Below are 112,470 nucleotides of genomic sequence, written 5' to 3' on the forward strand. Positions count from 1 at the left end.
TGGGGTTCATAAACTACTACTGCCAGTTCATTCCTCACTTCTCCACCTTGGTAGCTCCCTTGGTTGCCCTCACTAAGAAGGGGGCCAACCCCATGTTGTGGTCAGAACAAGTCTCCAAGGCCTTCTCCTCCATCAAAACTCATTTTGCTGGTGCTCCCATCCTCCACCGTCCCGATGTGGATAAACCTTTTATCTTGGAGGTGGATGCCTCTTCCGTCGGTGCCAGAGCGGTTCTTTTTCAGAAGGACGCTCAAGGTCGGAAGCATCCGTGCTTCTTCTTCTCCAAGACCTTTTCATCGGCGGAGAGGAACTATTCCATTGGGGACAGGGAGTTGCTGGCAGTGAAGTTGGCCTTCTTGGAGTGGAGACATCTCCTGGAAGGGGCTCGCTTCCCTTTCCAGGTATACACTGACCACAAAAACTTGGTGTACCTGCAGACAGCCCAGCGGCTAAATTCTCGCCAGGCAAGAAGGTCGCTTTTCTTCTCCTGGTTCCACTTTACCCTTAATTTTCTGTCCGGTGAGAAGGACGTCCGGGTCAATGCTCTCTCCCGCTCTGTAGTGTCATCGGAGGAAGAGGAGACTGAGCCTCGGCTGATCGTCCCGTCCGAGAGTCTGAGGACCGTGGCTCCGGTCGCCCTAGAGTTGGTGTCCCCTGGCAAGACTTTTGTCCCTGCCCATCTGCGACCGGAGGTACTCTCTTGGGCTCACGCATCCAGCGTGGGTGGACTCTTCGGGACGAAACGAACAACTGAGCTCCTGGCGAGAACATATTGGTGGCCGCATATGGCCCGGGATGTTGGAGACTACATTCGGGCGTGCGTCTCCTGCGCTCAGAACAGGTCTCCATGGCAGACAGACCCTGGGAGATAGTCGCCATGCACTTTGTGGTGGGTCTGCCCAAGTCCAGGGGCAGCACGGTTATCTGAGTTGTCACCGATCACGTCTCCAAAATGGTGCATCTGGTGCCTCTCTCGAGGTTGTCTTCTGCACGGGGCCTGGCAACACTATTCATTAAGCATATCTTCTGCTTACATGGTATGCCGGACAAGGTAGTCAGTGACCGGGGTCCCCAGTTTGCGTCTCGGTTCTGGAGAGAACTCTGTAGTCTGCTCAGTATTGAGCTGAATCTCTCCTCGGCCTGTCATCCCGAGACTAATGGGTTGGTAGAGAGGGCCAACCAGTTGGTAGAGAGGGCCAACCAGAGCCTGGTTACATACCTACGACACTTTGTCTCGGCAAGGCAGGATGACTGGGCATCCCTGCTACCATGGGAGGAGTTTGCGTTGAATAATGCTGTGGCCGATTCCACCGGTCAGGCCCCATTCCTCCTCAAATACGGCCAGCATGCTCGCGTCCCTGTTCCCATGCCCATGTCTTCCACCGATTCTAGGGTGGCAGACTGGGAGGTGGAGGCACGTGACATTTGGGACCACACTCAGGATGCCATCCAGGCCTCCATGGAGAGAATGAGGGTTTCTGCCGACGCACACCGGCGCCCTGCTCCGACCTTCTCCCCTGGTGATTTGGTGTGGCTCTCCGCCCGTAACATCAGGCTGCGGGCTGAGTCCACTAAGTTCGCACCTCGCTACATTGGTCCTTTCAAGGTCCTCGAACAGGTCAACCCTGTAGTCTACCGGCTGGCCCTTCCCCCACGCCTGAGTATCACTGATACCTTCCATGTTTCTCTCCTCAAGCCCGTTCACATGTCCCGGTTCTCCGAGTCATCTGCCGGGACATCAAGCTTGTCCTCGGATGAGTTTAAGGTGAACGCTATTGTGGGCTGTAAGGTGGTACCTGGGAAAAAGTATTATCTGGTGGATTCATGGCCCTGAGGATCAGACCTGGGAGCCAGTGGTGAACATCTGTGCTCCACTACTCATTTTGGCCTTTGAGCATGGCAAGGCTCAGGGGGATGGGGGGTAACGTTAGGTGTCAAGTTTCCCCTACTGCACAGGGGGAATCTCAAGCCATGTCCTCTGCGGTCTCCCATTCCTCTCTGGCCACAGAGATTCCTGCTCAGCAGAGGTGTCGGTCCAGGAATCTTCCCCAGGATAATGCTAGGCATCTGATTGCTCCTTCAGGCTCTGCTGTAACACCATGCTTGAATCAGCAACAAGCAGACGCTCCAGGGACTAAGTCCTGTATTTTGCCTACTGAGCATGCCCGTGGGACGACCTCTCATTGGAGGTCGGAGGTCACATGCGCAGGTCCCATTCCTGCTCTGATTGGTCCACTACTGGGAAGGTCCCGGAAGGACGCCGCTATAAAAGAGTCGCATGGCCACTCGGCCATGCGCTAGTATAGACTCTTGTTGGTATATGTGAAATGTAAAGTGCTGCGGAATATGTCGGCGCTATAGAAATAAAATTTATTATTATTATATGTGTGAGTGATGATGGATGCATGTAACTGGTGACTGACTTATTAAGATTCCCCTCCCTTTGATACGCATGTGTTAGGGAACTGTAGTAGAGTCAGTGCCTATCAGTGGCTTTGCCTTTGCACCACAGTGCTTCCACTCACAGCACTTCACTTAGCATCATATTGTGCCATCCAGCACAAGGCACCTTTGTACAGCCTCAAGCAGCTGCAACCGCCAGTAGCGGCGCCGTGTGCAAGTTGTGCGCTTTCCTTGCCCTAATCAGGGAGGTTAGTGGCGTCCGTCAGAGCGGTGCAGCGCACACCTGGTGTGCTTATACTTCTGTTGTTCTTCCTGGCACCGCAGTTGTGGTGCCGAGCACTAGTGTGTCTAGAGGTACTCTAACCTAGCGTCTCAGGGGCAGAGTCCTGTGACTATTATACACTAGTGCTCATATTGCCGAGCTCTGTGAGCATTAACAGGCTCCGGCGTTTATGTTGCAGCGGCTCTGTGAAGTAACAGAGGTCGCTCCTGTACACACCGGGTCAGCGGTTAACTGCCGCTGTTCAGTTAATGGTCCGCCATTACTTAGCAGCAGTATTCCATCTCTGCACAGTGGACCCCAGGCTGCGAACACACCTCATTATTTTATTATTTGGTGCGTTCTGCCAGCCTAACATTATACTAGCGCCAGTGTCTGGCTAGTAATGGCGGACGACCAGCGACTGTTGCAGAGTTGCAGGGCAGGTTGACGGCTTTCGAGCGTTCAGCCTCAGCTGCAGCCTAACATGTGGGATATTAGTGGTAGTTGTCCGGTGGCTCTGGCTGACGGGATGATGTGGGATATTAGGGGTAGTAGTCCGGTGGCTCTGGCTGACGGGGCGATGTGGGATATTAGGGGTAGTAGTCCTGTGGCTCTGGCTGACGGGACGATGTGGGATATTAGGGTTAGTAGTCCGGTGGCTCTGGCTGACGGGATGATGTGGGATATTAGGGTTAGTAGTCCGGTGGCTCTGGCTGACGGGATGATGTGTGATATTAGGGGTAGCAGTCCTGTAGCTCTGGCTGATGGAATGAAATGGGATATTATAGTGAATGTGGCTATGTGGAGTGGGTGGGGCTCTACACTCAGCTTTACATATTTAGATATAATCATACTAATTTGTTAACCATAGTTAGTTGCTATGCCCGGGCAACGCCAGGCTCTTCCGTTAGTAGTGTATATAATTTAAAGTGGATATATGTAACTATATGTAACACACTGCCCCTCGATCCAGGCTTACCCTGCAGGGGCGTGTCTAGGTTTCTACTGGGCCTTCACTAAATCCTCTCATGGTAGGGATAGACTGGGCTGCCTGTACATACCAGGTACTACTCCAAGTCAATGCCTGAGACTGCAGCAGCTGATCGGGGGGGGGGGGGGGGGTGGTGGTCAGGGTTACGAGCACAAGGCACAGTAGGGTGAAGAAAGAGACGAGGTAAGACAGACCAGGGTCAGGTCAGGCAGCACAGCATCAGGATATGTAGCCAAGGTCAGGAGTGGGAATCAAAACACACAAGCACAAATCGAACACTAACAGATCAAGATGACTAGGAACCAATGTTCGGGCCAGGAGTGGTGGGTGGATTTGCCTGATATAGAGCCTGCTTGCACGGAATAGGCCAGGGAACCTATTCTCTGCAGGACACAGCAGGGTTAAATTATTGCAGAGACCAGCCAAGCCCCCTTTTCGACAGCCCAAAGCTTGTTGAAATGCTGCAGCACAGCCAATCAACAAGTTTTTCCGGTGTGGGCACTTCCAGCTCCATCGCAACCATGCCAAGTATCGGTAAGGATGTGAATGGTCAGCACAATATGTAAAAAAAAAAGTTAAAATGAAAAAGAAAAAACATAGGGTCCCCTCTATTTTTGATGACAAGTGCAGTTAAAACAAACAGCCTCAGGCTGCAGCCCTCAGCTGGTTTATATTGGCTGGTAATCAAAAATAGTAGGGCCCAACGCTTTTTTTTATTCATGTAAATAATTTAAAAAAACCTGCTTGGGGTCCCCCTTATTTTTGATAGCCAGCCAAGGTAAAGCAGACAGCTGAAAGCAGACAGCTGGAGGCTGGTATTCTTAGGCTGGAAAGTTCCATGGATATTTGGCCCTCCCCAGCCTAAAAATAGCAGCCTGCAACCACCCCAGAAAATAGAAAAAAATTACACATCCAATAGATGCATACATTTTGGCTCTTTTTCTGGCTCATCCTGCTTGCCCTGGTGCATGGACAAGCGGGGTAATATTTTGGGGTTGTTGTCAGCTGTGAAATGTCAGCTGACATCAAGCCCAGGGGTTAGTAACGGAGAGGCGTCTATCAGACAGCCCCAATACTAGCCCCCTTGTCAAAAGTAATAAACATATACACAGCAAAAAGTCTTTTAATTGTACAAAACACTCCATTACCCTATTTTATGCATTTATTACATTTATAAAAGCAAAATAATCTAAAGGGTTCTGTGTTAATTCCATCCCATGACAATCTCCAACTCTGCTGCATCCAGATGCAGTGCTGAGTGATGACATTAGTAATGTCCGGAACAGACTGAGAGTAGCGTACCAATCTGGCTGCTGCAAAGAGCACTGACATCAGTAAAGTTATCGCTGTTCATAACCGATGAACTGCGGCAATCTTACTGACATCACCACTCGCTGTGTGAGAAATTTCTAATTGCTGACATCTTTTTTACTATATACAGGAGCCATCTGGTGAATACTCTCATCAGTATCGCCTGCTCTTGCTGCTATCAGCGAAACCAGGTGTACAATGATGAGCTTAATAGTTACGGTGGGGGAAAAAAGTATTTAGTCAACCACCAATTGTTCAAGTTCTCCCATTTAAAAATATGAGAGAGGCCTGTAATTGACATCATAGGTACAGTATACCAGAAATATGAGAGTCAAAATGAGAAAACAAATCCAGAAAATCACCTTGTCTGATTTGGCAAGATTTTGCAAATCATGGTGGAAAATAAGTATTTGGTCACCTAAAAACATGCAAGATTTCTGGCTCTCACAGACCTGTAACTTCTTCTTTAAGAGGCTTCTCTGTCCTCCACTCATTTCCTGTAGTAATGGCACCTGTTTGAACTTATTATCAGTATAAAAGACACCTGTCCACAACCTCAAGCAGTCACACTCCAAACTCCACTATGGTGAAGACCAAAGAGCTGTCGAAGGACACCAGAAACAAAATTGTAGCCCTGCACCAGGCTGGGAAGACTGAATCTGCAATAGGCAAGCAGCTTGATGTGATGAAATCAACTGTGGGAGCAATAATAAGAAAATGGAGGACATACAAGACCACTGATAATTAGAGTTGAGCGATACCGTCCGATACTTCAAAATATCGGATCGGAATGGATCGGCCGATCTTTAAAAAAAGTATCGGTATCGCCAATGCCGATACCGGAAGTCCCATTCAAGTCTATGAGACTTCCGGTATCGGAATTGGAAAAACCCTTTCCTGCCCTTGTACAGCCTCTCGGGGGTCTGTACGGGCCTTCCGGGGGTCTCTGCCGGCCTGCCGGGGGTCTGTGCCGGCCTGCCGGTGGGCTGTGCGGACTGCCCGGGGTCTGTGCACCCTGTGGGGGTCTGTACCGGCCTGCCGGGGGGCTGTGCCGGCCTGCCGGGGGGCTGTGCTGATGTCCGGGGGTCTGTGCAGGCATCGTCCGATGGGACTACAAGTCCCATCGGGCGATGCCTGCTACCATGACAGTGATTGACACATTAGCCAATGATGGGACAGTAGTAGTCCCATCATCCGGCTAATGTGTTAAATGTAAAAAAAAAAAATAATACTACATACATACATACATACTACATGCTACATACATAGTACATATATACTACATGCATGCTACATACATACTACATGCTACATACATACTACATACTACATATATACTACATGCATGCTACATACATACTACATATATACTACATGCATGCTACATACATACTGCATGCATGCTACATACATACTACATGCATGCTACATACATACTACATGCATGCTACATACATACTACATGCTACATACATACTACATATATACTACATGCATGCTACATACATACTGCATGCATGCTACATACATACATGCTACATACATACTACATGCATGCTACATACATACTACATGCTACATACATACTACATACATACTGCATGCATGCTACATACATACTACATGCTACATATATACTACATACATACTACATACATACTACATATATACTACATGCATGCTACATACATACTACATGCTACATACATACTACATACATACTGCATGCATGCTACATACATACTGCATGCATGCTACATACATACTACATGCTACATACATACTACATACATACTGCATGCATGCTACATACATACTGCATGCATGCTACATACATACTACATGCTACATACATACTACATATATACTACATGCATGCTACATACATACTACATGCTACATACATACTATATACATACTACATGCATGCTACATACATACCACATGCTACATACATACTACATGCATGCTACATACATACTACATATATACTACATGCATGCTACATACATACTACATGCTACATACATACTACATGCTACATACATACTACATACTACATATATACTACATGCATGCTACATACATACTACATGCATGCTACATACATACTACATGCATGCTACATACATACTACATGCTACATACATACTACATATATACTACATGCATGCTACATACATACTGCATGCATGCTACATACATACATGCTACATACATACTACATGCATGCTACATACATACTACATGCTACATACATACTGCATGCATGCTACATACATACTACATGCTACATACATACTACATACATACTACATACATACTACATATATACTACATGCATGCTACATACATACTACATGCTACATACATACTACATACATACTGCATGCATGCTACATACATACTGCATGCATGCTACATACATACTACATGCTACATACATACTACATACATACTGCATGCATGCTACATACATACTGCATGCATGCTACATACATACTACATGCTACATACATACTACATATATACTACATGCATGCTACATACATACTACATGCTACATACATACTATATACATACTACATGCATGCTACATACATACTACATGCTACATATATACTACATACATACTACATACATACTACATATATACTACATGCATGCTACATACATACTACATGCTACATACATACTACATACATACTACATACATACTACATATATACTACATGCATGCTACATACATACTACATGCTACATACATACTACATACATGCTACATACATACCACATGCTACATACATACTACATGCATGCTACATACTACATGCATGCTACATACATACTACATGCATGCTACATACATACTACATACATACTACATGCATGCTACATACAATACATTCATACAATACATACATAGACATACAGTACATATAACAGAGTAACATACTTACCAATACTTGTCACATTGTTCCCCGAAGCCATTGTCGTCTACGGAATAAATATTAACATACTGTAACAAACCACAAAAATACTCACCCATGATCCGAAGCAGTCCACGAGTGTGTCCCACGACGATCTTGGGTAGAGAACTGCAGCATCAGCTGATGCTGCCGCTCTCTACGGGCTGCAGGAATCCAATGACGGAAGGTAGGTATCCTTCCGCACTGTATTCCTCCGCCACTTAAAAAAAAAAGTCCCTAGTCTCACTTTATGGTAAAAGCTGTGTGGGAATTTCCCCCACAGCTTTTACCATAAAGTGAGACTAGGGATTTTTTTTTTTTAAGTGGCGGAGGAATACAGTGCGGAAGGATACCTACCTTCCGTCATTGGATTCCTGCAGCCCGTAGAGAGCGGCAGCATCAGCTGATGCTGCAGTTCTCTACCCAAGATCGTCGTGGGACACACTCGTGGACTGCTTCGGATCATGGGTGAGTATTTTTGTGGTTTGTTATGTTAATATTTATTCCGTAGATGACAATGGCTTCGGGGAACAATGTGACAAGTATTGGTAAGTATGTTACTCTATGTTATATGTACTGTATGTCTATGTATGTATTGTATGAATGTATTGTATGTAGCATGCATGTAGTATGTATGTAGCATGTATGTAGTATGTATGTAGTATATATGTGGTATGTATGTAGCATGTAGTATGTATGTAGCATGCATGTAGTATGTATGTAGTATGTATGTAGCATGTATGTAGCATGCATGTAGTATATATGTGGTATGTAGCATGTAGTATGTATGTAGCATGCATGTAGTATGTATGTAGCATGTATGTAGTATATATGTGGTATGTATGTAGCATGTAGTATGTATGTAGCATGTATGTAGTATGTATGTAGTATGTATGTATCATGTAGCATGTATGTAGCATGCATGTAGTATGTATGTAGTATGTATGTAGCATGTATGTAGCATGTAGTATATATGTGGTATGTATGTAGCATGTAGTATGTATGTAGCATGCATATAGTATATATGTAGTATTATGTAGCATGTAGTATGTATGTAGCATGCATGTAGTATGTATGTAGCATGTATGTAGTATGTATGTAGCATGTAGTATATATGTGGTATGTATGTAGTATGTAGCATGCATGTAGTATATATGTAGTATGTATGTAGCATGCATGTAGTATGTATGTAGTATATATGTGGTATGTATGTAGCATGTAGTATGTATGTAGCATGCATGTAGTATGTATGTAGTATATATGTGGTATGTATGTAGCATGTAGTATGCATGTAGCATGCATGTAGTATGTATGTAGTATGTATGTAGTATGCATGTAGTATGTATGTAGTATGTATGTAGCATGTATGTAGCATGTAGTATGTATGTAGCATGCATGTAGTATATATGTAGTATGTATGTAGCATGTAGTATGTATGTAGTATGTATGTAGCATGTAGTATGTATGTAGCATGCATGTAGTATATATGTAGTATGTATGTAGCATGTAGTATGTATGTAGCATGCATGTAGTATATATGTGGTATGTATGTAGCATGTAGTATGTATGTAGTATTTTTTTTTTTTTTTAAACATTTAACACATTAGCCGGATGATGGGACTACTACTGTCCCATCATTGGCTAATGTGTCAATCACTGTCATGGTAGCAGGCATCGCCAGATGGGACTTGTAGTCCCATCGGACGATGCCTGCACAGACCCCCGGACATCAGCACAGCCCCCCGGCAGGCCGGTACAGACCCCCACAGGGTGCACAGACCACCGGCAGGCCGGCATAGCCCCCCGGCAGGCCGGTACAGACCCCGGGCAGTCCACACAGCCCCCCGGCAGGCCGGCAGAGACCCCCGGAAGGCCCGAAATGACGGCGCATCATGATGCGCACACACCGCGCATCATGATGACGTCATTTCGGCTGTCAATCAACTTTGAACTTCCGATTCCGATGCCCGATATTGAAAAAATATCGGATGTCGGTATCGGAATTCCGATACAGCAAGTATCGGCCGATACCCGATACTTGCGGTATCGGAATGCTCAACACTACTGATAATCTCCCTCGAGCTGGGGCTAAAATGATCACACTAAAAGACACTTTTTATTGCAAAAAAATAGTTTTTGCATCACCACATTTTGAGAGCTATAATTTTTCCAAATTTTGGCCCACAGAGTCATGTGAGGTCTTGTTTTTTGCGGGACAAGTTGACGTTTTTATTGGTACCAATTTTGGGCACATGACATTTTTTGATTGCATTTTATTCCGATTTTTGGGAGGCAGAATGAACAAAAAACAGCAATTCATTAATTTCTTTTGGGGGCGGGGGCATTTATACCGTTTCGCATGTGGTAAAATTGATAGAGCAGTTTTATTCTTCAGTACGATGACAGTGATACCTCATGTATAATTTTATAATTTGGGCTAACACTGCCCAATATCAGGGCCGGCAGACCAGGGCCCCCACTCCCCCAGGGGCCCCCAGCCAACATGGCCACTATGGAGCAGTAAGTCAGGGGGGGCCTGGCGCCAGAGACACACCCCAGTGTACAACGCATTCAACTGTATCGGCATCATAGATGTGGCGCAACAAAGTATTACGTTAAAGAGGCCGAATAATATTGCACGCCCCAATTTTCAGTTTTTGGATTTCCACAAAAATTTAAAACAACCAGTAAATTTCGTTCAACTTCACAATTGCGTTCCACTTGTTGATTCTTCACCAAAAATTTACATTTTGTATCTTTATGTTTGAAGCATGATATGTGGGAAAAGGTTGAAAAGTTCCAGGGAGCCGAATACTTTCGCAAGGCACTGTATATGCAATACCACTTGTATACAGCTGCATACTGGATTTATCAGCATGTGAATCTATTAGTATGACCAATTTATGTTCCTGTGTTATGTGAAAACATCTGAAACGATTCATCTGGTGCTCTGGTGTAATATGAATTTCACCTTATGAGAGTTTTGAGCTCTCATGTGAGGAAATATATCATCTGGGCTTTCAGCAACATAGGTGTAGCACCATGTGTATGCAGATAGATATTTCATTCATTAGCATGGCAAATTGGCTTTCATGTATTATCTGTGGTAATTCATATGGTACACTGACATGCAGTTTATTATTTTGTGAAAATTTATATGAAAACACTATATGTTTTCAGTGGAAATCCTTTATTATTATGGTCTGGGGATATTGAGACAAATGTGGATATGGTGCCATATTGATAACTAAACACTAGTGGTTTATATCTATTTGAATGAGAGTGTTTTGAAGTAATTTAGTGTGTCTGGACTATCTACTTTTCTTACATCTATATATGATTTTGTGGATACATCTTTTTGCACCCATGAAGACTCAAGAACCTAGTTAATAAGTGGATACAGGCCATCTGGCCCTCTGTTTCTGACTTTACGTCTTATAGGGTGTAATAGGGGACAGCCGTCGAACGAGTGGAGGCGCCATTCTCGTTTTTCTTAGGGAGCCAACCTCCACACCTAGGTAGGTGCCCAGACATGAATATATGTATGGTCAGTTCACTGTCTTCCACACATCGGCTGAGTGAAACTGATACTAGTGTTTAGCACCATTTTTTAGGAATATACTGTTATCTTTCTCATTCCCTTTTTTCTTATTTGGTGAGGTTTTTTTTCTGGGCGGATCTCTGCAACATCTATTGACTTTGTTCAGGCAGATGTATTTTTTGGCCAGATAATTGTACTGGCAGGTGAAATTGGCTGGAAAATTTTTTGAGGAATCACGTTCCCCAGCAATTTCAGAAGCCCACTTTGGCTAGGTATACAATATAAGGGATATCCGTATTATTATATTTTTAGAATACACTTAATAAAAGTTATATTTTAAATAGGGTTTTTTCTTAGTAAGTCCATTCCTCACCCGCTGCCTGCGCTATAACTAAATAAATAAATGAAAAACCCGGCGTGGGTTCCCCCTATTTTCTATAACCAGCCTCGCAAACTCACAACTGGGGGCTGCAACCAGTGGCGTAACTACAAAGTTGTGGTCCCCGGTGCGAACTTTCAAATGCCCACCCCCATGCCAAAATAAATGCACATCTCTCCGTCCACCTCGTACACACGCGACTCCGCTCCGTACACCTCATACACACGCGGCTCCGCTCCGTACACCTCGTACACACGCGGCTCCGCTCCGGACACCTCGTACACACGCAGCTCGGCTCCGTACACCTCGTACACACATGGCTCCACTCACCTCGTACACACATGGCTCCGCTCCATACACCTCTTACACACACGGCTCCTCTCCGTACACCTCTTACACACACGGCTCTGCTCCGTACACCTCGTACACACATGGCTCACCTCGTACACACATGACTGCGCTCCATACACCTCGTACACACACGGCTCTGCTCCGTACACCTCGTACACACACGGCTCCACTCACCTCGTACATACACTGCTGCGCTCCGTACACCTCGTACACACACGGCTCCACTCCTTACACACAGAGCTCTGCTCTGCACACCCCATACACACACACACATCTTCGCTCCGTACAAATTGTACACACACAGTTCGGCGCCGTACACCTCGTACACACATGGCTTCACTCACCTCTTACACACACGGCTCCTCTCCGTACACCTCGTACACACGCGGCTCCACTCACCTCGTACACACATGACTGCGCTCCATACACCTCGTACACACACGGCTCCGCTCCGTACACCTCGTACACACGGCTCCACTCACTTCGTACACACACTGCTGCGCTCCGTACACCTCGTACACACACGGCTCCGCTCCGTACACCTCGTACACACACGGCTCCTCTCCGTACACCTCTTACACACACGGCTCTGCTCCGTACACCTCTTACACACACGGCTCTGCTCCGTACACCTCTTACACACACGGCTCTGCTCCGTACACCTCTTACACACACGGCTCTGCTCCGTACACCTCGTACACACATGACTGCGCTCCATACACCTCGTACACACATGACTGCGCTCCATACACCTCGTACACACATGACTGCGCTCCATACACCTCGTACACACACGGCTCCGCTCCGTACACCTCATACACACGCGGCTCTGCTCCGTACACCTCGTACACACATGGCTCCACTCACCTCGTACATACACTGCTGCGCTCCGTACACCTCGTACACACACGGCTCCACTCCGTACACACACTGCTCTGCTCTGCACACCCCATACACACACACATCTTCGCTCCGTACAAATTGTACACACACAGTTCGGCGCCGTACACCTCGTACACACATGGCTTCAATCACCTCTTACACACACGGCTCCTCTCCGTACACCTCGTACACACGCGGCTCCACTCACCTCGTACACACATGACTGCGCTCCATACACCTCGTACACACACGGCTCCGCTCCGTACACCTCATACACACGTGGCTCTGCTCCGTACACCTCGTACACACGGCTCCACTCACTTCGTACACACACTGCTGCGCTCCGTACACCTCGTACACACGGCTCCGCTTCGTACACCCCATACACACACGGCTCCGCTCCGTACACACACAGCTCTGCTACAGCCACACTGTAAACCCCTCCTGACCCCACACAGAGACTTTACCTCATCCAGCACCATGACAACCAGCACAGCAGAGTCCTGCAGACAATGAGGCTCCTGATCATGTAACCCCTGACTCCTCCCGTCCTGTGACCTCATCACAGGTCCTGTGCGCACAGAACAGCCTAGGACTTCATTGCAGGCTGTGGGGGACTGCGGTGGGTCTATCTGGGAGGGCGAGGATGGGGTGCATGGCCGCTCAGTGCATGACGCAGGGGGGGTCAAAAACGGGACTATCCCGTGAGAATCGGCATGGTTGGGAGATATCATGGTCTGACCTGCCGGGCCCCTGACTCCCCCTGGGCCCGGTCGCAGTGGTGACTGCTGCAACCGTGGTAATTACGCCCCTGGCTGCAACCCTCAGCTGTCAGTTCCAGCAAGGTTGGTTATCAAGAATAGAGGGGTACCCATGCTGTTTTTTTAATTATTTAAATAAATAATTTAAAAAAAATGGCATGGGGTCCACCCCATTTTTGGACAACCAGCCTTGCTAAAGCTCACAGCTGGGGGCTGGTATTCTCAGGCTGGTAAGGGGCCATTGATATAGGCCCCCCCAGCCCAATAACAATAGTGGGAAGAGCCGGGCAAAGCGCCAGAATTGGCGTATCTAATAGATGTGCCTTTTCTGGACAGCTGCGGGCTGCTGTTTTTAGGCTGGGGGTGGGCCTATATCAATGGCCCCCAGCTGTGAGCTATAGCAAGGCTGGTTTTAAAAATTGCGGGGGACCCCGCCCCATTTTTCAAAATTATTTATGTAAATAATTTAAAAAAACAGCGTAGGGACCCCTCTATTCTTGATAACCAACCTTGTGGAAGCTGATGGTTGCAGACCCCAGCTGTGAGTTTTGCCAGGCTGGTTACAGAAAATAGGGGGAACCCAACCCACTCTGGGTTTTTTATTCATTTATTTAGTTATAGCGCAGGCGGCGTGTGAGGATTACTCTTATCATCCGCTCCTGCTGTCACTGTTCTTAGCAGCAGCAGGTGTAGGTTGATGGGAGTAATAGTCCCAAAAAACCCCACCTGCTTGTCATCGTTCTGACTTTAAAATAACTCTCATCATTCTCCCCTGCTCATGCCGATCGCTACGTCTTCTTCCCTGGTGCAGATGCGTGTCACACGGATGACATCAATATGTGTTCTCCGTGTGCACGTGTGCAGGACGTATTGTGGTCCATGCTGACGGTAAAAAATGGACATGTCAGCGTGTTTTGCCCACAGACATAGGGTCCGTGGAAACATACTGACATGTGCACAGATGAATGGGTCTACCTGTGTCAGTGTCTCCGGTACGTGTGAAAACTGTCACCACATGTACTAGAGAAATGGATTTTTGAAAGACGCCTTAAGCTGTGCAATAGAGCAAGAAGACACATTAAGGCTGGGTTCACACGTAGCGGAACTCTTGCGGAAATTACCGTGAGAATTCCGGAATTCCATTCCGTGGGAAAATCGCATTTTAAATTCCCGCTATTTTCCCACGTAAAAACTAGCATTTTGCAAGCGTAATTAGCTTGCAGAATTGCTAGCGTTTTCCAAGTGATCTGTAGCATCGCTTGGAGAACTGATTGACAGGTTGTTCACACTCGTCAAACATAGTGTTTGACGAGTGTGACCAACTTTTTACTATTGAGGCCGCCTATGCGGCATCAATAGTAAAAGATAGAATGTAAATAATAATAAAAAAAAATTGTTATTCTCACCTTCCGACGTCCCACGCAGCCTTTCCGCCTCTCTCCACGCTCCCGGTCCCAGTAATCCTTTGCGACAATTACCGCAATGACGTCCGTTCTCGCGGGATTGACGTCGTGCGAATGACCGCGAGACGTCGCGATCCCACGAGAACGGACGTCATCGCTCGCAAAGGCTTACTGGGAGCGGGAGAGTGGAGAGAGGTGGGAAGGCTGTGCGGGACGTCGGAAGGTGAGAATAACAATATTTTTTATTTTAAATTCTATTTTTTACAGGAATATGGTACCCAAAGCCCGGAGGACAGTCTCCGCAAATGTTCTGCTTACTTTTCGCATGGTGTGCACAGCCACATGCGGAAAGTAAGCAGAACAATGTATTCCTATGGGTGTGGGATCGCCGCGATTCCGCGAAATTAATGAGCATGCTGCGTTTTTTACCGCAAAGCAATTCCGCCGCGGTAAAAACCGCAGCATTAGCACAGCATTGCGGAATCCCATAGGAATGCATGGGATGCTTATTTTTCGCTGCAAAATCGAGCAGTAAAAACCGCCGCGAAAAAACGCCACGAGTGAACTCAGCCTAACTGTACTATCATTCTCTTTTCTGTAGAACCCAGGTTACTTTAAGCCTGCAAAGCCATTAGGAAAAATCGGTGTTAGATCTCCAGTACACAGCCATGGCCACTATAGTTTTATGGAGCTGTTGTTTTCCTGCAGCATCTCGGAACTTTCGGTCGTTGCCAGCAACAGCCGATCAGCAAGGGTGCCGGGTGTTGCACCCCCACCGTTCAGATATTGATTGCCTATCCGTAGGCTATGGTCACAGTATCGGTATGTGGTCAGTATTTTACATCAGTATTTGTAAGCCAAAACAGGAGTGGGTGATAAATCCAGAAGTGGTGACGTGTTTCTATTATACTTTTCCTCTGATTGTTCCACTCCCGGTTTTGGCTTACAAATACTGATGTTAAATACTGAACATGTGAACGTGGCCTATGGACAGGCCATCAATAAAAAAAAATAGAAAAGGAGTGATACCTCCTTTATTAGGTATCCAGATCACTAAATATCCCAAGTTCTACTATATAGGAACTTCTAAAGATAAAACACCCAAAAAACAAAATGCGCATATACACTGTGAGAATCATGTGGGAATAGTGGATGAGGGCAGGTATATCTCGCCCAGATTCCTTTCCTATGTGGCCTAGTCTGGTCAGTATCGCACCTGCTTACTAATGGATAATGGGAGGTGGATTTAAAAGGATGCCAGGTGGTTGTGTGAGTGTCTCAGCCTGGGAACACAGAGAGCCTGTCTGTGTGAGAGACACATGTGAGTGGAAGCAGTGCCCACTGCAACTGTGGTTTGGCTGGGCGGGAGAAGCCCGCCAGTTGGTAGTTAGGTTGTCCATTGTTTAGTTAGTGCCGGACAGGCAAGGATTTGTTTTATGTTCTATTTCCTTTTGCATTACTTTCACCGTTAATAAACCTGACCCAGGGTCAGTTATACACGAATCCCAGCTCTGCGCCTGAGTTTCATGCTGAACGCACGTGACCTTTGACCCCAGCAAAGGCGATCCCGGAGTGTTTATCACATTGTGGTGGAGAACGCGGGCATCATGTTGCAAGCATGAGCATGGAGGACGTGGTGAAAGCGCTGGTACAGTCCACCGCCGTCCAGCAAGAAGCTAATCGGGTGATGATGGCCCAGCTGAAGGAGTTGGTGGACATGACAGCTACCGATCGTTCGCTTCTCCAGCAGGTGGCGCAGCGCCTGGCAAGCCTACAGGAGGTTAATCTGGAAGCCAAGTCGAGAGTGATTCACGTGAGTCGGTACTGCCAGAAGATGACGACCGAAGATGACGTCGAGGCATACCTGACCACGTTTGAACGGACGGCGGTGCGAGAAAAATGGCCGAAGGCACGATGGGCCGGCCTGATTGCCCCGTTTCTTTCCGGTGAGGCCCAAAAGGCGTATTATGACTTGGAACCTGAAGCTGCGCAGGACTTTGACAAATTGAAATCCGAGATCTTGGCCCGGCTGGGAGTGACGACCGCTGTCCGTGCACAGAGAGTGCATCAATGGACTTATCAGCCGGATAAACCACCGCGGTCCCAGATGTTCGACCTGATCCACGTGACGAAGAAGTGGCTACAACCCGAGGTGTTGACAGCGCCAGAGATAATCCAGAGAGTCGTCATGGACAAGTACCTGAGAGTTCTACCGCCAGCCCTGAGGAAGTGGGTAAGCCATGGAAATCCTACGACGGCAGATCAACTGGTGGATCTGGTTGAACGTTACTCCATGGCGGAAGGACTCCGAGACGACGCTACCCCACCTCGTTCTTCATCGTCTCCACGTGGAACCGGTAAGACTGTTCCAGGGAGTAGGGGAGATGGAAAAATCCCTAAGACAGTGGGGGAGGAAAACGGGACTGCCCGCACTGCGAGGCCGAGAGTAACGAACTATGGTCTAAGCAAGGGGCCCGTTAGGTGTTTCCGCTGCCAAGAGATGGGACATATTGCTGCGAACTGTCCGGTCACTACTGAACCCATGCAGTGCGACGTCACAGACTCTAAAAACCGCATGTCTATGGTTGCACGGGTAGTGAGTGTGAATGCCGGTCAAAAGGATGTGGAAAAACACTTGTGTGATTTAACTGTTGATGGCAAAAATGTGGTGGCATTGTTAGACTCGGGAAGTGTGGTGACTCTGGTGAAGGCCAGTCTGGTGTCAGCCCCGACTGGACCATCAGACAAATTTTCTGTAACGTGTGCGCATGGAGACACCTGTTCGTACCTCACCACGGTCTTATGCATTACTACTTCCTATGGGTCTGTGCAACATAAAGTGGGACTCGTCCCGGCGTTATTGCATGATGTTATCCTGGGCCGGGATTTTCCCCACTTCTGGCAATTGTGGGAGAATCAGTTGATACCCCAGGGTAATAGTGTACATGATTCTTCTCCCAGGGCGCGTGTGGGTCCCGAACCCCTGGAAGAGGTCTCCCCGGAAGACTCTGGGGAAGAGTCTGCGGGAAATGACCTGCAGTTCCCGTTTTCAGTAATGGCGGGTGATACGGAGGAGACCGGGGAAGAGGAGGAGGCAGACAGCCGTCCACCTCCCCGTTTGCCGGATTTAGAAGTTCAGAAAGATGACTTCCAAAGCGAGCAAATAAAGGATCCTACCCTTTCTCAGGCTAGGACAAATGTAAAAGTGATAAATGGGGTACCCGTAGAACCTGGCTCTAGGCTGGCATATCCTTACATGGTTCTGGAGAATGATTTACTCTATCAGATAGAGAAAAAGGGGGAAGATACGGTGCAACTATTAGTCGTGCCAAAACCCTACCGGCGGCAGGTGCTGGACCTGGCCCACGGACATGTGATGGGAGGTCACCTGGGAGTCCAGAAAACCACCGAAAGGATATTACACTGTTTTGTTTGGCCAGGCATGCATCACGATATTCGTGTATATTGTGAGTCTTGTCCTGACAGCCAAGCCTCTGCACCTAAGCCCCGGTTCTGTAGCCCTTTGGTACCCCTACCTATTATTGAAGTCCCGTTTGAGAGGATTGGGATGGATTTAGTTGGGCCCCTTCCACGGTCTGCACGTGGACACCAACATATCCTGGTCATCTTGGATTATGCCACTCGTTACCCAGAGGCCATCCCTTTGCGTAACACGGCCACCAAGACGATTGCCAAGGAACTGGTGCATGTGTTTAGTCGGGTCGGTATACCGAAACAGATACTCACCGACCAGGGGACCCCCTTTATGTCCAGGGTAATGAAGGAGCTCTGCCGGTTGTTACAAATCGAACCGTTACGCACATCCGTGTATCACCCTCAAACAGACGGGTTGGTCGAACGGTTCAATAAAACTCTGAAGCAGATGCTGAGAAAGGTGATAGACAAGGATGGGAAGAACTGGGACTATTTACTTCCGTATTTGCTTTTTGCCATCAGGGAAGTACCCCAGTCTTCCACGGGATTCTCGCCTTTCGAGTTATTGTACGCCCGATGTCCTCGCGGACTATTAGACGTTGCAAAAGAAACCTGGGAGGGTCAGGTCACTCCGTTTAAAACAGTGATAGATCACGTCACACAAATGCAGGAGCGTATTGCGGCTGTTATGCCTATCGTCAAAGAACACATGATACAGGCCCAAGGAGCCCAAAAAAGAATCTATGATAGGGGCGCCAAGATCCGTACGTTTGCACCCGGAGATAGGGTGTTGATCCTGGTCCCCACGGTGGACAGTAAGTTCCTGGCAAAGTGGCAGGGCCCCTTTGAGATCAAGGAAAGAGTTGGTGAAGTAAATTACAAAGTATACCAGGCAGGTAAACGGAAACCTGAACAGATTTATCATGTAAATCTGATAAAGCCCTGGAAGGATCGGTCTGCCTTGTCAGCGGAGCTGGCCCGTCCCGTCTGCTCACATACCGTACCGGAGGTACGGGTTGCAGAGACTCTCTCGGAGCGGCAAAAGACTGAGGTCAGGCAGTTTTTACTTCACAACCAAAAGTTTTTCTCAGAAAAACCCGGGCAGACTACGCTAATGAAACATGACACCGTAGCGGAACCTGGTGTCACTGTTCACGTGAAACCCTACAGAATTCCGGAAGCGCGCCGTGAAGCCGTTTCCCGAGAAGTGAAGGCAATGTTAGAGTTAGGTGTCATTGAGGAATCGCACAGTGCTTGGTCCAGCCCGATTGTGTTAATTCCTAAACCGGACGGCACAATCCGGTTCTGCAATGACTTCAGGAAACTGAATGCGGTCTCAAAATTTGATGCCTACCCTATGCCCCGGGTCGACGAGTTAATAGATCGGTTAGGTAAAGCCCGATATATTACGACCCTAGACCTAACAAAGGGGTATTGGCAGATCCCTCTGGCAGAGGCTGCCAGAGAAAAGACGGCATTTGCTACGCCGGAAGGTCTATTTCAGTATGTGTTTATGCCGTTTGGACTGCACGGAGCACCGGCGACCTTCCAGAGACTGATGGATCGAGTCCTGAGGCCACATAGGCAGTACGCTTCGGCCTATTTGGACGACATTGTCATTTACAGCTTGGACTGGGAGACTCATCTACAGAAAGTACAAGCTGTGATTGACGACCTGTGGGAGGCAGGTCTAACCGCGAACCCCAAGAAATGTCACGTCGGGCTAGAAGAAGCCCGGTATTTGGGGTATGTAATTGGGAGGGGTGTTGTTAAACCCCAGGTTGATAAGATTCAGGCGGTTCAGGACTGGCCACAACCTGTCAACAAGAAGCAGGTGCAAGCCTTCCTGGGGATCGCCGGCTATTATCGCCGGTTCATACCCAATTTTGCAGCCATCGCTACCCCCCTGACGGATCTTACAAAAGGGAAAGACTCCGTCATGATTAAATGGAGTTTAGCGGCTGAAGAAGCCTTCCATGGCCTAAAACGGGCACTTTGCTCTCAGCCCGTACTGGTGACTCCGGACTTCCGCAGCGAGTTTGTGGTACAAACGGATGCCTCTGATACCGGTATCGGGGCCGTACTCTCACAAGTGAGGGACGGAGTGGAACACCCAGTCCTCTATCTCAGCAGGAAGCTGAATAAACACGAGCAAAGGTATGCAGTCGTGGAAAAAGAGTGCCTAGCCATTAAGTGGGCGCTAGAGGCCCTCAAATATTACCTGGTGGGCCGAAAGTTCAGGCTGATCACTGACCATGCCCCTCTCAAGTGGATGCACTTGAACAAGGAACGGAATAGCCGGGTGACCCGGTGGTTCCTTACGGTGGAGCACCGCCCAGGGGTACAGATGGGGAATGCAGATGCCCTGTCCTGAGTGCACTGTTTGGCGGGTGTCATTGCTCGACCGGAGTGGTCTGAGCAGAGGGGGGGGATATGTGAGAATCATGTGGGAATAGTGGATGAGGGCAGGTATATCTCGCCCAGATTCCTTTCCTATGTGGCCTAGTCTGGTCAGTATCGCACCTGCTTACTAATGGATAATGGGAGGTGGATATAAAAGGATGCCAGGTGGTTGTGTGAGTGTCTCAGCCTGGGAACACAGAGAGCCTGTCTGTGTGAGAGACACACGTGAGTGGAAGCAGTGCCCACTGCAACTGTGGTTTGGCTGGACGGGAGAAGCCCGCCAGTTGGTAGTTAGGTTGTCCATTGTTTAGTTAGTGCCGGACAGGCAAGGATTTGTTTTATGTTTTATTTCCTTTTGCATTGCTTTCACCGTTAATAAACCTGACCCAGGGTCAGTTATACACGAATCCCAGCTCTGCGCCTGAGTTTCATGCTGAACGCACGTGACCTTTGACCCCAGCAAAGGCGATCCCGGAGTGTTTATCACAACACCTTACAGCAAGTAAATAGTAAGGCCGGGGTCACACTGGCGAGGAATACGGACGAGTGAGAGGCGTTAAAAGCACGCATTACACATGGACAAATGATTCTCTATGGGTTTGCTCCCATCAGCTGTATATTTCTCATCCGTATCCTACGCTCCGTGCCAATCACAGCATGCTGCGATTGTCAGCGTACTACGCCTGTAATACGCCAATGCAAGTCTATGGGTACGCAAAACATACGGATTACACACAGACCACACATGTGACTTGCGAGAAATACGCACCAGGTGTCTTTTAGAAAAGCCGGCAATTCAGTGCGCTATACAGTAAACTCACACTGACAGTTTTAATAAAGAAACGAAAGAATAGATATATACACATAGAATACATACATAGAAAATATATATATATATATATACATATAATATGTGTCTATATCTAATCTTTGGTTTCTGTTAGAAACCCTGTCATAAGGCTCCATTATATGTCCATTTTGCAAGCCTGCGAGAAAATCTCACCATACGGATGCCATACGGATTACATACGGATGCTGACATGCGCAAAATACGCGACCACACCTTTATTACGGATGACATACGGAGCACTGTTTAGGGACCATTCATCCGTATTACGCATGTAAACTACGGAGTGTATTTTGCGTTGGTGTGACCCCGGCCTAAGAAATGAGCTGGACTATAAGCTGGTGTGTAAGAGCATGTGCACACTGGCAATTTTACATAGGAAATTCTGTGCCCGCAGCCACCAACCGCATGATGTTCATCCAGACTGTGGTCGCCGTCTGACTTGTATGTCCTGGGCACATATGCCCACAGCGAGGACAAGCACCGTGTGGACTTAGCCTTAGGCCACGGTCACATGTTCAGCATTTTACCTCAGTATATTAAACCAATAAGCCAAACCCAGGTGTGGAAGAACGAGAGGAAAAGTATAATAGAATCCTGTCACCACTCCTGGCTTTGGCTTACAGATACTGATGGAAAATACTGACCAAATACTGATAGTGTGAATGTGGCCTTACAGGTATAATAGCGCCCCCAATGGCCATGACTATAAACTGCATTTTCACCACACACAACAGGAATAGTGATGTCACTGCTCTCCTCCACCACTGGGGCTATCAGTGACCTGAAGAGCCGGGCACTGCGTCACTTCTGTAGGGCTGCTGTCCTTCAGTTGTTGGCATGATCAGGTCACGCCCTGGTGATTTAGCCACACCCACTGTGAGCTAGAGAGAGAGTCTTCATCCGCGGACTACAAGGCAGCAGAGACCGCTCCTAGACGGAGTATCCCTGCACTCACTTTATTGACACTTCCATCACGTACAAAACCCACGCAGGGACGCTGGGAGATCTCGCGATACGAGGACGTGGGTAGATCCGGGAGACGGAGGAGAAGCTGGATACATAACGGGACTGAGGGACGCGGCGTGTAAATGACAATCTACACGGCTGCGACCTGCTAGACCCGGGTGAGTCCTCCGTGTGCGCGGCGGGCGCGGGGCCGAGCACGACCCCTGTCATGTATAGGACGTGCTGCGTGCATTACTTCTGTGTCATGATGGCTGGTGGACTCGTGTTTATTGTCCTGTGCACCATAATGTATCGTGGGCGAGCTGGCACCACGGGGGATGGAGGTGACGCGGGCATCACGGAGAATGGGGGGTGACTGGCATCACGGAGCATTGGGGGTGACTGGCATCACGGAGCATGGGGGGTGACTGGCATCACGGAGCATGGGGGGTGACTGGCATCACGGAGCATGGGGGGTGACTGGCATCACGGAGCATGGGGGGTGACTGGCATCACGGAGCATGGGGGGTGACTGGCAGCACGGAGCATGGGGGGTGACTGGCAGCACGGAGCATGGGGGGTGACTGGCAGCACGGAGCATGGGGGGTGACTGGCATCACGGAGCATGGGGGGTGACTGGCATCACGGAGCATGGGGGGTGACTGGCATCACGGAGCATGGGGGGTGACTGGCATCACGGAGCATGGGGGGTGACTGGCATCACGGAGCATGGGGGGTGACTGGCATCACGGAGCATGGGGGGTGACTGGCAGCACGGAGCATGGGGGGTGACTGGCATCACGGAGCATTGGGGGTGACTGGCATCACGGAGCATTGGGGGTGACTGGCATCACGGAGCATTGGGGGTGACTGGCATCACGGAGCATTGGGGGTGACTGGCATCGACATTTGATGACATTGAATCTGTTGTTAGTCATCGCCTGTTTTCCTGTATAATAGTGTGTGTGTGTGTATACACACACACACACACACACGCGCGCGCGCGCTGTGTGTGATGAAATATGTATGTTCGTGTGTAAAAAAAAAAAAAAAATTTATATATATATATATAATCTCACATGAAAATACACATTTCATCAGACACTGTGTGCGTGATATATATATATGTGTGTGTGTATATGAGCGGCTAAATAGATGGCACCAATGATTTGTCCGCCCCTGTGTATAACTGGCAGGGGCCATAGAGGACGGAGCTAGAAGGGGACCCAAAAGGTGTCTCCCTCATGTTTATCTGTGTGTGTGTTCATCAAAGACTGGAGAGACAAATGATGGCAGTGCTCCTGATGTACCCTCGTCCCCCGCCCTCCATATAATACCACACAGTCCTGTCAAGAACAGGACATGTAACGGCCTGTACACACAATCCTACATTCTATATTAGAAGCTACCTGACCGTGTAAGAGCGAGTAAAGTGTGACTTTGGCCTCACTCACATGTTAGCCACGGAGACTTTTTAATCCGAGTCGCAGATAAAGCTCCCCGGTGCAGATCTATGGGTCTCCGAAAAAAATCTACATGATCACTTTTGTACATTCAGTACTTGGTGATTTTTTTTACCTCAGTATTTGTAAGCCAAAACCAGGAGTGGGTGATGAATCCAGAAGTGGTGACGTGTTTCTATTACACTTTTCCTCTGATTGTGCCACTCCCAATCTTGGCTTACAAATACTGAGGTAAAATCCTGACTTTGTGAACGTGGCCTGATAATGGGCCTCAAAGTAAAGTCTGGTCTGACGGTGTCCAAGAGGAACATCTATTGTCTATTTGTTTAAATTTTAATTTCACTTTAAACCCTCCCAAATGTATGTACGACTGCAGTGTTCCCCCAGGATAGCATGCTGTACCCAGAGACCCTCGGTGGAGCTGCTTTTGTGCCTGCCAGTGCCACACAATAGCTGTTGTCATCAGTAGGATTAAAAGGAAATCCTTGTAATGTCCCTATGAAACAATTAGTCCTGGATAAAGCGAGGCGTTGGTGATCATCCGGGACAACTCGGGTAGATCTGCAGTGTGAGGACCTTGTCTATTATGAACGGACCTTTATAATACCTTTCATAAGTTTCCCAAATTATTATTTACATCACATCCTGATATGTACTACTCTACCAATTTATTATATATTTTAGGATTCTGAGTTGGTCCATCTTATACTGACTTTGACTCCACCAAAATGGACCCCAACTAAGACTTCAAAGCCCTGGTTTTTGGAAAGTTTGTCCCTTTTACATCTGGTGTAGAAGTAACACGGCAGTTCAGAAAAGGAACATCATACCAATAGTAAAATATGGTCGTAGTGTAATGGTCTGGGGTTGCTTGACTGCTTCAGGACCTGGAAGACTTGCTGTAGTAAATGGAACTATGAATTCTGCTGTCTACCAAAAAATCCTGAAGGAGAATGTCCGGCCATCTGTTCGTGACCACAAGTTGAAGCGCACTTGGGTTTTGATGATCCAAAACTTCCAAGCAAGTCCACTTCTGAATGGCTTAAGAAAAATAAAATTAAGACTTTGGAGTGGCCTGGTCAAAGTCCTGACCTTAATACGATTGAGATGCTTATTTTTCTTATCTTTCAGGTCAGACTGGGGGCTTATCTACTGCATTATAGAATGCCGTAAATAAGCCCTGAAAGGCAGTGGCCTCGTCTTAGGGCCCCATCACACATAGCGACTCACCAGCGATCCCGACAACGATATCAACGTGTCAGGATCGCTGGTGAGTTGCTGCATGATTGCTGGTGAGCTGTCAAACAGGCAGCTTCACCAGTGACGCCGAGCGCGCGGCGTTGCTGTGTACGTTAGTTACCAGTGCTCTGATGCAGGGAGCTGGTAACTAAGGTACACATCGGGTTTCTAAGTGACGCGCGCTGCTTAGAAACCCTGCGTTTACCCTAGTTACCAGCGCGCTGATCGCTGGTCTCCCGCCTGTCACACGCAGCGATCAAAAAAATGTCCTGGCTATTCCAGGATGATCAGCCATAACCGGCAGGGGGGGGGCGGTCGCTGGTCAGTGTCACACACAGCAATCTCGCTGGTGAGATCGCTGTTGCGTCGCAAAAATTGTGACTCAGCAGCGATCTCGCTAGCGAGATCGCTATATGTGACTGGGGCTTTAGATCGTCCAAAACTGCCGACAGATTCCCTTTAAATTTACTTGGTGATCTTAAACATTTGTTTAACAAACATGCGAAAGAATGGGAAATAAGGAAGAATCAAATACTTTTTTTCACAACTGTATATGTCTCTGGGAAAAAAAAATAAATGTAACGCCTAAAATGAGAGGTTACAGCACGGACCGGGCAGACTGTTATGATATCATCTTTCTGCCAAGTTGTCAAATGACATTGAGCTGTTTCTTTGTTTCTGTAGCACTTGGCTCTCAGCATCTGCAGATCTCCCAGTTGTCACATCCCATGTACCAGTATCCCTGCGTCACTAGGTGCCATTGAGGAGTCCAGTAAAGCAATGGTGCGACAGATGTAACCATGAGACACAATGGCATTGTTGGAGGGCATACTGGCATCTGTTGGTACAGGCGAGCTTTTGCTTTGGATGGAGGAAATGCACATAAAAAGCTATAATAAAGAAGCATGTTACTGCGGGTTTATTGGGATGATTTGCTTTATTACGTTATACTATTAAATTTACCAAAAAAGTTAACCAACCAATATTAAAGCTTTATCTAAACTAAACCAGAACTAGCTAGTACATTTATCAAGATCCCATGTATTTTTATGTGTATGATTAGAGTTCTCTATAGTAATATAATTCAGGTGGAGGATGACATGCCATAGTTCAGAAAATCATGTATTTTTATCTAATTGAGGTTGCCAATAATTTGTGGGTAGGTCACTAAGGATGACACCCACTGCTGACTGGGAGAGCGCATTGCATGTGCAGGTTTTCAGATCCAGATAGGATGTCACGAGGCTGGCACCTTTTGAGGGCTTAATGACATTAGCTAGTGCACTTACCTGGCGTCGGACCACCCACAAGGTCCTTAAAACTTAGTGACCCTGTCAGCAGGATTGTGCACAGTAACCTACAGACAATGTCAGGTCAGCGCCGTTATACTGATTACAATGACACCTTGGTTGATGAAATCGTCTTGTGGTTGGTTGTTTAATCTTTTCGTTTTTGAGTTGATAAGAGATGCTCATGCTTTCAAGTGGCCTGTGTTTGTGGGTGGGGTTTTCATGTGGTGCTCTTGATTAGTTATTCACCTCAGTGCCCTGCCCCCTATTTTCCATAATGAATATTGCCGTATATACTTGAGTAGAAACTGAGGCACCTCGTTTTACCACAAAAAACTGGGAAAACTTACTGACTCGAGTATAAGCCGAGTATGCATGGCCCCTTCATCTTTTATCCTTGTATGCTTAGCCCTCATCAAAAAAAAAAAAAAATTATACTTACCTTCCTGCGCTCCCTCGCAGTGTCTTGTTGTGGTGCCAGCTGCTGCGAGGGAGTCATGCGCTGCTTACAAGCAGAGCACAGCTGCCATAATACTCACCGCTCCCCCCGCTCTATTCATTACTATTAAGTAGGGTCACACAGTGTCTTTCACAGCCACCGGGCAGGCACAGGTGCCCGCTACTTTAAGAGAAATGAATATTCACTTCTCTCCACTCCCAAGTAGCAGGCACACCTGATCGCCCAGACGCTGCAGTAAGTCAGAGGCTGTGGCTGACACTTGCCCGCTATTACAGAGAAATACTCACTGCCAGCGCAGTGAATATTCATTTCTTTAGCAATGGGCACAGGAGTTCGCCGCAGCAGCCGGCTCCTGCCTCCTGTCACCTGCTGCTCCACCGCTGCCACTCCTCCTCCACGTTCTGGACCTTTACTCGAGTATAAGCAGAGGGGGGCATTTTCAGCACACGCAAAAATGTGCAGGAAAACTCGGCTTATACTCCAAAAGAGATACGGTAGATATTCATGAGAAAAAAAAAATCCCCCTTCTGCAGGCAGGTCCAGCATGATCGCATATGTAATGTGTTTGTAGTTAATTTATTTCCAGTTATCCTTAAGTTCATAAATATATATCAGTTTGAAAATGGCGTCGGGAGCGCCTGCACAGTAGCAGCTATCGGTATAGAGAAAAATAAAATTTCCTTCTCCAAGATGGCGCAGTAGCAGCTATCGGCGATCAAACCATATTCATCAGAAGCCATATTGGTGAATACCTAATCAGAGCAGCATATAAAGAACCTCACAAGCTGCCCCGAAGCACGAACATATCATTAACTCAAAACTGAAAATAAGCAACATTAAACAACAACCACAAGACGGATTTCATCACCCCAGGTATCAATGTAATCAGTATAACGACGCCGACCTGACAGTGCCTGTAGGTTACTGAGCACAATCTTGCTGACAGGCTCCATTACTCTGCATAAAGTTTAAAAGTTCTTTACCAATGTCAGGTTGATCTGCGACAAGTGTGAAATCTTGGTCTTCACATTGTAGAAGGATCAACTTTATTCTCATTTGCACAAGGAAAGACTAGAAGCAATGGGATGAAACTGAATGGGAGGAGACACAGATTAGATATTAGAAAAAACTTTTTGACAGTTAGAGTGATCAATGAGTGGAACAGGCTGCCACGAGAAGTGGTGAGTTCTCCTTCAATGGAAGTCTTCAAACAGAGGCTGGACAGACATCTGACTGAGGTTGGACCAGATGGCCCAGGAGGTCCCTTCCAAATCTACGATTCTATGATTCATTTCAAGGTTTCCCGTCAGTCCCCATTTTGATGTAATGGAGGACATTACTTGTTATGCGCCTAGTCTGCGATGCTTGAATTTGTGCAACATTTGTCAGTTGTGTTGTCAGGCTGTGGCCTTCTCCTCAGACCTCTTGTGGCGTGCAGTGGTTCTCTCTGTATGATGCAGATGGAACAGGTCTAGCCGGTCTTGTGTGCAGTGTAAGCAAGCAAGGCTTCATATTCCATTTTATTCTTAGATGAGCTTTTTTTGCGAGATGCTTGGGACTATACTATTGGCTAAACTTAATCTCTCTAATTTTCTAGGTCTAGTTTAGACAAAAAATGGTCAAACAAAAACCCGTTTTAATGTTTGTCCAGTGAACAATGTTTGCTTCCAAAATTGAACTTTTGCTTTCCAAAGATAACAAAACATTTCATCCGAGGTAGAGAATTTTATAAAATAACAAAAAAAAATCTTAAGCTCTCCTGTTAAATCTTTGGTCACTCTTTGCCGCTGCAGTGTTGGCGTCCTACATATACTCCCATAAATAAGGCCTTAGTGGTCTCGTACCATACACATGCGGCCAGTGATTGGCTGCAGCGGTCATGTGGATTTATAGCATTTCATCACGGCAGAGAACATGGAGTGTTGGGGACTAGAACAGGGGCATATAGGTTTAAAAAATATTTTATGTCTTTGACCAAATTTTTTTGTTCCCTCGGAAAAAGCCTTTTTAATCCTCAAATTATCATATAACATGATGAAAGAAAAACCCTATCTTTCCGTTACACGTATCGCCCTGCGTTTTGATGTAGACGCAGCATTTGTACATGGATGAGAACTATTCACATACACAAACATTTCAGTAAAGGCGCCCAGTCAGTGCAGTCCCCGTGTAGAGATCACCCATATCGGTGATGTACTGATAACAGCCCATGATGTTATCATTGATGTCCCCAGTTTGCTCCTTTCATGCAGGTAATTGGGGTCCTATTGTGACCTGAAAGATGCCGACCAAAGCAACTCTTAAAAAATCAGTTTAACTTTTCATGACTTGTTTTTGGTGGTCGCGGTATCTTGCGGCTTGCAACGCGGCCCAATTCACCTGCATTATGCTGGCTTATATAGGGTTTTCTTGCGTTGTGGATTTCCAGTATGAGGTCCCATTAGCGCTGAATAAGGCACACGTAAAAAGGTTGTCTTTTTGTGACAGTTTTTGGAGTCAAAATATCAGACATAGCAGAGAAGACTACAGGTACTACTTAGTATTCAGATCATGTCATTGTAATAACTATCAGTCAGTGATGAGACCAGATAATTGAATTGTACTGCTCCCTGCTCAGTTCCAGACATTTGGTAAGCACAATACCCAAGCCCATTATCCTTCAAAGGAGCGGGCTACACTCTCAATGCACAAATATATCACAAAGGTTATGTCACTGTCAGGTGACCCAATAACCAAGAGTGTCACTCATTTCATCAAATACATGTTTTATTAAACATTAATTGACAGACAACCATAAAACCATTGCCTCAAACCAACACTTATAGGAAGGAGAAACAGCAAAAGGATACAAATTCAATTATATGAGTCAAAATTTAAAGAAAATGACTACAGTATCCTGAATAATATAATATGCCCAACAATATACTTGGGCATAACAATATCCGCTGTTGCTGCTGCTACACCGCCATAGCCTTACACATGGCTGCAGAAAATTGCATGCAAAAACCTGCATAGATGTGAATAAAATTTACTGCCTTAATGTGAATAGAATCTAACACATAATTCACACCATTAATCAGCTGTTGCTGCTGCTACACCACCATAGCTTTACACACATAATATGCCCCACAATATACTTAGTATCATTAATTAGATACAACAGGGCTAAATGGCTGTAGAAAATTGCATGCAAAAACCTGCATAGATGTGAATGAAATATACTGCCTTGATTTGAATAGAATCTAACACACAATTCACACCATTAAATAACTATTCATTAATCAGCTATTGCTGCTGCTACACCACCATAGCCTTACACATATGTGGATTCTAATCACCCACAATATGCAATATATGCAGCCATTGCTGCTACAGCGCTACCACAGCCTCTCATGTATGCAGGTTAGAATGACCCAAAGCATGAAAATAAATGTGATGAATGAATGGCCAAACAACACAGTGTGTTCATTGGACTGCGATGTGTATAAGAAGGGTGACGTGGGAGAACTAGACACACCCCCAGGAAGAAGCATAAGAAGCATGGGCGAAACGCGCGTTGGGGTGCGGGGAAGCAGCATCCTACTCTATGCCTAACTCCACTGTGCACACTGCTTAGGTAATATGTATTTGGCCATTCATTCATTCTATTCACATCAAGGCAGTATATTTCATTCACATCTATGCAGGTTTTTGCATGCAGTTTTCTGAAACATGTAGTCCCTTGCTGGAATGCTACTAATTGATTGGAGTTCCTCATACTTTTTATGACATTATGGATTAATAAAGAAGAAGTTTTTATAAATCTGGTGAACTTTCATCCTTTTGCTGGATCCCAATTTTCTCATATTTCTATTTGTTGGGGCATACTCCCTGCCTGGATCCGTGCAAAACATCAGGTGAACACCGATTACTGCATCAAGAGGAACTCCTTTATGGTGAGCTGGCTATATGTTTTTCACATTGTTTGAATATATATATATTCCATAAGACGTACATTATTGTTGCATGGTGAAAAGACATGCTTCAGTCAGCGTGTTTCGGATGTCAATCCTTAATCATGACTATTAAACACATCATAGTTGGCATTTCATGCCTCACTTGTACCACAAGGTTGTTTTCTGTCCCACCCTGTATGTTACCCATTAGGGCAGAATGCATGACTGATCCATTTTATCCACTTGTTAGTTCGTTCCTTTCTGCTGAAATAACACGTGGAGTTGTAGGCGTAGTCTGTGCATCTAACCATAAAGCGAACCTGTCACCTTTTTTGTCCTCTATAAAATGCGGCCACCGCCTTTCAGGGCTTAACTACAACATTCTATAATGTTGTAAATAAGCCCCCGGTCCGACCTGCAAGGAAATAACTTTTATTATACTCACCTGGGGGCGGTCCCATCCAAGGGGTGTCGCAGGTCTTGGTCCGGCACCTCCCATCTTACGATGCCGCCCTCCTGTAGCTTCATCGCTCCTGTGCTGGCGTACTTAAGTTGCCCTGTTGAGGGCAGAGAAAAGTACTGCAGTGCGCAGGCGCCAGGAAAGGTCAGAGAGACCCAGCGCCTGCGCACTGCACACAAAATGCTTATTCACCGCAAAAAAAATTGACATATTGCAGATTTCAAAATTGCACCGCAGGTCATTTACGCTGTGTAGAGGAAGGAGGGATAAATAGCACAGTGGGCATGAGATTTCTGTAAATCTCATTCACTTTCTTTGGGGACTGTAAGATACTGCATTTTTCTCTGCGGCAAAAAAGTGTCAAAAACTCATTGTGGGGACTCTGCCTATGGGCCCCGTTATACTAAGCGACTCTCCAGCGATCCCGGCAACGATACAACCTGGTAAGGATCACTGGTGCGTCGCTACATGGTCGCTAGTAAGCTGTCAAACAGGCAGATATACTCAACGACGCAGCAGCGATACGGCGATCCGTATAACGACCTCGGCGGTTGTTGGGACCTTGTCACGCAGCAGCTATTCTGACGAGTCTCTCCTGCGTCCATGAGTTCTGCGTCGCCAAAGAGGTCGCTCGTCGGCGTCAAACACAGTGATGCATGCCGGCAAGCGGGACGTCAACGATCAAAAAATTGGCCCAGGATATTTGAGCACATCAGCGATATCCAGCGGGGGGGCTGGTTGCCGCTATGTGTCACACGTAGCGAGATCACTGTTGCGTCACAAAATCTGTGACGTTTCAGCGATCTCGTTATGTGAGAGGGGCCCTTAAGGCCAGGATCACACATATGAGAAAAATGGCCGAGTCTCGCATGTTAATACCCGGCACTGGGATTGGAGTGTTAGTTGTAATGTACAGTCACTGTACTACGTAATGTACCATTATATAATGCATACCATTCTATGTATGGGTCATCTGTGCATAATCAATCCCCTGGCTCTGTTCTGCACATATAGCGATAATGTATGGCTGGTCACATTATGTTCACTCTGAACAATTGTCACTTTTAATGGCTACTGGACCATTTTGAGGACTGTTGCTAATCAGCAGTTAGCCACTGTAATTTCAAGAAACTTTACATAAATTAATAGTACAGTCAAAATAGACACCTTGTAATGACTTATCAGAGAAATATTCTTCTCTATCCATTAGAGCTACATTCCCACAATGAGTATGGTATTTGGTGAATTTGTACACCTGTTATGTTACTTGTGTTTTTTCTTTGCACTTGAAGCTGTTTTTTGTGTCCTCTTTTGGTGTGTCATGTTGAATCTGCTTTTGGATTTTTTTTATACTTCCTGGTATTTGGCTTTGACAAAACTTTATTGATATAGTCATGTGGGAAGTATGTTCATTTTTAGTGTGGTTCCTCAGCGGATAACACTAAAAATCCCTATGCGTGAATTTTCCACATCTAATACAGTACAGAAAATCTGAACATCAAACTCAGCACACTCGCACGAAAAACTGAGATGTGGAGTTGGAACAAGCACCGTAGGTCAGTAGAGATGGGCGAACTCAAACAGTAAAGTTCCGAGTCTGTACCGAACACTTAGGCTATGTGCACACGTTGCGGGTTTTTAGCGTTTTTACCGCGTTTTTTCGCCGCGTAAACGCTAAAAATCCGCAACCCATTGGAATTCAATAGCATTCCACACATTCCACGGCGGAATTGCATCGCGGAAAAATACGCAGCATGCTCATTCTTTTTGCGGAATCGCGGGGATTCAGCACACATAGGAATGCATTGTTCCGCTTACTTTCCGCATGTGGCTATGCCCACCATGCGCAAAGTAAGCGGAAAATGTGCGGATGGTACCCAGGGTCTGGAGGAGAAAAGACTCTCCTCCAGGCCCTGGGTACCATATCCCTTTAAAAAAAAAGTATTAAAATAAAAAATTGTGATATTCTCACCTTCCGGCTTCCCCCCCGCAGCCTTCTCCTATTTTTGATAACTAGTGCAGGCAAAACTGACAGCTGCGGGCTGCAACCCTCAGCTATCAGCTTTATCATGGTTGGTTATCAAAAATAGAGGGGTCCCACGCCGCGTTTCTTAAATAATTTTAAAAAGGCGTTGGGTCACCCCCAATTTTAACAACCAGCCAAGCTAAAGCAAACAGCTGGGGGCTGGTATTCTCAGACTGGTAAGAGCCCAGCCTAAAAAAATAGCAGCCTGCATTCGTCCAAGAAGACTTTTTCTGGCACTTTGCCTGGCTCTTCCTACTTGTCCTTGTGTAGAGGCAAGTGAGGTAATGGTTGTGGGGTTGATGTCAGCTGTTTTATGGCCACTGACATCAAGCCCACAGTCTAGTAATGAAAAGGTGTCTATAAGACGCCCCATTGCCAAACCCAAAGTTAGATTGTAAGAGCCTTTATTTGACAGACTCCTTTATTTGAAATAAAAATACAAAATTATACTCTCCTTACTCCTAATCCACTGATCACCAGCAGCCATAAAACAGCGGACATCAACTCCACTTGCCACCCCTAGTGGGAAGAGCCGGGCAAATTTATTTATTGCACAGGTGCCGGCTGATGAATACTCCAATCAGCGGCGCCTGCTCTCGTTGTTGGGAGTAGTACTCTCATCAGCCAACGCGTTTTCCTAGAGGTAACCTTTTTACCGCTGGTCGCAGCTGCTGGCTTATGCTGTCATACGACAGTGTGAGAACCGCAGCTCTCTGACCTGTGATAATGATCTCGCTGCTGATCAGAGCCATTGTTTGCTGCCCTGTCCTGCAGATGACAGCGTGTCAAACGGATGTTTGCACCCCCCCCCCCCAATGGATTTCAGGTACCGTGACAGATTGCACAGGGGAAGAGGGTATCGACTCCGATCACCTCGTGGGAGGGGAGAGAAGGCCCCAGCAGGGATCGGCTCTGGCGCCACCACTTGCCCCAGGTCAGTCAGGGAACTGCACCAAGGGTAAATAGTCGCCAGAAAGGCTTCCTTTATAGATATGAGTTATTTGAGTTACTGAGGCACTCCCAGTGGGGGGGGGGGATATATGTCACCAGTCCAGGCTGGGTGTATATATGTGTGTGTAATATATATATATGTGTGTGTGTATATATATATATATATCTCATACAGTACCGTTTGCTGCCACCAGTTCCTTATTTGAAATAAGCCCCGTCCGACAGCAGGCTTATATCAGGTCAGGTAGCATATAATAAACCAACAGAGTGTGTGGACATACGGGATTCGTGTAGCGAGACAAAAGAGCAGCCCAAGATTAATTTTATATTTAATCGCCAAAAAGGCGCACTAGAAGTAATACAGGTATATATTTACAAGAACAATATACAGGTATACAGTCAAGAGTGTAGTAAAAAAAAGTAGGGTATAGATAGGTTGCAATTACCGTGTTATGTAGCATGTGACCACAGGGAGGCGCTGATGGATCACAGGTCCAAATCTTAGTTACAGGCTTTCCTGGCTGCGTCAGCTAACTTAACCTACTGCCAGTACAAAACTAAGCTCAAAATGAGCAGCTGTCTCTTATCTCCTAGGTTGTTCCCTCCCACACTTTGTGCCCACCCATGGGCTTGTGCAGCCTCTCTCCTCCCATATCTGAGAATGATTTTTCTGTCCAGAACCGTGGAGATTCCTAACTTTCCAGCCGAAGCTCTGTATGGACCGGCAGCGGTACCACTGTACTCTGATGGATTTTATCTGCACATAGAGACCAGATATGCCTACTGTATGTAATCCCTGGCAGCTATGCTTTATAACTCAATAACGCAGAGTGCTACAGGTGGCTGCCAGGCACGGACGTGTGGGGGAAGGAATGCTGGTTCCGAGAATGTGCTCGGTTAGGCTCAGATATTGCATTCTGTTATTATAGTACATTTTCCAGATTCAATACATCAGAGCCTTGCTGTGACTTGTTGTGACATGTTTCCATGTGCTTGAGTCAGACAAAGAATCCAGTTTGGCTGCATCTGCACACGAGTTCACACCCCTGTGCTATTTGGTGGGGACCAAGCTTCAAAGAGCTTTTCCCTTGATTTTTTTAATTAAAGAAAAACATTGCATTGCTTTTTATGCCCTGGGGGAACACAAGATTGGGGGCACATTACAGGAGTGGTGGAGATGTCCTGAAACTATAATCCAAAATGGATTCTCCCTCGTCCCTCACAGGTACCCGAACCAAACTTTTTTTTTTTTCTTAGATATTCTGACAAACCCGCTGGACCCCCAACATCCATGGGTTCACCCATCACTACAGGTCAGTTTCCGCAGAGTAAAACTAACTCCCAAACTCTGCCTTTTTACGCAGCGTCAAAAACTTATCATAGGAACTTAACCTTATGAGCCATTTATTCCCTCCTTTCTGATTACAGCTGCCTTTTATGTTAAAGGGTATATCCGTGACTTTATTGAAAAATAAAAACTCTACCTGAGCAATAACAGGCATGTAATTCCAACTTTCCTGCCTGTTGTGCACAGCGCCTTACTTCCTTGGTCCAGAGAGGTCACAGACAACTCCTTCCGGGGATTTATAACCTTATGCTGATGTCACGTCTACAAAATGGAGGTTTCTTTTCTGCTCTGCTCTGTAGACAGGGCGGGACTTCTAATGTCATTCTGATTGACAGCCGGATTCCCGCTACCTAACTAGGGGAGCCGGCTGTCTGTCAGAATGATGCCGGAAGTCCTGCCCCCTGCAGGAGACATCACAGCAGCAAATTTCCTCTCACTAAATGCGATTTTGGTGTATTTTTGTCATGTTTTTGCTTGCTGTCTTTAAGGGCCCCGTCACACATAGCGACTCACCAGCGATCCTGACAACGATATGAACTTGTCAGGATCGCTGGTGTCGCTACATGATCACTGGTGTGCTGCCAAACAGGCAGCTTCACCAGTGATCAGCACCAGCGACGACGAGCGTGCGCGTCGCTGTGTACCTTAGTTACCTGTGCGCTGATGCAGGGAGCTGGTAACCAAGGTAAACAGTGGGTTTCTAAGCCACCTGCTGTTTACCTTGGTTACCAGCTCCCTGCATCAGTGCGCTGGTAACTAAGGTACACAGCGGGTTTCGCTGCAAAAAAAAAAATGTCCAGGGCTTTCCACAACGATCAGCGATACCCGGCGGGGGGGGGGGGGGGGCGGTCTCTGATATGTGTCACACACAGCGATCTCGATGGTGAGATCGCTGTTGCGTCACAAAACTGGTGAGCAGCGATCTCGCTAAAGAGATCGCTGTGTGTGACGGGGGCTTTATGCATATTTGTGCAGCAATGGCTACTTTTTGGAGCTAAAGATATTTGGAAAAAAGGAAAAAAAAAACGTTTTGTGGTGTAGTTTCCTTGTTCAACCCCCTTCTTTTTCATGCTTATTTGCCCCTTATTTACACCTGCAGCAAAAGCGCAGGTGCAAAAAGGTTTGTGTGTTTGCTGCCAAAAATGCTGCAAAATTGTCAAATGAAATCTCAGAGGGATGAAGTGTGTGTGTGGAGAATATGTCTGCCTGTGTCTCGGTGTCTGTCTGTGTGTGCCCATGCGACGAACAGCCCATAGTGATTGTACTTGGGCGTCACTTGTTGTGACTACTACTCCCATCTGGCTATGTCTGCTGTCACATATAACAGAGACAGCATGAGCCGATGATAGGGGAATAGTCCCATCATCCGGCGCCTGTGTTCAATTGTAAAAAAAAGTACATACTCCGAACACCTAATCCCCGATGTTCGCGTCTCCTGCAAGCAATCAAAAATAATAAACTAACATATAATCCCTGTCTGCCGTTGTCCATTTAATACAGAGTGTCCCACGGCAAACAGGGAATATGTTGGTTTATTATCTTTGATTGTATTACCATTTAATACCGGCAATACACTGACAGGAGTTACACCGCGGGAGCGATTATCACTGTGCTGCCGTAACAGGTCACCGGAGTACATCAGCTGATCAGCTCCTGTTCTCACGCATCGGTGCCGTAAATGAGAGCATCGGAGCTGATATCAACAACAATAATATTCATTTATATCTGTCTTGTGTCTGTAAACATTATATTTGAACATGGTATGTGATATTGTGGTCTTCAATGCAGAATGAAAAAGAGGTTGTACAAGGAAATTACATCACAATTTTTTTGTTTGTGTGTGTGTGTGTATATATATATATATATATATATATATCTATCTATCCCTTTAGCTCTGTGGATTTGCAAAAGCACATAAAAACCGCGTGTATTTTCCACTGTGTTTTTCTGCCAAGAGAAACCTTACAGAAATTTCTGCAAGCAAATACACAACGTGCGCACGTAGCCTTATTGACTTTGCTGTCATAAGGATTCCCTAGTGTTTTTGGGTAATTTCCGTGCAGAAAAAACACGCTGTGTGCACACAACCTTAGGCTACAGTCACACGTTCAGTATTTGTAAGCCAGGGCTAGTAGTGGGTGATAAATAACAGGAGTGGTGGCATGTTTCTATTATACTTTTCCTCTGTTCCACTACTGGTTTTGGTTTATAGATACTAAGGTAAAATACTGAACCTCTGACTGTAGCCTAACATGGAGGCCATCCATACATTGCGATTCCTAACTTCAGAGGTCTTGCACTGAATTATCCCTGTGAGGTAGAAAATATTGCTATTTTTTATACTGCGACACACCTGATCTGCAGGACTGTCTGATGGAAATACATTTAATTCAACCAAAGTATTTTATAAATTGAGGTGCTGTTCTCTCCATTCTATTGCCTGTATAGAAGAAACTGGAGAGAGCCGAGCATGTGGTGATACCTCTTTCGGTATATTGCATCTTGGGGGCCCCCCTGAACAGATGGAAATGGGAACCTGCCACTTTTGACATATGTGGTCCATATATCATAAATCTATGGCATATCCTGTGAATATTGCATATGTTTCTGAGATGGGAATAACTGAATTTTTTTTTTTTAATTTGTTTATTAAACCATAGACAGGGTATACAATATGCAAACTGGCAAATAATGAGAAATACCATATAAAGCATATATGTTTCACATAGCATTAATTCCAAGCAGTGTGTGTATACCGGTTACTTACAGAATAAAACATAATGTCAATTACCTTACATTAGTCTGCATGGTATTGGTCAACAATAAAGCCTGTCAAACCTCTAAACCATTACTGTAACTACAAAACAACAACTATTTGCAGCCTGCGTCCACATAATTAGCTCTTTATCCTGCGATATCTCCATCCTACAAAGTGAGATGACAGGAATTCCACCCCTCCCATATCTTCTCAAATTTACCTGGGCAACCTCTGTTTTGGTACAGCGTACGCTCGTATGGTGTAATCGAATTTACCAATTTGATCCAGGCCCTAAGGCCTCTTTCACACTTCAGTTTTTTGTGTCAGTTAAAGTCCGCCAAAAAGGCGGACCCGTTCCTAACTGATGTGAATGGATGCCACAGGATCCGTTTTTTGACGGATCCGCAGAATGAGGAAATTTAAAGGAACCGCTGGCCGGGAAGGGGGGGAGAGAGAGAATGAATTTCAGGGTTAATTTTCTCCCTGACTTCCTTTCTCCGGGCATGCGCACTGGAAAATGCGGATCCAACCACAAAAAAAAGTTGCATGGTCCGTCCAGGCATGCCGGCGGATGAAAAAAATTTGGCGGATCCTCACAAAAACGGATCCAACGGATGACCATCAGTCAAGATCCGCCAGTAATGTAACTCAATGGGGAAAAAAACGGATCCGCAAAAAAAAATTGCAGATCCGTTTTTTCAAAACCTGGCGGATTTTGACTGATTGTCAAAAACGGAAGTGTGAAAGAGGCCTAAGGGAGGGACCCGAACCTCCCATCCACCGCAGTCCCAGTACCTTTCGTGCCATAAACGTCTCCCGCAAGAAAATCCCTGTATAATGTTCCCATGTCTCGTCGTCCCACACCCCAAACTAATGGCTCAAGGGGAACAGGAATTTGTGCCAAAGAAGTTAATAATGTCACCTCCCTCCAATAATGTGCTATAATTGGACACTGCCATATCATGTGGATAAAATCTGCATCCAGTGTATGGCATCTCAGACATTCCGAAGATTGGAATCGGCCCATCTTAAAAAGTCGCGTCGTAGTCAAATATGATTGGTTTATAATGTATAGTTGTATCATCCTGTTAATGGAAGGAGACACCTTAGTCGGCGACTCCAGGATTTCCGCCCACGCCTCTCACTGTGTATCAGGCATGAGCATTTCCCTCTGACCGAGCAAAATGGCGGATTCCGCCCCTACTGACAGCATGTATGTGTACAGAGAGGAGACGAGACCCTGGGGACCCTGTGATTTAAGAATACCTATCAAGGGTAGAGACGAGATGGCACCATTCACACCCACATATCTCATGTGCGACTGAAAGGCCGATCTCCGTTGCAAATATCAGAAGAATTGCGACCTCGGAACATGGCATTTAGCTTGTAGTTGTTCAAAAGATAATAGTGTACCGTGGTCACACAAATCCCCTATCGTGGAAACATTGTACTGAGACCAGAATTCGGCAGATGGGTGGACAAGTAGCACCAGAAAATAACTATTATTCCACAAGGGCATCTCAGCTATGATATCGGTAAATCCGATCACCCTCTTAATCTGTCTCCACACTAATCTTGCCAGACAAAGCATGGGTAACAGACGTGGGACATTTACTTTTTCCAACTCCAAAAAACCCAATGGGCAATCAATCAGTACGTGCGGCATGAAGCAAATTGCTTTCAGAGTTTGGAAGGTGATTACCGGGCATCCATTTATTTATAGCTCTGGCCTGCCCAGCCAGATATAGTACAGAAAAAAAAATCCGGCTGTGCTGCCCCCCCTTTTTTTTTGGTCTTTGTAGGATGGACAGCTTGAGTTTTGGCCTGGTTTTCCCCCATATAAAAGACGTAATCTGGGAGTTCAAATTGGTAAAGAAAGACTTAGGCACCACCACAGCACTATTTTGGGGAAAGCAGCTGAGCTTAGGGAGTAGTATCATTTTAATCAAGTTAATGCGTCCGGCTACAGACAGCGGGAGTTTGCTCCAGATCGCAAATTTGACTTTAACCATCTCCAGCAATGGATATATTTTAAGTTGCAGATCAAACGTGCTACATTGAGAAATATGAACACCCAGATATTTAAAATGTGACACAATAGGCAATAAGGAGAGAGTCTCCAGTCGTGGCATCGGGGTATGGGAAAGAGGCATCAGAGCAGATTTCTCCCAATTTATATACAGGCCGGAATATTTACTGAATGTTTATTGTGGCAGTCACTCCTGTCAGTGTCTCCTCCGCCCTATCCATAAATATTACCATGTCGTCAGCATATAGGCCTATGGTATCCACCCGATCTGCTATTTCTATGCCCACAATATCAGGGGAAGTTCTTATGCGAATTGCCAGCGCCTCTATTGCAAGAGAAAAGAGGGCCGGGGAAAGGGGACACCCCTGATGAGTCCACCTGTGTAGAGAAAAGGACTCAGACATGGAACCGTTTACGACGACAAGGGCTTTAGGTTTCATATATAATGTATTAACCCATTTTAGGAACCTATCCCCAAATCCATATTTCTGCAAGCATGCGTGGAGGTAAGGCCACTCAAGGGAGTCGAAGGCCTTTGCTGCATCCAACGATGCCAATGCCCATTTATTGTCTGGCATCAAGGAGCTATATTGGACTACCGATTGGATCCGTCTAATATTAATGGAGGTGCTTTTACCAGGCATGAAACCAGTCTGGTCAGGGTGTATAAATTCCAAAATGATTGAATTCAGCCTGGTAGCCAAGATTTTCGTAAAAATTTTATAATCCACAATTACTAAAGGTATGGGGTGATAAGATCCACAATCTAAAGGGTCCTTCCCCTCCTTCTTAAGCACTATTATATGAGCTTCATAAAAGGACTACGGCATAACCAACCCCCTGGAACACCGACCACAAAAGTGGCGCCAAAATCTCACGGTATTTCCTGTATAGCTCGATAGGAAACCCATTCGGCCCAGGGGCTTTCCCAGAGGCCATATCCCTCATGTCATCTTCTATCTCCTCAAAAGTAAATTCAGCATCCATAAAGGCCCGCTGAGAAGTACTCAACGTGGGAAACGTAATATCTGATAAGTAGTCTAGACACCCCTGGCTGTCAACGTCAGTTGTAGAGTTGTACAGTGAACTATAATAATCATGAAAACAACCCATCATTTCTTCAGTTGAGGATACCAATGTACCGTCTAAATTGCGGATCTGTAATATTGTGTTAGTTGTATTGTGCTGACGCACCAAATAAGCCAGGAATTTACTGGACTGGTTCCCTAGTTCAAAGTAGGACTGGCGAGTAAAGAATAGTTTACGTTTGAATTTAGAGTCTGTGTTGAGTATATAATCTCTGGGCAGTCAACCACTCCACTCTGTTGCCACTAGTTTGATCAGATATGTAGGTGGCCTCTGAATCCTTCAGACGTTGCTCTATCTCATCATCCTCCCCCGCCATAACCCGCTTGATGTAGGAGATCGTAGAAGATAAGCAACCCCTCAAGTATGCCTTAAGGGTGTCCCAAAATAAATTAACATCCCGGGGTTCGGGGTGGGAGGAGACAAAGCCATGTAGTTGGTCAATTGTTCTGTCAGGTGACTTCACCAATTTCAGCCAGAAAGGGTTCAATTTACATATTATCCTACTACCCGGTGGGCCATATTTAAGTTTAAGAATGATCGGACTATGATCTGAAATCCCTCTACTACCATGCTCAATGTTATCTACCCACATTGCCAAACCGCTGGATCCAAAAATGTAATCTATGCGAGATAAGGAGCGCTTAGTGGATGAATGGCAAGTATATTCCCTCCTCTCGGGGTGGTGCGTCCTCCACAGGTCTAGCCATCCACTACCTTCTATAAACTGTGACAGTTAGGATGTAGCTATTGGCGGGGTCCCACTCTGTATCCCATCATCCAGTCTCAACCTATCAAGGCGACCATTCATAACCAGATTAAAGTCCCCCATACAAATGACATCTGCGTCTGGATAATTCAGAGCAAAGCTCAATGCCTTCTGGAGAATTGACGTACCAGCTGGAGGGGGATTATAAACACACAAAATAACATATTTCCTAGAGTTGATCAGTGCATACACAAATATGAAACTCCCCTCAGGGTCTCTCCAGGCCTCTCGGTCCTCCCATCTGACGTCCCTGTGTATTAGTAGTGAGACTCCCCTGGAATAGCTGGTGTGAAATGCATGTATAGACCACTGAACCCACTGTTTTTGTACGCACCGAGCTGTATCTCTGGTCAGGTGCATCTCAACCAGGGCCACAATGTGAGGGTGATAGTACCTGATTTGTGAGAATACTTTAATCTTTTTTTTTTTTTTTTTTTTTGAGGGGTTTTGATCAGGGCTGTGGAGTCGGAGTCGTGGAGTCGGAGTTAGTTTTGGTTGGAGTCGGAGTCGGTAGAAATGTACCGACTCCAGCTTTAAAAAAAAAAAAAAATGTATTAATATTTCATAATTGAACTTTCATATGAATTTTATAAATGTTACTCAAATATATATGTTCTATCAAACTATGAACAACAGTGATAAGCAGTTCTGCTGGAGATAGAGACATTTCTTACTTCTTGTGTGTCACTGTTCTCCACTGCCCTTATCTAATCTTATACTTGGTTAACCTCATGCTGCCCCAACCCCCCTACTTACAATGTATGAAACTGAGAGTGAAAATGTGTTGCAAATTCTTAGTAGTAAAGCTCCTCCTCTAGACTAGATCATACTAGTTGTGCGTCTTCCAAGCATCTCACAGCTGCCTGCTACTCAGAAGAGGAAGACTGTAAGAAGTATTATCCTTTCAACAAACTTTGCATCAGTTAACTGTGAGTACATGAGGAATAATAACAGTATTACTGACCACTATATCAGTTGTACGACCTGGCAATAATTTTGTACAATTGTTTTTAGGAAAAACAATTGTCATTTGGATTGTGAATGCAGAATTAAAAACCTGAGAATGTCAAAGAAGCATCACATTAAATCAGCTGTATTTGAACATTTCACCATCACTCAAGATAGAAAACATTATGTCTGTCAGTGTATGACAAATGATCCAGATGAAAACAAATGCTGTGAAGCCAAGATGAGTGCATATTCAGGCAAAGATAAAAATGCTCCTACCAGAGCTTCTAATCTAAAGAGACATTTACAGCGCTTTCTTCCAGAAGTACTGAAAGCAGTGGATGAGAAAGACTGCATCCAAACCAATGAACCAGTGCCCAGCTCTCCCAGCCAAACAAAGGAGCAGAGAACTTTGCAGCCATCAGTTGCAAGATATTTTGTCAGTGACAAAGTTACTGTGACAATGACAGTAGATACATTTAAAAAACAGATCATAGAGCTTGTTGTAAAGGATAGTGTGCCTATTTCATTATTTTCACGACCAGCTTTTATGTGTCTGAATGGGGAAATGGCCCGCAAGCATGGTGTTTCTCTGGAGAGAGAGAGAGTATTAGAAAATTAGTAATCGAAGAAGCTTTTAAACAAAAGGAAGAACTTAAAAAAAACTCTCAAGGGATGCTTTCTGTTTCTTAAAATGGATGCCTGCACACGTCACAGAGTGAACTATTTTGCCATCAATGTCCGATTTGTTTGTGACAAAAATGAAATGGTTACCAAGACATTGGCAGTAAAAGACACCAAAGCTCATCACACCAGTGAGTTTCTCCAGGTCTTGGTGGAAAAGGTTCTGCAAGACTATGAACTTAAAAAAGAGCAAGTTCTTTCTGTCGTAACTGACAATGCTTCAAATATGATAAGTACTATTAAGCTAATGAATGAGAGTAATGATGGTGACCAGCAGCTAGAAGAACATTCTGGGTCCACAGACACAGAAATGTTTGAAATAGAGGAACACAGTATTGTAACTGAGGAGCAAACTGAAGTTGCTTCAGATGAACAGCAACATGATAGTTTAGATGATCTTGTTGAAACTGTGTCAATATGTTCTTTCATTCATCACATGCGCTGTGTTGTGCATACGCTACAGCTGGCTATAAGACAGTCTGCAAGAAGGACATGCTGCTGCACTGATTGGCAAGGTGAGAAAATTGGCTACTGTTGCCAGAACCCCTAAAGTTGACTCAATTTTGAAGAGACGTGCTGGAAAAGGGGCAATTATTGATCAAGCCACACGATGGGGCAGTACTTACTTAATGATTCAGCGCTTGGTTGAACTGAAAACCTTTCTTGTAGACATGGCTAACCCTCAACTGACGCTAAATGAAAGTCAGTGGAATCAGGTGACTGAGCTGGAAAAATTGCTAGAGCACCCATTTACAGTGACTAAAAAATTACAAGCAGAGGACTTAACTCCAGGTATTTTCTTAAAGGAGTGGAAGAACCTGATGTTTCGCCTGTCCCAAAGAGGAGGGTTAATTGCAAGTGGCATTGCTACATCAATGAAACGGAGAGAGGAGCTACTATTACAAAATAATATTCTTTTGGCAGCTGTTTATGTAGACCCAATGCATCGGATTCTTCTAGATGATCAACAGCTAAGTAAAGGAAAAGAAGCTCTGTTTGAAATAGCAGTAAGGATGAAAGGGTTGCAGAACAGTCAGGAGGAACAAGAAGAATTTGGTGGTCCTGCCACATCTTCACCCTCATCATCAACTGATGAAGAATTTAATTTCGAAAAATATTTGGATCACAAGGACCGTGCAAAGCGTTCCTGCATAGAAGAAGAGTCATCCCCATCAAGGAACACAGCCAGTACATTTCAGCAGAATTTTTCATGTGCACTAAAAGAAATTGAGAAATTTGACCGTTCATCAAAAATAACAGTGCAACAAGCGATTCCTCTGTATCCTGACATTGTCAGAGATGTTGCCCGAGTGGTTACTGCTTTGCCACCAACACAAGTTAGTGTAGAGAGGTTGTTCTCTGCTCTCAAAATAATTAGATCAGATTTGAGGACATCCATGAAGGAGGATCTGACAGAGGCAATAGTTTTTCTGAGGACAAATTTATAGATTTCTTCTTATTACCTGCATAAAAGTGTTTATTGCATATTTACTTACAGTTTATAAAAGTTTATAAAAGTTATTTGCTATATTCTAATTGTATTCTAATAAATGTAGTTTTTGCTCTAAGTGGTCTGATTACTTATATGATGGTGAGAAACTGAATATGCACGATGTTTAATATTTTACAACAGTAAATTTGTTGTTATGAATTGGTCATTTATGTCGGAGTCGGAGCCTGATAAAATCCAGGAGTCGGAGTCGCAACTGTGGCTTACCGACTCCACAGCCCTGCAACCATCTACTTATAATATTATGTTATTCATAACCTTCTATACTGTTACTCACAAGAAAAGCATCCATTCCTTTCTTAAATTCATTCTGTGAGTTGGCCATCACCACTTCCTCAGGAAGAGAATTGCAGAGCCTCCCTACTCTTACCGTGAAGAACCCTCTTCTATGCTGGTGCAGAAATGGTCTTTCCTCCAAACCAGGGCTGTGGAGTCGGTAAGCAAAACCTGCGACTCCGACTCCGACTCCTCAATTTCCCTTACACCGACTCCGACTCCACGACTCCGACTCCGACTCCCACACATATTGCTTATATTTAAGTGAAAAATTTATTGTAGTACAATGTGAACCTCAGACATTTAATCATTTTTATGATCCAATAATCAAGATGTTTAGATAGAACAGAATATATATTGGTGTACTACCCGGTTTTCATTCTTTTTGGTACAGATACGATATGGATAGACAGATATGGATAAATGGATATATAGATAGAGCAGATTTCTAATCTGCTTTTGCTATTGAAAACATTATCTATGAGCTCAAAAACCTTTCAGGTGATGCACTTTTTTAAAAAGATGTTCAGCTTTTGCAGCTGAAAAACGTATCCTCAAAAAACACAGGAAAAACGTTGTGTGTGAATGTAGCCTTAGATCAGGAATATAACAGCCATTTATAGGACATTTCATAACTTTCCCAAACTCCTATGAAAAAATATTCAGCACATCCTGCATTGAATTACTGTACCCAATTTATTATATATTTTAGGAGTGGGAGTCGGTCCATTTTATACCGACTCCGACTCCACCAAAATGAGCACCGACTCCACGACTCCGACTCCACAGCCCTGCTCCAAACGAAGAGAATTCCCCCTTGTTCTTGTCACAGTCCTTGGTACAAACAGTTCATTGGAGAGATCTCTGTATTGCCCTCTGATATACTTGTGCATATATATTAGGTCTCCCCTAATTCTTCTCTTTTCTAGAGTAAATAGACCTAATTTTGATAACCTTTCTGGGTATTGTAGTGAACCAACTCCATTTATCATTTTAGTAGCCCGCCTTTGAACCCTTTCAAGTTCAGTAATGTCTTTCTTGAGCACCGGCATCCAAAATTGAACACGATACTCCAAGTGTGGTCTGACGAGTGATTTGTACAGAGGGAGACCTCTTCTAATGCATCCCATGACCCTATTTGCTTTGGTGGCAGCTGCCTGACACTGGGCACTCCAATTTAGCTTCTTATTGACTAAGATGCCTAAGTCTTTTTCCATGTCTGATTTCCCCAGCAGTTTCCCATTTAGTAAGTAATTGTAGCATCTGTTTCTCCTTCCCATGTGCATAACCTTACACTTATCTGTGTTAAACCTCATTTGCCATTTTCCGCCCAATTCTCCAATTTACTCAAATCTGTCTGTAGTTGCTAACTGTCCTCCTTTGTGTTAACTACCTTACATAGTTTTGTATCATCTGCAAATACTGATATTTTACTGTGTAAGCCATCCACTAGATCATTAATAAATATATTAAATAGTAGGGGGCCCAATACAGAACCCTGTGGTACCCCACTAGAAACCCTGGCCCAATCTGAGTATGCACCATTAATAACCACTCTTTGTTTTCTATCACTAAGCCAGCTACCTACCCTTCTACACACATTTTCCCCTAGCCCAAGCTTTCTCATCTTACTTAACAATCTTTTATGTGGGACAGTGTCAAATGCTTTAGAGAAGTCGAGATAAATGACATCCAATGATTCTCCTTGGTCCATTTGACAGCTTACATCCTCATAGAAGCTGATCAGGTTGGTTTGACAGGAGCGATCCTTCATAAATCCATGTTGATATGGAGTTAAACATTTATTAACATTGAGATATTCCATAATGGTATCCCTTAGAAACCCTTCAAAAATTTTACCCACAACAGATGTTAAGCTTATCGGCCTATAGTTTCTAGGTTCCCTTTTACACCCCTTTTTGAATATTGGTACCACATTTGCTTGCCGCCAATCAAAAGGAACAGACCCTGTTTCTATAGAGTCTGTGTCTTTTTTCAAGGAATATTTTCAGTTTTTTCTCTATGGCAGGGTGCATTATCATCTTGAAAAATTATTTCATCATCCCCAAACATCCTTTCAATTGATGGGATAAGAAAAGTGTCCAAAATATCAACATAAACTTCTGCATTTATTGAAGACATAATGACAGCCATATCCCCAGTGCCTTTACCAGACACGCAGCCCCATATCATCAATGACTGTCGAAATTTGCATGTTCTCTTCAGGCAGTCATCTTAATAAATCTTATTGGAACGGCACCAAACAAAAGTTCCAACATCATCACTTTGCCCAATGCAGATTCGCGATTCATCACTGAATATGACTTTCATCCAGTCATCCACAGTCCACGATTGCTTTTCCATAGTCCATTGTAACCTTGTTTTTTTTCTGTTTAGGTGTTAATGATGGCTTTCGTTTAGCTTTTCTGTATGTAAATCCCATTTCCTTTAGGCGGTTTCTTACAGTTAGGTCACAGGCATTGATTCCAGTTTCCTCCCATTTGTTCATTTGTTTTGTGCATTTCCTGTTTTGGAGACATATTGCTTTAAGTTTCCAGTCTTGACGCTTTGATTTCTTCCTTTGGTCTACCAGTATGTTGGCCTTTAACAACCTTACCATGTTTGTGTTTGGTCTAGATTTTAGACACAGCTACATACAACAGGCCCTGGGGTAATCCTGAAGCTGGGGCTCAACAGGCCCTGAAGGAACTTTGCCGTTGGGGCACAACAGGCCCTGGGGTAATCCTGAAGCTGGGGCTCAACAGGCCCTGAAGGATCTTCCGGAAAGTATTATCAAACTCCTGTCTCAAAGTGGGGCAGTCTTTTTAAGTGACGGTTGGCAGGCTCGTGAGCCGATTGGACCTATGTTCAGGGTTTCCCTGTAGGCGGGGAGTAGGCCTCAACTGCCGACTGTCGCAAGATGGCGTCCACTGAGGCCGGTGATGAAGAGGCCGCGGGCTGAGGCAGGGAGGTAATGTCCAGGCCGCCACAGCGGGCTGGTGTGAAGTGACAGCGGAGGCTAGGGGTCGCGGACCAGCCGCAACAGAGCGAGGGACAGTGGTACTGGCTGCGGCCATCCGTGGGAGGAGAACGGCCCCGGATTGGAATGAAGAGCAAGTCTCTTGTCGGGGAATGCGTCGCTTACCCTTCACAGGCCCCCTAAGGCCTCCCCGCTGATTAACGTCTAATAAGTTGGCTCCCTCTCTCTTACACGGTCTCTTGTGTGATGTCTGCCCTTCTGCCAACTGAACTCTCTGCGTGCTTCCCCCTCCTTTTATCCCCGCCCCCTGCTGCCCTGTCACCTTCATTCGTCCGCTCTCCTTCGTTGCCCCCCCGGTATCGTTCCTTCAGGAACCCAGATGGCGGTCCCATTGGTTCCAGCCCAGACACTCTACGGGAGTCCCCCCCCCCCCCCCCCTACACTCCCTCATCCTGTAAGCTCGCCAGTCCTCGGTCGAGAGTCTCAGTCTATTGGGATTAGTCTGTAGGGGTATCAATTTTTGCTGCCATATGAACTGGTCTTGTTCGTATCGTTCGGGGGGTTTGCCGGCTGTTTACCGCTCGGAGCGTCTTAGTTCGACTGGGGTGGTTGACGGTGGTAGGTTAATTGGTCCGGGCGGGCTAATTGTGTCAGTTGGCTCATTATTGAGTGGAGGGCCTCGGGATCTTGGAGGAAAATCTTCGTCGTCCGTGTCCCAATACACGGGAGGCAGTTCAGAGGTTGAAGAGGCAGGTTCCGGTTGCTTCGGGTTGGTGGAAATACACGGGCGTAACTTATTACGATGCACAATGCGGATAGGCAGCGTTTCATCTTCCTCAGGTTGTATTTCATAAACTAGTCCTTCGGGGTTGATACTGCGTAGGACCCGATAGGGACTCTCTTCCCAGCGCGGCTACAGTTTGCTCTGGGAACGTTGATCTAGTACAAGTACACAGTCCCCGCTTTGGAGGTGGGGAGGTGGAGTTGTATTTTTTTCTGGGTGCTCCAAGTCTTGGAGTTTGGTATGTACGATCCGGTGAAGAGTTTGCAGCCGGTGACGATGATTTCGGACCCTGGGCGACACTCTCGTCCAGGGCTGAGGCTCTTCGGGGGCCAACTCCACCTCTGTGATCCCTTTACCCTCTCGTCCGAACAATAGAGAGTAGGGGGTATAGCCGGTAACTCTGTGCACCTGGTTGTTATAGACCCATACTAATTCAGGAACATATTCGTGCCAATGGGCCTTCTTGTCACTCTCCAGAGTACGCAACATTTGAATCAATGTCCGATTTAAATCATTCACAGGCCCCGTTTCCTTGTGGGTGTTAGGGTATGGTCCGGGACTTGTCAATCCTATAGAGATGGTGTAATTCTTCCATAACTTTTCCCAAAAAACATGCTCCCTGATCAGAATGTATTCGTTGGGGGCAGCTGTATACTTGTATTAAGTTTCTGCAAATTGCGGAGGCGGCCGACTCCGCGGTCTGGTCTCGGGTGGGGGTGACCACAGCGAACTTGGTGAAATAATCCACGATGACGAGGCAGTGGTCGTATCCCTGGAATGCAGGACCAACGGTCAGGTAAGGCTAGTTTCACACTAGCGCTTTTGAGCGCAGCGGCGGCCTGCGCACGGGCGCCGCTAAGCCCCGCCCCCCTGCCGCACCTCCGCCGGTAGCTCCGCCTACCGGCGCATGACGCTGCATGCGTCCTGCGTCCCCTATCTTTATCACTGGGGGCGCAGGCCGTGCGCAGTATGCGTTTGGCGGCGCATGCGCCTTTTTGATGGTGCGCCGACCTGCGCCAAACGCAACCTGCTGCAGTTTGGTTGCGCCGGCGCACCGTCAAAAAGGCGCATGCGCCGCCAAATGCATACTGCGCACGGCCTGCGCCCCCAGTGATAAAGATAGGGGGCGCAGGACGCATGCAGCGTCATGCGCCTGTAGGCGGAGCTACCGGAGGAGGCGCGGCAGGGGGCGGGGCTTAGCGGCGGCCGTGCGCAGGCCATCGCGCTCAAAAGCGCTAGTGTGAAACTAGCCTAATCTATCATCAGGAGTTCGAGGGGTGCTGAAGTCACAATTGTCTGTATTGAGGCTCTCTGAGTGGGCGGTTTGGCTAATTCGCATAAGCGGCAGGCCCGGCAAATTTCGTCCACGACAGCTGGCAAGCGTGGGTGCTAAGCCTTCTGTTGCAACCATTGCAAGGTCTTTTTAGCTCCCAAGTGAGCTCCTTTTTCGTGAGCCTCACGAGCCAGTTCTTGGGGTTGGGCTCCGGGCGCAACCACCTGCCAAACCGTCATTAAGGTTGTTCAACATAGGGTCGGGCTGAGGAAGGCGACTAGGTGGTGCTGATCCAACAGGACTGGGGGGTGACCCACTTCGTGGCGCCGGCAGACATGAGACTGAGACAAGGGTTGTGTCCAACAGTTCAGATTTGATTGGCCGCTTTTCGGACGACCACCGTACTTCATCACAGGATATTAGTCGACAATTCACTTTTACACACAGACCCGGGTACCTTCTCTTCTTAGTTTGTCACCGTTCGTGGCGTCCTCTATGGCTCTTCCCCGCTGTGGCTGCCCTAAGCACTTTCACCACAGCGTTTCACCCTTTAGAGTACGCCGTCCACCTGACACTTAGTCTGTCTCCGTCCGCAGCCACTGTCCTTTTTGGGTCACCCCTCCGTGACCATCTCCACTGTCAGTAGCTCTCTGTAGGCCTTTTCCATCTTTCTACCTACAGCAAACGCGCCTCTCTAGTGAGCTCCCTTGGTTGACTGGAACTTCCAGAAACTTCCCTGACCTCTGATACTCTCCAGTCCCAGTAGCTCCGCCCACTATCACCTGACAGTAACCTTTAACCAATGGCAGTGACCTTGACCCATGACAGTTACATAACCACTCTCTCCTACGCTCCCCACTGCCCTCTAACGGTCCAACGGCCAAATGTCGCCCCTGGCTCTATATCTCAGCCTACACTGCACTGCTACTCTGCCCCTCTCCTTTGGCAGATCTGTCCGTCAGACCAACCTCCCCACATTTGGTCCAGATTTTAGACACAGCTGACTGTGAACAACCAACATCTTTTGCAACATTGCGTGATGATTTACCCTCTTCTAGGCGTTTGATAATCCTCTCCTTTGTTTCAATTGACATCTCTCTCTTGTTGGAGCCATGATTCATGTCAGTCCACTTGGTGCAGCAGCTCTCCAAGGTGTGCTCACTCCTTTTTAGATGCAGACTAACGAGCAGATCTAATTTGATGTAGGTGTTAGTTTTGGGAATGAAAAATTTACAGGCTGATTCCATAACTTTTTTTCCCGCAGAATTGAGTGATTCCCTAATTTTTCCCCTCTGCTTGGTTTAAAAAAGTAACCATTACTGAATACCACATTTTTTGTTCTTGATTTCTTTTAGTGTTTCTTAAAGCCAGAAAGTTGCCATTTGAAATGACTTTAGTTTTGTGCCGTGTCTGTGATCTGCTTTTTTTTCTACAAAATTAAACAACTGAATGAACATCCTCCAAGGCCGGTGATTCCATATTTTTTTTGTCAGGGGTTGTATTAATAAGGGCAGACAGGTTATAGTCTGCTGAGAGTGATGCTTGTATGCCTCATATCAGATGGCTTGTTGTGGATAAATCATCTTTTATCACTTCATATAGATGACCATTTTCAGGCTTTAGGGCGGATGCTGCCTGCCTCCAAAGATTATTTTACATGAAGGGGCATTACCAGTGTGATGTGTCATGGCCACTCTCTGCTTTCCTGATCTCACTGCGGAGCTGTGTTATTATAAGACTGGGGCCACACCAGCCTATGTTGTCTTATGTGATTTTGAGCCTATTCTGCAGACTGAGAATGTAATGTCTCCGTCTCCTGCATTGCCAGTGTCAGCAGTAAACTGCACTGGGATGACATCTGAGTGCAGTCCGATGTTTCACTTGCACCCAAAGACTTGAATGGGTGAGTGAAATCAGATTCTCGGATGCACTTACAGCATGTTGCAGTTTTTTTACCTCAATAAATCTGCTTATGTGGGTGTATGTAGCTATTCAGTAGATTGCGAAGGTATTCATCCTCTTGGCATTTTTTTTTTTCATGTTTTGCTACCTCACAACCTTACAAGGTTTTTTTCAGCGTTTGCATCAGTTCATAAAAGGCATGCCTACAACTGTGAACATTTGGCTTTCTTTTATTGTGAAACAAACAGTAAATAGGACAAAATAGCTAAAAACTTCAGTGTGCATAACTATTCATCCCCCCTAAGTCAGTACTTTGTAGAACCTCTTTTTTTGGCAATTACTGCAGCAAGTTGCTTTGGATAAGTCTCTGAGCTTCCAACATCTGCTCACCGAGATTTTTTTCCCATTCCTCAAAGAAAAACTGCTCCAGATCCTTCAAGTTTGATGGTTTGCTCTGGTGATCAGCAATCTTCAAGTATTACCACAGATTTTCAATTGGATTAAGGTCTGGGCTTTGACTAGGCCACTCCAAAACATATACACATTTCTCCTTTAAACCAGTCGAATGTTGTTTTAGCAGTATTCTTTGGGTCATTGTCTTGTTGGACCTCCATCCCAGTCTCAAATCACTGACGTACTGAAAGAGGTTTTGCTCAAGAATATCCTTGTGTTTCGCACCATTCATTTTCCCTGTTCCTGATGCTGAAAAACATCCCCACAACATGATGCTGCCACCACCATGTTTCAATGTGGGGATGGTGTTCCTGGGGTCATGAGCGGTATTGTTTTGACTCCAGACATAGTGTGTCACAGGGTTATTGCGACAGAGAGGAGCCAGATTACTGCAGCGTCTGATTGCTCCTATTCCTGCGTTGAATAGAAGCGCTTCACCTTTTTTAGGAACTGTAAATTAGTAGGTGGTTATAAGATTAGTCGTTTGGATTTATCTGTGACTGTTAAGGGCGTTTCACACATAGCGAGATCGCTAGCGATATCGCTCGAGCATCACCGATATTGTGACGCAACAGCGATATCGCTAGCAATCTCGCTAAGTGTGAAATGTAGCGGCGACCGGACCCCCCGCTGGCTATCTCTGATCGAGCTAGAATGAGCAGGTCCATTTTTTCCATCGTTGGCGTCCCGATGGCCAGCACTCATCGCTGTGTTTGAAGCTTAAAAACGACGAGCGATGTCGTTAGCGACGCAGAGCTCAGCGATACAGGTCTGAATCGGTTACAATTAAGTTGTGTGAAAGGTACTCAACGACCAACGAGGTCGTTATGCAGATCGCTGATCTGTCTTGCGTCGTTGATGAGATTGGACTGTTTGAAAGCTATCTAGCGATCATGTAACGACGCACCAGCGATCTTAGCCAGGTTGGATCGTTATTGTGTGAAGGGGCCTTTACTTGGTTTAGTGAGTATGATAATTCCCTTTCTTCTCCTACTTTGGTTTTACCCCATCCACCACTCTCCTGGTATTTTCAATTTCCCCTGTTTGTGATACCTTGTTCGTCTAATTGGTGTACTACGGTGCACTGCTACTCCCCCCTTTTCCCTGGGTGGGGGAAGGGTACATATCAAGGGTGGATTCAGGAGATTAGGCAGGGTACACATGTGTCCCTGGCATCTTCACCTTCAGAAGTAACCCGGGGATCAGGGCAAACTCTTGGCAGGGTTGTTGTGGTATCATGTTCTTTCCGTTGAATGATAATGGATTTGATGATGTGCTTGTACTTCTCAACAACTTTGTCCTTGACTTGTTCGGAGATCTCCTTGGTCTTCATGGTGTTTGGTTAGTAGTGCCTCTTGCTTAATGGTGTTGCAGCTTCAGTGGTCTTTCAGAAAATGTGTGTGTGTGTGTGTGTGTGTGTGTATATATATACTCACAGACCATGGGACACTTAAGGGCCCGTTACAAATAGCGATATCGCTAGCAATATCGCTGTAACGTCACTGATTTTGTGACATAGCAGCGATATTGCTAGCGATATCGCTACATGTGATACTTACCTCCGACTGGCTCCCCCCGCTGCTCATCGCTGATCGTGCGTGAACATCCTGGACCATTTCTCGTTGGGCGCTTCCTGTGGCACCGATGAGCGACGCGTGGACGCGGACGGGAGGACGTCCGGATCGCCTCGTCTGACAGGTAAGTAGCGACCCCGACCCCTGCTATGTCGCTGGTGAGATCTGCCTGTGTGGCAGCTCACTAGCGACCACTTAGCGATGCACCAGAGATCCATATCGTTGTCAGGATCGCTGGTGCATCGCTAAGTGTAACGGTACCCATAGATTGCACACAAGTGGACTTCCTTTCAATAAGCACTTAAGTGACATATGAAGGCATTGTATTTTGCTTTTTAGAAGACGCACTCCAAATTTTGGAGAGGTAAACAGGAAAAACATTTTTTTTTTTTAATAAAAAGGTGGTGCGTCTTGTCAGCTTTTACGGCAGTTTACCAGGGGTGTGTGGGGCGGCTGCGGTGAAGCAGTTGGCGTACACTTCTGGAAATGGTGCCTGTTCCGCTGGCACCTTTACAGTTTATAGCACCATCTGCGCATATGTCCAAACCCCGTTTTGCTGGGGGTTCAGACGTAAGCCCGACTGGGCCACTGAACGGGTGCATATTCGCAATGTGAAAACACCCTAATGTCTAGGTGGATCATTTCCAGAGAAGGAAATGATTGTGCATACAGAAAGATGTGGCAACCATAGGAAACCGTAACGGTCTGTCAGCACTTAACAAAAAAAGTACTCATTACTCCTTTTTTTTTTTTTCTTTCTAGTAGTAGTTAATCAGGGTAGAATATTTAATATGAACATGGTTTGCGTATAGCACTTGGTATAATATATAGATATATTACACAGGATGTAGTACCGTAACTATCTTTTCTTGCTATCAGACTTTTGCCACATCTGAAATATTCCACCTTGATAAATCCCATTCCACCAATGCCAATTATAACTTTCCGGACTAAGCCCTATTCTTCCAATCTGATTTGTCATTTTATGTGGTGATAACTTTGCAATGCTTCTTCCAATCTCAGTATTTCAGAGGTTTTTTTTTTTTTTTTTTTCTTTCGCTTTTTTTTATGACGCCTTTTACTTCAAGTTAGTGTCTCCTGTTTAGGTACAAAGTATGTCATGGAAGGGAAGGAAGTGTTTTTCATTTTTGGAGTACAAGTTTGGTTGAAATAGACTGAACAATGTTTGTTTGCAAAGTCCAAGAGGTGCTGAAACGGCAGGCACCCACCATATGTGACCCCATTTTGGAATATTACAACAACTCTCAAAAAATATATCTTGGGGTGTCTTGACCACCTTTGCTTCAAAAAAGTTTTATATCTTTAGAGAATGATAATGAAAAATTTAGTTTCTCCACAAAAATGTTCATTCCAACTTTTTCATTCAAGGATGTGTGGTAAGAAACTACTGCTTGGAGACACAGCAGGGCTCAGAAAAGAAGAAACTCTATCTGGCTTTGGAGCACAATTTGGGCTGGAAAACAGTGACTGTTTTGAGGGGTATAGTTTCTGAAATCTTTATCTAGGGCTTTGGTGAGCATTTTGAACCTACAGGTGCTTCACATAATGTTATAATGCCGAGTCATGGAAATGAAAAATGTTTTCTTTTTTTTGCAACTAAAATTTTTTCCCAAAATTTTTATTTTCACACAGTAACAGCAGAAAATGGATCCCACAACTTTGTAAAGCAATTTCACTCGTAGGTGGCACTACTTAATATGTGGTCGGGAACTAATGTTTAGGCACACATTTTACTTATTATACTCCATTATAGTGCGCCATTCCACAGTGTTACAGACATTATTGGCACTGTCCCCATTGGGATCCGTAATCTAGATTCCCTGTTAGTATGTCTTTAAAGTGTGGAAGGAAACCTATGTACCAGGAGAAATCCCATGCAACCATGGGGAGAACATACAAACTCCTCGCAGATGTTGGCCTTGGTGGACCATGTCTCAGAAGGGAAGAACCTTTTTGGATTTTAAAGGACAAAATTTAGCAGGAAAAGGAACCCCCCCCCCCCCCCCAGAGTGACCTCGTTATGGAAACTACATTCCTCAGAATTCATCTAGGGATGTAATGAGCTTTTTTATACCACAATGTCTACCATTGGGCTGTGTAAAAGTGAAAACTTAAAATCAACGTATTGTTACAAATTTAGGTCAAAACGTTTTGGGGTATGTGCTCACGGTCAGGAATCTGCAGCGCATGTCTGGGGGGGCATGCTGAAAGCAGAGGTGACTGTTTCATAAAGAGGCATGGGATCTAAAAAGTACCATGCACCTCACCACAGATCTTGTGCCACTTAGGGACTGTAGTAAGAAACACAAGAAAACACACAATGACAAATTAGCAAAAAATACTCTCCAGTAAAAAACATGACAGTAATCAGCAAGTGCTGTATAACGAATACAGGGTATTTAGTCGATACGTTTTTTGCAAAAAATGTATACCAAGCCGCTTCACCACGTCACGGTAACCCTTCACGAAGCAGTCCTCACCACAGATCTTGTGCCACTTAGGGACTGTAGTAAGATTTCTGGCATAAGATACGCACAGCTGGTTATGAATTAGACAAGCTCTTCTGAAACTCCCAAAAAGGCACCAATAACGGCGTTATGATTTGCTGGAAATCTGTCATAATCACTTTGATGAATCAAGGCCTTAACGTGACCTATGGTTGCTAAATGTCTCCACATCTAGAATCATTTCCTTCTCTGGAAGTCGGTCCTCTGAGTGTGTTTATTTCCATCTGATTACAAGGCTAAACTGAAATTGTGCTTCCTCGAGTTCCCGAGAAAGTCACAAAAATATGTGCGTGCGATTGTATTTTTGTCTTTAGTTTTCAAAGTTAAGTTGAATATTTTGGCTATAGGAAACAGAACCATTAATCTGTTATTCTTTCCACGTGCTGCCCTGTATATGCCTTTTATATACTGTTGTGAGTCACTTCATCCTCAGATTATAGTTGATCCAATGCAGTAATAGGATTTTTTTTTTTATTTTTTTTTGGGAGGGGGGGTGTAGTGGAGAATAAAATCGGAAATTCACTATTGCTTCATAAGATTTGATATTTATGTAGCTGCAGTGGCAGAGCGCAAAAGATGCCGTTATAGCGAAATGAACATCGGCTCCTCATTTAACCATGTAACCAAATTCCAGTCCTGTTGGAAGGGTGCGCTTACTGACCTTGTCTTTTCTGTTCCCATAGGCTTTCTGTAACCTACAAAGAAAGGATCAAGCTACATACCAACAGTCACCGCCATGTCTGGTAAGATACTAAATATGGCTGACATTACTGCCGATTGGAGGCCTTGGGTCCTCTTTTTGTTGGCTATTTTTCTGTTCTTGGAGTATATCCAGTATGTTAATCAAAGGAGATTTTCATTCTAGTTGTCATAGTTACTGTAATGGTCATATATCTATGTAATTATTAATATCTGTTATGTTTTCATGGCGCCCATTATTGATGCTGAAATTTACTAAAAATAAAAGAAACCTGGTTACAATGCGTATATGTCCATTTCTATGGCACCTAGTAAAACACACTGATTACACTGCTTGCTGCAGTCAGATATCTGAGGGCTCATTGACACAACCGTTTTCCTGTATGCATGTTGTCCTTGGGGGAGAAAAAAACCTCACTAACCGAATCTGCGTGGAAGAAAATCGCAGCACGCACCGTTAATCGGATGAGACTCGCCATTCGTGTCTATAGGTGCACAACAAAAAATCGGAGCCACATTCTGTCATCCGATTTTTACACTTGCATTGCAATTCTGTAATATAGGAAACTGGTCTTGTGAATGATAGCTGCCGCTGTTATTTAAAAAAAAAAAAAAACTGCACAAATATAAGTGAGAAAAAAATCATTCTTGTTTTCTGGATGAAACTGATTTTTTTTTTTTTTCATACATTCATGTTAACCTACCCTTAAAAGTGCAAAATATAAGGTTTATATAGCAAGATAAAGATGTTAATGAACAGAGTTACAGTCAAAATTTAGGGCTTTTAGCACCATGTACAAGCCTTTCTGCTAAACCAAACAAGAACAACTTTTAAATCGCTCAACACCATTAATAAAACGGGTGATTTCTTCAATTTCAGCCTGCGGATCTGCAGCCAAATCCGCAACATGTGCACGTACAGAATAATCCTATATATGTTGGTTAATAGGTTCCCTTTGCCCGAAATGTCAATATGGGGTAAATTTGGGCAATTTTGACTGCGCATTTGACGGGCCAGGGTGTTTTTAGGGGCTCCTGTCAGTCACAGACCACCGACGTGGTTGTTGGACTGAATAGATCCCTAATATATATGATAACATATAACACTGATACAGATGTAGGATCTATGCTGTGAAATGGACTTCTGTGTCCGTATGTATCCAGGACTATACACAGATCACTATTTTTATATGTACCCTCTATGTTCTGATGTCCATGCAGATAAACAGAATAATTTCCCACCGCTGCCTCGGTTCATCCCACTAAAACCCTGCTTCTATCAAGATTTTGAGACTGATATTCCCGACCAACATCGTACCACGACCAAGCGTCTTTATTATCTCTGGATGCGTAAGTATGCCACATTTGCAAAAGGTCATCACACCTATTAATCACAGTTTTTACACGCTTCCAGTAAAACTTTGCAAAGGAAATGGGATCCATGACAGATGCAGATATGTTCCCGGTTGGATAATTATGTACAGGATTTCCGTTCCGTTAAAACTTGTAACTTTTAGTAAATAACCTTATTACATATTGGGGATTTGCTTGTCTAGGCCAAGAATGTTGTGGTAGATGACGTTTCTGAAGTTCATTCATTACTACATTCCTTTTTTTGTAGACATGCATGGGGGTGTCAGGAGATCACACTAAAGGGTCAGTAACCTTCAGTACCACCGCTCCTAAGTGGCCTGACAGTCGTCAGATTTACTGAGGGTGTCAGGGCATGATGGGAGTTGTAATTTGACAACAGCTGAACTACTGAAGGTTTATTACTCCTATTTTAAACAGTCAGGGCGTTTGAATACAATCTGATCTGCAGTAACTGGCAGCAGCCACTAAGTGGTCTAGGGCACTGTACTGCTATTCTCTATACACCGTTTACATACTGCCACTGCTGGAGTTAGTTAGTAATTGCTGATTTGTTGGGTGCCACATGATCCCCACTGATCAGATAGGTAATATCATAAAACTACTTTAAGGGAACTCTGTCAGCACAAAATGACTGTTCAACAGGCGCTCGGTGCATCATGGTGGGCCAATCCTTTATATACACCTCACCTGCTTGGTTTCCATATGTCTCCTGCCTTCTCTGGCCTCTATGGCATTGAAACTTCTGTACCATGAAAAGATATTTGAACAAATTTAAGCAACATGTATGTAAGTACTTGGATAAGAATACAGTAATTAACCAGAGCCAGCATGGGTTTGTAGCAAACAAGTCATGTCAGACTACTCTAATTTCCTACTATGATGGAATAACTGGGTGGATCAGGGAAATGTGGTAGATAATAGTATATCTCTACTTCAGCAAAGCATTTGATAAAGTATCTTACACTATACTAATTGAAAAAGAAATAACCAAGTATGGGATTGACAAGGCTACAGTTATATGGATTCATAACTGGCTCAGTCATCATACTCAGAGTGGTAATAAATGGTTGCACATCCAATGGTTCAAGTGGGTACCACAAAGCTCTGTCATGGCCCCAGTGTTTAATATTTTTAGAAATTATCTTGATAAGGGAACCGAAAGTACACTAATCAAATTTGCAGATGATGCAAAGCTAGGAGGGATAGCGAACACTGGAGAAAAGAGGATTTAGAAGGATCTAGATAATCTTGAACGATTGGCAGCAGCTAATAAAATGGTATTTAACAGGGAGAAATGCAGTATTCTACATCTGGGAAAGAAAAACAAAAATTACTACAGATTGGGAGGTATAGAACTAAGCAACAGTAACATATGGCTTGGGTATACAAATAGATCACAGACTGCATAAGAGTCAACAGTGTGATGCTTCAGCAGCAGCAAAAAAGGCAAACACCATTCTGGCATGTAATAAGAGAAGTATAGAGTCTAGACCACGTAAAGTAATTATCACAGTCTACTCCTCCTTGGTCAGGCCTTACCTGGAATACTGTGTCCAGTTCTGGGCATCACATTTTAAAAAAGACATTAAAAAGCTGACGCAAGTTCAGAGAAGAGCTACCAGGATGATGAGCAGACGCCAAATCATGTCCCACGAGGAACGGTTAAAGGATCTGGCAATGTTTAGCTTGCAAAAAAGAAGGCGAAAAGGAGACTTAATAGCTGTCTACAAATAGCTCGAGAGCTGTCTGTTATGAATGGGTCACCGAGGAGGAAAGAACCTAAACATGCTAAGTCCAGAAAAAACAAGAGAGGTTGGTAACTATGCAGATTGCAGATCCCTGATCTTACCACACAACTAGCAGCAGCCGTGGAGCGTGCCTACGATGAACCTAGATGCCTTGTCACGGCCGGATGACAAATAAGCCTAAAGCAAGAAAAGGGAAAACTAACTGCACCAGAGCAGACCCCAAAGGAATAGACAGCCCCCACACATGTATTGACGGTGAAACAAGATGAAAGCACAAACACAGGTAGAAAAATAGGCTGAGCAAACAATGGGGCCCAAACTAACTAGAGAGGAAAGAAAAGACACTGTCTGCAATCTGCCCAAAACCCTACAAAATGTCCAACACTTCTGATAACAAAATTAACCCTGAAGTCACTAGACTTCTCCCACTATATCAGCACTCTGAAATATTCTGAGACAGAGCAAAAAGAGGCCAATCTAATAAGGGACAAAAAGCAAATTGGCAAATATAGATAAATAAGATTGGAAATTCAGCACAGCCCAAGCCGGGGCTGGCTGACCACACACAAAACTGAATAGAACAACAAAATCAAGTGTGAACATTAGCAGAGAAACTTTGCTTTAGATGACTGGAACAGAGCTGAGAACCAAGACCTGACAAGCAGAAGGAATCACCAGCACCAGTGTAGAGCGTCGGCTGTCTTAAATCCAATCTGAGATTCCTGAGGTCCAATCGTCATCCTCATTCTCAGGTGGCAGATCTCCACTAACCAAACCAGCCTCACTACCTCCTGTTACCACCAGAGGGAGCCTGGAAGGAGAACTCACAACTGGACCAGAAAATGAACTCACAACAGTACCCCCCTCCCTTGAGGAGGGGTCACCGAACCCTCATCCACGCCACCAGGCCGATCAGGATGGGCCCGGTGAAAAGCACGAACCAATCTATTGGCCTGAATATCAGAGGCAGAGACCCAAGAATTATCCTCCTGGCCATAACCCTTCCATTTGACCAAATACTGGAGTCTCCGTCTAACCAAACGAGAATCCAATATTTTCTCTACCTCATATTCCACATTGCCTTCAACCAACACTAGGTCAGGAGGTGCTGCCGTAGGCACCACTGGCTCAACAAACCTCTTCAACAGAGATTTGTGAAATACGTTATGGATCTTGAACGTAACTGGAAGAGCCAATCGAAAAGAAACAGGATTAAGAATCTCCAAAATCTTATACGGTCCAATAAATCTTGGCTTAAATTTTGGAGATGCAACCTACCTACATAGGAATATTCTTAGACAACAACCAAACCATATCACCCACTTTAAACCGGGGACCAATAGTCCTATGCCGGTTGAAAAATCGCTGGGCCTTTTCCTGAGAGAATGACAACTTATCCACCACTTGGTCCCATATCTGCTGAATTCTCGCAACCACAGTGTCCACACCTGGGCAGGACGAAGATTCCACTTGCCCTGAAGAGAATCGAGGATGAAACCCAAAATTACAGAAAAAGGGTGACATCAAAGTGGCAGAACTAGCACTATTGTTCAGCGCGAATTCGGCCAATGGCAAAAATGAGACCCAATCATCCTGATCAGCAGATATAAGACATCTTAAATAAGACTCCAAGGTCTGGTTTGTTCTCTCAGTCTGTCCATTGGTCTGGGGATGAAACGCGGAGAAGAAGGATAACTGAATTCCCAGATTGGAACAAAAGGCTTTCCAGAATCTGGAAACAAACTGGACTCCTCTATCGGACACAATGTTCTCAGGAATCCCATGTAACCGAACCACCTGTTGTAAAAGCAAGGGCACCAACTCAGCGGAAGATGGCAACTTTGGGAGTGGTACAAGATGGAGCATCTTCGAAAATCTATCACAAATCACCCAGATAACAGTCATTCTCTGAGAGACAGGAAGATCAGAAATAAAATCCATTGATATATGGGTCCATGGCCTCTTGGGCTCCGGCAGGGGCATCAGCAACCCACTAGAACGAGAACAGGGTTTGGACCGAGAACAAGTCCCACAGGACTGTACAAAATTCCTGACGTCACGAGATAAGGCAGGCCACCAAAAAGACTGACTCACCAAATCTCTGGTACCAAAAATGCCTGGATGACCAGCCAATGCGGAGCAATGAATTTCAGACATCACTCTTTCTCCACTGGTCAGGAACATACAATTTTCCCATAGGGCAATGCTCAGGTTTATCCTCATGAAATTCCTCCAGGGCGCGTCTCAAATCGGGCGAAATGGCAGAAAGAACTACCCCCTCATCTAGGATGGTAGTAGGCTCAGTCACACTAAGAGAATCGGCAAAGAAACTCCTAGAACGGTCGTCTGCCTTAACATTCTTAGTGCCCGGAAGAAAAGACCACAAAATTAAAACACGTGAAAAACAAGGCTCATCTAGCCTGTCTAGGATTCAAGTGTTTGGCCGACTCCAGATAAATCAAATTCTTGTGATCGGTGAGGACCACAACTTGATGTCTAGCTCCCTCCAACCAATGTCTCCACTCCTCAAATGCCCATTTCATGGCCAACAATTCGCGATTCCCCACGTCATAGTTGCGTTCAGATGGGGAGAACTTTCGAGAAAAGAAGGCACAGGGATTCATCTTAGAAGTCACAGGGTCCTTTTGGGACAAAACAGCTCCTGCACCAATCTCAGAGGCATCTACCTCCACCTGAAATGGAAGTGAGACATCAGGTTGCCGTAAAACCGGAGCTGAAGTAAATCTCCGCTTAAGCTCCTGAAATGCTGAGACAGCCTCAGGAGACCAGTTCAGCACATCAGCGCCCTTCTTGGTCAGATCAGTCAGTGGTTTGACAATACCAGAAAAATTACCTATAAATTTACGATAGAAATTAGCAAAACCCAAAAACTTCTGGAGGGCCTTCAAAGAAGTAGGCTGAACCCAATCATAAATGGCCTGTACCTTGGCCGGGTCCATTTCAATAGTCAATGGAGACAAGATAAATCCCAAAAATGAAATACTCTGTACACCAAAGAGGCATTTCGATCCCTTAACAAACAGGGAGTTCTCCCTCAAAATCCGGAACACAGTCCGGACGTATTCCACATGAGAATCACAATCACTAGAAAAGATCAAAATATCATCCAGATAGATGATCAAAAACTTATCCACAAAGTCACGGAAAATATTATTCATAAAGGACTGGAAGACAGAAGGGGCATTAGTAAGCCCAAAAGGCATCACCAGGTACTCAAAATGTCCCTCCGGAGTATTAAACACCGTCTTCCATTCATCCCTGTGCTTGATGCGAATAAGATTATATGCCGCCCCCCTGAGGTCAAGCTTAGTAAACCAGCAGGCACTCTTAACTCTGGAGAATAAATCAGACATCAGAGGTAACGGGTACTGATATTTAACCGTCATCTTGTTAAGGGAACGATCAATACACGGTCTTAATGAACCATCTTTCTTGGCCACAAAAAAAACCCCAGCACCTAAAGGTGGCGAGGATGGTCTAATATGACCCTTCTCCAACGACTCCTTAATATAGGATCGCATAGCATCATGTTCGGATACTGATAAGTTGAAAAGCCGACCCTTGGGTAATTTACACCCAGGCATCAACTCAATTGCACAGTCATAACTCCTATGAGGAGGCAAAGATGCAGACTTACTCTCACTAAATACATCAGAAAAATCGGCCAGATAATCAGGAATATAATGAGACTGAGGAAAGGTGGAGAAAACAGGAGCGTCCCTAAGAACACACTGACAACCCCAACTCACCACAGACCCAGATTTCCAATCCAAAACTGGATTATGAGTTTGCAACCAGGGAAAACCCAGAACAATAGTATCATGCAAATTATGCAGCACCAAAAATTTACAATTTTCCTGGTGGTCTGGGGCAACTCGCATTATCACATGGGTCCAAAACTGGGATTTATTCTCCGCCAAAGGAGTAGCATCAATACCCCTCAAAGGAATAGGCGTCCACAGAGGTGTCATTGAAAAACCACAACGTTTAGCAAAGTCCAAATCCATCAGATTCAACGCTGCTCCTGAATCCACAAAAGCCTTCGTGGAAAACTTGGATAAGGAGCAGATCAGCGTAATTGCCAAAAGAAACTTAGGTTGTACACTGGCCACAGCAAATGTGTGTAAAAAAACGTTTCTCCCGTTTAGGGCAGACAGAAATAGTATGAGAGACGTCTCCACAGAAAAAAACACAGCTTATTACGCCTTCTAAACTCCTGACGTCACGCCCTAGACAAAACCCCATCACATTGCATAGGTTCAGAGTTTGTTCAAAAGGTGGCAGCACCTCCCGTAGAGATTTTCGTTCACGTAAACGCCGTTCAACTTGAATGGCTAATGACACAGAATCATCCAGACCAGAGGGAACAGGAAATCCCACCATAACCGCTTTTACGGTCTCTGATAAACCCTTCCGAAAGAGAGTTGCCAATGCACTATCATTCCATATAGTAAGGACCGCCCACTTTCGGAATTTTTGACAGTATAACTCTGCAGAATCCTGACCCTGGTTTAATGCCAACATGGTTCTCTCAGCTTGATCAACAGCATTAGAGTCATCATACAACAAACCCAAGGCTTGAAAAAATGCATCCACATTAGTCAGAATAGGATTTTCAGGTGTCAGAGAAAAAGCCCAATCCTGGGGATCGCCACCCAGCAAGGAGATAACTTTAACCTGCTGCGCAGAGCTCCCCGATGAGTTAGGCTTCAAGGCAAGAAATAATTTACAATTATTCTTAAAATTCAAAAATTTAGACCGATCCCCAGAAAACACATCAGGAGTAGGGATTTTTGGTTCAGCAGCATGTGATTGAGCGAGATAGGCGGAAATTCCCCACACTTCAGCAGCGAGCTGCTCCACACGATCAGACAATTGCTTAATCTCCATTAAGGAAAAAATCCTCCTACGGCCCCAGAGAAAGAGGAAAAAATACATATAAAAAAAAAAAAAATCTGACACTTTTTTTTTTTTACAATTTTCTTTTCCTGCTTTTTTGAGTACCCTAGAATGTGCGGTATGTCTGGTGATTCTGTTATGAATGGGTCACTGAGGAGGAAAAAACCTAAACATGCTAAGTCCAGAAAAAACAGAGAGGTTGGTAAATATGCAGATTGCAGATCCCTGATCTTACCACACAACTAGCAGCAGCCGTGGAGCGTGCCTACGATGAACCTAGATGCCTTGTCACGGCCGGAGGACTAAATAAGCCTAAAGCAAGAAAAGGGAAAACTAACTTCCCCAGAGCAGACCCCAAAGGAATAGACAGCCCCCACACATGTATTGACGGTGAAACAAGATAAAAACACAAACACAGGTAGGAAAATAGGCTGAGAAAACGATGGGACCCAAACTAACTAGAGAGGAAAGGAAAGAAAAGACACTGTCTGCAATCTGCCCAAAACCCTACAAAATGTCCAACACTTCTGATAAAATTAACCCTGAAGTCACTAGACTTCTCCCACTATATCAGTACTCTGAAATATTCTGAGACAGAGCAAAAAGAGGCCAATCTAATAAGGGACAAAAAGCAAATTGGCAAATATAGATAAATAAGAGTGGAAATTCAGCACAGCCCAAGCTGGGGCTGGCTGACCACACAAAAAACTGAATAGAACAAAATCAAGTGTGAACATTAGCAGAGAAACTTTGCTTTAGATGACTGGAACAGAGCTGAGAACCAAGACCTGACAAGCAGAAGGAATCACCAGCACCAGTGTAGAGCGTCGGCTGTCTTAAATCCAATCTGAGATTCCTGAGGTCCATTCGTCATCCTCATTCTCAAGTGGCAGATCTCCACTGACCAAACCAGCCTCACTACCTCCTGTTACCACCAGAGGGAGCCCGGAAGGAGAACTCACAACTGGACCAGAAAATGAACTCACAACAGCTGTCACAGTGTAGAGGGATCATCATTATTCTTACTTGCACATGGAAACACGAGAAGCAATGAAATTAAATGAAACTGAAAGGGAAAGATACAGTTTAGATATTAGAAAAAAATGTTTAGACAGCGAGGGTGATCAATGAGTGGAACAGGCTGCCACAAGAGGCAGTGAGTTCTCCTTCAATGGAAGTCTTTAAACAGAGGCTGGACAGACATGTGTCTGAGTTGGTTTACTGATTCGTGCATTGACCAAGCGGGTTGGACATGATGACCCTGGAGGTCCCTTCCAACTCTTACATTCTATGACGCCAGGGTTGTCAATCAAAGAAAAGGAGGGAGGAGATGGAGGGAAAACAAGTAGGTGGGAAGGTGTATAAATGATGGATTCGCTGTGACACACCAACAGCAGAACTTAATTTGAACAGTCATTGTGTGCTGACAGGTTGTTTAACTAAGCTTTTGTATTTATGTAATATACCATGTAGTTTCCCTTTATTGTGGCTAAAATTTGTTATATTGTGTTTAATCACTTAAGATTTCTTCTACAAATTAAACCTGCTAGCATGTGGGTATTTTATTGGTAAATTACACTGTTCAACAAATTTTTGTGAATTCTTTATAAATGCATTCAAATGAGGTTACTTATATTTCTTTGACCATAAGAGAACATATTACCATATCGCTAAATCATTAGCTCTAGTTTATAAATTGGGGGATGTGGGGCAATGAAATTAACAAAATGCACAATTTATGGTTACAAGGTGAAATTAACAAAAAGCTCAAACACGTTTATTGTGAATTTTTATGGCAAACTATCATTATATGGGCCAAAGAACATAAGAAACAACTAGCTCCAGTTATTGAAGTTTCAAGTTGGGTGTTTCCTCTTGGCCTGCCGTTTGTAGTTTAGCTCTGGGACGTCTGTCTTGAGTGTCCAGCAGTAGCCTCCTAACATTGCTGTCCTCCATTTCCCTTCATACCTTTTCGTAATGTCCTGATGGAATCTGTCACCGTGTTCATCACTGACGGCTCCATAGTTCTCTGTGAAGAAGGTGAGGTGGGAATGGAGAAAATGAATCTTCAGAGACTTTTGTGCCCCAATGAGCATCTCATCCACCAGCTCTTTGTATCGCTTGTTTCCCAAAAATCCTGAACAAACACTCTTCACCCCTTCATGACATTGGACATATAAGGTACGTTCAAGGTCCGGTCCCTGCATTTGATGTGAGCGCTGACGCTGAGCCGGTACCTTTCCCCACACACAACTGCTGATCAGATCAGCTGTCATGTTCCAGGCAGATCAACCCGTGGTTGTTAACCAGTTAAACGCCATACAACACTTGCCGGCCAAAAGTGCGTCATAAGTCTCGCATTAGCGCCCCTGTCGCGTGATTGCAGGGCGCCGATGAGTTGTCACGACAGTCTGGAATCTGCTCATGGCCGGCATTCATAGAAGATTGGGATTTCTGCTACACATAGCAGTGCTGCAGCCCCACAGGCAAACGAACAGTTGCAACTTAGTTTCCTAAGAGGACTATTGAAACCAGTGAAAAAATCTTTAAAAATCTTCAAATTTTTTTAAAAAAAAACAAGTTTATATTGCCCCCCTTGTTTGCCTCATAAAAATAAAACTACAAAATGTGTATCTTAACTTTTTTTTATTGCTGCGCTCAGAAATGTTCGATCTATCAAAATATAAAGGAAACTAATCTGATAAACTGTGTAACAGCAGTAAAATCAAAACTCCAGAATTGAGTTTATTTTTACCCACCACAACATTGCAATAACAGTTGAAAAGAGATGAGCAAATTTGATCATAGAATCGTAGAGTTGGAAAGGACCTCCTGGGCCATCTGGTCCAACCCCCTGCTCAGAGCAGGATTCGCTAAATTATCCCAGACAGATGTCTGTCCAGCCTCTTTTTAAAGACTTCCATTGAAGGAGAACTCACCACTTCTCGTGGCAGCCTGTTCCACTCATTGATCACTCTAACTGTCAAAAAGTTTTTTCTAATATCTAATCTGTATCTCCTCCCATTCAGTTTCATCCCATTGCTTCTAGTCTTTCCTTGTGCAAATGAGAATAAAGTTGATCCTTCTACAATGTGACAGCCCTTTAGATATTTGTAGACAGCTATTAAGTCTCCTCTCAGTCTTCTCTTTTGCAAACTAAACATTCCCAAATCCTGCAACCTTTCCTCATAAGACAGGGTTTGCAGACCGGTCACCATTCTGGTCGCTCTTTTCTGAACTTGCTCCAATTTGTTGATGTCTTTTTTAAAATGTGGTGCCCAAAACTGGACACAATATTCCAGATGAGGTCTGACCAAAGAGGAGTAGAGGGAAATAATGACTTCACGTGATCTAGACTGTAGGGTCATGGCTTATTCGGCATACTACAGCGCTTACCGAATAAGCTGCAGAGAGAACCCGGCTTTCTGGAGCAGGCCGGCTGATCAGCTGTTTGGCGCCGCAGCTGCATGTGTCATGGCTGTGTGACAGTCACAGCACTTGCATGGAGAGCCCAACAAACAGGCAGTCAAAACATCCTATCTGCACCAAAATGGTATCAATAAAAGCATCAGCTCAGGGCGCAAAAAAATAGTCCATCAAAAACCCCAGGTTTGAAAAAATGAAGACTGTACGGGCCTCAGTAAAAAAGAACTTATACATGTTTGGTATCTGCATACTTGTACTGATTTGAGGAACCATGTTTCCAGGTCAGTTTTATCATTTAGTGAACATGGTACATAGAAGATCCCAACCCAAAAAACAAATGTGGAATTGCCCTTTTTTTTTTTTTTTTTTTTTTTTTGCAATTTCACCACACTTGTAATTTCTTTCATGTTTTTCAGTACACTTTATGGTAAAATCAGTGTTTATGTTCAGAAGTACAACTCTTCCCACAAAATATTGACAGCAAAATATAAAAGTTATGGCTCTGGGAAGAAGACGAGCAAAAAACGAAAGCGCAAAAAGAAAAAAAAAAACGGAAAATCGCTAGGTGGTATAGGGGTTAAAACTATTCCACGTTGCCTTTGACACCCTTCTGTGCATCATTGAACTGAATGACCTTGTAAATCTCTAAACTGGGAGCCAACAAAGATACCCCGTCTCAATTTTGCATGACTCAATCAAGGAAATGTTGAAGTCAAATACTTGAAACCATCACTTTCTGGTTGCATGCTTTTTACAAAGTTTTTCATTAGTCCTGGTTTGACGTCTAATGAAGGGAGTAAAATTTTCTTAGACGCAACCTAATGTTAATTTTGTACATTTTTTTTGTACCAGGCTGAAGAGCTTCTTTTCCCAGATATTGCCAACCTAATATGAAAAAATGTATTCATTCCATACATTTACTGTATTATGAGTCGCTACGATCTACACTTAAAATAAATTGAGAATTAGCTCTCTTTTTTTTTTTTTTTTTTTTTTTTGTTTTTAGCAGCATCAAATCTACACGAATTAGTTACTTTTTGTTCACTTTACAATTTTGTTGTTGAACAGTGTTATTTACCCATCTGAATTCAGTTCTGTGTATCTAACAATGCCGTTTGGCTGTGGGGAGGAGCCATTCAGCCACAACATCATTCTCTAAAGCTGGCCATAAGTGAGGCTGGGTATGCTGTGTAACCAGTGAGAAGTTTCTATTTTTACAACTGTACCTTTTTTCCATCATGCCAATCAGCTCTTTTCTGTGGGTGGGAGAGAAGAATAGACGTTTGTCCGAGTCCTCTCCGTGGTGTTTGCTTTTACATTTTCCGTGTACATTACTAGGAAAGCAAACCTCCTGCGCCGATCCTCACACCCGGAGGTAGTACACTTTGTGTTGTATGTAACTTTGGTGTCTTTATTGTGCCGGATCCTGCTGATGGACTTGATGATTGCACACTTTTACTAATCATAATCTGGGGTACAGTCACATAGGTGCAAATGCTTTCTCTATGATGAGGAACCCAGCATGCGTACTGTAGTCTGATGGTGTAACATATGGGGTTGTGTACAAGTAAGTATGGCATACACATTAAACTCCTGTATGCTACACTCATACTTCTCCTTTGTGTGATCTCTTACTCTCACATGCATGTACTGTATATTATATAGATGAACATTTTCAGCACAAAATTTACATTATAAATTCTGATAACATTAACTGAGCTGAAAGGGAATCTGATAGAACAGTCCACCTCCAAAGCTGTTCATGTGATCCTGTTTGCACACTGAAGGATTGGTAGATGATGTCTTCCAAGCTTTTACTTAAGCAATGTGTTGCTGTCTGAAAAATCACTACTTTTATAATTATTATTCACATGCTAATGAGGCTTAAAGGGGCTGTCCACTACTAGGACAAACCCTTCTTGATCAAAATGTTTGGCCCCTATAACATAATAAAGCCTATAGTCTCCTTCCGTGCCGTCACTGTTACCGCGGTGTCGGCACTTATTTTTTCCGGGGCTCCCATGCAATTGTTGGGACTGTGACTTCGGTACCCAATCTTCGCTGGCGTTATTGTCTCCGCCTTCAGACAAATTGAACATGAAGAGGAAGTCCGGAATGCAACTGATCTTGGACTTCCTCTTCATGTTTTATTTGACAGATTGGGCTTTGAGTGTCGCAACAATAGCACCGGAGCCCCGAGGAGAGCGAGTGCCAACACCGCAAGAATAGAGCCAGCACAGGAGGTGAGAATAAGCTTTATTATTTTGAGGGCCAAGCAAGGGTTATGAGAGGAAGTTGTTTAAGTAGTGGACAACTTCTTTAAGAGCTCCGTGACTGTCAATGCACTTACTGATCCTCTGCCTTCCTGGCCTTACTCCAGCCCAGCACCACTGTCTATTTACTGGCAGCTCTCTGGCCTCAGCTTGTCTACACAGCAAGTGCGCTGTCGGTGAAGCAGAGGAGGGTGGGGCTGGGCAGGGAATGTGGCCACGGAAACCACGGCTAGGGAAGTGCATGAACACTCCCTGAGCACTTGTTTTAACCGGACAACCCCTTTATCACCTATCCACATAAGTGTTAATATTGATCGTGGGGGCCCGACCATTAGGACCTGCATCGGTCAGCAGAACGGGGAGCTTTTATCTCTATTAGAAATGAGTGGTAATGTGCATGCTCATTCACTTCTCCATCCATTCTCCCTGTGCGCACGTTATTTGGCAGCCTCATAGACAACTAATTAAGTGGCGCTCCATTTTGTAACAGAGGCAAGTTTCCCATTCTACTGATCGTTGCAGGTGCCAGCAGTCATACCCTGAGCGATCAGCAAGTTCTCACATGTATTCTGGAGTAGCGATGACTTGTTTTTGATGGAGAACCCACTTTAAGTCTTATTTGCATATTTATTAAAATGGCGCATTTTATTTAATTTTTTTCTACAGTCAGGGAGCAACAGATTGCATAAATGTTCTGGTGATGTTATCTTTCATGGATCAACATGACCTTGTAAAATGTTTGGGTGGTAGATCGTCCTGTCAGATTCTCTTTTAAAATGATTAGTTTTTGCATTGGGAGGTAATTGGGGAAGCTAAGTGGATCCCAACTCCTTTAACCTGGCTTTCTTCAAGCTCACTCTGATCTTTGGCTCTCTTCTCCTTACTGCACGTGTGCCTCCGGGTGACCCCATGTGTGTATGCAGTGAACAGTATTACATTGGCGGTGAATCTGATTGGCTGCTTAGCGTGGATGATTGGAGGAGGTGCAGCTATGAATTTCGGCCTGGCGTTTCTATGGCTCATCCTTTTCACTCCCTGCTCCTATGTGTGCTGGTTCAGACCTATTTACAAAGCTTTCAAGTAAGTATCTATCTGCCTATGTAAATCTTTAAAGTGTTAGAATTCACATCTCTTTGTTCATTCATGCACACTGGATGTGCCCTTCATGTAGCCAATCATTCTTTATATATAGACACTGAAATAAGTGGAATATGTCACTGTCTTTGAGACGATGTCCAGACTCCAGAGTCTAAAAGTGCAAAGTTCCTTAAGAATTGACGATGAGATTTTTCCTGTAGCAGATGTGTAAGGGTATGTTCCCACGGTCAGTAAACGCTGCGGGTTGGACGCTGCGTACATCCGGAGCATCCAGCCTGCAGCGTCCAGATGTCACAGCATAGTGGATGGGATTTGAAGAAATCCCATCTCCAATATGTGTGCACCAGCACCCGCAGCATCCCTGCGTAACCGGACATGCGGCATATCTTTCTAGACCGCAGCATGTCAATTTATCTTGCAGAGACGCTCAGTCTCCACAAGATAAATATCACCAGTCCAATGTATTGGGCCAGTGATTCCGCACAGTTCATTGAACACATAGGTAATCACCTGCGTTCAAAAGCCGGCAGCGCTTTGGACGAAGAGGACATGTGCTGCGTCCAAAGCGCTGCCGTTTACTGACCGTGGGGACGTAGCCTTGGAGACTTGATTTTGTGGTACTTCCTATGACATAGATATGACCGGTTCTGCTCTTATTGGTACAGCTTTCCTCAGACTGCACAGTTCTTCTATCCATGTGATCGCTGCTGGTGGAGGATCATGAGACCAGATCAAGTCCATCATCCTCCAATAGAAAAGCCCCTTTCCTGTGTTAGGCGTCTTACCATTGGAGGAGGCTGACAGACCGATCTGGTGCCATTTTGAGAAGAGGATAGCTGTGCAGTACATGAGACTGCTCTGACACAAGTGCAGGAGGCAATATTAAGTTCCACACAAACTTGTCCCCAGCACATTTTTTCAAATGAAGACAAAGTGAACAACTCCTTTTTAGATTACTTTGTGTTGTGATAATTTACTGCCTCTTAAACACTGTTACCTGTGTAAGTCTGCTAATATCCAGTCACTTAAAGGGCTTGTCCTTTTACTTGGACAGTCCCTTTTTAAAGGGATTATCCAGGATTTGGGTACAACTCTGGAGTCACTCTGTGTGACTTTAAACTTGTGATTCCCCACATCGCCCAGTACGTGCGCTGTCAGTACTGTCTGGTGCCCGGGCGTGGGCGTAACCACTAGTATGCAATTTGCATACATGTGGTCAAGTGCTGATTAGACTTGCACGGCCTCAATACTAAGTGTATTGGGTGAGACCGCACACTTCTAGTCGGAATGCAACTGGAAGTATGCAAATCGCATGCTTGCGGTCACATGACATTCCTGCATCGTATAATCCTGACAGCACGCACAGTGACTACAGGCTTGTACCCCAGGCCTGGACAACCCCTTTAAATGCTATATTGCCCAAATTAAAAATAAAAGATATTTGCATCCTGCACCAGTGCCATTACGGCTATGTCTTTCTGTGCCAGTTCCTCCTTGACATTATGCCGTATAAGTACTGCAACCACAAACTGGCTGCTTCGCTCATGCTTTCTTTGGATGAACTTCAGATGTCCAAAGGATTTGTGAGAACTGCCACTCATTGGCTCCAGTGATCACGTGGCATAACAATGTCACATGAGAGACCCAGCAGTAACGGTTTGGGAGTATTTTTTATACATAGATTAGATTTGTCAGTGAATAGGTTATAGCTCTGTCCTCTTTTTCTGAGCTGCCGTCAGCTGATTTATTATCACAGCATCAAAGTTGAAAATGCAGGGAAATATAAAGCCTGTAAAAGCTAAACAATGTAGAATTTCTAATGAATGCCAATTGTAAAAATATTTAGTGCAAAATGCCTGCACTTAAGTAACAAAAAAATAATTTCAAAGGCAAACAACGCTTTTAACACTTTAGAGTGCTGTGACATGAATGAAATGAAAAATACGACATTTTTTTCTTTTGCTAGTGGGTGTGGTGACAAAATGCAAAGTGAAAGAACAAAATAGAAATCTAAATTAATTTTTCATGGTGACCACCAGACATGAGTGGATCTGCCAGAATTGTAATTTGCCAATCACAAGGATTTTACCTAGAAATTTGATTTGCGCCAGAATTTGGGTGGAGTGAGTTACCAAAAATTTGTATTTTGGACAATACAGACCAGACTTCAAAAGAATTCAATTCTACTCAATTAAATTTACCCATCTCTAGTAACCCCCCTTTGACTGCACAAAGTGAGGGATTTTGTAGAATTGTAGACAGGTGTATGAATAACCAATTATACCAAATAGGTGATAATGGTCATCATTTTCAAGACAGAAATGGTAGTGTAGGAGGCTGAAAACTCGAAGAGGAACAGCCAAACTGTGCTGCTATGGAGAGGTTGCAGAACACTGTTTTGTCACGGGCTAAACACCATGTTAAGACTGAGCACATCAACAAAACACAAGGTAGCTATATGCCGTCATCAATCTCTCATCAGGGAAAGATTTCACAGCAAACTGGAGTTTCAAGACTGCGCTTCTACTCTTTGAAATGCACATCATGGTTGCCTCCCTTCGAAATCGAAGATTCCAGCCGTGTCACCAGTTCAGACCTGCCCAAAAACCAGTGAGATCTAGCTATACCAATCGCCATTTCAGAGGAGTTTGGCCAGATGTGGTCTTCATGGAGGAATTGTGGTCAAAAGCCAGATTTTCAACATGGAAAGAAGGCCAAGTGACTCAACTGTGCACTAAATCATAGGAACTGGGGTGCACAGAAGTACTCACAGATGCTTATCCATGATACAATATTATCAGGGAGGCATTTGTAGATTTTTGGACCCTAAATAACGTCATCTATGCAAAGGATCTGAAATATTGATGATGTATTCACCTTTGTATTAGAAGTCTGTTTTCTAGAAATTGGTCTGTGAATATTTATGCAAATGAGCTCACAATTGCAGTGGGCTTTGCTTACACTTGTACTCCAGCTTAACTCCCTCTTTCTACACCTGCCACCAGTCTTCTGTCAGCGAATGACAGTTCATTTCTCTGTGACCTGCTCCCCTGATTGAGGTCTCACGCAGGAGCTGTCACTCCTGGAGATGGCGCAGTATAGATCGATAGTCTGATTTCTCAATGAGATCAGGAGCTTATTGCATGTAAACGCCCCAGAAATGACAGTGCCTGTGAGAGATCTCGGGTGGGGCAGCAACCCCTGCACAAGTGAGCTCATGTCCATAAACCTTTTACCGTTTGATTTCATGGACACAGAGAAACTGACTTGTAATACAAAGGTATAAACATAATCAACTTTTCAGATGCTTTACATAGATGTTCGTTTAGGGTCTAAAAACCTGCTGACAGGTCACCTTTTAACAACTATGTTAAGCGTAAAGAAGGAAAAGAAGTCCTGGAAATGCTGATATGGCCCCAGAGAGCTCCGATCTCAACATCGAGTCTGTCTGGGATTAGATCAAGAGACGGAAGGATTTGCACAAGCCGAAATCTTCAGAAGATCTGTGGTTAGTTCTCAAAGATGTTGGAACAACCGACCTACCGAGTTCCTTCCAAAGTTGTGTAAGTGTAACAAGGGAAGAAAATCCAGCATCCATGGTAATGGGCAAAAGTATTAAAACATTACTTTTAATAGCGACATTTTAAAAATGTAAGCACCACTCCAGCGCTTGAAAAACTCCCCGCTGGAGTGGTGCTTTAAGGCAGAGTGGTTACACCAAATATTGATTGGATTTAGATTTCTCTCTTGATCATTCACTTGCTGTTTTATTAATTGATAAGAATAAACTATTAACACTATTATTTATTCGGACTCCCATGACAGCACCACGAGAGAGGGGATCCGCCCTATAGGAACAGGAAACCTACAGATACAAAAGGGCGGCACCTCTCCCACGCATCAGTTGGTTTCCTGTTCCTGAGGGGACGGGATCCTACAGAAGATTTGGATCCCAGGCCGGCCAGCCGACACCGGTAGCGAGGGGGTCTCCTACCTCGGCCTGGTTCGGATTTCCTGGAGGACGCCACGGTGGCCCAGGATGGGTGTCACGGCGGTGGCGTGGACAGCAGGGAGCGGCGTCCGGAGGATGTCCGTCTCCAGGAATTTAGCCGCCGCCGGTAAGTATACCCCCCCCCCGGGGATTCCCGGCTCCGGCGGCGCATATGGGTTGGCAGCGCTGTGCAGGGGGCTGCGACCGGGCGCTGCTCCGGAGCTCCCGGGCGTCCCGCGGGGCTTCCGGCGTTTCCGGGGTAGCGGTGACGTCGGGGCGGGCGGAGGAGGCGCTTCTGGGTCAGCGCGTCACTGCGCATGCGTGGCGATTCCAAGATGGCGGCGCCCATCGGAAACACCGATGGCGCGAGTTCGGGCGCCAGCTGGGGTAGGGAGCTCCGTTAATGGGGGGGAGGGGCGCGGCATGGATACTGCTGACCGGAGGAGGGGGTATTTAGGCGGAACCCGGGCAGGGTTCCTTGCCTTGGCCACATTACTACATGCAGCAGTGTGCAGCAGCAGCAGTGGTAATGGAAAGCGATCGAGACCAGCAGCAGCGGCAGAAGCAAGGGCAGCAGCGGCAAACATCACTGCCGCCCCTGGATGACCTTCGGCAGGTCAAACAGAAAAAGAAAGGGTCCCGTGATAGTAATGCGGGACGAAGTGACCAGTCCACTCGTAAAAGCTCCTCCAGGCAGACAGGAGCATCGACCGAAAGAAATCCCCCTCGTTCTCCGGTACTTGATTGTGGCACTGGTAAGTGATCTTCGTGAAAGTTCACTCAGTGACGGGACCCCCCTTCTGTGTTTTTCTTTTCTAGGGAAAGAAAGCTACAAGTAAAAATAAGCATAGGGAATGCGCACTCTGTGCATGCCCATTACCGGATGCGTGCCTCAAAAGATTGTGCCCCCCTTGTATTCAGCAGACGGTGGCAGATGAGTCGCCTGCAGTAGCGGCGAGTTTGAGAGACATTGTCAGGGTAGAAATGAGGGAAACCCTAAAGTCCTTGTCTCAGCCGCAAAGTCTAAGGGGCGAGGTCCCGGCGGAATCTGATTCCTCGGTAGAGTGGAGAAAAAGCAGAGACTCCCAGGCTTCATCTCCCTCGTCCTCCTCAGGAGAAGAGGACTCGGGGCGATTTTGTCTGCCTCTTGACCGGGTAGACAAGCTGGTTAAAGCAGTCAGAGGGACAATGGAGGTAGAGGAGCCTAAGCCCCATTTATCCATGCAGGATGTCATGTTCGGTGGGCTGGAACAGAGGAAGCGGAGAGTCTTTCCGTTAAATCAAAAGATACAGGATCTGATCCACAGAGAGTGGAAAAAACCGGACAAAAGAGGGTCGCTACCACCAGCCCTCAAAAGGAAATACCCCTTCGACGATCCGGCAGTAAGTTCTTGGGACAGAGCCCCCAAATTAGACGCTGCCATTGCGAAGGCATCAAAAAAATCCTCGCTCCCCTTTGAAGACATGGGAGCCCTTAAAGATCCCTTAGATAGGAAAGCTGATACTTTCCTGAAAAACACCTGGGAGATGGCGGCCGGGTCCTTAAGACCAGCAGTGGCTTCAACGTGCACGGCCAGGTCCATGATGGTCTGGTTGGACCAGTTGGAGTCACAACTAAAACAGGGTACATCAAGACAGACAATTCTTGGGGCCCTACCGACCATCCAAGAGGGAGCAGCCTTCCTGGCAGATGCCTCAGCGGATGCAGTGAGAATGGCCGCCAGAGCAGCAGGTCTCTCTAACGCAGCTCGCAGAGCCCTGTGGCTAAAGTGCTGGCAGGGAGACATCCAGTCCAGAGCAAAGCTCTGTGCGATTCCATGTGAGGGCGAATATTTGTTTGGGACTGTCCTAGACGAGCTGCTTGAAAAGGCGGGGGACGACAAGAAAAAATTCCCAAACCTTTCATCAGCGTCCTACCGTCGCCCATTTGGTAGAAGGAGATTTGGCCAGGGGAGAAGGCGCAACTCTTCGCCTGTTAGAGATCGACCCAGATGGGAAGACAGAAGGAGACGAGGTACGGGCTATATGTTTACACGCTCGTCGAGAGATCAAAAGAAACCAAATCAATGACTAGCGGTTCCCGTAGGGGGTAGACTGTCATCCTTCTTCCCGGCATGGTCACAGATTACGAATAGTGACTGGGCGCGTAAGGTAATATCCACCGGGCTTAGGTTGGAGTTTACCCAGATCCCGCGGGACACCTTTAAACTGACCCCCTTAAGATCTTCTCGTCTCGAACAAGCGGCTTTAGAAGCGGAAGTCTTGAGCCTATGTCAGAAAAATGTTCTGGTAGAGGTTCCAGAGGCTGAAAGAGGAAGAGGGTTTTACTCTCCCCTGTTTCTAATCCAGAAGCCTGATAACACATTCAGAACGATTATAAACCTTCGTTCCCTTAACGAGTTTTTGATTAATCATAAATTCAAAATGGAGTCCATTAATACAACAATAAAAATATTGTTTAAAGGTTGTTTTATGGCAGTCATAGATTTGAAAGACGCGTACTATCATGTACCTATCCATACAGACTTCCAGCAGTTCCTGAGGGTGGCAGTTTCAGTAGAGGGCACAGTACGTCATTTTCAGTATAGAGCCCTTCCCTTTGGTCTCTCAGCAGCACCCAGGGTTTTTACAAAGTTAGTGGCCGAAGTTATGGCTCACTTACGGGAGGTGGACGTCTTAATCATTCCATATTTAGACGATTTCTTGATTGTAGGAAAATCGGTGGGTCATTGTAAATCCCAGATAGAAAAAGCTAAATCCAGGTTAGAAAACCTGGGATGGATTTTAAACTACGAGAAATCCCGACTCCAGCCCTTAAAAATACAGAAATTTTTAGGGTTGATACTAAATTCAGACACTCAGCGGTGCCTGCTACCACTAGATAAAATACAAAAGATACAGGAGCAGGTTCTTCGGGCAATGGATAATCCATCTATGACCCTCAGACAGGCCATGTCCCTGTTAGGTTCTCTAACTTCATGCATCCCAGCAGTAAGGTGGGCACAGTTCCATACCAGAACCCTTCAAAACGACGTCTTGATTAATAGCAGGGCCCTTGGAGGCTCCTTACAGGGTCGGATGTGTCTAAGCCCCTCAACTGTTGCATCACTGAGATGGTGGCTTGAGAGCGAGAACCTAGCGTCAGGGGTGCCCTGGATAACACAGATAACCCGAATTATAACCACAGACGCAAGTTCCTTCGGTTGGGGAGCCCATATGGGGGACATAGTGGTACAGGGCCAGTGGGATTCTAATTCTGAAATCTCATCCAACCAGAGAGAACTATTGGCGATAGAGCGGGCAGTCAAGAAACTCATTATCTACCTGCAGGGCCATCATGTGAGGATACACTCGGACAACCAGGTAGCGGTAGCATATGTCCACCACCAAGGTGGAACCCGCTCCAGCGCTCTGATGCAGATAACAGAACGGTTCCTCCAGATAGCAGAGAGAAATTGTCTATCTTTGACCGCGCTCCACATCAGCGGAAAGGACAATGTAAGAGCAGACTTTTTAAGCCGCAAGGCTCTAAGACAAGGAGAATGGGCTTTGAACAAAAATATTTACCGCCAGATTGTCCACAGATGGGGCCAGCCAGAGGTAGACCTCTTTGCCACCAGAAAAAACAGAAAAGAAAGATTGTTCTGCTCTCTGAACCCCAGGGAAAATCCCCTGGCGGTGGATGCCCTACTGATAAGATGGGATTTTTCTCTGGCATACGCCTTCCCACCATTGAATCTTCTTCCTCTGGTAGTCAGGAAGATCAGAGAGGATCAGGCAAGAGTCATACGGATTGCCCCCTTTTGGCCCAGGAGGACCTGGTTCGCATGGTTGAGGAGAGCTTTAAACTAGAACAACATGGGAAGGGAAGCAAAAGACCAGAAAAAGCCATACACCTGACAAATGCTACTGAGAACTCTGCTATTAGAAGTGGAAAGGAAGAACAAAGACGAAAGAATCTAATTAAAAAAAATATTGGAGAAAGAGAAACCAATCACAAACTAAAATGTTTCTATACTAATGCACAAAGCATGGGCAACAAACAAGGAGAATTGGAACTACTAACACAGGAAAAGAAATATGATGTCATTGGAATCACTGAAACTTGGTGGGACAATACACATGATTGGAATACAAGACTAGAAGGATACAACTTATTTGCAAGAAACAGACTTGATAAACGAGGAGGGGGTGTCGCATTGTATGTTAGAAATGCGTATATCTGCACAGAGATTGAAGCTTCAGAGACTGGGAGTTCTGTGGAAACTGTTTGGGTAAGAATACAAGGACAGAACAATGGAAAGGACACCATTGTAGGCATTTACTACAGGCCGCCTGTGCAAGCTGAAGATATGGATGAACTCTTTATGCATCAAATGGCCAAGTTCTCCAAAAAATATGACATAGTTGTCATGGGAGATTTCAACTATCCAGACATTTGTTGGGAATCTCTCTCAGGCAAAACTAACAGGTCAAGGAAATTCTTATCCTCTCTTGCTGACAACTTTATCTTCCAAAAGGTAAAGGAGAAAACAAGGGGAACTGCTACCTTGGATCTAATCCTTATAAACAGGGAGGAAATGGTTGAGGAGGTAAAAGTGGCTGGGACCCTAGGAGGTAGCGACCATGCTATTTTAGAATTTTGGATAACTAGAGGCGGAAGACCTGTGAAGACTCAGACGTCAAGGTTAGATTTCAGAAAGGCAGATTTTAAGGGATTCAGAAAGATAATTGGAGGGATCCAATGGCTGGATATCCTTAAAGACAAAAATGTCCAGGAAGGATGGGAAATCTTGAAAAATGAAATTCTCAAAGCACAGTTGTTAACAATTCCGAAAAGAGGGAAGAATAGGAAGCAGTTAAGGAAACCAGGATGGATGAACACAGAACTTAAGCACATGCTAAAAAGGAAGAAAAAAATGTTTATAAAATGGAAAGAGGGAGGCATATCTAAAGAAGAATATAATGCTGTCTGCAGAACCTGCAGGGCACAAATCAGATTATCTAAAGCTGAAAATGAATTGAGGCTTGCAAGAGATGTCAAAAGCAATAATAAAGGATTTTGGGGATATGTCAAAAGTAAAAGAAAAGTCAAAGATGCTATAGGATTTTTACAGGATGAAAATGATGAAATGGTAAGACAGGATGTTGAGAAGGCTGAACTTTTAAATTCCTATTTTGCATCTGTTTTCTCTCAGAAAGGAAATGTAACATCAACTGTTATTCACTGTCCTATTAAGGGAATAGAAGAATCCAGGATATCTATAAACAGAAAGATAGTGAGGAAACACTTAGCTAACCTAAATGTATTCAAGTCTCCAGGTCCAGATGAATTACACCCCAGAGTACTGAAGGAGATAGCAGAAGAAATTTTTGAACCCCTCTCCATAATCTTTGAAAATTCTTGGAGAACAGGAGAAGTGCCAGAAGACTGGAGAAGAGCAAATGTTGTTCCTATCTTCAAAAAGGGGAAGAAGGTGGACCCAGGCAACTATAGGCCGGTGAGTCTGACTTCTATACCAGGAAAGATCTTTGAACAAATTATTAAACAACATGTATGTCAATACCTGGATAAGAATGAAGTGATTAAACAGAGTCAGCATGGGTTTGTAACTAATAAGTCATGTCAGACTAATTTAATTTCCTTCTATGATGGTATTACTGATTGGGTGGATCAAGGAAATGCTGTAGATATAGTATATCTTGACTTCAGCAAAGCATTTGACAAAGTCTCTCATACAATCCTTATTGAAAAAATGACTAAGTATGGAATGGACAAGGCAACTGTTAGGTGGATTCATAACTGGCTTAGTGATCGGACCCAAAGAGTGGTCGTAAATGGCTGCACATCCAGTTGGAAGAATGTCTCAAGTGGGGTACCACAGGGCTCTGTCCTGGGCCCTGTATTGTTCAACATCTTTATCAACGATTTAGATGAAGGAATTGAGGGTAAACTGATTAAATTTGCTGATGACACAAAGCTAGGAGGGATAGCTAATACTAGAGAAGAGAGAGAGGATTCAAAAAGATTTAAATAAACTGGAGAAGTGGGCAGCAACTAACAGAATGGTTTTTAACAGGGAGAAATGCAAAGTACTACATCTGGGCAATAAAGATGAAAAAAGCATATATAGAATGGGAGGAATAGGGCTAAGTGACAGCACATGTGAAAAAGACTTGGGTATACTAATAGATCACAGACTGAATATGAGTCAACAGTGTGATGCAGCAGCAAAAAAGGCAAATGCAATTCTAGGATGTATTAACAGAAGCATACAGTCTAGATCACGTGAAGTAATTATTTCCCTCTACTCCTCTTTGGTCAGACCTCATCTGGAATATTGTGTCCAATTTTGGGCACCACATTTTAAAAAAGACATCAACAAACTGGAGCAAGTTCAGAAAAGAGCGACCAGAATGGTGACCGGTCTGCAAACCCTGTCTTATGAGGAAAGGTTGCAGGATTTGGGAATGTTTAGTTTGCAAAAGAGAAGACTGAGAGGAGACTTAATAGCTGTCTACAAATATCTAAAGGGCTGTCACATTGTAGAAGGATCAACTTTATTCTCATTTGCACAAGGAAAGACTAGAAGCAATGGGATGAAGCTGAATGGGAGGAGACACAGATTAGATATTAGAAAAAACTTTTTGACAGTTAGAGTGATCAATGAGTGGAACAGGCTGCCACGAGAAGTGGTGAGTTCTCCTTCAATGGAAGTCTTCAAACAGAGGCTGGACAGACATCTAACTGGGATGATTTAGCGAATCCTGCTTTGAGCAGGGGGTTGGACCAGATGGCCCAGGAGGTCCCTTCCAACTCTACGATTCTATGATTCTAGGACCATGTCGGTAGGCGATCCCTGGGTACTGCCGAACCTTCCGGATCTCCTCTACCAGGGGCCAGTCAGCCACTCACAAGTAGCGGGACTTCATTTGACGGCGTGGTATTTGAAAGGTCACTATTAAAAAATAGAGGGTTCTCCAAGAACTTAATTGACACCCTCCTAAGAAGCAGAAAATTAACCACCACTAATATCTATGCTAGGACCTGGAAACGCTTCCTGTCCACCTTTCACTTTGACATCAGAGATGGAATTCCCACGAAACATATTCTGGAATTTCTCCAGAAAGGTTTCGAATTGGGTCTCTCCACAAGCACGCTAAAAGTACAAGTTTCAGCCTTAGGGGCCCTGTTTGCAGCTGATATTGCAAAAGATTATTGGGTAGCAAGGTTCATCAGAGCAGCGGCCAGATCGAGACCTATACACAAAGACAGATGCGTACCGTGGGACTTAAACTTAGTCCTTACAGCCATGACAGAAAGTCCGTTTGAACCTTTAGATTCCGCCTCACTAAAGATTATATCCCTTAAAACAGCATTCCTGGTAGCAATAACATCCGCACGTAGGGTGAGCGACATACAGGCACTCTCCAGATTGCCTCCTTACACAGAGTTCTTACAGGATAGAGTGATCCTAAGGCCAGATCCAGCATACCTTCCCAAGGTAGCAACACAATTCCACAGGACACAGGAGATAGTTCTGCCTTCCTTCCTCCCTAACCCAACCAACCCTAAAGAGCAGAAACTCCAGGCGTTAGATATTAGAAGATGCTTACTGACATATTTGGCAGCCACGGATCCTTGGAAGAAGGAGAACGCATTATTCCTATCCTTCCAAGGTTCCAGGAAAGGATACCGAGTATCAAAACGCACATTAGCAAGGTGGATTAGGGAGGCTATCTCTCTTGCCTACACAGCAGGTGGCGGTCCGGCTCCACAGAACCTGAGGGCACATTCCACTCGGGCCATGGCATCATCCTGGGCGGAGAGATCTGGAGTATCAATTGATCAAATATGTAAGGCGGCCACCTGGTCATCTCCTTCCACCTTTTTTAACCACTATCGGTTAGACATGGGTGCCTCCTCAGACCTCACCTTCGGGCTAAGGGTGCTGCAGGCTGTAGTCCCTCCCTAAGTTAGTTTACATCTCTGTAATTCTCTCGTGGTGCTGTCATGGGAGTCCGAATAAAGTATTAAGTTACGTACCGGTAACGGTATTTTTCGGAAGCCCATGACAGCACCCTTAGTTCCCTCCCTTGTTCACGTATAGGGGTGCACTCCTTTAGAAGATTGTTCATAGAATCACCATATGTGGGAGATGGTATGAAATAATTCGGTTAAATAGGGTAGATAGGTTGTATATATCATATGTTGTGTACTAACCATGGTAGCCTCTCAAGCTCTGTAATCCAACTGATGCGTGGGAGAGGTGCCGCCCTTTTGTATCTGTAGGTTTCCTGTTCCTATAGGGCGGATCCCCTCTCTCGTGGTGCTGTCATGGGCTTCCGAAAAATACCGTTACCGGTACGTAACTTAATACTTTTTGACAGCATTCTGACTTTGTAGTGTTTTTTTTTTTGTTTGTTTTCTTTTTTTTCAGCACCTGCCTAAATATTTTTCAGAGGCAAAAGTAGTCAATTTAATTTACACTTTTACATTACTCTTTGTACAGGACAGACAGCTCCTTTAACTTCATGGCGTTCTTCTTCACTTTTATGGCTCAGCTGGTCATCAGCATAATACAAGCTGTTGGTATTCCTGGTTGGGGAGTCTGGTGAGTCCTTAGATACATTTTTATATTAGGATCCTAGAAAAGCATGGGGTTTTAGTAGATACAAGGTCGATGGCACAATCTTTTGCTAACCATAGAGAACATACACAGCAAACAATCTGACTACTGCATTAATGAAGCTCTGGTAGATATATCCCCCCTGCTTCCCATATTCCTGGACATTATAACTGTAATTGTATTCATGTTTAGTGATGAGGATGAGAAGCCAATTTACGGTGACTATTTTGAAAATATGTGGTAGGGGTGCTGGTGCTTACCTGGCAATGTGTGGCTTCTAGTGATGAGCGAGCATGCTCGGATAAGGCGCTAATCGAGCATCTTGGCATAACAAACCGGCAATCCCTGCATGTGTTGTAGCTGTCGAGCATAGTATTCGAGCACACAGAGATGCCCAATTCGCACTTGAGCATGCTCGGATAACACCTTATCCAAGCGCGCTCGCTCATCACTAGTGGTCTGCTCCATTGCATAGCGGTGGGTGACAACTTTCCAGGACCTTAATGGTTCAATATAACTTCTACATCTGTTTAGTGGAATGTCCCAGAAACATTTATCTACCATCCATAGACTTGGTGATAAATGTTGGTTCGTTGGGGATCTCGCTGCTGGAACACACAGCAGTAACAAGAATAGAAATTCTAAAGTTCTCTTGGTGACTGAAGCATTAGCGATCATGTGTGACCACTGCCCCATTATGTGCTTAGAACTTTCATAAATAGTTTTCTCTATCGCTTCATTGGGGGACACAGGAAACCATGGGTGTATGCTGCTGCCACTAGGAGGCTGACACTATGCAGAGAAAGTTAGCTCCTCCTCCGCAGTGTACACCCTACTGACAGGAAGTAGGATGTTCAGTTTAGCTTAGTGTCAGTAGGAGGTGGACACAGGTCTTTCATTAGACCCTTATCTACCTCAATGTGTGTCATTCCTTTTCAGGTACCAGAAGGGATACAGTGTGAAAGGTCACAACTGTACTCCCACAAAGAGACTGAGTACGGCGTGTACTGCCACCCCGTATCCTCATACGTCTAGCCGGCAGGACCCAAACCCCTAGCACAGAAGCGTGCTTAGGTGATCCAGACCTGGTCCTGGCCCTTCGTATCCCAACTACTCGCCCACCAGAGCCTGTTAGTTGGATGAGATGTGACGTCCTGCAACGTATTTCCGGACGTCTAACACCACAGGGAGAAGAGGTAAACACCGCATAAGAAGATAGGTAAAGAATAGGAAATCCCCCTTCGTCGGCGGTCTCCTGGGTCTAATCTAGGCCCCGGCTTCAATTGTGGCCTAGTCCTCGGTAGCCCCGCCCCCCCGTCATCTCGTTTCGGGCGGGCTTTTTTCCCACCCTTCTTCCCTTAGCGCAAGCTCCGCCCTCCATCCGGCCTCCCTTGCAGCGCAGAGAGAATATCCTTCGCCGCCATCTTTCTGTTCCCCGAGCTGTCGGTTGGCTCCGCCCCCATTCAGGCTGTGCAGAGTGGAGTTGTGCACAGCGCGCACTTGTCTAAGGCGGGTAGGTGGGGGCCCTGAGCGGCCATATTGGTGTGAGCACACCGGTAATGACTCTGTTCTGCCTGTGGGCAGCGCGGTCCTCGTCACTGCTCAGTTTTGCTCCTCTTTTCTCACTTGCAAAATGAGATATGTCTTCCTGGACCTCGGCATCCTCCCTGCGTCGGCATCCACCACAGCAGTCGTATTCTCCCAGCGTGGGACACGATTAGTGCCTTTACCGGACAGGACCAGCTGTTTCCTGCCTATCTACCCTCAGCCGAATCAAATACAATGCGGAATATAAGCCCCTCATAGTAAAATTAAGCAGGGCCACGCTTTCCACAGGTCCAGTGATGGAGCAGAGGATCCATCTTAGCTATTGCGTCTCATGTGAAATGCGCTATAGTCATACAGTTCCTGGAGCAGTACAGTCACTAACGTAATGGTTTTCTGGAGCCGTACAGTCTCTGAAGTAATTGTACTCTTCAACTGTACAGTCACTGACGTAATAGTACTCTAGAATCGTGTATTTTCCTGGCGTAATTGTAATCTTCTGCCGCACGGTCTCTAGTGCATCAATATGTCTGGCATAGCACACAGAGGCTTGGAGAGCCACGCTGCTGTCTTCTGTATTTGCCGCATGGCGTTGGCCTGGTAGGGGGTTTCACTCGCACGTTTTTTTCATCGGAGATCTGATTTTGTCACACGGCTGTTGTGTTTTCGGCCATTGCAGATATGTGCCTTGATTTCAGCAGAGCAACACTCAACCATTGCTTCACACATAAAGGTGCTGGAGCCCTGGCATAGCATCTGCTCCCATATCTACTGCTCACAGGCACTTGCCCTTCCTTTTTTCTGCAGCCCCCTCCGGACGCTAGCTTCATACTGCTCTAAGCAGAATAATGTGCGGCTTCTATCTCTTAGGCCGACCTTCCAGCTGGATAGAAGTTCGTGCTACCTGGCAATTGTCTACTGTGGTTCAGTGGATAAAGAAGCTGACCACAACTTGCTGGTCCAGAGGTTGGAACCATAGCACACAACAGAGAGTGCAGTTAGTCTCTTTCTGTTCCCAGGCCTAATGTTCTACCGTCAGAAGAATTGACTGGTCAGAATCTACTTTACTTCAGTCTTCGTGGTGCGGCTTACTACAAGTGAAGCCGTTATTCTACCTAATGTCAGGTATCCAGACCTAAACCGCAACACAGAAGCCGTTATTCTGCCTAATTCCGTCAGGTATTCAGACCTAGACCGCTACACAGAAGCCGTTATTCTGCCTAATGCCGTCAGGTACCCAGTCCTTGACCGCAACACAGAAGCCGTTATTCTACCTAATGTCATCAGGTATCCAGACCTAGACTGCACCGCAACACAGAAATGGCTGTCTCCTATTCCCTTCTCCGTTATTCTACCTAATGTCATCAGGCATCCAGACCTAGACTGCACCGCAACACAGAAATGGCTGTCTCCTATTCCCTTCTCCGAGTTCTCTCCACGCTGATTTGTTCACAGGATACTTGGAGCCGATGGCAGATGTGCTATATCCGCTATACAGGCTTCAGAAGCACCACCTTCCAGGTACAGTAGTTCAAACGGCCGGATTACTGTGGAGACGTGTCTGAGGTTGACTGCTTCAGTGGTACTGGTGTTCTGTACTGTATTCAGGTGAGTTAGATGCTCTCGCCTTCAGGTTCCTCGCGCTCGATTGCAGCAGTATTATATCTCTTATCGAGCACTTGGATAGACCTCTACCAGACATGTTTAGTCAATACATGCCGTCTTTCTGGTGACTCAAACGTACCCGAGGTCCATCTACTACACCGGTCCGGCTCTACTGTCCCATTTCAGGTGAGTCAGGAGCGTCCTCTTTCGCGTTCATCTGGGTCTTTTGCAGCTTTTGCCTAAGCTCCCGTCTAATCACCACTCTTGGTGAGGTGCCGGCATTTATTGCTCCTGACGGGCCGCAGCTGCGGTTACAGGCCGCGTCCAGGTGAGTCAAACACACACCTTTCAGATGCATATTTCATTGTTAATAACATCTGTGGTTTATTAACAGTTAAACGTAAGCACTACCATGTCCAAACGGAGCGGATCTCTGTACCACAGAGCGGATCTCGGTAGCAACATAACTTGATTCTCCACCCTCAGGTGGGTCAGACACTCTCGTGTCAGGTACTGATGGTCGCGGTTTTACTGCAGCATGCTCTGGACCCTATGTGCGAGTTGCCCCACAGGAGTTTTTGCCACACCTTCTGATCAGTTTACAGTACTGTCCGCAGGCTATCTTTACTGCAGGTGTTACGTCTATCTCTAATATTTGGCCAATAGTAGTTTATAAGTTCTTGTCTGTCCTAAGGGCCTTCGCGCTACCACAATGCCTAAGCTCCTTATCTGTGGGAACTTACTTATTCTTTCTTACAGACGTCGGGTAAAGCCTCCAGCAGCTCAGACAGGTAACTTCTGACCGTGACTGGAAAATGTATCCCACCTCAGACAAAAGTGGAATCTGACTCTGCACAAGCATCGACCAGGGTAGAAAGCTGCTCCAGTCTGGGATCCAAGGATGAGTCTGGTGATAACTCGTTTCTTCCTTCAAGCTAGAATTGTATCTTTTCCCTGTTATCCTCGGGCGTGTTGTCTTAGACTTAGGTAAGCGGGTCTACTCACCGCAATCCCCTCCCTGCTCCAGAGGGTCCAGGATGGATTTGGTCGTTTACATCGTCATACGGATTGACCTGCCTTTCGTCAGCCTTGTTGTCCTCTGGGGTCTATTTTATCTACCTAGAGCCAACTTTCCTTACAGTTGACATAGTCCATGTTTTGCATGGACTTTCCTGGCTCGACTAATCTCTTTTCTAAGTCCGGCTAGACTATTTTTTCCATATCCACCCTCATCCCTGAATGATGGGTTTATCTTCTCTTTGATCTCAAAGTAATGCAGTAGCCTTTGTTCTACCTGCCTAGTCGAGCGATCTGTTGTCTCTTCATAGCCATCCTGAGCCTACATCGCGACAATGAGATCCAGGTTATTCCCAGGTGCCATTCAGTACGTTTCCAGTGTTCGACTCTTTAGCAGGTTCCCAGTGGCCTGCTCTCAGGTCCTGTCATTTTCTCACAGAACGGACTTCAGCTGTTTCCAAACAAGGGGACGCCTCGGTATATCTCTTTTCTCACGAGTGCTTCGCAAAATTGGACTACTTCTGCGGCTGCGACCCCTCTGGTTCCAAGTTTTCCACCACAATGGTCCTTCCTCTCCCAGAAGTGCAACCCTCAGGGATGACAACAGCAAATTCACACAGTAGTTGGCAAAATTCTATAGCCGCGTGGCCTAGCTTGCTCATCAGAGCATTCTTTCTGGACACCAGTCGGAAGATTTGACCGTCCTCACTGTTCAAAGAATTTTTCTTGCATGGAGACATGGGTTTTCGCCTATCTAAGGTTCCATTTGGCTTTCGGTTTCACGAGCGAAATTATCCCTCAACAACTTTCCGTTCTTTCCATGTGGCTCCAATAGGCCAAATCATTGAGGTCACCGGAAGGACAAGCGCTCTCCTTCCTCAGGCTGAACCTCGTCATTCTTCAGCGCTTTTTTCCTCAGCGTGACTTTGGGGATCTAGGTTTGAGTCCATACTTGGTTTTTCTCAGGAAGAAATTTTCTTCATTCAGCATTTGCCTCCTGTGAATCGCATGGTTTTCCCTTGTTCCATGAAGCTCTTATCCAGGTCCTGATTTCTTCAGGACTTTGGCGATATCTGTGTTTGCAACGGGCGGGTTCCTTTTCCTTCCAGTTGGTAGCCTGTCCTTTCAGACTCTCAACCACCCTTGAGGTCTCACAGAGCCTGTAGCAGCCGTGGTGCACTTCCTGTGGATCAAGGGTCCACTCTCCATCATTCTGAATTCCCTTTCTTTCGTGCTCCTTGAAATTTTACTTTGTAACGCTCTCGCATCAGGCTACCTTTGCCACTGCAACGGTACTTATCAAGCTCCGGCTTGAAGTGTACAGGTCCTCTGGCCTCCAGGTCAGCGACTGCTCGCGGAATCTGGTCGGCATTAGTAGGGTTACCGGCTCAGAAAGGACTGCGTTCTTTTGAGTATGATGAACTCTGCCCGGGCAGTGTGTGTCCTCCTGGCGGTACTCTTTGGGCGTTTTCTTCAGAGCCCATGCCTAGCTTCGGCAAGTGCCGGTCGGGGTAAAAGACCTCGCAGGTGACCTTGCAGGTGACGAGGGTGACTTCCTCGTCCTGATTGGAGGAGTTTGCTGTTCCCTCCCCTTTGGGACTGCTTTGGGACGTCCCATGGTTTCCTGTGTCCCCCAATGAAGCGATAGAGAAAACAGGATTTTTAGTTGCTTACCGTAAAATCTGTTTCTCTGAGCCTTCATTGGGGGACACCGCAACCTCCCAAGTTGAACAGCTCGGTTACGGCATAATATTGTTAGTGTCGATTTGTGTTTTCTGTGTTTTTTATCTCGTCTACAGATTTCTTCTCCTGCTTTCTCACTAACTGAACATCCTACTTCCTGTTGATAGGGTGTACACTGCGGAGGAAGAGTTACCTTTTTTCCTGCATAGTGTCAGCCTCCTAGTGGCAGCAGCACATGGTTTCCTGTGTCCCCCAATGAAGGCTCAGAGAAACAGATTTTACGGTGAGCAACTAAAAATCCTGTTTTATGTAGCAGTAATGTGTAGCTACTCACTAGGGCTGTGTGCACACGCTGCGGAATCCGCTGCGGATTTTGCAAAATCAGCAGATAAATCCGCAGGTCAAATGGCCTGCGGTTTTGCCCTGCGGTTTCACCATCTCCACAATGGTGGAGATAGGAAACCGCTGCGGATTCCGCAGAAAGAATTGACATGTCAATTCTTTCTGCGGTTTCAAAACCGCAGGAAAACCGCGCAGAAAAATCCGATTCGTCTACACAGCCGTTTTTTTTTTTTTTTTCCATTCATTTGAATGGTACTGTATCCGCAGCGTGTGCACTCAGGTCAATCACATACGGAATTTTGGAATCTGTGGGCGTTCTAGCATTTGAACTTCCAATGATCAAACCTTTATCACATGGCCTGTGGGTAGGTGATATGTTCTGTTTATATTGGACAACCCCTCATTTATGATCATGAGAAAACCCCTTCATGCTCAGGATTTAAAGTGAACCTGACAGCTTATACATACTGTGAAGTCCACAGGCAGCATGTATCTGTCACTAGCTATATGATCTCATCCAGGTGTGGTTCTTTCTTTTTTCCTCTAAAATTCTGCAGTGTTTCACAATAAAACATACTCTAATAGCCGCTGGGGACAGAGCAGTGCTGAAGACTTGTTGGATAGGTGGGTCCCCGGCAGCTGTTCCCCGCCCCTTGCCCTGGATTGACAGGTCTCTGCCTAATAGTACCTATAGGCAATGACTTGCGAGGGGAGGGGAGAAGCCACCGGAGACACGTCTGTCTGGCTAGGCTCCAGCACGGCTAAGTCCCTTGCATCTTTTAAAGTTTGTTTTTCTTGGAAATGCCCGCAGCACTTCAGGGAAAATACATAGCTGTTTCCATACAGCCAGTGACCGATATATGCTGCCTGTGGATGGGGCAGTATGTATCAGCTGTCAGGTTCACTTTAAGTATAGACAACTTTTAAGGGGTTTCCTCATGATCACAAATGAGTAAAAATGCAAAGTAGTTGTAAAAGTAAGCTACTTTGCATTGAGCATCTTCTAAAAATTCTTAGTTCTGAAGCACAGAGATTTTTAATTTTATTTTTTACTGCTTTGTCTAGGTTACTGGCCCCTACTGCAGTCTATCAGAGGTGGCAGGTGTCCCAGGCAAAGAGTTTGTATTATAGAGCTTGCAAGCGCTACTCTGAAGCTGGCTGTATTTAATGATCTGGCCGTCTTCAGTGCCCATGTGCTACTTTGGTGCTGCAGATGTGACGCTCCCTATGCTTGCAGCATAGTCAACCATAGACATTTCATAGCAGTGGGTCAGTCAATCCCGCTGGTCCGAACTGTCAGTCTGCAGGACAGCATCACCCACTTGTGGCAAAGAGGACACCTGAGAAATAGAGGAGCGGGGTCATCTTGAAGATGAAAGAGAATAACCTTTGAAAGGGGATCTGTCTGCTTATAGTTGCTGTATAAACTAAGCAGGCTTGCCTGGAGCAAGCACTCCCTGTCTGCCGAGAAATCTCAGGCAAGCCAGCACTGTCAGTAACCAGTGAGGGAGGCACGGCCTGCCAAACCATTGGGTGGGATTGAGCACCATAATTGGTGTATTTGATAACATGTCCTTTTCTGCAGAACAGAGGCAAAAATTGGCATGCTAAAAGTGAAGATTTTTTTTGTAAGGGGGTATATGCTTAATTTATACTGTCAGTTTGGGCTGAGAGACTTCCTTCAATGATCTATAGCACCACAATCCACTATATTATTACACATGCACTCAAATTGACCTGTGACCGACCTGTCCTTTTTAATACAATATCTCATAAAGTGGATGACGGCACTTTCATGTATTGGTGCGCTCCTCATAGTATATTTACATGAGACCTTCTCACAATTTAATTGCACAATAAAGATGGTTCTCTAGAGACTCAGATACACAGTTCCTGGGTACATTCATTAAACTGTCATAATAACAGACAAAGGCAATCCATGTTTCTGGTATATTGAAAGCAATGATCTGCTGAATTATTTTTAATGGAGAACAGTGTGTTGTGGTGATCACTAGACGATCAGAGCTAGGATGTCTCAATTAAACGTCATCCAGATTTCGGGGAGACACCAGTACTTCTTAATATTATGACTTTGCAAAGTGTTGTGAATAAAAATAACCTGCTGTTTTTTTCTCAAGAACTCAAATGCAGGCTATGGTAGCAGACTACAAACAAACCCTCTGTGTAGTCAGATCCTGCAGTCACCTGGCCTCTTTACTCTACTTTTTGCAAACTTAAAAGGAATCTGTCAGCAGGTTTTGCTATGTAATCTGAGGACAGCATGAAGTAGGGGTTAAAAAACTGAATTCAACAATGTCACATGTCAAGCTGTGTGCTGTTGCACTGAAGGTTTTATCACCTGATGATGATCATTGCTTTGACTAGCTGGCATGTGCTTGCAAGTCCCATTCCACCCCTTCTCTGATAAGTAGCTCACTGACTATATACTATGTACATAGAGAGTCTGGTGTGGGTGAGGTTGGCTTGCTCAGTTTTCCTGCATCGCTAATACTAAAAACTGTGTCAGAACCGCTGCACCCAGTGAACTAAGTGATACATTGTTGGATTCGGGGGGTCTTTTTGCCGACATCATGAAGCTGACAGAGGACGTAGCAAAAACCTCTGAAAGATTCCGTTTCACAAATGTATGTAGGTGGAAAGTATGGCTGCAGGATCAGACTAGTCTTAATTTATTTTCAGTCTCTCCATAAAGACTCACAGGTCGGTAAAGGAGATGAAGACACAACAGGCTATGATCGTTTTAAATCAAGAGGTGTTCTGTTCTAAATGTGGCCGGCTTTACGGATAATCCAGGAAACCCTTACGGATCAAGCTCCGGGATGCGCTCCTGTGTTTCACATGATTCTAGAGTGTTTTATCAGATTGTAGAGTGGGTGGAGGAGCACAGATTTTATTCTCTACTTCTAAGTTTTTTATTGTTTTTTTTTATTTTATTTTGTCTTTTTTTTTGTCTTGTTGTTTTTCAGTGGCTGGATTGCTTCCATCGGCTTCTTTGGAACAAATGTGGGATCTGCTGTGGTGATGCTAATACCAACCATTATGTTCACGGCTGTGGCTGTTTTGTCTTTTGTGGCATTGACTAAGGTATGATGAAAATTACAGAGTTTATTAGGGAATTCAGCACTGCATTCAGAGCATGCCACTGACATTTTTAACTTTTATGCCTTAGGGTTAGCTCACACTGGGCGTTTTTACAGCGGTTTTTAATCTGCAGCAAAACCTGATCTCTTGGCAGGAAAGAAGCTGCAGGTTTTGCTTGGTTTTTCTTGTGTTTTTTTTGTTGTGATTTTGGCATTCTAGATTTGTCTCTTGTGTATGTTGATAAAGTTTAGTGCAAAAAAAATCCTATTCTACAGAATCAGATTTTGGAACAAAAAAAAACCACAGCAAAACCTGGTACCTGCGTTTTTGCTACGGATTTTCAGCTTTTTTCACCACCCATTCATGTCAATGGGTGAAAAATGCTGAAAAAGCCATGAAAGATGTGACATGTTCTCTTGTGCACAAAACCATACAAAGCACAAAATGCTGGTGACAAAAAACCCAAGGTACCTGCATGAGATTCTGAAATCTCAGACTTTGCTGGCACTGTAAAACGCAGGTGAAAATTTGCATTTAAAAAAAGCTGAAAAGCCTTGTGTGAATTTACCTTTAAAAGTGTTCCAATATTTTTTTTTTTTATTTATGATACTTTCCTGTTTAAGTATTATTGTGTTAAAATATTTTTTAAATGTTATTTCTATTTTCAGCTTTTAAACATTAGGGGAGCAGCTGCTGACATTTGACATGAAAACCAAGTGTAGTGCTAGCTGGCATTATTATTGCAGTAAACATGTGCAGGATCTGCTTAGGCCTGTTTCACCCTTCAGTTTTTTGTGTCAGTTAAAATCCGACCAAAAAGGTGGAAAGCGGATCCGTTCGTAACTGATGTGAACGGATGCCACCGGATCCGTCTTTTTGACGGATCCGCCGAATGAAGAATTTTAAAGGAACCACTGCCCGAGAGAGAGAGAGAGAGAATTTTTTCTCTGTCCGCCAGAAATGATTTCAGGGTTAAATTTCCTCCTGACTTCATTCCTCCGGTCATGCGCTGTATAAAAATGCGGATCCTGCAGTACACAAAACGTTACATGGTCCGTCCAGGCATCTCGGCGGACGCAAAAAAATTGACATCCGCAAAAAAACGGATCCAACGGATGGCCATCTGTCAAGATCCGCCGGTAATTCAAGTCAATGGGGAAAAAAACAGATCCGCCAAAAAAAATGGCGGATCCGTTTTTTTGAAAAAACGGCGGATTTTGACTGATGGTGAAAAACGGAAGTGTGAAACAGGCCTTACATGTGTCTAACGTCACACCTTAGCATTTGCAGAAGGAGGGGTGAGGCTAAAGTTTAGGATCACCCTGCAGCACCTCTTTGTTAGTGACTGCAGTGTGATTCTGACCGGTGGACAGTGCCACTGAGGACCGGGGGCATCGCCGATTCTAGATTTACTGCAGAGTCCAAAATTGAATGGACGCCCCACAGTGCAAAATAGAAATGCAGGTAAATAAACTCCTCCATTGTTTCTGGAGTTTCATTGTAGGCTATGTTCACATGTTGCGTTTTTGCTGCGTTTGTATTGTCTCTTGTGCATGCTGATAGTTTAGTGCCAGCCAAAAACACCGCAATACAACTTAGGGTGGTTTCACATTAGTGCTTTTTAAGCGCACGCACGGCCGGGGGTAGCTCCGCCCCCGAGCCGGCTCTCTGCCCGGCGTGCCCGCCCCTTGCTTGTAGCGCCGCCTCCTAGCGCACAGCGGCGCCTGCGATCGGCGCACCCTATCTTTAGCATAGGGTGCGCAGATCGTGCGCAGGCCGTGCGCTAGTTGCGCTTTGACCTGCGCTGTGCACTTTTGACGGTGCGCCGTGCGCGCCAAAATCCAAAAAGTTTGATTTTGGCGCGCACGGCGCACCGTCAAAAGTGCGCAGCGCAGGTCAAAGCGCAACTAGCGCACGATCTGCGCACCCTATGCTAAAGATAGGGTGCGCCGATCGCAGGCGCCGCTGTGCGCTAGGAGGCGGCGCTACAAGCAAGGGTCGGGCACGCCGGGCAGAGAGCCGGCTCGGGGGTGGAGCGACCCCCCGGCCGTGCGTGCGCTTAAAAAGCGCTAATGTGAAACCACCCTTAACTAGGTTTTCTCCATCCGTATCACATTTTTTTTTTTTTTTTTGGATGGATATGCGTGAGACTGTTTATTTGTGTGGAGAGCTGACGTGTTTAGTCATACCAATTTCAGATCCTTTTTTTTATTACATTTTGAGAGAGGTGAGGTGACTGAAAAGTCTCAATTCTGGCATGTCAATTTTTTTTTCACATTTCCCATAGTAATAATAATAATAAATAATAAATTTTATTTTTATAGCGCCGACATATTCCGCAGCACTTTACATTTCAGAGGGGATTTGTACAGACAATAGACATTACAGCATAACAATAATCACATACAGTAGATTATAACAAATACCAAGAGGAGTGAGGGCCCTGCTCGCAAGCTTACAGTCTATGAGGAAAGAGGTAGACACGAAAGGTGGGTGGTAACAATTGCCCTGATTGTATTGACCTGCCATAATGTTAAGTGTGTAACAGTACAGACACAGAGGGCTAATGGATGCATAAAGCATGTGGGAACATGATGCTGGGAACCTGGTTATGGTAAAATTTTTGGCTCTGCCACACAGGGATAGGTTAGGTTAATGTGTTGAGGCGATAGGCCAGTCTGAATAAATGCGTTTTCAGGACACGCTTAAAATTGTGGGGACTGGGGACTAATCGTATTGACCTGGGAAGTGCATTCCAAAGAATTGGCGCGGCACGTGTAAAGTCTTGGAGACGGGAGTGGGAGGTTCTGACTATTGAGGATACTAACCTCAGGTCATCAGCAGAACGGAGGGCGCGGGTAGGGTGGTATACTGAAACAAGGGAGGAGATGTAGGGTGGTGCTGAGCCATGGAGGGCTTTGTGGGTGAGGGTAATAACTTTATACTGAATTCTGGAGTGGATGGGTAGCCAGTGTAATGACTGGCACAAGGTAGAGGCATCGGTGTAACGATTGGTGAGGAATATGATCCTGGCTGCAGCATTCAAGACAGATTGGAGAGGGGAGAGTTTTGTAAGAGGGAGACCGATTAGAAGAGAGTTACAATAGTCGAGACGAGAATGAATAAGAGAAACCGTAAGAGTTTTTGCAGAGTCAAAAGTAAGAAAAGGTCGAATTCTAGAAATGTTTTTGAGGTGCAGATGACAAGAGCGAGCCAGTGATCGAATGTGGGGGGCAAAGGAAAGCTCGGAATCAAGTATGACCCCAAGACAGCGGGCATGTTGCTGGGGAGTAATAGTGGAACCACAGATGGAAATGGCAATGTCGGGTGTAGGTACATTAGTAGCGGGAGGAAACACAAGGAGTTCAGTCTTTGATAGGTTCAGTTTCAGATATAGTGAGGACATGATATTAGACACAGCGTTTAGACAATCGCCAGTGTTTTCTAGAAAGGCTGGCGTGATGTCAGGAGAAGAAGCGTATAATTGGGTGTCATCAGCATAGAGATGGTACTGGAAACCAAATCTACTGATTGTTTGACCAATAGGGGCAGTGTACAAGGAGAAGAGGAGGGGGCCTAGAACCGATCCTTGAGGGACCCCAACAGTAAGGGGAAGGTGAGAGGAGGAGGAACCGGCAAAAGAAACAGTAAAGGAGCGGTCGGAGAGATAGGAGGAGAACCAGGAGAGAACGGTGTCCTTGAGGCCAATGGAACGGAGCATAGTGAGGAGGAGCTGATGATCCACAGTGTCGAATGCTGCAGAGAGATCCAAGAGAATTAGCATGGAGTAATGACCATTTGATTTAGCTGTTAGCAGATCATTAGAGACTTTAGTGAGGGCAGTTTCAGTGGAGTGTAAAGAGCGGAAACCGGATTGGAGAGGGTCGAGAACAGAGTTTTCTGAGAGATAACGGATAAGACGGGAGTGGACCAGGCGTTCCAGGAGTTTAGAGATGAAGGGAAGATTAGAGACAGGTCTATAGTTAGCGGCACAATTTTGGTCGAGGGATGGTTTTTTAAGTAGTGGATGTATGATGGCATGCTTAAATGAGGAGGGAAAAATACCAGAAGAGAGAGAGAGGTTAAATATTTTAGTTAGGTGAGGGGTGACAGCAGGGGAAAGGGACTGGAGGAGATGTGACGGAAATGGGTCACTGGTGCAAGTAGTTGGGCGAGAAGATGCAAGGAGCCTGCTTACTTCTTCTTCTGTGACATAGTGGTTACTTAATGTTATATTTTGATTAGACCAGACTTTTACAAATGCGGAGATGCCAATTATGTTTTTTATTTATTTTTGAAAGCGATGCACGATGACTTGGGCTGACGTTTTCTCTGTAGGGGTGAAAAAAAACACATTAAGAAAATGTATGTGTTTGAAAATATGCCTAAAATTCATTAATGTGTATTTTTTTTGTGTGTGTGTTAAAGGGTGTGTAGAGAGATTTAACATACGGTAGTTCAATGTGTGTAATATCAGACTGTCACAAGACACTTATTACATTCCTTTTTCTAATATGGATTGTTAAATGCCTATTATAAATAGTAATACAATAAGTAGCACTTGTAGAAACTTGACTGCATTATCTGCAGTGCTTAAGGCAATGTGCACACGTCCAGAAATACGCGAGAAATCCTCATGCGTAATTCCCGCGAAAAACTAGCGTTTTGCAAGCGTAATTAGCTTGCAGAATACTAGCCTTTTTATCTTGCAGAATGCTAGTGTTTTCCAAGCGATCTGTAGCATTGCTTGTAAAACTGATTGACAGGTTGGTCACTCTTGTCAAACAGTGTTTACAAGTGTGACCAACTTGTGCCTATGCAGCATCAGTAGTAAAAAGATATAAAGTTAAAAATAATTTTAAAAAAATATTAAAAATCATGTTATTCTCACCTTCCGGTGTCCCACGCAGCATCCCCAGGCCTCAGCGATGCTCCCGGCAAGTCCCATTCCCAGCGATGCCTTGTGACAATGACCTTTGAAGTAGCGGTCTCGCAATACCGTAGCGGTCTCTTGAGACCGCTACGTCATCAAAGGTAATTGTTGCAAGGCATTGCTGGAAACGGGACTTGCCGGGAGCAACTCTGAGGCCTGGGGACACTGCGTGGTATACCGGAAGGTGAGAATAACATGATTTTTTATTTTAATTCAATTTTTTTTTTTTACAGGGATATGGTACCCAGGGCCTGGAGGAGTGTCTCCTCTCCTCCAGACCGTGGGTACCATCAGCACATTTTCCGCTTATTTTGCGCATGGCGGGCATAGCCACATGCGGAAAGTAAGCAGAACAATGCATTCCTATGTGCGGAATTCCCACGATTCCGCAAAATAATGAGCATGCTGCGTATTTTTCCGCGATGCGATTTCCACCGCGGAAAAATACGCAACATTAGCACAGCATGTGCAGAATGCCATTGAATTCAATGGGTTGCTTATTTTATGCGTTTTCGCGGTGAAAAAACACGGCAAAAACGCATAAAATCCGCAGGAATTCCAGACGTGTGCACATAGCCTAAATGCTCTTGGCTCCCCAGCAGTTTGGCCCCTGCAAGAAAAATGTATATTGTCTGCAAGACAAGACCCCCCCCCCTTGTGTCTCCCACTGTCAGATCCCCACTGTCCTGACATGTAGCAATAACTTTAAGGCTATGTTCCCATGATCTGGAAGTAGCAGCGCTGTGTTCACTCAACCGTGTGGATTTACTGCATCCAATTCATTTTATCGTGGAAATTTCTGTTGCGGACACTAGCGTCTCTGCAGCAGAAATTGACCTAACATAGTAACATAGTTTTGAAGGCTGAAGGAAGACCTTATGTCCATCTAGTTCAGCCTATTTTTAGTGCAGCTGTTCTGCATTGTTGATCCTGGGGAAGGCAAAAAAACCCACAGAGTAGAAGCCAATTTTCTCCATAGGGAAAAAAATTCCTTCCCCTAAGCTGGGTCAACCATCTACCTATAATATTATGTTATTCGTAACCTTCTATACTGTTACTCACAAGAAAAGCATCCATTCCTTTCTTAAATTCATTCAGTGAGTTGCCATCACCACTTCCTCAGGAAGAGAATTCCAGAGCCTCACTGCTCTTACCGTGAAGAACCCTCTTCTATGCTGGTGCAGAAATTCTTTCCTCCAAACGAAGAGAATGCCCCCTTGTTCTTGTCACTGTCCTTGGTACAAACAGTTCATTGGAGTGATCTCTGTATTGCCCTCTGATATACTTGTACATATATATTAGGTCTCCCCTAAGTCTTCTCTTTTCTAGAGTAAATAGACCTAATTTTGATAACCTTTCTGGGTATTGTAGTGAACCATCTCCATTTATCATTTTAGTAGCCCGCCTTTGAACCCTTTCAAGTTCAGTAATGTCTGTCTTGAGCACCGGCGTCCAAAATAGCACACAATACTCCAAGTGTGGTCTGACGAGTGATTTGTACAGAGGGAGACCTCTTCTAATGCATCCCATGACCCTATTTGCTTTGGTGGCAGCTGCCTGAAACACTGGGCACTCCAATTTAGCTTCTTATTGACTAAGATGCCTAAGTCTTTTTCCGTGTCTGATTTCCCCAGCAGTTTCCCATTTAGTAAGTAATTGTAGCATGTTTCTCCTTCCCATGTGCATAACATTACACTTATCTGGGTTAAACCTCATTTGCCATTTTTCAGCCCAATTCTCCAATTTACTCAAATCTGTCTGTAGTTGCAAACTGTCCTCCTTTGTGTTAACTACCTTACATAGTTTTGTATCATCTGCAAATACTGATATTTTACTGTGTAAGGCTAGTTTCACACTAGCGTTTATTCCATGCAGCGCACGGCGCCACTAAGCCCCGCCCCCTGCCGGCTCCCTGCCCACCCCATCCGGTCATCGCCGCTTACTATCGCACATGGACGCATGCGATCTGCGCACCCTATCTTTAGCATAGGGTGCGCAGATCGTGCGCTGGACGTGCGCTAGTAGGATTTTAGCGTGCGCTGCGCACTTTTGAAGGTGCGCCCATGTGCGCCGAATGCAGCATGTTGCATATTGGCACGCTCGGCGCACCTTCAAAAGTGCGCAGCACACGCTAAAATCCTACTAGCGCACGTCCAGCGCACGATCTGCGCACCCTATGCTAAAGATAGGGTGCGCAGATCGCATGCGTCCATGTGCGATAGTAGGCGGCGATGACCGGATGGGGCGGGCAGGGAGTCGGCAGAGGGCGGGGCTTAGCGGCGCCGTGCGCTACATGGAATAAACGCTAGTGTGAAACTAGCCTAAGCCATCCACTAGATCATTAATAAATATATTAAATAGTAGGGGGCCCAATACAGAACCCTGTGGTACCCCACTAGTAACCCTTGCCCAATCTGAGTATGCACCATTAATAACCACTCTTTGTTTCTATCACTAAGCCAGCTACCTACCCAGCTACCTGTGCGGCTCGTAAGCCCACTCCGCCGGTGAGTTTACGCAGCGTCAAATAGAAGCACAGTGGACATGGGATTTCTATAGATCTCATCCACGGTGCTTGTAATGTGGAACGCAGCGGTTTGAACCCAGCACAAGTGCATTACGTACAACACGCTGCTATTCCCGATCGTGGGCAAGCAGCCTTAAAGAAGAGCTTTGTTTAGCGGATATCCTGTGACATTGACTTTTTTGGTGATCCTAGACTGGTTTTGTCCTTCTGGAGGAGAGATATTTTTCAGCCCATAAATAAATAAAATAACAGGTGAAGTATGATCTAAATATTAACAGTTTTTCCCTTTAATGTACGCAGGTGCACAAGTTCTACCGTGGTGCTGGAGGCAGCCTTAGTAAGGCTCAGGAGGAGTGGACCACAGGCGCTTGGAAGAATCCTCATGTCCAGCAGGCTGCTCAGGACGCAGCTTTTGGGGCAGCACAGGGTGCCATGACACAACATGAACCTCAATACTCTGCCACACCAAATTATGGTTATTCCAATCAAATGTGAGGGTTTTCTCAGGACTGCAAGAATACATTCCTTAGGGTCACAAGGACCTCTCATTCCTGTTGTCCTCTAGTAGATCAGTTGTATCTCATTTTACCTACTTCCCTTTGATATGGTGCATAATTGATTGTGGTGTGTATGTTGTGTCCCAGAGAGAATCCAGGGGCAAAATGTTTTGAGAGTTCTATATACATAGCCCAACAATCGTTTTTTTGGAGCTATACATTGGATGCTATGTAGAAAATCCTAAAAAGGAAAAATTTAAAAAAGCAAAAGGCAATTGTATAATTAGTTGGGAACCTGTGTATAGACGAGAATGAAGGGTAGCCAGTGACAATAATGACATCAGTATGTGGCATCAAGCAGTCAGTATCTCTACCTGGCACTGAGCAGCCATTCTCTCTCTTGGCTGTGGATGTTGGGAAGTGCTCCTGTTGCTGCATATTGTTAGTACATTACACAGTTTCTAAATGGGGGGACTGCAGGAACGTTCCCTGTTGGCTGCCATGTTAAAGTTTTGCTTTTTTCATACCTCCTGTACCCCTGCGATGCATAAAGCATATGGAATCCTATAAACTTGTCCGCTGATCATATTGCAGTGGTCGTTGGCCAAACTCTGTCCTGTTATCTGCAGGAGCATTTGGTGTGTTGTTGGTTATTGAATAGTGCTGTATGATAACTGTAATTATGTGTTTTATGGAAAATCCAGCGCTATACATTTACAGACTAACCCAGTAATACTAATTCACTGTGGTCTAGCGAATTCCAGTAGTGTACTGGGCTACCGGCTACATAAAGGCACAGGCAGGGCCATCATCACTGTATGTAGTGCGGGGTCTTACACTCTGGCAAAAACTGGAACAATCGGAATCATGTAACACACATTCCGAGGGGGGAGGGAAACTGCACCCACTTTCACCTGTTCTTACTAATGGATGGAACCTTGTAGGTATAGTCTGCTAATAGTGGATTAATAATTCCACAACATTTCTTCTTAGAGCTATACATTGTGCCATTCCTCTTCTATTCCCGATGAAAATATATGAATAAATTGACAACTGGGTTTTACCAGTTGAAGGCGTGTCTTTGCACGCTGACACTTGCCAATTAGAGCTAACCATAGTGACACGCCCCTTTGGCAAGGAGAATGATGGCACCCAGTTACTTTATCCATACATCTCCAAAGGGGAATAACAGATGAATGGCACAATACAGAGTTAGACGAGAAACTGCTCAAAAAAATGATTGTCAAAAGGAATGGTGAGAGTTCTTCTTTAGGGTACTGTGAGCCATATTTCTTAAGGACCGGGTTCGTGTTTGGTTCCCACCTTTTCATCTTCTACTAAAAAAAGCCTTTGTGTTTTACATATTTGTTTTACCCTATGGGAAATGAGTTCCCTCTCCAGGAACAATGACATGTATTATGTAAGTCTCGCATTTACCCATGGTTTGTATTGACCTACATTGACAGCATGTACCTGAGCCTGACTATACGATTCCAGGCAGGTATGATTCACTACAAAACGCCTACATTTCATAAAAAAACAGAAGAGCCGGCTGGAAATCATATGAGGAGACCTTGCTAGTCCAAATTCTCCTCTCCCTGCTCTAGTTGGTTGACAGGTTTCTCCAATGTGTGTACATAGCAGGGACCTGTCGATCAACTAGAGCAGGGCGGGGAGAACCTGGGCTAGTCAGGTCTTTCTCTATGGTGCCCAGATGGATTTTCAAACTGTTATGCCAGATCGTTTTAGAGAGACATGCATGGCTGCAGTTGTGCCTCTAGGCTCCCATTCATGCTGCCTTAGGTTTAGGGCAATTTGAAGCAAGTGAAAGGCTTCTTTTACTAGTCCCTCGATAAATGGGCAGCTAACGTGTAAGGACAGAATTGTGGAATAATGATAAAATCCTCAATGTGAAATTATTGACTTCCCCAGAAGATGATTTGGCAATTTCTGCCCACCTTGTTTACACTTTAACACTGGTTTTGGTAACCAGGCTGAACAAAAGTCTTACTATCTTGAGCTGTTACATTTCTGTTTTTTACTATGCTCTATCAAGATATGCACACAAATGGCTAATCCTGCTCTGCTTACAGATCTATCGGCAGTGTAGCGTATGTTACATGTAAGGCGTGCTATATCGTAGCATCTGACGGGTCACTTAATTTGTGTGGTTTTTTTTTTTATATAATTAAGAATAAAATGACAACCACTCATTCCATGTACTTGCATTATGACCGTAATATAATGCAGCTTTCTTTGTGTTATGAGCACAGCCGGTGTCAGTGACACGTTCTCATTCTGTGTTCAATAAAAGCATGAATTCTGCAGCTCCATTCAGCGCTCTGCCAGGATGATGTGAATCCAAATTGCATCATGTAACTGAGGTCTTCAAACAGCCATTAAAGGGATTCATTACTAATTAAAAAGACTTTCTTTAGTGGCTGAGTTAAACCCTTCTAAAGGTACGTTCCCACATGGCATATATGTAGCACAGTTTCAGGTTTCCCAAAATCTCAGTGACACAAGGGAGAAGAAAATCCACAGAACGTAAACCTATGCTGCACATGTCACTGCGGATTTTCCCCTTTGCGATGCCAAGTGAGAACGGTGCAGCAAATCTCCAGGGTTGCAGCGGTTTTTATTGCAGATCTGAGTGCATTTTTAACTTTTCTCATAATTAGAATTAGGTGTATATCACAATATGTTCGAATGCAGAGACCAACAGCAGAATCTAATAGGTGTCATAAGAGAACATGACAGCGCTTTGTTTCATCCTCGCCATTCCCAGCCCTTGTGGTTGGATTTGCTATGAGCAAAGAACCCCTTTCATGTAAATGTGTAAGATCTGAGAAAAGTCGAGTTACCGCATTTTGCGAACATGCCCAATCTAAGGCATACCACCGGTTTCATCTGTGCCCTATTATCTATATTTGGGGAATGTACACATGATACAGAATAAGCGCTTTGCGTTCCTCCGAACACTCCACAGGTAATAACAGCGTCATGTATATTTCTGTTCAAGGGACTTTTGATCTGTAATGTCCAGAACCAATGACACTCTGGTATTTTGTCATTTTATGTGTAGTTTCTCTTTAAATTATTGATGTTTGGTGAGAAGAGTTGTGCACAACAAAGTACGTGATTCTATAAGAAAATAAAGCGTTCAAACTGATCTCTCGTGTCCGTCATTCATCTATCAATAATTGGATGTGTGAATGTGATTCATGGTCTTGGCGGCTGAGGCACTGGGGGTTACTTAAAGGGGTATTCCCATCTCCAAGATCCTATCCCAATATGTAGCAGGTGTAGCAATATTAGCAAATACCTCTTATTAGAAATGTAGTATAATTTTTCTGCTTTGCTAGGTCTTTCCTCATGGGCAGACATTGCAGAATCTTGGGTGTCCATATCACCGGAACATGTTTGTGCTTCTGGGTGGCCTGTGGACAGGTCTCTTCTTTGGTTTCTCTGGTTTAGAGCAGGATGATAAGTCTGCCTACAGTCCTGCCATGGAGCACAGACCTTTCATTAACTGAGAACTTCTTACACAAGATGGATTTCATCATCAATGGTATCCTTTTAGTCAGTTTAACTCCTTAAGGACCAAACCACTTTGTAGGTTAATGACCAGGCCTTAATTTTGAAGTCAGACCACTGTCACTTTGTGGTTATAACTCTGGAACGCTTCAACGGATCCTGCTTATTCTGAGATTGTTTTTTCGTGACATGTTTTACTTCATGTTAGTGGTAAAAATTTCTTCGATATAACTTGCGTTTATGAAAATAACGGAAATTTGTCAAATTTTGAAAATGTTGCAATTTCCAAACATTAATTTTTGTACCCTTAAATCAGTGATGTCACACAAAATAGTTAATAAATAACATTTCTTTACGTCAGCACAATTTTGGAAACATATTTTTTTGGTTAGGAAGTTATAAGGCTTAAAAGTTGACCAGCGATTTTCTCATTTTTCCAACAAAATTTACAAAACCATTTTTTTTAGGGACCACTTCACATTTGAAGTGAGTTGGGGGGTGTCAATATAACAGAAAATACCCAAAAGTGACATCATTTAAAAAACTGCACCCCTCAAGGTGTTCAAAACCACATTCAAGAAGTTTATTAACAGTTTTACGTACTTTACAAGAATTGAAGCAATGTGGAAGGAAAAAATGTACAATACAAAATAATATTGTGGTACCGTGTTAGCCAGAAAAATAGATGTAAATACTTATGTCCCCCAAAAAAATTGAGAAAAGTATTCAAGGAGTGATACCTTTATTGGCTAACCAGAGAGATTATATTTGCAAGCTTTCAAGGCTCAGAAGGCCCCTTCATCAGGCATATACTGAGAAGAGATGGCAACATTTATATAGGAACTAGATTATGGCCCGATGCTATCGCATCGGGAGGATGCGATAGCATCACACCTCTTGCCATGTTAACCCTCAACACACACACTCCTCAACACACACTCCTCTCACCATCTCCACTCACGTCCTCTCACTCCTTCACTCCACATACGACCCTTTCTCTCTCACTCCATCTCTCATACTCACACCGTCATCGTCGCTGCCCCGACATCTTCCTCCGCCGCCGCGATCCTGGATCCAGACGTTCTCCAGGCCGCCGACATATTCTTGCGGCGACGCCATCTTGGATTTCGTGAAATCCCGCGATATTCAAGATGGCGTCGCCGCAAGAACATGTCGCTGGCGTGGACGACATCGGGATCCAAAATGGCGTCGGCGTAATCTCGCGAGATTTCGCCGACGCCATCTTTTTGGATCCCGAGTCGTCCATGCCAGCGACATGTTCTTGCGGCGACGCCATCTTGACTATCGCGGGATTTCACGAAATCCAAGATGGCGTCGCCGCAAGAACATGTCGGCGGCCTGGAGAACGTCTGGATCCAGGATCGCGGCGGCGGAGGAAGATGTCGGGCAGCGACGATGACGGTGTGAGTATGAGAAACGGAGTGAGAGAAAGGAACGTATGTGGAGTGAAAGAGTGAGTGGAGGTGAAAGGTGAGAGGAGTGTGTGTTGAGGCGGTGTGGTGTGTTGAGGGTTAACATGTGCGTGTGTGGTGACGTCACCGTTTACAACTGGACGGAAGTTGTTACAACAGGAAGCTGCTTAGGGCATTTATTATTATAGATTATACAAGGAAAAGAGAGATGCTTGCTAGAGAGGGGCGAAGGAAATCAAATTAAGGTTTTGTTATACATGTAGATGAGGTGGAAGCGTTCTATTAGACATCTGACGATCTTCTTGTAGAGGTGTGAACTGGAAGTGTTCTGTCAGATATCAGGAAACCTTCTTGTGGAGGTGTGAACTGTGTCCATGTAATGAGTCATGAATCCAGGTGTCAAATTCAGTCCAATTGTTAGAGATTGAAACATATGTATAAATTTGAACTCCCATAGGAAAAAATGAACATTTAACTTTTTTTCCCCAAAATTTTTCTTCGGACACAATTTTTTTTTTAAAATTTTGTTAAGGGTATCAGGAGAAAATGAACCACAATATTTGTTGTGCAATTTCTCCTGAGTACACCGATACCCCATGTGTGGAGGAAGACCAATCTTTAGGCGCATGGCAGTGCTCGGAAGGGAAGGAGCATCATTTGAGGTTTTGAATGTCAAATTGTCTGGAATTGAGAGCGGACGCCTTGTCGCATTTGGAGAGCCCCTGATGTACCTAAATAATGGAAACCCCCATAAGTGATCCCATTTTGGAAACTATACCCCCCCCCCAAAGGAACTTCTCTAAATGTATGGCGAGCACTTTGAACCCCCAAGGGATTCACAGAAGGTTATAACGTAGAGCCGTAAAATTAAAAAAAACAAAACATTTTTTCCACAAAAAATATCTTTTCATCCCCAATTTTTATTTTCCCAAGGGTAACAGGACCCCAAAAGTTATTGTACAACTTGTCCTGAGTACGCTGATACCCCATATGTAGAGGTAAACCACTGTTTGGGTGCATGGCAGAGCTCAGAAGGGAAGGAGCGCCATTTGAATTTTTTGGCTGGAATTGAGATCGGACGCCATGTCGCGTTTGGAAAGCCCCAGATGTGCATGAAGAGTGGGAACCCCCCAAAAGTGAGCCCCATTTTGGAAACTAGACCCCCCAGGGAGCTGTATCTAGATTTGTGGTTAGCACTTTGAACCCCCAAGTGCTTCACAGACGTTTACAACGTAGAGCCGTGAAAATAAAAAAATCATATTTTTCCAAAAAATGATCTTTTTGCCCCCAAATTTTTATTTTCACAAGGGTAACAGGAGAAATTAGACCCCCAAAGTTGTTGTGCAATTTGTCCTGAGTACGCTGATACCCCATATGTGGGGGTGGACCACTGTGTTCGCCTTACTGCGATCTTTGAGAGGCAGAATGAACAAATCCATAAAAGGTGAAGAATTGGTTTTATTTTTTACGCCGTTCCTCGAGTAAGTATTAGAGATTAGGCGACTTTATTTTTTGGGTCTGTACGATTACAGCAATATCAGATTTATATCCTTTTTTTCATGTTTAGCTTCTGTCACACACTAAAAGACTTTTTTTTTAAAGAAACTTTTGCATCGCCGTATTTTGAGAGCTATAACTTTTTTGTTTTTCCGCTGATGGAGCGGTTTGCTTTTGACACACAGTGCAGGAATGAATGTGTCACATAGATTTGTCTTTTTACATCAATTAAGGAATTTGCTCTTCAGACCTTCTGGGGTCATCACAAAACACAGAACCAGACCCCAATCAGAGGGCAATAAAACTTTCACACTCCTTATCTATGAACTGTTCCAATATTTATGTTTATCCCTCACCCAAAATGACAATTCTGCTTCATGTCACTTGTCTTATCTATTCTGTTATTTCTGTGCGGTTTTGTGTATAAATATGTGGTTCTTCAGATGTTGTATTAGTCTGAAGAGACCTGAGTAGTCTGGAAAGCTTGCAATGTGTTACCATCTTTTCAGTTAGCCATTAAAAGGCATCAACCACTGAGGACTCTCAATTCTAAATATTCTTCTTTCTACTGGCTAACATGGTACAAAGAGATCTTTCCTGACAGGAGATGGAAAGCAATGGACCCTTGAATTAACTCAAGAACAAGAAGACTTTCAATAGACTGAAAAACATATCAGCACCAGTCTTAAGGGCCTTTTACACATAGCGATATCGCTAAAGCGTCACCAATTTTGTGACGCAACAGCGATATCGCTACATGTGACACGTACCTCCGAGCGCCGACCCCCCCCCCCAGCTGGATATCGCTGAACGTGCTGGAACCTCCTGGGCCATTTTCTCCTCGTTGGCGTCCCGCTGTCGCCGACTAGCGACGCATGGATGCAGGCGGAAGTCGTCATCGCTGCGGTGTGACAGGTAAGAGCGACCGCCGAGCATCGCTGGATCGTTGCGTCGCTGGTGAGATCTGCCTGTTTGGCAGGTCACTAGTGACCATTTAGCGATGCACCAGCGATCCTGACCAGGTCGTATCGTCGGGATCGCTGGTGCATCGCTAGATCTGCCTGTTTGGCAGGTCACTAGTGACCATTTAGCGATGCACCAGCGATCCTAACCAGGTCGTATCGTCGGGATCGCTGGTGCATTGCTAAATGTAACGGGACCCTTAGGACTCCTAAGTTATCGAAGCCATTCAGTCTTTGATGCCACACAACAGGGGCTCACAAACAAGACCATACAGGCAGAGACTGTTAGGATATTTAGGATATTATACTGTTCAGATAGACCCTATAAGTCAAGGCTCGCCCTCATACATAAATAGCTGTCAAAGACAAAACAGTAGATATGGTACTGGATATCCCCATAGTATTACAAGCAACTCATGCAGTCCTAGAGATACTTAATCAGGCATAACGGTACGGTATTAAGTCCAGCTACATTATTGTCCCCAGATTGTGATTGGTTTGAATTCATAAAATTTGAAATAAAAGAACTGGATGTCAGTGACGTTCCTATCCCAGATGGAAACATGGAACTATTTGTAGATGGATCCAAGTACTACCATGAGGCCAACACCAGGACAGGACTTTCACTTACCACCTTGGAAGAGGCTATTCAGGAAATATTCCCATCCACTTGAATAGCGCAAGATGAAGGCACTTGCTGCAACATGTATTCTGTATGACGTTCAGACTGAATTGGCCCGATTCTTCGAGACTGACGTTATTCACGCCGGTCTTGATGGGTGTGCAGTAGTTAGACGCTCCTTGTTCATGAAGAGGTTCTCTTTGTGAATCAGGAGCTTCTGATGAGTGGCGTGCACATCCACGCACCACCCCAAATATCTCACTCCAGTCAGGTAGTGCAGTGAGATTTCTGGTGTAGGGAATGCCACATGTCATCATGAATTAGATACACGTCCCTGTCCTGCACCATCTCCGGCCCATTCCAGCGAATCTGAGAGAAACGAGTGAAGATTCCAAAAGTCACAAAATTTAGGAGCAAATCCGAGTTGTTCCTAATTTGTTAAACTTTTCAGAGCTTTTACACCATGATTCTGCTGTTTAATCTTTGATGAATTGGGCCCAAAATATCTATACAAACTTTGTGGGATCAGCAGACACACACAAAAGAAAAAACACAGTAGGAAACGAGGGCAGACCAGGATATCTAACAGGATCTATAGGAGAGATTACAGCAACAGTTAATAAATATCCATTCTAACGTTTTTTCATTCTAACCCAGATCCAGAAGGTCTAAAGGTACTGTCACACTTAGCGATGCACCAGCGATCCCGACCAGCGATATGACGCAGTCAGGATCGCTGGTACATCGCTAAGTGGTCGCTAGTGAGCTGCCACACAGGCAGATCTCACCAGCGACATCGCAGGGGTCGGGGGTCGCTACTTACCTGTCAGACGCGATCCTGACGTCCTCCCGCCTGCGTCCACGCGTCTCTCGTCTCCACAGCAGGATGCTGATGATGAGAAACGGTCCAGGACGTTCTCGCGCGATCAGTGATAACCAGCGGGGGAGCGGTCGGAGGTAAGTATCAGACAGCGCTATCGCTAGCAATATCGCTATAACGTCACAAAAACCAGTGACGTTATAGCGATATTGCTAGCGATATCCCTTAGTGTGACAGGCCCTTAACTGAATCCCACAATCTGAGACCTTATGACTGGGTCTACATAAAAGGACACGTGAGGAAACCCCTGGAACTAAGGTTTGACGAGCCTTTCCAAGTACTGCTGTCCACATCAACCCAAGTAAAGGTGAAAAAAATCCTGTGTGGATGCACACATCACACTACAATATGCCGGTACTATTCTCAACTAATCCACAAGAATGTCAGGTTGGGTGTGTATGCGATTTTGGTAATTAATCCTTCTGGGGTAGAAAAATGGCACACAGAGATAAAATGTGTTGAGTAAAGGTTGGGACGACAAGATAACTAGACATCACAAAGCTATAGTTATTCTCACT

The 112,470-nt window shown here is 45.0% G+C and overlaps 1 protein-coding gene across 3 annotated transcripts; it reads left to right on the plus strand.

Annotated features, from left to right (window-relative positions):
• Window positions 1–22,724: 22,724 nt before the first annotated feature.
• On the plus strand, window positions 22,725–106,193 carry SCAMP5 (secretory carrier membrane protein 5). Of its 3 annotated transcripts, none has more exons than XM_073579574.1 (8): window positions 22,725–23,065; window positions 31,234–31,272; window positions 58,295–58,354; window positions 59,532–59,660; window positions 72,975–73,131; window positions 85,654–85,755; window positions 94,950–95,067; window positions 102,825–106,193. In XM_073579574.1, exons 3-8 carry the CDS (start codon window positions 58,348–58,350, stop codon window positions 103,017–103,019), a joined length of 708 nt encoding a protein of 235 aa, XP_073435675.1. In that variant the 5' UTR covers window positions 22,725–23,065; window positions 31,234–31,272; window positions 58,295–58,347; the 3' UTR covers window positions 103,020–106,193. The 3 variants fall into 3 exon arrangements, with proteins under 3 accessions (XP_073435675.1, XP_073435674.1, XP_073435673.1); XM_073579573.1 differs by lacking the exon at window positions 31,234–31,272 and adding an exon at window positions 35,967–36,022; XM_073579572.1 differs by lacking the exon at window positions 31,234–31,272 and having other exon boundaries at window positions 22,728–23,065.
• Window positions 106,194–112,470: the final 6,277 nt, after the last annotated feature.

The sequence above is a fragment of the Dendrobates tinctorius genome, unplaced genomic scaffold (genome assembly GCF_039654945.1).
Source record: "Dendrobates tinctorius isolate UK_male_01 unplaced genomic scaffold, ASM3965494v1 ptg000062l, whole genome shotgun sequence".
NCBI lineage: Eukaryota > Metazoa > Chordata > Amphibia > Anura > Dendrobatidae > Dendrobates > Dendrobates tinctorius.

What these genes read in the sequence shown, in the direction of transcription:
- SCAMP5 (XM_073579574.1), top strand. An exon ending in TCTTTATTATCTCTGGATGC is followed by an intron (nt 59,661 to 72,974) that starts GTAAGTATGCCA and finishes GTGTGTATGCAG; the next exon opens with TGAACAGTATTACATTGGCG. An exon ending in CCTATTTACAAAGCTTTCAA is followed by an intron (nt 73,132 to 85,653) that starts GTAAGTATCTAT and finishes CTCTTTGTACAG; the next exon opens with GACAGACAGCTCCTTTAACT.